The 144,179-nt window shown below is 41.0% G+C and overlaps 1 protein-coding gene across 9 annotated transcripts; it reads left to right on the top strand.

The window, feature by feature from the left end:
• The first annotated feature begins 35,651 nt into the window (after nucleotides 1-35,651).
• LOC117495585 (ephrin type-B receptor 3-like) lies at nucleotides 35,652-97,254 on the top strand. Of its 9 annotated transcripts, none has more exons than XM_034146893.1 (16): nucleotides 35,652-36,371; nucleotides 67,000-67,064; nucleotides 71,264-71,936; nucleotides 75,420-75,575; nucleotides 76,554-76,889; nucleotides 79,249-79,373; nucleotides 79,957-80,119; nucleotides 80,622-80,730; nucleotides 82,284-82,336; nucleotides 82,598-82,816; nucleotides 84,726-84,973; nucleotides 85,520-85,735; nucleotides 86,829-86,978; nucleotides 87,416-87,615; nucleotides 90,644-90,802; nucleotides 93,023-97,254. In XM_034146893.1, the coding sequence occupies exons 1-16, from the start codon at nucleotides 36,308-36,310 to the stop codon at nucleotides 93,129-93,131; spliced, it is 3,045 nt and encodes a 1,014-aa protein (XP_034002784.1). In that variant the 5' UTR covers nucleotides 35,652-36,307; the 3' UTR covers nucleotides 93,132-97,254. The 9 variants fall into 9 exon arrangements, with proteins under 9 accessions (XP_034002784.1, XP_034002785.1, XP_034002787.1 ...); XM_034146894.1 differs by having other exon boundaries at nucleotides 90,647-90,802; XM_034146896.1 differs by having other exon boundaries at nucleotides 82,598-82,732.
• The last annotated feature ends 46,925 nt before the right edge of the window (nucleotides 97,255-144,179 follow it).

The following is a 144,179-nucleotide window of genomic DNA, read 5'->3' on the forward strand; positions in this document are numbered from 1 at the left end:
TAGTCATGGCCAGGGGCCCGGCAGTACAGTTGGTCTTTGACCGTTTAAAATGGAAAGAAGCCTGAGAATTAATTGGGAAAGTTTGGTAATTAAACTGTTCACTGTAGCCCAGAAAACCAACCCTATGACAATTTTAATGAAATTTGAAGAGCAAAGAAATACAAATTTTGTGAGATAAAAAGTAGTTGTTGCGGCAAGTTTGAAATGCTTATTTTGCTTGTACCAGTTTGAAATGCTTACATTGCCTGGTACCAGTTTCAGCAATGTCTTAAAATCTTGGTTGAGAAGCCAATTTTGGTTGAATTAAAATGTCCCCGTATATTCTAGCTATTCTAAGACAGTGCATCTGCTTTGAGCATTTTAGCGGCAAACACAATTTGCCAGTGGTTGTTTCCACTATCCTGATCTGTGTGACGACAATGCAAGGCATTTTAGATATATTATTTAAAACAAATGTTTGAGATTTTAAATCGGAATGTTGTTTTATGGAAGCTAATCCCCATGTCTTCCATTCAAGCCCTTTAACATTTTTTTGATAAAAACAATTATTTGACACCAATTTGCTTACATACTGTACCTTGCTTCATTAGCCAGCCTAGCATAGAAGTACATACGCAAGTTAATGATGTGCCTAACTCTGCTAATGCTAGCTCAACAGGTCTTCGTCACAAAAACAGCCTGAAATCAAAGGTCACTTAAGCTTTTCCCCATTTTGCTGAGCAACTTTCATTACAAGGTTTTCCACCACAACAAAGTGAATGTGAGAAAATATAAAGGGAATTACTTATCACTTAAAATGTGCAACCCTGCTATTTAGTTTCACGCTGCATTAGTCAATAGGTGAAGCCTGCACATGATAGCCACTGCAGGTACAACGGCTATCCATTTCTTGATACAGTAGTATAATTCAGCCTTTGTTCTCAGCATGGTCTATCAGTAAAGGGCAGATGTGGGAATAGTAGGAACTGACAGTCTGTCTTTCTGGGAAGCAGATGTCTCTCAGTTTTACAGGCTGTACGGGATAGAACTGACAGGCTTGAAACGTCCAAAGACAATCGGCTTCAGAGGGACTGTCCAAGCCAATATCCAGAGCAATGGATCTTCCCAGATGTTAATGAGTTGCGATTGTTACCCGGCTACAGACTTGACCTTGTTTAAAGGCCAAATGTGTGTGTTGCATGTGTGTGTACGTGTGTCATTCAGTTATGTATTGTTAAACAGAAACACACATACACCTTTACTCACAACACACGCTCAAAGACTTAAAATCCCAGCCCTCTGTCCCATTGTTCCTATCACCTTCCAAAAATAAAACCCGCCTAGCAACCAGAACTGAATCCATCTTGATTGGCAAATCAATTGCCTTGGCCTTCTCTGTCCCTGCCCATTTGATGACCTGCTAAAGATTGATGAGCAGAGCACTCCAGGGTCAGAGAAGATACCTTCTTTGCCCCACCACCATGACGGTGAAAACTTGTCTATGATCTTCAGGCTGAAATCTGTCCTCTATTTTCCCCCCGATTCCCCTTGTTGAATGATGGCATGGAAAATGGAGAGTGAGGCCTGATACTTAAATATCAATTTCCCGGATGGTCACGCATCACCTACAGGTTATCTGTCTCCTCTGTTATTCTTCTAAGGTTTGATTTACTCCAGACACCTATACGTTACATAGAGACAGTTTAGTTTTAAATATCTCTGTGGGTTACTAAGTTGCTCCTGCATCTTATACCGGTTCTACTTTGGAGGCTTAATTATTTTCTCAGCCACTAACATTAGCTGTTAATGGAGTCATTAAGACCGCTGGAATGCCATTGCCAGCTGGACTTTTGATGTCAGTCTCAGTTAACTTCTTGAATTCTCTCTTCTCAGCTGAATTACTTAATGCTCAGTCAAACTTACGGTCCATTGTCAGTGTGCTCGATCATAGTGAACCCAACGTTTACTTGTGTCTGCTTGATTGCCCCTTGAATACATTAAACCACCATTGGGCCTCCCTCAAGCTTTGCAATGTCGGTTGAAATTATGGTTTCAACCAATGAAGCTTCATTTCCAGTTTCACAAAGATATAGTATATATATATAGTTTTCGCACATCTGCACAAATGTGTATTTGTTATTTTGTGTAAGATAATGCTGATACATTTAACATTTGAAGGAGTGTAGTCTACTATCCATCTGTGTGGTTTTGAGTATTTGTGTCCCCAGTACACGTTTACAGTTCTTTGAGAGGTGGCTGGGGTCCCGGCTAGAGAAGAGTATAGGGCATGTAGCAATCCCTGCAACACATCCCATTTGGAGATAATTAAAGGCAATGGAAAAGGAAACACTTTCTCTGTCCACTCTACCAGGACATGTTCTGGTGCACATCTTTTGTATACTAAGGTCCACAAAAGATGTGTACAAAAGGCTGAGTGACTGCACAGCAGGATTTGAATAGTGACTGCAGGATGGCCCACTGAACAAATCGCTGAATGCAAATCGAAAAAGGTTGCTGGTGCCCCCCATATAGCACACACTAAGTTGAAAACCAATACAATCATATCATAAAGGATACATGGTCGAGAGAAACAGCTGATTCAAACAAGCATGACATTGCTAATTCTGTGACTACCTGCTGCCTTTACATTGCAAAATAATAATAATCACATTATTATCAATTGTAATTAATGTTATGAAATACAAAATGTGACTGCAATACTGTATGTACAGTATGATAATGTACTAAATAGCAAGGATTTAAATATGGTGTGCTTTGGCAAGTTGTCAAATAATGAACTAAATTAAGTGTCTCAAGGATGTACTAAAACTTAATTGTAAACTCAAAATTAAAACCCTAAACCTTAATTTAGTGCTATCCTCGAACAATAACAAGACCATAAAAACTTCTACTCTGTCAGTTACTGAATATTTTAGTTCCCTCCTGTATCGTTATTCAACACAGCATGTCATTTTCACCTGTTTTGAGGAGATTCATCACACTTCCCCACATTCACTTGTTTGAATATGCAAACAAAATGTCCTGTCTGTTTTTTTCAATCTCAATCTCAATCTTTATTTATTTATATAGCACATTTAAAACAACCTTCAGTTGAACAAAGTGCTGTACAGGCAATAAATATTAAATAACACAATGGGAGTACAATAATAAAACAATAATTAAAAACATGATAAAAAGCACAATAGCTAGAAAAATATTTAAAAAAAAACACACATACAAATGTAAAAATGTAATGTTCAACTAGTATTAAAAGCCAGTGCAAAGAGGTGGGTTTTTAGCTGAGATTTAAAAAGTTCAATTGACTCAGCAGTCCGGATATGTACTGGGAGGCTGTTCCACAGTCTGGGAGCTGCAACACTGAAAGCCCTGTCACCTCGGGTCTTTTTCCTGCACCGAGGAACCACTAACATATTCTGCTGAGCTGATCGCAATGCTCTAGCTGGAGCATGGCGGTGCAACAACTCAGACAGGTAATGTGGTGCCAGTCCATGCAATGATTTAAAAACAACAAGTGAGTACTTGAACTGGATCCTGTAACTGACAGGAAGCCAATGAAGGTCTGCCAAAACGGGTGTGATGTGGTCATAACGTCTCTTCCCGGTAAGAAGGCGTGCAGCCGCATTTTGGACCAGCTGCAGGCGACGGATCAAACACTTATCAACACCAATATACAGGGAGTTACAGTAGTCTAAGCGAGACGTTATAAATAGGTGGATTAGCTGTTCAAATTCCTTACTGGGAAGATAGGCCTTTACCTTCCCCAGAAGCCGCAGCTGGAAGAAGCTTGTCTTGACAACTGAGCTTATTTGTTTGTCGAATTTAAAACAGTTGTCAAAGATTACTCCAAGATTTCTGACAGAGGGACGGCTGTAGGAGGCTAAGGGGCCGAGTACACTATTAAAGCCATCCAGGAGTTCAGACTCTCCAAATATTATAATCTCTGTCTTGTTTTCATTGAAAGTCAAGAAGTTGATTTCCATCCATGATTTGATGTATTTCAGACAGCTAAGCAAGGCAATCCTAGATTCCTTATTTGCTTTTATAGGCAGGTATACCTGCAGATCATCTGCAAAGCAATGGTAAGATATGTTATGCTTTTTAAAAATTGACCCCAGAGGTAGTAAATACAGACTGAACAAAATGGGGCCTAGGATAGAACCTTGAGGGACCCCATATGCTAGTTGGGCTGCAGCTGAAGAATACTGGCCAAGATGCACAGAAAAGGTCCTTTCTGACAGATAGGATTGAAACCATTTTAGGACATTACCTTTAATTCCAACACAGAGTTCAAGGCGTGATAAAAGGATTTGGTGGTCAATGGTGTCAAAAGCAGCAGACAAATCTAAAAGCACAAGCACAGCAGAAGTATCATACAAGAAGAAACAGTCACCTGCAAAGGCTAAGTAATTACAGGATCTTGCAACATCCTCTTAACTACTTCTCTTAACTTTCTTCTGTCCTTATAACCTACCTTTCCTTTAATTCCTCTCCACCTCTTACTCTTCTTTTCTCCGCATGGTAGGCTTTAAATGTTTCTCTTATTTCCTTTTTCCATCTTCATGTCTTGTCTCCCATGTGCTCCCAATTGTCTGTATGGTCAGCGTTTTACTCCCCATCTCTTCTTGTTCTCTTACATTCAGGCTGCAGCCGCACAGAGACGTAACGGGTCGTATCCGCTACAGTCCTCTATCTTATAGACGGTTCGGCCACACGAGGCCGACAGGGAAACGCAGATAACGATAATGATAACGATAATGATAACGATAACTATAACGATAACGGGTCCCAAGGTGGGTAGATCTGCGGACGCAACGCTCTAGGGGGCCTAACGGCTCCGTGTCTACGCCCTATACGATAATTTCCTGATAACGATGACGCAATAGCCCCGCCTCTCCCCACCTCTGCTGCTCACTGCTGTAGCATAGTCAGTAGCTACTGTCAGTGCTACTGACCATGATACAGATGTTAGTGCAAAATCTACAGCTCCTCTACCACAACCATCAGCAACAAGTGGACATGGAGAACTACATGAACTACATGTTTGCTAAATCCACCGTGGAGAATAAACAGAAGGGCAACCAGGCAACCATGGCAACCATGCTCGGGGGGTCTTCTTCGCTGCTTTTGGTGTATTTTGTGGCGGAAGTACAGCGCCACTTACAGGCCAGGCATATGTACTACAGCGTCTCCAGCGGGTCGAGCTGTCTCGTGTGGACGGAAGACTTTTTTGATATCGAATTCGGTTCGTTTTCGTTATCGTCTCTGTGTGGCTCCAGCATCAGTCTTCCCTATTTTTCAAGCTTTCACTATCATCGTGTCTGGTCTTCCAGGGGAGGCCAGATTGCTGTCCTTGAACTGGAGGGGGGACGAGAAACTAATTTGCTGTCCGTTTTCGAACTACCCAGCCCAGTCAGTGGCCCCGACCCGTGGTGAATTTAAATCATGGGTGAAATTGACGTTGGGTAATAGTGCCAGGTCTGTCCATACCTAAAGGACAATCTGTGACAGCCTTCACTGCCAGCAGTACGAGTCCTGACTCAATGTGAGAAGTAAAAAAGTTTGGGTGTGGGCGAGGAATTGGAATCAGGCAGATGTTTTGGTGGCATCAGACACATTTACTGTATACAGAGATTCTCCGTTCATAACATTGTGCAATAAAACTTCACATATGCTGCAACCTGACACTCATGATACAGTGTCCTTGTCACTCTACATGTGTTAGAAAAAACAGAGTGACAGAGATAGAGATGGTGAGATTTACAGATAAGTATAGGTGTTAGTGTGTGACAGTCCTCAGGCAGAGGGAAGTGATAAAAGAGAAAGCAGCAGTATTCTGATATTAGCCAATAAAGTGTTTTTGAATCAATGTGAGCTAATTCAAGCCAAGTGAACCATATTTTTCTGTATTTCTTCTAAAAATGAATTGAAATTAATTGTAAGCTTTTTATTTTTAGATGTTATACAAAATAATCACAAAGAAGGGCTATTTACCTCAATTAATAGCTTGACGTTTTGGAAAATACACTTTATGGAGTTAGATGAGGTGATCAATGCCACTTTCTTTCTTAACAATGAAGTTACTGCCAGCATCCTGCCAGTTTAGATTAGCATAAAGGATGGAAACAGGAGGAAACAGCTAGCCGGGCTCCAGGAGCTTGAATAGGGAGCTTTAGAAGTGCAGGTAGGTGGACTTTGTTACCTTTGGACAGAGCCAGGCCAACTGTTTCCTCCTTTTTCCAGTCTTTGTGCTCACAAAGACCGGTTGCTGGCTGTAACTACATATTAAGTTCAAGCAAGCTTGCTGACCCAGGCACAATGAATTGGTTTGGAGGGCTCAGTGGCCTTACAAAAATGCACAATGATTTAAATATTACATTTTTATGATCAACAGAACTAATAATGAATGTTTCGTAATGCCTTGCTCTATAATCATTATACATTCAAAGGGTAAACTAAAGTTGCTTTGATTAGTGTCATAAAACACTGGTTGTAGTTTGTTTTATTTCAAACTTTCAGACTTTATTTTGGAGTCTATTATACACATTATATTTCGTCTAGAAGCTTTTGTGACTCACACCTTAAAGCTTAAACTGTGCCTATGGCTGATACAGCTAACATCCACTGTAACCTTTGCTAAATTAATTAGTTTTCCTCTACTTAATTGAATAAACCCTAACCCTAACCTTAAGGAGAAATGCATCAGGTGCTAAATTCCAACATATCCTCTAAGCTCACCATTGAACTCAACACAGTTCACATTTGGGTTTCAGAACAATGGTCAGTGGCAGTTTTCTTTATATAAATCAGTGAACAAAAACGTTGTTAAAAATCAGATGCATACAATATTTACTATTGGACTATGTATTTCTTTATTTGCTTTCATTTGTAATGGCAACACGTTTTTTTTTCTCAGCTGATTATGGTTAAGTAACCATTTATCAAGCTGTTTGTCTTTGGATATGAATTACTACAACATTATATATTCACAATATGCAATACTTTCCATACTTGTTGTTTCTCCATGTGACAGATTGCTTTAGTCTAGATCCACTAAATCATCCTGTATATTCTGATCCTGAGGTCCCACAACTGACTCAAGTCTTTCTCCCTTTCTATCCATCCGGTACTACCTCCTTCCCCCCGACACTCAGCATAGGGGTTGTGCTTGAGTGAAGCGTTATAATAGCTCAAGGAAATGGCCCTTCTTGAGAAACTTTCAGGGAGCTTTCAAAGGGAGAAGATTAATGCACGGCCAGGCTCTCCAGGGGACTGGGACCCCCACCCCCTTTTCTCTCTTCCTTACCCATTTCTTTCACCCACCCCCCCTCCTCCTTCCCACTCATCATACGCACACAACCAACAATGGCATGTCCCATGCAAACTAGAGATTCAGTAACAGAATCACTCTAAATGCCATACACACATTCATTGAGTTAAGTCTCACTTTACTGATACCTGGTTGGTATTTTGTTCTCTCAGGGGACAACAAAGTGCTTTGAGGACAATGCAGCATTGATGTGCTCATTATCCCCTCCTAGATGTCTTTATATCTCTCAGGTTGACATGATGGAAGCTCGAAAACATTCAGCTGGCTGTCATTTTAAAATCACAATGACTTTAATCGTTTCAAGGATAGGTATTTATCCTGGAGGCATGCGCCCGGCTCTTTTGTCGGGGAAAATCAATCTACTCCTCTCTCCTCTTCAGGTTCTAGGAATAACAGAGTTGAAAGTGCATAAGCACGCAATAAACTATCAGGCAGTTGCATCCATTTACTCGCATATCACATTTGCCCTCCACTGGCTCCTTCCCTGTCTGTTATCATGCTTAACTTCCTGCTCTTGACACTCTTGACATGGAGGCATGTTCTCTCTCCAGGACTTTCTTCCTCTTTGTTTCCTCCCGCTTTCTCCCTTATTTCCTTTGCCTGTCGTCTGTCTCTTCCTTCATCCATCCCTCACTCTTGCTGTCTCTCATCATTTCCCCACATCCTACAATTGATGTAGTTGACACAGAGGTCTGCTCTCTCTCTTTGTCTCCCTCTCTGTCCGTCTGCCTCCAGCCTTAGCCTCTGTCTCTCATCATCTTTCCACCTTTTGAAATTGATGCACTTGACATGTAGGTCTGGTCTGTTTGCGATGTGGCCCATTAAGTCTAATCTGAGCAGTGATCATGGAAGACTGAGGTAGTGTTTTCCTTTTTCTGCCAGCCTCAGTTGCTAGGACTTATTTTGCAATTTCTCTCTATGTATAGAACAGATCAGCATTCCAGATGTTAGTAGCGTGAACGCAATTGAAATCAAATGTCCAGAAATCACCATCACTCCTTAATTTTCTATTTGTGTGTATTCTCCATGTGTTTGCCATGAGATGAACTTCACAGACATATATTTGCTCACCAATATTGGACTGTACCCATCCCTCTGCACAGCTGTTGAAAAGATGGCAGGATGATCAACCAGTCAAACATTCCTCTCTTGCCGCTCTCTCTAGTCCCCCCCCCCTCCACCCTCGACTCCACCAGTTTTTGAGAAAAGCAGGGGAAATCTCAGCAGGGGGCCCTGTCTCTCTCTCTCTCTCTTTCTCTCTCTCTATTTCTTTCTCTCTCTCCCTCCTTCCCTCTCTCTCACTCTCTCTTCTCTAGAAGCAGCCGTCCTCCTCTGGGACTGCCTGTTTGAACTTTCAAAATCTGAATTTGTAACGATACGCAACAAAGAAGATGCAGCCCTAACAGAGCGGCGTACATCAGACCATGGAGAAGAGGGGCCAGATCAAACACACCCTTGAGGGAGTAATGATGAACCTCAGAGCGAAACCACCAATCTCATCCACAAAGCATGGGTGCATGTAAGATGCCCTTTGTCTCACAAACTCTCCAACTTTGTGACCTCAGTCTATTATTTGCATCCAAGCAGAGTAAACAAGCATGTTATTTGTGCGGCATTCCCCGGGCCACCCACCCATCACTTGCACTGACAGCACACACAGAGAATTAAACCCTTGGGGCAATCCAACGTTTTTTTGTTGTTGCACCATACACATACGAACTACAAAGAGGCAGACTGAAGTTCCTCCTAGCAGGATTTAATTTTTTTTCTTCCCCAATTCCAGGATGCTTTTGGACATTTTTGTTGGCTCGGCTGCAGTGGCTGTACGATAGAGATGACAAGGGTAATTACATAGCTCAGAAAACGAACAGAGAGAAACGAAAACACTCGTGTTTTTCTGAACGTAGGGCTAAAGCAGACAGCCGGCGGCACTGACCCCAATATCACACTGTATTATTCTGCTGAAAGAAATCAGCACCATGGTGTGAAGTTTGTGACATTAGGGCTTGTCTGTATTGCAAGATCCTGCTGTTTTTTCTTCCAAGTCAAATAATAAGTAAAAACAGTTATTTACTGTTCAACTGTCCTTACAATTGGAGACAGATGTACTACGAGACACTTTAGCATCAAGTCCATCATGGATTACGGAAAATAAGTTAGGATTTTCAATAAGTGCGCTGTGAAATCCTTCTCTGATGTAGTAACTCCAGCAATATGTAACAATTTGTACAGAGCGGCACATTGAGGTAGAGCATCAGTTTAAGTGCATGAGTGTGTGTATGTGTGTGAGGTTGGCATTAAAGAGAAAAAACTGTAACAACTCAAATCTTTGTAAGAAGGCCAAGAGAAGGTTACAGGGGTTTGGCTCGTATTTCACTATTTTTATTTCAATTTGATTCAATAAATGTCAGCTTCACTTCTTGTAACACCCCTTGCATTGGATTTGTTTGGGTTCACTCCTAAATGCAGAGTGGAACAATTGGCAGACATTGAGTTCAATATTATGTTTGTGTGTGTCAAAATATGCTTCAATGTACGTGTGCGACAAAACCAATTTTCCTTTAACGACTCTTTGTGCTATGTGTGTGCATCAACATATATAGAGTGAGTGCTCACATGGACTTCTAGTTCACACTGAAATGTGTGGTCATTGTTGCAGCCAAGAACACATTAGGTCAGGTCCCCACTGTAATTTCCTTTTTGGCCAGAGTAACAAATCGGTGTGTTAGTATGCTCACACACAAAACTGCTGTTGCAAAAGAAAAGAGAAACTCAAAGTATGAAATGGCTGGACTGGGATGTCCATGATAAGGACACAGGCTTGAGACATAATTCAAACCAATGCATTTCATCCATCTCTAGGCAGGGTTTGAAGCAATCCCCATTCTCATCCATGTGCCTTTAAACCAGCACAATCAGCTAACTTGTTGCCAAAGCAAACATTTTTTGCGGTTAATAGTTTACAATTATTTTAGACTTTTCTCAGAAGTATTTTTGTTTCAATGTAAACATTTGCAATATTGGAAACCTTTCATTTTTTCGACAACTGCCAGTCAGGAGCATCACCTGGTGCAGTAAAGTCAAGAAAAGAATGAAGGGAATGCAGACTAACACCAAGACTACACACACACTAGAAAGGAAATGAGATATTATGTGGTTCTGTCAGGCATGATAAAAGCCCATTGTTCACTGCATAGCAAGGGTTATTTTTAAAGAAAACATCTACATATGAATTAATTTTATTCTATGTTGTAGATTTAACTACATACGCTTTTCTTCATGTGCAAGGGCAAGGATGTGGCAAATCAAATTAAAGGTAAATAATCCACTGGTAAAATCATGCAATGTTAAAAGGATTGTATGCATTTTCAGTGAATGTGCTTTAGAGCAAAACATGAATTTGAAGTTAGAAATTGCACAAAAGTCATCTCATGAAAAGCTTCTTTTTTTTTTACAATAAAAAAACCCAGATACCTCTACTGTACATATATATTTCATTTTTTGGACATCATTTAAGCTCTTAGAAATCTGAAAGGACATTGTTGAACATGTCGACCAGGGACTCAAAGTACTGTTTTCTTTTGGTTGCCTTTGTCTTACCTTTTTGATTGCCAATATGGTCACAGACAGAAAATATACATTCTACTGATTGACCAGCTCTTTTTAGGGCCAGATAACATAACGTGAGTGTTGTTGTGAGACTGTCAGTGTGTCTGAGAGGGGGCTGTTAGCATCAGTTAGCATCATTGGGCTAAGCTCCTTGGGTTGGATGGGAGGGCGTCTGGATTAAAGGTGATTAAAACATTAGAGTGCTTTGTTTTTGACGTTAACCATCACACATGTTGCTTTTTAACGCATGCATTTTTGTTCAAGACTCTGACATGGTCTGAAACTAATGAATGGTAGCGCTATCCACATCAAGAGTGATTAAGCATGCTTTGCTTCACCCAGCAGCTCCAAGTCTTTAAGGTGTGTAAAATGTTATTAGCAGTAGCTCTTACTGACCTCTCCAACACACAGCTGCCTCCCTAGAACCGAGAAGGTCGCGAAGGGTCAGAGCTTAGCTAACCATGTGACTGGGAGAGGTCACGGGGGAGAGGTTAAGAGCTCAAGTCCATTTCCATGGAGGCCAGAGTTTAGGGTCACCAGCATGTTGAATTTAGTCACAAGGGTGTGCCAGTAACGGTCAAGCTGTTGTGTGACTCCACAAACAATGGATGTTAGCTTGTGCCTTGCTATACATGTGCTTTGTAAAATAAGCGAAATAGTAAAACCACACCCTCTCTCTGGCCAAAAGATTGTAGTCAGAGCTTATTATGAGTGTGTGTGTGTGTGTGTGTGTGTGTGTGTGTGTGTGTGTGTGTGTGTGTGTGTGTGTGTGTGTGTGTGTGTGTGTGTGTGTGGTGTGTGTGTGTGTCTGTATGTGTGTGTCCTGCTGAATAAAGAATAGGAACGGAAATACAACTCTCTTTTCTTTTGACTTCAAAGACAATCGCACAAGCACATTAAAATCACACAAGACTTTCGCAATTGTGTCATTATGCATACATGAATTTCTCTCCCTTTCTTCTTTGATCAGCTTCTAACTCTCCAGTTTTTGTATATGAACCTTTTCCTTTCACACCTGCAGATACTGTATAGATGTGCACATTCAAAACATATGCAAATATATATGTGTGCACATACAAAAGACAGCCAGACACATGCACTTTCACTCTTCTCTGTACTCACACAACCTGCCACATGGTTTGATTTCCTGATGTCTCCTTTTGAATGAATAATATCTTTCCTGCTTATTTAACCAGCCTTCAGAGACACTTTGCAGATATGCAAACATGAAGGATTTTGCATGTTTAATGCATTTTGATAAGATGAAAATGTTATATTTAGCTGGTTTTAACCTGTGCGATTCAGGTTTTGCTGTCAAAACTAAAGAAGAGGAAAAACAACACCTACTTTCTACTGGCAGTAATTGGACTTAAATCAGATTCAAACGGGGATCAAATGTATTTGTAGCCCAGGTCAACATTTTATTTTGTCCCATGTAACTATCAAGTTTACAGAAGTCAGAGGACAAATCTAGCTCTAAACATTATTACTGGCAGAACATGTGAGTGGAGCAGTATTGACTGGATTAGCTTTGAGTTGGATACCTTACAAAAGTGCACATATCTTTTGAAGTAGTATAATTCAGTCAGAAAAGATGATGACGTCCCATTGTTTAGGTTATTGCTCGTGCAAGGTACAGTGCAGTTACTATCTTACAAATGACAGTTTAACATTTATCTCGTTTAAAATAAATACAAGTTCTCACTTCTGGAATCCTGTGGGCTGAAGCAGATGGATTTATAATGATTTGTTTAGTTTATGAAAATTGCAAAAATGAAAGGTTAAGTATAGTGGGATCAGCAACATCTCTGGTAACTGCCTGAAGACATACCCAAACACACAACTCACACACACACATTTTTCTCACCTCCTGGTTTCCAGCAGTCACTGATGCTTTACTTTCCCCCCCTGTCCACCCACCCAAACACCCACACGCTAATCTCCTTTCTTCATTGATGGCAATCACTCGGTGTGACTTCTTGCAGATAAAGTAGCCCTCAGATCATCTCCCCCTCACTGCCTTCCTTTCCCATCCCTTCCTGCTGATTTCATCACTTCCATAGCTTCCAGCCATTGGACATTTAGCAGACGACTCACACAAGAGGGCTGTGTCCTTCATCCGTGTCAGGGTTAAACTGTTAACTAGGGTGTGACAAGTAGGAGAGCCCGTGCCTTTGAATGCAAACTGAACATAAATGGGAGGTAATAAGATTTTTTTTTTTCTTCTTCACTTCTCCATGTGGATGTTGGTCTAAATTTCGTCAAGGACTAAATTCATTGCTCCCTTTCTACCAACTCAATTGTGGAGACTGTTTGTTCTTAGGCTTGATAGCCCTGAGCTCTGGTGTAACTTTGAAGTTGTTTTGTTAAAAAAAAATTACACAGTATTTCATAGAGCCCCGAGAAAAAATAAAATGGCCATTGCTGGAGAACGAAATTACTGGGTTGTTGCATTCACATTCATAATATTAAAGGGATGTAGTCATCCAGAAAAAAAGAATGAATAAAAGAACACAGGGGGATCGAAGTGGTATAATCCTCTACCCCACTTAATGTTGGCACAATTTTTTCTCTTTAATTACATGTGAACTAGGTCAATTTAAAAAGTATGGTTATAGGAAGGATGGCAGCAGCCATATGAGGAGCGTGTCTGTTATGTCTGGCCTTTTGCTGGCAAATAGGCACAAATGGTCAGGGGTTAGATATTTTTACAATACCGGGCAGCTTTGTGCTGTGAAGCATACTGGTATTATAGAGAGTGGGCCCTAAAACCTGAGGTGACAGATGAGGCAGGAGGTGTGAGCCACTTGGCCACCAGGACGTCCTGTGTGACATTTTCAAAGGGACGCTGGCCAAGCTGTTTTTCTACGGCTGGACTTCCCAGCAGACCGGGGGCAGGTGTCCAATAGACGCTCATTACATCTAAAGCAGCCACATTTCAAGGAGTTAATCTGTAAACCATCAAAAGGCCCAATGCCAAAACAAGACCTGACTGTGAATAAAGCAATTATGAGGTGCACACATATAAACATGAATAATGAATGACTGCATGCTGAATAAATGCATTCCCAACCCTGGCATGTTGGCTGAAAAGGAGCCAGTTTTATGTGTTGGAAATCAAAAAATTATGTTAATTTTCATCCCTTAGTATACAGCACTCCGAGCAAAACGGTTTGCATTTCAATGACAAATCCACACTGAGCCTCCACTCAGACATTTAAATCCAAAATTGGGATTTCAATTGGAGAATTTTCAATTCAGGTTCCTTCATCACCCACACCCGGTTGGCTTCTTACTCCCCGTCGGATTGACTCGCACTCATATCTCTGTAGTCTATTTAATGGGATGGAGGTGCATTTCACTGACAACCACATAATGGGCGTGAATGCTGTTCATTTTTAAAACATTTTAGCAGTAAAATCATTCGATCCCTGGATCATATGTTTTGCTAGGGTGATGACCAGCCCACATTTAAGGAAAAGAAGCTTGTGCTGATGAGAGGCCATGAGTGTAATGCTGACTTCAGCCAAAGGAGATCAAACCTGGCGATTGGATGTCTGTTATAATGTCAAACTTTAACTAATATGTAAAGGAAAAATGGGAGCAAACCCATTTTGTATGTCGTATAGCATTTTTCGAAGCTATTCCATGTTATTCATGTTGTGAATTTCGGCTCACTTGTACACACAGCATAATGAGCCAGGTCCACCCTTCCAATATCATTGCCAACTTATTTTTCTCCACTCCTGAGAGCCTTCTTTACATAATGATATTAAGCCTCTTTTTTTAATTCTTTGCCAGCAAGTTACTTTTCGCATTTACATGAGTGCATTTACAAAGAAAATGTGTAATTTAATCATGCAATGCATTATTTATTTGCATTTTTCTAGGGCAACATAGTGTAGAGTCACTGGAAAGAGAAGGAGAGACAGAATAAGAGACAGAAAGATTGAGTGAAGCTAATATGAATGAGGTTGGAAGGGAATACATTGCTGATGTCTGCCATAAGGTTTTGGCATTGGTTCCACTCTCCTTGTTTGTGGGGTAGCCAATGGCAACTCCACATCATGTTTTTATTAAAGATTGATGACATTGTAATTCAGTTAGAAATGCACCACATTCTCACTGGACTGCTCTCTGACCTGAAATATGTTTCAAACTAAAATATCATTTTAATCGTGTGAAATATTTTTGGAAGATGGGTTATTGCTGTATCTTACTATTACCTGCCTATCACTTAAAGTGTGACTATACTGTATGCAGGAGCGCTTGATGTTAAAGCACCTGTATGTTCTAGGCTTCAATTGTTAACTGCTCATGCAAATGTATCGTCACTGTCATTTCATTCTATTTCGATTTTCTTTTCAATAACACAATGACACTTTTCTGCATAAGAGACAGGAACAATGTATACCTCTATATTTCACTTTAATGTTCCAAAGTCTTTATATAGAAGGTTATTAAACACATTTGCAGTTTCATGACTGCTGGTGCAAAAGAAAAGAGAAACTCAAAGTATGAAATGGCTGGACTGGGATGTCCATGATAAGGACACAGGCTTGGTACACTGACATATTCTATTTAGTCATACATTTTGCTGAAAGTATAAAGTTGGAGATAAACTGTATTGAAGCCAATTAAAGGTGGGGTAGGTAATTTTGGAGAAACCAGCTCGAGTGCGCTAGAATTTGAAAATACACAACCGGAAAAAATCTGCCACTTCCTTACAGAGCCCCTCCTCCAACACACACGAACGCGCACATGATCAATGAGGGCACGAGATAAGTTTGTGCAGAGATGGAAGGCTGACAGGCAGGTAGGCCATCCAGTTATTTTAGCCGGGCCGGCTAAAATGATTGGTCGTGCTTTTTACAGTACTACGGCTTCCACAGATGACATTTTTTTATGGATTTTTTGTCAAAGCACTTAAGATATTCATTGCTATCGGGATGTTAAGAGCATTCCATGGAATATAACAAAAAGTGTATCTCGAGCCGGTTTCTCAAACTTACCTACCCCACCTTTAAGAGCAAAAATATCTTAACTCTTGTCAGCAGCAAACCACGTTGTAACACCTTGTGACATCTTTATGTTCTCTGAGGCTCGCTCCTGCAGTTTTTACGTTTCTCTAGGAGTTTAATATTAGTTATCTTCAGACGTTACGTCACTGGCAACAGTACATATTTCAGCATGCACGTATGCAGCTGAAAAAAGCCCCGATCTCTGCCTGGCAGTTGAACTGACAAACATGTCCCACCACTCAAAGCTTTCTTCAGGCTCAGAGGTAATCTGTCCTCCTCACTGCTCAGCAACAGCTCTCCTATCTCCTTTCTCATCCATTATCTCCTTATTTCAATGGACCCTCATCCATCAAGGAAACCACAATTAAGCCTGTGGATTCAATTTGTCATTTACCCCCTTAATTTTATTGCCAAAAGAATATGTCTAATTATGACAACAAGAGGATAATTGTAACTAATTTGACACTGGCCAAGATGAGGCAGCCTCTGTTGTATTTTTAAACTGTCAGATTTGGCAGAATAGACACCTCTCCGGGGGAATAGTGATTTTATCAAACAGGTTCTTCATGAAAGAGCTGGTCCTTTAAACAAGAAATAACAAACCATCTAAACAGATGAGAGTTTGGGCAGCTTGATAAGTATTGATTGATTGTAAAAGTTATGCTCAAAGTAGCAGATTAGGCTTTTATTGCTGTTGGAGTACTTCTCGAATAAACTGCATTTACTGCATCAAAGCCACAGGGACGACAAAAAGGCTGCTGTCAATATTCTGACTTAAATGCAATGAAACATAGTTGATATTTTTGTATTTCTTACTTATTTAACCATTAGATGAAGTGTCACTTCACATGTGTTGTTTTTATTATATTTTATCACTTTAACTGAATAAGAAGTTTTAATTTGGAGGGCAAACTGCAAATTAGCTTTAAAACACACTGGGCAATAACGGTGTTGCGCAATCAAAATATATATATATATAAATAGTGTTTGTGTGTTCACCCTTTGTCCAACGAGATCTCTTCCTGCAGAGCACAACTTGCAGCTGATGTGCTGCTAAAATGACTGTAATTTGTGAAAGTAAACATATTAGTGTCTGTTAATTATAACTAGCAGATGTTGAATCTTATGTAGGAACATATATTTCACCCTTCATGAAGATGAAACAAAGCGTATCTACAAGTGACAGCAGTCCAGTACTGAATGTTTTGCAAGTTCCAAATAATTCTGCTGAAACACTTATTTTTACACACTCCAATTTTACTTTTGTTCAGCATTGATAAACATAGATGACAGCATTGTTTGAATAAAAACACAAAGGCCAAGGTGTGTGTATAAACATATCTAACAAAATGTCAGACACAAGTGTACCTCACTATCCCTTATAGCATCACACCCACTCTTGTGTGCATGGCACAAATTCAATCAAGGAAACGAGGGTGGAAGGGGGAACTATTCTGAGCCTACAACAATTGAATTTGTATTTTTTCATTCCAGGGATGCCACTCCCGCACCAACACCATCCCTGCAAGCACCTACAATTTTCCAGATTAGCACTCCTATTGTACCTCTGGCATGTTCCAGAGACACGGCACAACAACCCACCCCCAACACACCAGCACATCCCCCCGCCCCTCACCTTCTTTGCTGCAACCACTCCCCGTCTCCCCAAGCTTATTAAGCTAATTAGCTCTTTCCACCTCGAACAATTTCATTCTGTTTAATTGTGTTGCCTTTGTCATCCCAGACTCGTTCTTTAAACAGGTTTACGGTAAACTTAAGACCAGAACCCTTGCTCTGGGGCAACATGTAAGCCGTAAGCAAGAGAGATGAGCTTTCGTTCAAACTGTCTCTCCCGAAAGAAAAAAGTGTCTGTATGAAACCAAAAAATATTCTGTTTCCATGGCAATATGGTCTTAGTCAAGCTTCAAGTAGCATGAGTGTTTTAGAATTGAGCTTTTCTCATGCAAGGGAACAAGCAGACAGGCTGGCTGAACATTTTGAACCTTTTTCCCGATATGTTTTTTCACCTAATTTATAGTAGCTGCTATAAGAGGCCGTCAGCTTTTTCCCAAGAATGCCCTCCTGTTAGTGTTATTATATTATATTTTACACAGACATAATATATAAATGTATTAGATATTATACATTTCATGTTTTTACAGTGTAAATTCAAATGACAATAACTATGGAATTAAGGTAAAGGGTTGATTTGTATATGGTATAGCATTTTAAATGAAATAATCCGGTATTCACTATCAGATAATACAATCCTCGGCTCCTACCCCTTCACCTTGAAGTGAAGATGTCGGGAAATTCTACTATAATTACATTTGGCTACACAAACCACAACAATTTCAACTGCCCACAAACACTGAAGAAAAAACACTCGGCAGTGTGTAAATACTGTAATGTGACCCTCACCGAGACGGCTGGGACTACGTCCAACTTTTCCAGATACTTGGAAAACCTTACAATTTATATTACAATGTTTTATATTAAGATCTTCCTAATTTACTGTTTTTAAAATAATCACTTTTTGAATAAATATTATGAAGTTGAATGTATATCTTACTGTTTGTATGTCTATGTAGTGTTGGATTCACAGTAGTCTGGTTCCGGTCTTGATTCGGTTTCACCCTGCCTTGTTCTTGGTCTTGACTCGATCTCGCCCTCTTAAAGTCTTGGTCTTGGTCATGGTACACTCTGGTCTTGGTCATGCCTTGGTCTCGGTTAAGGTGGTCTTGACTACACCTCTAGCAGCATTGCAAAACAAACACAGAGGTTATAAAACACATTGACACAAAGCTAGTAAAATTGCTTAGATTTGCAAGGCATAGCTCTTTGTTGAATGAGCTTTCATTTTAAATGGGACTCGACATCTATTTTTTAAACCTTTCTCTTGGTACATATTTTACCATTTAATGAGTACCTGTAACAAACTTCTATTTTAAAACATATCCTGTTCTCCAATCTTTTTGTGACAGTTTTCTTTTCACTGAATTACAAACACTTTTGATGTCATATAAGGCGGACAACACATTATTCATACAATTTCTAACTACGTATTTCTCTGTCCTTAGGTTCCTGAATGTCCTGCTGTCTTCTGCGGGCCCAACAGTCCACCCACCCCCCACTCCCTCTCACACAGCTTGGACCTTGTCAATCTTCATCCAAGATGCCCCACACAACCATCTATTCCAACCCGTCAGACCTTTCTGCAAGATGGAATAATATAAAGAACTAATATTGGACTCATTAAGTAGGGTTTATTGGAGTGACTGAGTATATCGTAATGGCAGTGGCACTGTACAGAGCTGCTTTGTCCCTCCGAAGATTTCTACTATATCTAGCTTACCTTTTCACTGTGATAGATTGACTAAAGGACCCTGTGACATCAGTGTTGGTTGTGGTTAAAGGTGCATCAGAGCACATTTATTCAGATGTTCATCAATTTGGTTTCCAATCCAAGCATACAGCAAGTGTCACATTGAAGATGTAGGCCCAATCCCAAACCACGCCCTACACACTACCCCTCCGTTTGCGCATTCGCGCGGAGGGTCCGCCACATTAAGTGCTGTTCCAAACCAACGAATGTGGAGCGGTGTGGAGGGGGAGTGGGCTATCAAGCCATCAAACAGCGAGTCTGCAGCGGTGCTGACTGGAGACCGGTCTCTACCTGACCGGTCTCAACGCTGTGTGTGTCCGTCAGGAAACACGCTGTTTACAAACAGTTCCAGCAAACATCACTGATAAATTGCGATGTTAACAACCTCATGATAACCTGATATTTTTTTAACTTAGGATCGTATACCTGTGTTTAGTCTAGAAAAAGGTAAATGTGTGCATTTTATTATAAAGTTGTGCATATTTACAGACTTTTGCAAAAACTAAGAAGCTTATAAAAATCAGGTTCAAAACTAAAAGAGCTTTACAAAAAAGTAACACAATTAAAGATGTTTGGAGTTTTATTTGAGTTATTAATTGTAATGTTTTGTTTAAGAGATGCTGATTTGAAACCGTTGTTACATACAGTTACGGCATTTCCTGTTTCTGCCGGAGAGAGGGGAGTTTGTCCCAAAGCTTTCCGCTGTATTTACTCCCTCCATCTGACAGGAGGGAGCCTCATGTGTCACTCCACGGAGTTCACTCCGTCACGGAGGGGGAGTGTGTAGGGGTAGGGGTAGGGCATGGTTTGGGATTGGGTCTTGGCAGGTACACTCAGTGACACTTTGGCGATCAGCTCAGAATCCAGCCTACATTGAGGGGGTACTGTTGGGAACATACTGAATGTACTCTTCCAATATCAGAGTAGCACATGATAACAAAGGCCCAACTATAGATATGTACGTAACAGGATGTATGATTACCTGGAAGAGCGTCAGGACACACTGTTTTAGGCATATGATAGCTATGTGACAACGATTAACATGATGATTTAGGCCTAGGCTCCACGGGGACGAAAACGGGTTGAATCCGCATATTTCTCATGCGTATAGCCCTTTAAGCTCGACGACGCCGTAACAGAAACGTAGAAACAGACCCCGCAAACGACAACGGGTCCAAAGGTGGATAGATCTGGGAACGGAGCGCTCTGGGGGGTCGAACGGGGCCGTGGGGTCGCCTATACGGTCATCCGTTTCATAGCCCCGCCTCTCCCCACCTCTGCTGCTCACCCCCGCAAAAGTACACTGCACACTGAATTCAGATTATTTATCTTTATCTCGATATGAACATAAACGCGAGTGAAGTCTAATCTGACAGGACGGAGACACGCAGCTCCTCCGGCTGTGATGCAGCGGGAGCAAAACACACACTTCAAGTCAGATCATCACCCTTAGCTATTTTAATTACCTCTCAAACTACCTAAACTAGTTATAAATATGTTTATTTTTTTTTTTATTTTTACTTACTGGATCAGCTGCTGCATGAGGAAGCATGAAGATTTCAACTTTAACACACATTGACCGGCGAAAAACTCTGCGCGGTTCCCTCCGGCCCCACCGCGGAGAAAAAACAGAAGTGCAGCCATGACAACCATTCTTCTTCGCTGCTTTTGTGGAGGAAGTTGCTGCTTTTGTGGAGGAAGTTACAGCGCCACGTACAGGTTCGGCATATGTACTGCAGCTTTTCCAGCGGTTGGATGTAAACGGAGCCGTCTCGTGGAGCTTGACACAATCCGGTGTATATTGCGTGTGGGCGGAAGGTTTTTTGCGGTTGCATTTGCGTTACTCCGATGCGTTTTGCCGTATGGGTTCCCGTGGAGCTGGGGCCTCAGCCTCCATGGAGATAGACATATGACAAGCATGATCATTTCTGACGTACTAGTTGTACCATATGCTCTGTATGTGATGACTACTTCCATTCTTGCAAGGATTAATAAATACATGTATCCTGTTATTGAAGCTCAAGCAGGTGACGAGTGATATTTTTCTAACAGGTACTATTAGCAGTTAATAAAGAAATGGGAAAAGGAACCTGGTACAAATGTGAGTTGAGTCCAGAAGAGCCGTACCATGCAGCCTAAATGTGGAAAAGTGGCCAACAATTTGATGAGAATGATGGATAACTGTTCAGCAGTAAATACCCTTACTTGATACACCCTGACCCTGGTTTAGAAAGTCAGTGTTAAGAATGAGAAACGTTTCACAAGTAGTCGATAAATGTTTCCCAAAACATTAGTCACATCATCCTAAAGCCTGCAATGTTTGGTTTTTTTTCTTTCATTTTTCTTCAACACGTTTACACTCAACAACATCCTCCCTCAGCTAGACCAATAGAGCACCTAAAAAACAAAGGCACCCTAGCCACACATCCCTGACCAACCATTGATCCTTGAGTCTAAATTCCGGATCCTGCCTTTTCTTTTAACAACCTACAGGGCAAAACCCCCTTGAAGGATTCAAATAAGGCAGAGAGGGAAACAAGGAAGGGACGGAAGGAAGGATGAGCCCCTGGTAATGGGTGCTGGAGCGGCAGCCGACAGAAGCCACATTGTCAATAGGGTGTGAAATTCTTGCTTGGATGGGACCTCCGTCTGGTAAATAGCTGAAGCAACAGAGGGGGGGGAGGAAACGCGTCAGCCTGTCTGCCTACATTGGTCCCATGAGCCTTCACATCATGCCCAGAGAGAGAGAAGAGTTTATCTGTGGTTGCCGATGCCCAACCAATCTCCCCACTGACCTCTGTTGGAAACCAGTGGGGAGGTTGTCATAAGGCCAACAAAACAGTAGGCGAGAGGCCTTGTTGCAGCGGTGTGTGGCCTGGGCTGTTACAGAAATAACTTGGAGAGTACATCATAACACAACACCACCCGTTGGGACCAGAGGCCACGAATGAAGAAAATGCAACGCGTAAATTAACCCAAGAACTCACAGAATTCTAACACGTCTAATAATAAGCATATCACTGTCATTTCTAGTTTTAAGTAATGTGAGGAAATACTTTTGAGAAAAACATTAAGAGAATAATAGACTCAGCTGTCAACTCATCGCCACAGCTGTCACTGCAATATGGCTTCAAAGCAGCCTGAATACTTACATATTGCCCCCATTACACAAATAAATTAAAATGTAAGACTTTTGATTTGATTTGAAGGAACAACATCGCTGGAATCAGTCTCTCAGATGTGAACGAGGTAGATTGATACAAAAGTGACATCGAGAACAAAGATCTTGAATCAAAAAGTTTAATTAGGTTAAGAAATGACCTGTTTCCATCTTAGCAAGGACCTCGACCTTTATTGGACTGCATGGGGTCGCACTGCTCTACATCGCCTCACCTCAAACTTTGTGACACATTTTCTCAAATAACATCCTATTAATTAGTTGAGTGCATTGCTCTGTTCAGAGGTGGGACAGTTCCTAGCCTGGAGCTGGCCACCCCGTCTCAGGTGGTTAGACACATGCAAATCTGTTTGTTTCATCAAGTGTGAATTCAATTTGCGAGGTTCTTTTTAATCTAGAGCACCTTTGCCCCTAGCACATAGGAGGAGACCACAAAGCTCCTGTTTTGCAGAAGTTTTGATGAAAAAGAGTAAAAGGAAGGGCAAAAGGATATGAAGAGGCAACAAAGAGAGGTAATGAAAGGCAAATGTGGGCTGTTGTTTGGGAGGGAGAAAGAATCAAGGTCCTGCAACCTTGGCGATTCTATATAAAATTGTTGCCTGGATTTATTTTTCTACCATCCATACCCATCGGAAACTCCTAAACATTTTCACATCAGAATAGTATAAAATGGGCAAGATAAAAATGGCAAACACTGACAGATACAGTAGTACTGGATGGAGACAGGGGAAAAGAGACGAAAACAAAAGACTGACGTTATCGGTATTTCTGTACCCATGCTCGCTGTTTGTAGTCTGTTTTGTCAGGGTGTTTCTCATGCTTGTCTGTAGAATATGTTCTGTTTTCCCCAGTGGATGCAGCCAGTTGAGAAAACAGGGATTTGCTACAAAGGAAGAGCACCACTTTTGTGCTGGAGTCGGCAGAGGAGGGTATCGCAGTTCCCTCGTGAAAAGTTTCCTGAAAGCATGAGAGGAGAAGTGTGCCTGATTTGTTCACTGAGTCGTGAAAGAATACTCACATACATCCAAAGCCAAATACTAGAGCGTGCACACACACAAACACGCACACACAAACAGACAAAGAAATCCCTACTTTGATCTATGATCTCACACACCAAACACTTGTCCCACAAAACAGATTGTTACACACACCCACTCAAGCCAGGACTTTGTATTCATCCAGTCAAGTGAAGACAAACTGCTGTCACCACATATGCATACACATGTAAATAATAAAAACAACGCAGACTCTCACCCATATTCCAAACTGGTGATTCTGGTGATTAAGGGAAATGGAATGTGTTTTTGAGTCGTAAAGGAGACACCTTACTTTCTACCCATGATGCGTCATCCAGGTCTGATTGGGTGTAGGCCAGGATGTGTCAGTGTTCAACGATGACAGACAGCCAACGTTGGTCCTACACTGTCAATGTCGAAGCATGCGGTGACACGACACAGTCTGTTATCACATGAATGTGAATCAGCCCTCGAAGCAACGGACCACAAATCACATCAGCGAAAGCAACAAGACAACGTTTTCCATTTTAGGAAGAAGTTAGGAGGGATGAGTAAAAGGCCCTCCAGGCCAAATGGAGCTGTTGTTTTTGTATGTGTATGTCTGCGGCGGGCTGCAGTTTTGTCATAAGAATGATAACATTGTGTGAGGCATTGTGGGTGTGCAAAATGATATCATAGCTTTTCACTTCTTAAACTCTAATATGGCTGTTATTCTCACTCTCAATTGCATTCTTGTTTTGTTGCTTTTGGCAAATAACCAAGAATAATAATATTTCAGACTTGTCTTTCTGTTTATAAATAAAACAGAGTCAGTAGTCTGCGTGGCATGTGTCACCATAAACAACACGAGTGGCAATTATAATACTATCTTAGTCCATGGCCTTTTTATCACAAACAGTATATTATCCATTCAAGATTATCAGCTGTTCAGTTTAGAGATTTCAACTTTTAATTTAGTCAAACTGTAGTTTTTACAGTTTGTGTATCTTTGGATACCTCATCCTCCAGTGAGCAGTTATCTGCTTTGAAGCTCAGTCAACATTTGTACTTTTTCAATGGATATTCTGTGTGATGACCCCAATTCTTCTTTTGCAGATTAACAGTGTGAAGGTTTGGGCTCTGGTTTAGCTCTGTATGGATAACTGTTCTCATGACAAATCGCAGCAGCCCTCAGGGACGAGGACAGACAGTCTTGACACACACCACACCGCCGTACTGCAGCACCTCAGAGGCTCGCAGTAATCCTACCGTATACCATTACACTTTATATAGACTAAACACAAGACCAGGTGAGGGAATGACGGAGTGTAAAGAGTATGTGTGTGTGTGAGTGCATAGTGTGCGTGTACCTAAGCATGCATTTTTTTTGTGTCAAAGTGTGTACATGTGCGTGTGTGGGCCTGCTGGCCTGTCACACCCCGTGTCTCCACTCCCGCTATGTGTGCGTGCAAGCATGCTTGTGTGTATGTCTGCATAATGCAGAACAGCCTTGCCTGCTACCCCAACTTGAAAAAAAAAAGTCACACAGCCAGGAGGCCACTTTGAAATACCAGGTGCTCATTTGGCAAATCCAGGCAACTGGGGTGTTTACATTTCAGCGACTGAGAAGGGAAAAAGTCCAGATGCCCCCTGAGCTGCTCGGCAGCGTCCATACAGAGATCACTCACATCGCCATGGGTGACAGACCTGTGTGTGTGGGGGGGTCTGGTCATAAAGAGAGTGCTGGAAAAAGTCACCAAACACCATATGATGACTTGCAGCAGGAGACATGACACTAGCAACAATGCTGAAAATAAGCCACCTTGGGTAAGATTGTTTGTTTTGAGCGACACCAATTCTCTTTCCCTGTACACACTCACGCCCTCTGTTTCTCTTTCCCTCTTATTACGCTGTTCTCCTTCTCTCTGGCTCTTGAATAGCTCTATTGTCCTCTGCCATTGTTGACACACTGTTTGCAAACAGCTCAAGTACTTCCTTATCAGTTAAAAAAACAATGAGGCATGAATGAGAGTATGTAATGTGGGGGTTTTGTGAATGGCAAAGCAATAGACCTCTACAAACCACGTGCACACACACAGTTATGCACTTTAAATGCAACCACAGCGCACCTTGTCCCAACCGGCATTGCAGACTATTTTATTCTTTCATTATGTCTACTATCAATTTACCGACAGTAAATTAATTCTGTCATGATAAAACATAGCCTGTCAAATGTCTTCAGAACACCTGCTCATAACAAATCACTGAGGCTCTCTTTATGACTGATTGCTTCTTGGCAGAGCGTTTTGTGTTGTCTGTTTGTATCAGCGGCAGGCATAAGGCAGCTGACTGGTGCTTTTGGGTTGTGTGTGGGTAGGTGCTGGCAGTGTGACTGTTTCTTGCGTATATCTGTCCCATAAAGATGGGTGGAGCTGCTTAGGAGAGGAAATCATAACTGGTCTGTGCATGTGTGCATTCAAGCATGCATACTTAGCGAACATTGTAATGTTGAATATATCTTTACAAGAGGGACTCCACCCATGTAAATATAGCACCAAATTATATTGATATTTTTCCATTTGTGCCTCCTGCTTGCTTTGTAAAATCCGAGACTGCTATGATATCGGCTCCAAACATTTGGAGATTGGAAAGTGGTTTAACTTGGCCACCTCCTGCGTGTTGCTGTCCGTCAAATGCTTGTTGGGTACAGTCATGTGTTTGTGTGCATGTGTGGCTGTGTCTCTGTCTGTGTGTGTGTGCACCTCACAACTGCATGCATTCATTCCTTCTGCAATGTGCATACTGTGCATGCTTGTCTGTGCATGGGTGCATATTATTGAATTACATACCAAAAAGTATTCTCTGCCAGGAATCTTTCTCTTGTTCTGCCAGTCAGTTGCCACAGCATGCATGAGTAGAGAAAGTGAGAGCACAACTTGCTATTCTATTATTCCAAACCTCATATTTAAACCCACTCAACCAGCTGTTGTTTTCATTCAACTTTTAACTGTGTGAACCAAGGATATAATAGAGTATGACATGGGACAGTTAAAACGTAATACAACAAATCTGAAATCATTTAAAAAGTCTACTAAAATGAAACAACTGATGTGAACAAACTGTCAATAGGTTCAAATAAGTTTGTCAACAAAACAAGTTTCCTGAAAGTCATCTGTAGTCAGTCCATGATTATTGGTTATAGTGTTATAGCCTCTTCCGATACCAGACAAAATAGGATAGTAATTACAGTATGTGTGAAATAAGCTTCCTATAACAGTATAACTTGTTGTGACTCATAAGTGGAGGAATTATTATGAGTTGCAGCCTAGCTACCACAAATGTTGGTGATGTAATCATGTGTAAGTGCATGAACAAGTCAGAGCCCTGAGGCCAAACAATAAAGTTGCCATGCTTTGTCTGTTGGAGGCCAGGTCAACAGTGAAACTGCAGGGTGATTGTGAGTCGTTGTTTCATCTATGGCTAGACTTGTATGTGTTAGGGTACTCATCTAGGCAATAGTTACGCAAAAGCACAGAAAAAAGCAGTACAGTCATATGAACATGGAAGTGTGCTGCATTTGCAAGGACGCAAGATGGACCGACAATCCTGTCTTCAGAGAGTTTGAGATAGTAGAAATTGCATTTTCATTCACTCCTGCCAACTCTTACTTTTTGTGTGTATGTGCATGTGGCATACAGTCTCTAATACTGTTTTATGTTGTATCATCATCACCACACTATCTATATTAAAGGATTGGTTGACCCACTTAAAATAAATCATTCTGTCTTTTTTCCCAAGTTTAGGGAAATCTGTCTGCTATTTCCACCTCTACCTCAATACTAGGGTGACAAAGTAAATGTTCTTTGTAGGACTTTGTATTGAGAAATACAATTCCAAAAATATTACCGCACTTTCAAAAACTGTCCTGGATATTATGGGTAATCCACAGAATAGGATGTCAACAGTTGCATTGACCATTTTCTAATTAATTTGTAAAATATGATGTTTCAATACTGATGTGACTAAACACATCCCATACACCTTTATTACACTTGGACATACAACTTAAAGTCTGGACAAATAAACCAAATTATCCATACAGTATGATGAATAAAGATGTTCTTTTGTGTGTGCATTATTTAGATGAACCAACCTTAAATAGTATATACATGCATTGATCCTTCCAAAACTAGGTAGCAAAAACCTAGCACTGTGATCAATGTAATGCCTTTTATTGAACAATTAAAATGTTAAAGGATAGAGAATCCAATCACTCAATTCTGTGTGTGTACCGTTCCTCTTACCTTCCCGTAATGGGGTACATTTCCTCATCATTGTGGCAGTACTGGCATGGTCCTGCTCTGGTTCGTTGCTTTACCTGCCAACTAGTGCCCAGGGAGAATCATCTGGTATGGATAAAGAAGCTAAAGGGGACAAACACATACTCAATGCCATGCCAAAGTAAAAAATACTTTGATTACATTACACATAATGATAATAAGGACATAGCGAGCACCCATGAGGTAATAAGGGCCTGGCGTACACATTTACAAACTAACAGACAAACACACTGAATCAGTAAAGTCTTGCACCATCTTTCAAGGAGTCTGAGCTGTCTCACAATATGCCAAAAAGCCATGAGGCCAAGCAAAAGACCAGCTAATCTAATGACCAGCTCACACCCTGTAGCACTTCCACCTCTGTAAAACTATCTACTCTCATTAAGATGCATTTATTCAGATTTCAGATGATTCAGCATGTGCCCTCTTGCTACAGGAGGTATTAACTCAAATATGTGGAGGACATTTGCTATATGGTGTCCAGATTTAAGGGTGTTGGCGGTTGAGGTTATCTGCTTCCCATTACAAAGCTTTTGGGTCATAGTATGTTGTATACGAGTGGTTTGGTCATGCAGAGAGAGAGAAAGACCGGATGGGAGCACTGTTGAATGGTAGCAATGGTTAAACTGAAACCATGTGCGTTTGTGGTTATAAACTTTGTCTACCTCTGGGAGAGCCTGAATCAAGCTGGACACTGAGGGGGAAGAAATCCCTTTTCACCTGATTGACAGTAACTGGACAGGGATGATTTGCTGTGATTTGATGCTTATCAAATGTATGACACCAAATGTATTGACCTCTGCTTCAGTCAAAGTCAAGTCATTCTTCTAGATGAGATATGAGCATTGCAGTAGCTGCGCTATCACAGATTTTGATGTTCTTTCAAATTGCAGAACATTCCTCTAGGCCTGTTTAATAAGGTCATTTGCTGGCTTGTTGTTTATAGTGACCTCCAATAACCTACAGTAGAAAGCATCTGCCTCCATTTGCCGCTGTTGGCAACCCTCAGGGTCACAGACTGCATGGAAGACTGCGTTTTGCAGCTGGACATGTCGAAAGGTTGAGGGTCAACAGGGGGTTTTGGGGTATGAAGGAAGAACGTGGCCATGAGGGAGACACTATGTTGACATTGTGTTTGGACACTTTGAACATTGTTATCTCAGACAGTGTGGGGCTCTGGGCCAATCAATCATTCTGTTATTGGACCAGCACCGGTGATTATTCATTCTGGACCTTTGATATCGACTGTTGTCAAATGGTTCCTCCATGAGCTTTCCTCTTTCCTCTCCGTCTGGACCTTGTACATTTGTTATGGCTTTATTTTCTTCAAAATATTTAGTTATAAAAGTAAATTTAGTGTTCTTTTTTAAGGTCCAACTTGAAAGTAATCCAGTGTCGTGATGGAAACGTCCAGAATATTTATGAATGTGAAGCAATTCTTTTGGCACGAGTTAAACTTAGATATTTCAAGCTCAGCCATGGTTGTAAAGAGACAGAATATAAATCTGGTATGTACAGGCAGGCGTACCTCGGTAGCAGAGAGGTAGCAGGTCACACATTTGGAAGGCCATGCATTTACAATGGCAATGATGGTAGTAACACACCGGATTTTTCCATTGAGTTAATGGGAAAATCTCTGAAGCATAAAGTAGTGTTTCTGCTGGCCAATGTACTTGCCTTGACCTCCTTCCATATACTCTGCCACTCAGGCCAGACAAAATACTGTAATACAGAGAAAGGAGGAGGCAAAGGGCAAGCAGAGAAACAGTTTTGAGAAATTGAGGGGGTTGAGAGAGAGGTGTATGGACTAATGTGTGTTTGTTTTGTACATGACTTTAAGCAAGTGCGTTTGAAGTACTATCGTTAAATATCTCGTGTTTTAATACCAGAACTATTACTTCTTCGAATGATTATTTTTTACACTAAATGATTTGCTGAGTTAAAGATGTTTCAGATCATTCAATTGAATTCAAGCAACAATGGAGTGGGGCTTTGAATATCAAATGTTATACTTTCTTTTATAGGTCAAATTGATGATACACCCTGTAGCCAGTTCAGCCTGTGTTTTCGATAGAAAATGAAACAATAAAACTTGCCCTGATTATGAATGTGGACACTGTATCTGCCAAAATGGACATTCAAATTGAAAGTCTGCTTATTCAGTTACAGCAAGTGGAGCAACAGTTAAGGTTGGGCAAGAGAAACATTGGTTTAGGTTAGGATGAGGCTTTTGTTTTGGCCTAAAAATCATAATTTACAGTTACAAGCTTCATCTGAAGCCAGGAACTGAATCCCAGACTTGGAAACAAATGCAATGGCTTAACACGACCTCAACATCAATACCTGAATATCCACCACATGCATGCCCTGTCATGGTGCTGAAAGGTTATTTCCCACTTTTTTTCTCCACACAGCGTGTAATTTGCATGCTCAGGCTATTTGTCAGCATTTATGTGCTGCTGTGACAGCGTGATCCTCCTACGTGTATGACTGCGTCTATCTATGACTGCTCGTCTGTCTAAATGCCTGCATGTCCGTCTGTCTGTCGGCACAAAGACACTGGGGTCGGGGTGATGGGATGTTGAGTCATAAATCATCAGTCACCTGAGTCAGTGAAATATATATTTTCTCTGTTAGATAGAGAAGGTGCTGAAAGGTTATAGATACCCGCTAGACGGACAGTAGCTTGTTGTGGCAGAAGTTCGGGTGATGGTGGTTTTTAAGGGAGGAGAGGACAGGGGTGGGGGGTCGGCAAAGAGGTGCTGATTTACAGCTGAAGGTGACACTGGATTTGGTGTTAGGTTTGTGTGTGTTTCTGCTGGTGTGCATAGAGGGGGGTGGATGATGGTGGTCTCGAGGGGGTTCAGTTGAGACTGCATTCGTGATCCTGTGTTAAGTGCTCGGTCAGTGGTGAAGGCCTTTAGGATTAGACCACCACCCCTCCCCACCCCCAAAACTCTTGTAAACTGCACTCCCGTTACCTTCACATACACACACACACATGCATACGCACACACACACATGCACCACCTTTATGCCTGGATTCCAGCTTTGAGCTCTTGTGAGATTCTCCAGAGCCGCCCAACACCAGCTCCTCCTCCACCAGTACTACCAGTACTCTTTACTTGTTCACTCAAACACACACATGAACAAGCACACCCATACACACACATGTGCACACACATGTCAAAAGACACTCTAACATAACCAACGGCTCACCATTCCCTTAATATTCCAGAGTAAAGCGATCCCCTCACACTCACATCACATTAGTGCTGCTATTAGACCATACCCAGACATAAGGGCTACAGGGTATGTGTGTGTTTGTCTGTGTGTCTGTGTGTGTGAAGTCTGCTAGATTTTTATGCATGCTAGAGGGGGGTGACTGTGTGTGTTTGTATTTGCGACCGGGCATGTGATTTGTGAGGGAGGAAGGGAAGGAGAAGTTAAGTGTGTGTCAGAAAATGTCCTGTGTGTGTGTGTGTGGTGTGTGTGTGTGTGTGTGTGTGTGTGTGTGTGTGTGTGTGTGTGTGTGTGTGCGTGTGTGTGTGTGTGTGTGTGTGTGTGTGTGTGTGTGTGTGTGTGTGTGTGTGTGTGTGTGTGTGTGTGTGTGTGTGTGTGTGTGTGTGTGTGTGTGTGTGTGTGTGCGTGCGTGTTGCATTTTAAGAGAGAAAGTAGAGACACTGATATCCTGGCATGAGATGAGTGGGAGGAAGGATGGATGAGGTTAGCGAGGGTCTGGCGAGGGCGCAGTAGGTGTAAGCTTGAGAAATTTCCATATGGCAGTAAAATGTCTGCCACATTACTTATTGAGTTTCTAATGTGTGCCAGGTGCTTCTCACGAACATAAGTGGGCCATTTCTCTGTCTGTGTACTGTATATGTGTTTATTTTAAGTAACATTTGGAACAAATTGTGGACTCCAAACCAGATCAGCCACTGCTTCAGGGTCAACATTGATGTCCACATATTTGTTTCAGAAACAGCAAAACAATATCCTCATGTCCTTATTTGGGAGATTATAAGGCAGGGCCAATGAGGGTCAGACTTGTTATGGGTATTAGTTAAGTAAAAAAACAAAACATCAATGCATTATCTTTGAAAATAGGGTGTGTGTGTGTGTGTGTGTGTGTGTGTGTGTGTGTGTGTGTGTGTGTGTGTGTGTGTGTGTGTGTGTGTGTGTGTGTGTGTGTGTGTCTTTCAGCTCTAATCTCGACCCGCTGCAGGGTTTATTACACGGCTGTATATACAGTTTTACTGCTGCCATTCATTGACGAGAAATCGTTCAACCGTCAAACCGGATTCAAATGAGACACACTATAAAATGTAGAAAAATAAACTTACTCAAAAAAGTTTAGTAAAAACCTAACCATTACTATGAAGCACAGGACCGTTGATTTATTAATGTGGACGTTCCAGTCATTGAAAAAGCGTGTTGGTTTATACCAAGTCCATATTTATGGTTTGAACACTTCTTTTTTTACATTGGCAAACAGTTGGGGGTTCAGCAATTCTCTGAGACTTACGACTGGTAATCTTTTGTTTATCATAGACCAAGAGTTTTGCTTTTTGATCTTCTGATAGAAGGTGAAACAAGAATCTGTGAAATGTATGTTTTCTTTTCTTAGCAAAGTTGCTCTAAAATCTTTCTACCTCATTTCCTTTTAAGAGCAGTCGTATAGAAGTAACAGAGGTGGCTGTCGTGAACTTGGTGTGCTTCTGGTTGCCCTTTAATAGGGTCCAGGCAGGAGAGCTCGGGCTTCGGTGGTTTTGGCAACAAACGAGACAGTCTTCTTTGAAGCCGCCACAGATCCTCTTACTCATGTCGCTTCACTTATAAAATAATTTTCCTTTCAAACAGTCGTTGTGAGGTATACAGGAATTGTTATGGGACTCTGACAAATGTCATGTCTGCAAGACCTAACTTTTAAAAATGTTTTAGAATATTTTGGGACATCGAGACCCAAATTCAAAAATGATAATCTATATTGAAAAATAAATGTGTCATTTACTAGAGTAATTAAATATGTCTCACAGCCTTTTGAATATATTTTAGATATGATATATTTCAGATAATTAGAACAGGCCCAACAACTTCAGAAAAGCACTGGTAATGACATGGTGTTGTTTATTTTGTCGTAAAAGGTTGGACAGTAAAGCAAATTGTAATATATTAGTAGTAATAATAGTAATATTCTGTATACAGTAATACTTTTTTTTGTTTCTACAAGATCTACATATTCTATATATATATATATATATATATATATATATATATATATATATATATATATATATGCAAACATAAACAATTGTATACATAAGGGATCCCTTTGAAAAGTCAGCATGTTGCATGGAGTATACGAGTTTGTCATCACATCCAATTTAACCTTTTCTAAATACTTTTTGTATCTGGTAGCCTCAAAATCCTGAGAAAAACATGTTTTAGTAGGAGCTGAGATTTAGAGCTCTTCAAGTATTGTAAACATTCAGCCAAATTAATTGTAACAATTATTTTCATCAACAGAAATGTAATTCGCTGTTTTTGATCAGTATGATTAAATGCTACATTAGTGAAAATATGTATTCTGAGTAAAAGCAAACAGTTTTGCCTTTTTACATTTAAAAACTAGCTTAGAGGTGAACAAAAAAAGTTTTAAAAAGAAACTCTTGTTGATCACTGTAAAACTGAAAGTCAGTTACACAAACTAGCCAAATGGCACAAGATTATTTCTTAAACTATTTATTACAACTCTGCAGGGGGCAACACTGACACATACATCACAGACACACGACAGAGCACATAGTTACATCTGTCTGCTTGCGCCTCTCAGGAAATGGCATCAAATCACCTTTCAACTTTACACTAACAGACCAGTTGTTTGGCTTCACTTTGACATTTCACAGGTCTAGTTTCCTCATAACTCACTGAAAAACTGTTCTTTATATAAGTGCAGGGAACAGCCTTCAAATTCCATTGTAACATATTTGTTATTCTTTGCACATATATAAAGTTGAAGCCATACTGCAAATCCCTTACATTGACTTTAATACTAATAACTTTATTTGAAGAGGGGTGTTCAGCTCTCCCCTTCTTTATAATCTCAAAATACAGCAGAGAACACATCAATATTCAACATGATTAATAATTCAGTCCACTTTTGCTATTAGGTAGACAAGTATGAATGCTGACTGTACCAATTCAGCCTCTCATTGAACTGTGCCTGTCATCTCTGGCCTAGTAATATATGTCTGACTATATTAAATGCATTTGCTGGTTATTGCTTAATTAAGCAAAACATGTTCGCAAATATTATTTAGTGGTTGGGTAATTTGGGCAATAATATTAATGTATCTGAGTATATGTTTTTTTCTTGTCAGCAGCCCTGTAACTCCCCTGCAAGATCACTGAATTGTATTTGAGTGACCAAATTACTATTTCCGTTATTTTAAAGCACTATAATATCCGTTTAGACTGAGAAATGTTCATGCAAGAAACTTGTTTTTTCTCTAAATAAAACGTAAATGTTATAAAAGGTTGCCCTTTGGACTTAAAAGCACAATTCTTGGCAGATTCCCTAACTTCTTTGAGCCCTACTGCTGTTTTGAGAATACACCGAGGCACTCACTGATACAATAAAAAAAGACTGTAAAGGCAGAGAGATTGAGGAGAAAGGCTGTAAAAGCCTGGTCGTGACACATAGGCTACCCCCTCTTCAACAGATCCAAGGAAGAGGAAAAGTAAATGGCAGGTCCATAATCCTACAGGAAAAAAACACTGTCTGCTTCCTTTTGTCCCAGCAAATCATTTTAATGTCTCGATATATTATAAACACAAACGGGCGATTTAAATAACTATGCAGTTATATGTTCCGCTCAAGTAAAAGCGCCGCGTCCAGGAAAGTTGTTCAGCTGTCATAAATTTAACAGAAAACTCCCAATGCCATGGACTCTTAAATCGACATTAGTAGAATACTTTGAAGTTTCTCTTCAGCGTATCATTGGAGTTGAAGTCGTAGCTACATTGTATATTGTGTTCATCCAAATCTTTTTTTCGAACTAGGTTTAGGATAAAATGCATTGAATCACTTTCATAAAAAAACATCCCCGAATAGCCTAGGTGTTTTTTCTTTCTTATGTTGAGGGTCCAGAGAGAACTAGAGCTTTCTCGTAATATATATTTTTTTTAAGTCAAGCAGTTGAAGAGAATGTTTTCAATGAAAGAAAGAAGTCAGCAGAAACTTCCACTCTCCTTTGCATCGAAACGGGGCGACCCGCAGGGAGGCGCTGTGTGTCCATCTCTGCGCACGAGCTGAGTCCAAGGAAGAGATAGGCACAGAAACGCGCTGTATAATAAATAAATAAAACACAAATCGACAATTAAGCTATTTATTCCAGCCTTGCAATAACTCAACATTTCAAGCGAAAATACAATTGAACATGTTGCACAAGTTATTAAAAAAAATATCCAAGAACTATTTTTGTCACATAAATGTTTAATCAAGTAGTTGGGAGAGCAGTTCGTTTGGCATGCACATTTTAATTTTAGACTGTAGGCCTACTGAAAATAAGTGAAACCAAAAAGATAGAAATGCACCCTAAACACGTATTTTATTTTGATAATAAATATGAGACGAAATGATTGTCAAGGTAGACATTTTTTCAATGCAGCTGCTTCAGCCGTAACCCCTCCTCCTTGTGCTGCCCCCCCTCCCTCCTTCCCTCTCCCCCCCCCCCCCCCCCCCTCTCTCTCTCTCTCTCTCACTTCTCTACTCTGCCGTTATTCCTCTACAGCCGTGTGCTTCATTCCAGTGCACGAGCCGAACGAAGCAGACGGTCCACATTGCAGCCGAAGCTGATACATTCGCTCAGGGAATAAATATCAATAAACCGCGAGGCTGTTTCTTCACAGGAATACGACTCGATCGTGGACGCATGTGAGCGTGCACATGCCTGGCTGGGACTGTACACCATGGCTCTGACACAAGTGTGGCTCTCTCTGCCTCTGCTCCTGTAACCACAGAGAAACTATTTGGATCTTTTCGCAAAGGCTGCTTTTTATTTTTCCCTCCATTGACTTACAAATAATTAATGCTGGAAATATTCTCCGGATGGTGACCTCGGACTGGACTACCTGTTTTCAACTGATTCGCTTAATAGGAGAGGAAGGGACTGAAAGACTTGCGCTTGCTGCTCTGGTTTAACAAGGCACCTTGGAGATAATTGAAAATCGAGAAGGACTGCTGTATTCACACATTTTACACCGAGGGTGTTATATCCGCCGAACACCTACCTTTACGTGTTTTGGTGAATGGGGGTAACTCTGGTGCTGGAGCCTTGACACCGCTGAGACAGGGACTGGGACGGGGGTGCGTGGAGCGTCGGATCACCCAGGATTGTGTTCCCTTCGCTCTCTCTCCTGGGTCTATTTACATGTCCATCCTGACTGCTTCATGACAATGGATTACTTTCTGCTTTTATGCAGCATCTTGCTGCCTTTGGTGTCCTCCGTTGAAGGTAAGACATTTCATATTCAGTTGTACGATGCCTAAAGCGTATTTCCCTGCTTATCAAGTGAGCCAGCACCCAAGCCTCTCTAAGGCTGCATGGGCACCGCAGCGGGTGAGGCTCCTCTATACCCACATTCTACATTTTGTATCATTCTCCAATTAAAAACTAACGTATAATGTTCGACTTGGCCATCTGGGTCGTTTTAAGGGATCCCTAATGGAATTAGTGGCTTTGCGCAACCAGGCACTGTGGCCACTGGCCAGTAAAGGTTTCAATACACAATTGTAATGCGCATCAACAAAGCCTCATCCATTTCAATGGTAGTAGTTGTGTATTCTTTTTTGTTACATGAGCTATTGTTGAATGCTAGTGCTTTCTTCGTCACTTAAAGGAAATTAGCTCCACACTGTATCTCATCGGGGAGTCGCGGCTCCAAGCCCCCCCAGACACTTCCCCCAGGTCGGCTGCGTGTATTTTTGTGCTGGACGCCAGTTTGGCCTTTTGACATGTGGACTATCACTTTAGGGTCAAAGTACACACTCAAAAAATTATAACAGTCTATTATTATACTCACATTATTTAAACATTGTTTTACACTTGAGAAACGCTTTAAAACCCAGAATGTTATTTAGTTCATACATTCAAGTAAACTGCCCGACTCTTTCTCTGTATTGATGGGATTTTCGCGTATTTTGTGCTTTTTCTTAAAGTGGCATTGATTGATTTACATTCATATTTCATAACCGTTGCTTCCAATAACAACGCCATCTGTTTTAGCTGAGTGTTGATGTTTGCCGTGCGTACAATCAATGGGAAATTCTATCTCTCTTCCCCACTGCGAGATAGTGTCCCACTCTTCTATTATTCCTTTGCTACATTACGGAATGTCTCACTCTGCTCTGTTTAGGGGAATGGGAATAAGGAACAGTGGAAATAAGGTTGAAAGGGGCCTAAAGCTTGAACTATGAATGCTGGAGCCCAGGCGAGGCTCCCGGTTGGCTTGTAATGCCAGTAGGAAAGTAGGACAGTGGGCCACTGGCTCAGTAAACGCCTTTCTCTCTCAGCTTGTTTCTCGACCTGTCCACACAATGTATAAAGAGTGAAATACCTCAGTCAAGTTATTAAAAGGACCAATTATTTTTTAAAGCAACTTTTACTTTGCTTGGCAATTTTCTTCTTGACGTCAACGCCTTGAAAGCCAACATCAGCTATATGCAGTGAATACGTAGAGATATGCTGTAAGTTAAATGTAAAGCATTGAACCGAAAGGAAACGTCATTTTATTTCACTCAAAGGTCGTTTTAGGACTAAATATCTAACACCCTCAAAACGAAAAATATTTCATGTGAAGATTAAGCTTGCTTGCATTTGATTGAAGTCTATTTATGAACTTACTTTCTTATTGTATTAACCCTAATGTAAGAAACCCTCCGTGGGCCTGGAACAGTCGGTGCTGAGAAAAGTTTATACGCTGCTTCTTGATTACTTTGAAATCACCCTTCTGACTAAATTGCTTTTTGCAACTGCTACCTCTGCCAGAACAAGACGAATAGAAAACACGAGTAGACGTTTCCTTTGGTAAAACAAGTGTGAAGCTTATCTGATAATGTTGTATTGCTGCAATTAAATAAGAAGGGCAGCCCTGGTAGGCTATGATAAGAGTCCCAATTCAGAAGTGACTTAATTGTTCACAGAGCCTATATTAGAAGCAATCATCAAACTTAGGGGCAGTTTTGCTGTTGAATAAAGCAAACTAAATTAATTACAGCCCACTGGATGGAAATGGCTTTCATTACTTTATTTTTTAACATCAACTTCTCCTGAAGAAAACTGTTTTGAAAATGTATAGTTCTTTATTTTTGCAATGGATCCCTGGACCCCTCTCACACTGACCCCTATAGGTCCCCGGACCCCAATAGGGAATCTCTGACTTAAAACACATGGCTTGAATGGATGAGTGGATTCTTGTTGTTCAGAAGTTAGGGGCACCAGAGGTATACTGAGAGCGAGGGAGAGGGAAAAGGAGAAAAGAGAGAGGTGTTTTCTCGACAATAATGCGGAGCTGGCTGCGCACGGGCTTTGAGTTGATGTATTTCGTTAGAACAATCTATTCCCTCCATAAGTGATGCCATAAATTGTACCCGGCTAACCTGGCTGGGGGTTTACCAAAGCTTTTAATACAAACGGGTGATTAATGACCGCTGCTGGGACTTCTTTCTTGGATACCTGGGTTTATGGCGATGTAGAGAGAAACAAACGGCCTGTTGGAGAAGTTTCCCCGTGCGTCTCTCCGGGTCCCTGGGTCAGACAGCCCAAGAAACTGCTCGCAATTAATTAATGTTTCCTTTTTTGTTTTACCCCCGTTTTTTTGGGGGGGGGGTATTTTATTGTTCACATCAGTTTATGAAATGTACATGTAGAAGGTAAACAACACTTTCAATATTGTAATTTTATTTACGAATAATTATTTAACGATGGGCCTATTACACCCAGCCTTTCACTCCTTTCTGAGTTCTCAGTGTCTGGAAACATAAATAATTAATAATAATATGATTTTGTTTATACACTTGATCTAATTGAGCTTAATGGGTGCTTTAATGTGGCTGAAATGAGACCTATAAAATAATAATGAGTGGTTTTATATGTTTTTTTTGTATTTGGTAATCTTATCATAATGATTGTCTTGTGGCTTTGGGCTTTTCTTTTCGCTTTTTTGGATATTCCAAGGATTTTAATGTGAATTGTCTGAGGATCACGACCTCTACTTCCACTTCAATTATTTTCAGTATAAAATAAAATGTTTTATGTTTTTCGAGAAATGAGAGCTACATTGCTGCAATTCTGCTAAGGGTCAACATAATCAATGGTCCACGGTCAGTATAAGGCCTTGGCTGTTGAACTGCTGCTATCAGTATGCTGAGGAGACAGACTGCGTCGATGACAGTCCTCTGTAGCTCACATGGCGATGTGGTTGCTCCTTGTAAAATACGTTGGATGGAAGGATGAAGCAGAGAAAAAAAAAGGAATGAAAACAGACACCAAAATGATATCCAGGCAAGGCCAAAGGGCAGTCCCCACTTCGATGCTGTTTAACATAATTTATTGTTTTCATGCTCTCCTGTTGTTGACTGAAGATATAGTACCGTTTTACTCCTAAACCACCGACATGTAAGCCTAGATGGAGTTGTAGGTGAACAAACAGTGTCCCGGTTTAGGTGCCAGAACTTCATTTGTTCATTTAAACAGTTTTGCGTGTATATTTATTATGACAAAAACGTCACCCCCGTGATGCTTGTCGGGTTAAACAACCCTCACCTGGAAGAATTTGCTGTTTAAACGTAAGACAAATGGGCTTTTATAGTTGCAGCTCAGGGTTCCCCTCTTCCTCTCCATGTGTTTTTTTCTATTTATGGCGGTGCATTTCGTGGAGTGATTACGCACAACCAGGACCTTTTGAAGCGCACATGTTTATGTTTTTACTTGGGTGAGATCACACCTCCACAGGAGCTTTCCTGTGCCTGTTTACAATTGGCACATTTATCATCCAACTTTCTCACATGATTTATCCTGCTTTTCTTTAGCAGAGGAAGCCCATTCGCCATGATCATTATTTTATTATACATATTATCAGACATTCATAGTGAAGCTGGGGCAATAATAGAATGTGGTGTGTAAATGTCCAATTCCAGTTGAAGATCATCACACAAAAAAGCCCCCTTACAAAAATATGTGAATTAAAGAATACAAATGCTTGATCTGTTGTAGATATACGGTATTCGGCACAGAGGGAATGTTGGATGGAAAATATGCGTAAACTCTATTCCCACAAATATAAAACGTGCGTAAGCTTAAAAATAAAGGTGGGTGATTTTTCGCAATTTTATGGAAATACTAATGAATGCTTAACTTAGCCTACGTATCTTTTAACCCTTAATTAATTAAAAAGAAACATGCTATATTGCTACTTAGTTGTTTTTTTTGTTTTGTTTAATATTAATTAAAATGATAAATTCCTCTTTAGGCCTTTTAATGTTTTCAGGAGGGGTGCCTCTCGCTAAAACTCAATTAACATGAATGACGAAGGGCCATTTTGTCCGGCACACTTGATGTCCGATCGGCCTGCATGCAGCATACTTTATTTAAGAGCGCAGGCAGCATTAGTCGTGTGTGGCCCGAGCAGAACTCACAGTGAAGCTCCTAGTTAAACTTTACTCCAGGAGATCCTCTGCATAACATTCAAAAGCAAATGACTGAACAAATATATTTAGGGTCACAATTGAAGTGACAAAGGGAACTGTTAGTGCTTCTATGGTGGCTTTGACACAGCCCATTCAAAGACCGAGTGGGTACGTGCTAAAGAGGCGTGAAAGTGAATTAGCAAAATAAAAGCAAAGTCATTCTGGCAATTCCACTAATGAATCATTCCCGAAGGAAATGCATAGGTCAGCAAAATGGTAAATTACATCTATCTATCTATCTACCCATCCATCTATCTATCCATCTATCTATCTATCTATCTATCTATCTATCTATCTATATATATCCATATATCTATAAGGTTGTATTTAGATGAATATGCTATTTTACTCCACAAAATAAGATACAGCTGGTCCAGATTTATATTATGACACGCACACAACACATGAAGGCTGTTCAAAGTGTCAATTGATGCGGACTTATTGATCGAGCGAATCAGCACTGGTCAGCCTTTTAAAACCGCAGAATCAGGTTTGATTTGGACATTGCCTAGCTGTCCTCTCTGTATCATAAATTACAAATTCATAAGGATATTTATTAATGCGTACTGCAACAATTGGCTGTTTAAAGGAAGACTTCGGTTACACATGCAAAAGTCACTAATGCTCAATGGGCACAAAGGGTTTACAATAATAATGACATAAGTAATAATGGGAAACCATTTATTATTATTATTATTATTATTATTATTATTATTATTATTATTATTATTATTATTATTATTATTATTATTGCTATTAATTTAGATATGCATACAATCTACAATTAAATTCATTTATTTTATTAGCAGGGAAATTGTACATTTGAAAAACATTTTTTAAATGAATTTAAATGTTCCACTGTATTGTCTATTTTGGGTATTAATATTATTATTTTTGTTCTATATAATCGTATAACATTTTAAATAAATAAATAAAAAATAAGATAAGGTTAACATTTTGAAACCTCCTGTTGGTAGTGCATTTGAATCTCTTTTGAAAGCTTGCTTGAGTAACACATTAGCAAATGTATTCACATCCATCTCAAGATTCACAGATTTGCACTCATTTAGAATAATAACTAAATCAAGGAGACGTCGTCCATCACTTTCAGCATTATCCTGGTGTATTGACCTCAACGGGGAACACAGTCAGTCGGTAGGTCATATGCTAGGCAGCAGCCATGTTGAACAGATGTACAGTGACTTAGGTTCAGATTGGTGTAAGGCGCTCAGGAAGACGGGGGAGTGAATGACGACATTTTAGGAGTTGGGGTGGGACAGTATGGGGGGGAGCTGTGAGGTGGTTTGGATATAGAACGGATTTGAATCAGAGAGCCGCAGAGTTGACAGACTTTACAGATGCATCGGGCCTTCGGGAGCACTCATGTGCACCAACTGATGGTTCACGGCTCATGTGGTGCATGGGAAAGATTCACCGATCTGGAATTTCAAATGTCGGCAAGCAACAGCCGTGTTAGGCCTGCTGGGGCCATCTCAGACCAGGGAGTGGACCAAGCAGGAAACCAGCTTTGGTTCTGTAGCACTATACTGTGGAGTCTTAGTTAAAGACGAGACCAATTATGACAATGGTCATCTTGTTTACTGTATTTGTTAAGACTACAGCGTGCAGTTTAGGTGATTTCTTCCTTTCGCTTGTGAAACAGGATCAACAGAAAGAGAATATAAAACCAGCAGCGACATACTGTGAGAGGAAGATGAGTGTAGCATATTATAATTAAAGTAATATCATATGTTTTGTAGGTTATTAGTGTTAAAAGTGACCTCCACATTTAGTTACATTTTTAGAGAATCTAATGTCAATGGCAATTTATTTACACACATATGAGTCACTCTAGCTCAAAATAGTAATACATATGACATTGTAAATTGACACCAAAGTAGTTCATGTGACATGACTTTGACATCAGTATTGTGATCACAGTTAAACAAATGTCAGTGAGGTGAATTTAGGTCATACCTTGTGTCTGTTAATCCAAGTAACATTTGAGAACAACACATAGTGTCAACTTTATGAAGGTATGATATTTTCCAAATATGTATGTGGGCATGCAGATAGCGTGTATGGCTGCTTTTGAATATGGCATTTGTGTGTGCAGTCCATCCTGGCATCCGACAGAGGGGCCTTGTGGGATGGCAGGTCTTTGACACCCACTGCCGAGAGCAGGCAGGGGAGGGCAAATGTGTCTGGGCCTGCTCACTGCACAGACACACTGCTGGTGTCTGGAGTCAGCCGAGCAGAACAAGAGAGAGAGACACACACACACACACACACACACACACACACACACACACACACACACACACACACACACACACACACACACACACACACACACACACACACACACACACACACACACACACACACACACACACACACACACACACACACACACACACACACACACACACACACACACACAGGGAGAACAACAGAGTGAGAGAAACAGAGATTTTGCACTCGGGGAGAGCTGGATGGGTAATACTTCTCAGGGTAGGAGTGAGTGTTTGAAAGGTTACAAGGATTGGGAATTGTTTGTGTGTGAATCGCTGGGGGAAAGTATGCCTAATCCTCTAACTAAGGTGGTTTTAAATTATAACAAAACAAAAAGTTGTGTGATGGCAGCAAAGAGATGGTGACACCATTAACTGTCAGTCCTATCATTACAGTAAAAACTGGATCCTCAAAACCAAAATGCTGCTCAATTTCACGTCCCCACTACCAAACCATTTTTAACTCAATGTCTTATTCAGAACCTGTTAATTTTTAGTCATGGGAATGCACAGTATATGATAGTTTTATAGCGTGTGTTGATGTATGATGGGTGTTTCACATTGCTCAGATGACTCAGACAGGGATGTTCCCTCTCGTTGGTCCTTACAGAATGATATTAATTGCTTTCAAAATTCTGATGAAATGTTTGACATAATATTAATGCCCATTAGATTTGGCGTTTTATAGGCCCTGTCTGCACCGGATGTCCATAAAGTGCAGCTGAATTACCATGTGTCAAAATGTCTAGATTATAAAGTGAGTTAGGACCTGCTGTGCTTTCCACCCACTCTCCACCCACGTCCTGCTATGACCCATTTGGTGTGGGGGGGGGGGGAGGTTTTGATCCTCAAGGCTGGTCTTGGTCCTTCTCAACAATAGCTGTTCTAACACAATCAAGCTCCAGGGGTTTATCCTTTTCCAGTGGTGAATAAAAATACACTGAAAGAGGATGTGTATATTTTGAGAGACCGACTGTGCAACTTTCGACGGCTCATTGACACACATAAGCATTCACTTGAACAGACCGGGTCAAAAGCACAGTTGGAGACTGGGTCAGAGGTGTTCGCTTGACCTCTTTTTGTCAGTTTGGCCAGCCTGCACACCAGGGTAGTTGTACTCTTTCCATGTAGGACCAGTAGCACTTATGAGAAATGACTAAGAACCTGTATGGACTTGAAACAGCCATTATGCCACTCGTCACTTGGCGAGCACAGAGATATTTAAAGGAACACAGGGTGGAGTTTGGGGGAGTAGGCTTCAGGGCCTCCACCTACCTTCTTTACGAGGTACAGGCTGTTGTAACTAATTTAGCCGATGGAGCAGCAAAACATCTTTGATATTTGTCTTTAAAAAAATAGCCAGTTACATCTGTGTGGATAGTGGAGCTGCTATAAAACAATATGCCTTGTGGGAGGGAAAAGGCCAAATCACCTGGTTTCAGCCCTTGCCTGTCTTGTAAAATGTAAGGAGAGATGGGGGGAGAAAAGGGGAGGGACATTTATTTGTTGAGTTTAACCATAGCTTGGTGGTAGTGGGACCTCTCGAGGCACAGGACCTACAGGTCCAGAGCTTGGTACCATCAACACAGTGTAAAAAGTCTATAGGTGATGATTCGAATGGCTTTAAGGGAAAATCCGAGTTCATGCATGATGGGATGGCTTCAATTGCCCATTGTTGTTAACTGTAATGCTTGTGTGAGAACAAGAGGGTTTGAACAGTGTATATTTAACTTGGTAAGGGGTCTATGTGTGAGTGTTCCTGTTCACAGTGTTGCAGATGGCTGTTATTACACCTTATTCTGCCCCACTTCTCATCCTTGGTGTCAAAAGCACTCACCACCTGCTCTTCATCTACACTTCAAAAGGCCTGCAGGGAAGAGGAGGGCTCCCCACTTCTATTAAATATTTTTCCCTTTCCCTTTTTGTCTTCTTGAGAACAGCAGCAGGTTTAACAGACCCCTGCTCTCTTATCAACAGTGCTCCAAATTCACATTGGACAACTTAAACACACTCTCTTCTGCACAGCTCACACACAGTGACTCCAACACATTTCAGTGGCAACAGCAACAATCACACGTGACCTTTTGTCCCGATATTTACATAATCCCCATGGTTCCACGCAGCAGCCTCCTGGAAGCACTACCAGCTGTGAAGAGCATTTATTTAACCTCGGCTCAAGTTGTACAAAGTTTTAGTGACACAGTGACTTTATGTTTAAGTGATTGCAATGTTTAGAGGGCAACGAAAAGGAAGGCCAATAAGCTTTACTCGCCATTATTAACGCAGGAATTTCACACGGGCAATCAAACAAATGTGGAGGTGTTGCTTTTGGTCTTTTGTTGCTCAGATGGTCTTAACACCTGTCCATTTGGTAGAGTGGAGGATAGCAGAGGGCTATAAATTGGTCTGTGTGACAGCGGGACACAGATACACTTATGGTGTGAGTATCCAGCAGCAGACAGAGGACAAGGGAAGTGAGGCCACCCTGTGGGTTTTCTATCAGCTTCAGGCAGTTCAGAGAGATGTTGCACTGTTAAAAGAAAGACAGTTTTTGGCAGGGTGTTTTCCTTTTGATAGTAAGATGCAATCAACTGCAACTGGTTGAAATATTTGATGTTCTTTTTAACACAGACATGTTTTCATGATGTCCAAACTGCGAACTCAACTTTGAAAAAATAATGTTTATTCATGCAATTTACCATATATATTATATTTGTTTGCCTTTGTGGCATGGTGTTTGTTAGCTGTGATTTTAACAGGGAATTGACAACTAGTGCTGTGAAAGACTAATTGCAATGAAGCAGATGAAAGCACTAGACAACAGTGGCTGACCCCCTCCCTCTGTGCCAAGTCAGGCCATAAACAGCTTCCCTTTCCCCTCTCACACCCTATCGAAATCCCGTATGACCTCTCAAATCACACATACACACTTAACACACCAATCGTGACAGTTGCTTAATCTCACAGCCGTACACATGCATGCACGCATTATCTCCGCTCAATATACATTCACACAAACCCCAACACAATTTACACACACACACACACACACACACACACACACACACACACACACACACACACACACACACACACACACACACACACACACACACACACACACACACACACACACACACACACACACACACACACACACACACACACACACACACACACACACACACACACACTTCTTAGTGTCAGAGCCTACATCCACTCACTCCTCTGCTAATGAATCAATCAGCTGGTTCCATTCATTGCATTGCTGTCAGACTCCATCGATCAGCTCCTTTCTCCACGTCCCAACAGAGCAGCAGGGGAGCTCAGAGATCGAGTAGAGAAGAGGGGCTTGAAACATCCAGGCAGTTCAAAGGCTTCTCATTTCTTATCCGCTTTGGTTCCCCAGAAATATGGTGTTTTGATGGTGTGTTGCAGTGTGCATGTATGTGTGTGAAATGAAAGAGCGAGAGGGGATTAAAAAAAGATCAAGAAGGCAAGACGTCTTCTCAGAGTTCATACATGGTATCTGACCTTCCTTTTACCTTTGCAAGACTAGCGTGTTAGCACTGTGGATTCCAACATCATGGGAAGGCTGGACATAGCAGGTGGCGGATTTCAGCCAGGTGCAAGCTCATCCGCTTCCAGGGATGCCCCTTCTTGGCTGTGAGGTACAATCTGCCCCGCCCTACTCTGGCATTTGAGCTTGGCTAGGTGAGCAGTGTTTATGTTGGGTCCAACTCTCTGCATGGTCCACTCCCCACCTACAGAGTCAAAGTCAGAAAGGTTATCCATTTTTAAAGCCTCTCAAAGTTGGAGCTGTGTGTGTGTCTGAGGCCATGGAAAGTGATAGAGAGAGAAGCAAAAGACAGGTTTTCAATTTTCAAAAGCCAGTTAGTTCTGTTTATTAGCTAGCCAGTTCATTTCAAAAGGTGTTTAGAGAAGGCCAAAGGTTTCAAGGGGTCGAGGTCAATTACATTTAGGTTGGGAGGAAGGAAAGTGAAGTAAGAACAGGAATGAGTTTGAAAAGCAGAGAAGAGACAGAACCGCAGGCGGTTTGAGATTGTGAGATCCATCTGAGCTGAGAAACTGTAATCTCCTGACTTGGACGCTTGCCATCGACCAAGCCTCGACTTTCACACCATGTAGCTTCCTCCCAGATACAGGATTTGGCCTGGGAAGAGAGATCCATTGCTATTCACCAATTCCTTTCCCTATCCTTTACCCCCAGTCTCTGTATCTTGCTCACACACTCACACACTCACACACTGGTCCCAGATGAAAGGTCTATGCTTTGATGCAGTCTGGACGGACTCTGACCTTTTTTTATTTATGAATCTGACAAGCAGGCCAGTGCAGATCAATGGAAACATTTTGCTACAATTTCAAGATTATTTGAGAATGAATGAGTCAATGGCAGATGTTACACACACAATCAGAGTTAAACATAAGGCAGAGGGGGCAAGTGATTAAACAATAACATAATATGAGCTTATATGAGCGCACATTGTGTTTTTTTATTCCCGGCTCATTGTTTCCTGTCTGAGAAATTCAAAGCCTTGTTAAACTAGGTTATCAACAGGAACAAAGCATGGTGTCATTTTTCAACATTTGGTTTCTTGTATTGAGTGGCAATGTTTACCTTTGTTTTAAATGGTCATTGATTTATATGGACCAATATATTTCATTGCTATTTGATTAGAGGAAGTCTGGGGTTTTATAACTGCATGGGATTCACCAAGTACCATCAATTGTAATGTATTTAAAGAGGTTCACCAAGTAGTACCACCAACTTTAAGCTGTATCATGCCAGCCAGACAGCTTGGCGCTACGGCCTTCCAAAGAAGAAGACCAGAAAGGTTCAAGGCTTTCTCCCAAAAAAGGTGGGCATTAAGGAAAAGTCCTTTAGAGACAAAGCCTTCTTTTGTATTCTGTTTACCTTGCCTTTCTTCACCTCCCTGTCACTTTCAATGGACTTGTCCCTTTCCCAGCCTTGCTCTCAGTCTATGTCATTCTCATCCTTTCTTTTTTATCCCATCCTTTTTGTCCATTGTTCCGCCCTTGCCCTTTTTTCAGTTCTTTCTACTGTGAGCGATGCTTATCACAGTTACAGTAGGTCCTAATTGCAGTATTATTTTCCTTTCGGTCTTATCTCACGTCCTTGTGATATAAAACTCCCACAGTGACAGTAAGCAGCTGTGAGACAGATGCTATTTACCGCTCTGAGACCCTTTGTTATTGCCTACTACTTGATAAGGTCTTTACAGTCAAGAGGAGTTCCCCTATTGTGTATGGAGAGAAGAAAGTCTGCAGTTTATACGCATTGCAAATGCATGTCATCCCCCTTCATTCCACTGACCAAAATTGTATCCTGACATGACAGGTCTGACATGCACTTTCTTTTAGCATGTCGCCAACGGCTTTTTCTACAAAACATGTTCCTTGCCTGTCAGCTTGGACAATAAAAGAGATTAGTGCAAAAAGAAGAACTCCAAAAACAAAGGCATGAGTGCCTCAGTGGGTTGTAATGCAATATGTTGCTTCAGGGGGTGACTAGAGGGTGTCTAAGTTGGAGTTGCATGAGGTGTCTGGGTTTTAAATACCTCAGCCAAACAGCTTAGAGTGTGAAAACAATCGTTGGAGACATGAAAGTGTGAGCAAGAACACACACAGGGGTCAGATAACCCCTGGGCAGATGGTGATGGTCAAGTGAGCAGGGAAGAAAAGTGGTGGAGGGTTTCATGTTTTTATGGCACAAGTGTCAGAAAAGGGATACAAAAACATTACCCCTTGTGCCACTTTTGGCCTCTGGAAATCCCCAGGGGAGCAGGAGCTAAAACGGTGGTGATGATTGGAGATTCAATTTGGCTTGCCATCAATCAATGCCACCAAGATCGACAGGATTGCTGCCGATAGCCCACCCTTGCAACCAGATTGGGTTTATGCCTCTTGGGATTCACGCCCTTTTTTCACGCTTTGTTAATTAAGCGACCAAGCTGCTCCAGCACTTACTTATTTATGAATCTTGGCTTCGACCGGTACTGGAGACCACTTGGTCTCCCCTAATTAGTCCCTCACTAATGGCCATGCTTCCAGACAATCTATACAATCTCAATCTAGACCGCCGACCCCCATTCTGTCAGTGCACACACAGAACCATAACACCCATATGACCTTGAAATTACACAAACCAAGTTGTCTGGTGTTGTGTTACTGTGGTACTGGATAAAGTGCCCCACATGGGATAATGAGGCAACACTTAAAAAAATCAATTTCCATCTCCGTCTGTCTAAGTAATTTCTCACCTGTTCATTATTAACCCAAGAATAGAGCAGCCCGGATGTGTTTATCCTCGGCAGTCCTTAGATATGGAAGAGAACCTGAAGGAACGGAACGGAACGGGAGGCTTCTTGTTGGTAAAATATTAACACTTTCCCAGAGCAGCGAGGGCTTTGTAGTTTTAACGCCTCCATGGTTTATTGATATGTGTAGCTTTCTTGAAACAGGGGCTTGTTGCAATAATAAACAACCAATGTATACTGCTGACTTCATGACACCTTTTTGAAGTATGCCCACAGCATGACATCATTACTATAAACCCAATCTTATAATTATTGTAACTACCAATCAGTCCTGAAACACCCTGCCCGAAAGCCTTTTTCCCTTCCTTTCAATGAAGTCACTGTTCACGGTCATCCGCTGCGGCCTTGTGTGGTGCGGTTTGAATCCCATAAACACTGGTCCTGAGTCAGATTTACTGGCCAACGGCCCTGGGGGTTCATTTGTATTCTACCCACTTTGGCTGGTTCAGGGTCAGGACTATGACTAATCAGGTCAGTGCAGATCCACACCCTGTGGTTGGAACATTACCAACCCCACCTAGCTAGCTTGGACCACCAAGAGGGCTGGCTGGTGTATTTTTGTGTGTTGAAGGTAAATGGAACACATTTTAGTTGCATGGAAACATCCTATTTTATTTTTGGTGCCTCTCATTTATTGTGTCCCCAGTTGGGGAGAAAAACAAAGTTGCACCTCGTTGTTTTTTTATTCCCTTCAGATTCTATCGCCATGGGCCACAACAGAAGTGAACCCAGCCGAACACTGTGCTAATGGGTGAGCTCAGGCATAAACATTGGGGTTGTTATTTTTTAACTAGAAAAGTTCACCAGAGGCTGTGTTTTATAAGGATCACATAAGGCAGGTGGGTAGGTGGGGAAAGTTATGGGCCAGTTATGATAAAGTTAACTTTGGCCTCTCTTGGATGTCTTTGGTACCAAACAAGATTGATGTTATTTTTATTTGATTGAATTACATATTAATGTCCATGGCTTAATTATAGCTTACCTCCAAACTCTGTTATTTATCTCGTCTCTTTTTCACTGTGCCACAAATATAATAAATCCCATCAGCATCTGTTAGTCAAAGTATCCATATAACATTTTTTCTAAACCGAGAGGGCTGTCAAAACAGCAAAGGGTAATGTATACAGTCACTATTGACTGTCCCTATTAGCTGACCTTTTTAACCAATGACCTCTGCAAATTAATGCAATTAATGCACCATTTTCCCTTTCTGTTTGTAGGATTATAATTTCTATTTTGTTTTCCTTTTTTCCGAAGCCACCAGACCCCACATGTCTAAGATGTTTTGCACACCACAATACTTACACATGCACACACAGAAACACACACACACAAACCCACTCAACACAGCTGCTTGTGTCTACCGGTGATAATGTGGCACCTCTATTATACTTCTGTAGTCCTATTGAAATTCCCAGATGACCTTCGGTGTCCTTACACACACATACACACACACACAGATGCACATCCAATCAAGATGGAAATCCATGTATAAGATACAGGAAAATATCTGTTTGTGTGTATGTGTGTGTGTGCCAATGTATGTGTGCAAACGTGTGTCGGCACATAAATCAATGTGTGCCTGGCGGCCTTGTGGCTAGAATTGTTAATGTGTGTATGTGTGTGTATACGTAGTGGCGATGTGGGGGTTATTGGTAACACCCCGCTCCCTCCTAACTGCCAGCTTTAGTTACACATCAATGAAGGGTGAATAATACATTACATAGGGTAGCCTATATTCCTACTACTTATCCCAAGAAAGAGATAGAGGGATGGAGAGGTAGACAGATGACAAAATGAGAAATATCTACACTCTATATTTTCTCAAGTGAAAAAATAAGCTAGGAGCAAAAACATATATTCAACCCAGAGCTAATGTCCCTCCGTAATTCATTTTTGATCCACATAATTCAGCCAAACCATGAAACTTCAACCTACCTCACTTCCTGTTTAGATAGTGTCCCTCTAATCCTCCCTTGTTCTGATGTATGACCGGCTTCTGTGTCTTAGATTTATGCTGCTGTTTAGGTGCTTTAAGGACAACAGGACACCTTCAGATGAAAGAGGCATAAACTAGACCAGTCAGCTGAAGTGTGTTTTGTGGACTTGCTCGAGTGTGCAAGGGTCCTTGAGCATGGATCGTTGATGCAATTGGTTCTGTAATCATGGTGCTATTATTTAAACATTCATCTTACTAGGGCTGTGACAGGAAGAGTTTGTGTATGTGTGTAAGAGGAAGATAGAAGCCACTGCATTTTGGAACTTGTGTCCTTACCTGTCTGTCGGTTTCTTTGCATGTGCATAAATGTGTGTTCATGTATGCGTGTTAGTAACCGCTGTATGATTTATTCCTTTTTTCTCCGGTGTTGCTGTCTGGGGCCTTCTGGGTGTCATGCCAATGCGCAGAGGTCTTTTTGTAATTGAAGTGGGCCTCTAAAATCCCCCTGCCATATGGACCCCAGCAGCCTTGAATGTCTGTCTGTCTATCCGTCAATTTATTTTAATTGCCCAGAGCCCGGATTTTGTGCCGTGACTATCTATCGAGTGGTTTCTCTATAGGTTAAACACATTAATAAGTAATAAGGTTTGGGACATCATGGATCCCTAACCATGATATTGAACAGATCATGCTGAGCTTGGCTGAGAACAGGTAGAGTGTGGAGGCTAAAGGCTCTATTGTCTGGCTGTAACTTTCCCTTTCCTGTCACTGTCGTGGTCATCTCCATTTTAAATTAGATTGCAAATATTTTTATCAACTTTTTGTTGTTTCATAAAGGTGGTATATGAAGAATGAAATCTGTATCTGTATCTGTATTCCCCCCACATTAGGTGCTTCCCCTTTATGAAACAACTCATTGTAATGTTGCTGAAATTGTTAAACTACAATTAGGTTTTGTTTTGTTTGCACTATGAATGAAGTTATTGTTATGTGTCATAAAGTGAATCCCCTTGTTTTCTATAAAGTTTTGCAGCCAGATTTCTGGGATATGTGTGGTGCAAAATGTGAAGTTCGTTTTTGTGGTTAGAGTCTGCCAATCTTCACAGCAGTGATTTGAATAATTATGGCAATTACACTAACGCCTTAAATAAACATGTTTATAATTTGTTGAAACAGTTCAACGTGTTCTCCTTCTGCTCAGCTCTTATTTATTTCCTTCAATATGCATCATAATTGTGGAGTCACATAAAGGTTTTTGTGAATCTGTTGTCATGATGAAGCGGATGTTTGCATTTCCTTGTATCATCTGGTAATTTTGGCAATAAAGAAACTGGAACTAATTCCACATGACCACAGGACTTTTACAAGAAGCTCCTTTGCAGGAATGTAATCTAAATGGCTAAAATGAAAATGTATTGTATGCCAAGGTCGAACAGATATTTGCATTGACATGTTTTAAGCTTTTTATGGAAGCTCATTTCTCTATGCCTGTCTCCTGGCTGGTTCATTACCGGTGCTTTTAGTTGCTAAAGAGGCGAAGTCCATTTGCACAGAGGAGGTCTAACAAGTCAAGTTATTACAGCAGCCAAGTGTGAGATTAATTAACTCGGTGGCGATTAAGAATGCAGGTCCGACGAGAATCTCAGTGGCTAGGGGAGGGGGGAGCGATAGAAAGACACACAGATAGTGTGAGAGAAAGCCACTCCAACAAACCAAAGTGATTAATCAAATGCAGCCACAAAAACACATATGCTTAAATAATAAGGATCTCTTACCTGCACCTAATGATGCCTTATAACAAATAAACACATTTATCTGCATCCAACCGCTACAGAATTAGAATACAAGCTTGGTGCCCAAAATAAACATTGGAACCCTTTGTTATCAGTCTGCAGCGGTTTGTCATCTTAGACAATTAACTGTCGCTCACAACGAGAAAAAAGCAGAAAGAAATAACGTTGTATCACTATCTCATGCAAGAGGGCAATAATGCTGCCAAGGTTTTGCAGCCTGGAAACTTGACTTCAAGGTTCCAAAGCTGGATAGTTATAGTCATATAGTTATTGTAATAGCCGTCAAACACACCTTAGGAGGAGAACACAAATAGCAAAGAATGGGAGTGGTAGCCATGTTTAACGAAGAGACTCCGTCATAAAGGAAGAGACAAAAGAGAAACATTGAGGAAGGAAGAAAGGATTATTGAAGGAAAGAGAAAAAGAAAGGACGAGACCAGACAATCTGCCCAGTTTACCTTCTTAACAGCATCTAGTGTGTTAGTGCATCTGGGCCATTGTTCCTCTTCCTGTTTGTATTTGCAATGTTGCATGCTACATTAGGATTTTAATTGTTTTACATAAATCGCCACTCCCCAACTCCTTTGTGTAGATATCTGCACTTTTATGGGATCTTTGTGTAAATGGATTTGGTGGCAGTAACAGAAAGGGTGTGTGCGTGTGAGAGTGTCTCAGTCACTCAGGCCCGCAGAGCCCTGACCTGGCAGGTTGCATTCCTGAGTTTAACTACCCTAACCTCCCTTTTGTTCTCTGTGTCTTTGACCTGAATGGCTAATGTCTGGGCAAGCAGGTAAACTGTAACAAGCCCTCTGTCTACTTAACAAGCTGATGTGAAGAGCTGGAGTCTGCCCGCAGGGTCTGCTCGTCACCTGGTCCCCCTTATCTTTCCTTTTCAAACGAGAGGACAGGGGAGTGGGGGTGCGATGATGTGTATGTGTGATGGGGTAGAGTATAATTACTCATCTGCTAAAATTCCCCATCTGCCATTTTTTTCCCTTTTCTTTCTTTCCGCCCTCCTCTTTTTCTTTCTTACAGGTAAATGAGGGCATACCTGGGAAATTAACATGACTGGCGGTGATAATTGACTTCATAATTACCCTGCAACATCTTCATAAATCATCAGCAGTTGCTCAATGAGCCAAAAGACAGCTTTTAGTATATCTAGCTGGAATCCACGCTAATAGGGCAGTCCCCAGCTCCTATTTTGGTTCTGTTTTTTGTTTATTCTGTCTGTACAAGTTTCCGAGGAGAAGCAGAAAAGAAACAAGCAGACCTCAAGACTTTTGATCTTTAACACCACAGTATTTTTTAAACTGTTTTAAAGTAATTGGAAGCCACTGGCATGCGGAAAATGCGGACCGCATTGGTGCTTTGCCGCTCTCTGCAGACGCACAGGCAGCTGTTCCGGGTGTAACAGGAAGTAACTATCTTTAATTAGATTCAACACGATCATTACATGCTGCACTGGAAGTGCATTGTAAGGTGATCTGATTTGTTGGCAGATGACTGTATTAGGAGAGACTGTATTAAGCGAAACAATGGTAGAGGGAGAGAGAGAGAGAGAGAGAGAGAGAGAGGGAGAGAGCGAGGGCATGTGTTTGTGAGAGAGCCTCAGTGGCTATTGAAACAGAAAGGCAAAGCTGGGTGCTAAGCCCTTTTCTTTTGGTGCTCAGCCATTCAAAAAGCCACAGCTTTTATTCAATGCTGGTTCCAGCTCTTTCTAGGCTACACCCCCAGTGAACAAACAGGATTTGTGTGTCTGTGTGTGCACGTCTGTATGTGTGACTCTTAATAACATGTGTCAGTCTCTATTTGTATGCTTGTTGCTGTTATTATTGTTTAAATAATGTATTATGCATAATATGTATGCATTAGCATTAGGTAAGTGTACAGTTTGAGTTTGTGTTCCCATGTGATTGAGCTCTGTTTGTTGAGTCAGCCATTGCTGACACAAGGAATTGCTTGAAACCTGCTATTAGAGCTGTGAGGTAACTGCTTACACGCAATCCGACTGCACAGGCAGCACAATAGCCATCCTCCTACTGAACAAAAGCCTGTGTATGTGTGTATGTATGTGTGCATGTTTATGCTCCTAGTACCCATGAGACGCTCAGATAATCACCAGCTACAGCCCAAACAACCAAATACTCATTTATTTACACAGGTGAGTGTGTGAACACATACACAAAAACCTCTTCTTCTCAGCACCCGTGGAATCCATTGAAATTCACACACTACTCCCCAAGGACAAGTTGCTGCACATTTTCATATGTTTGGTCCGGGAATCTGTTCTGTTATCTTCAACGCAGTCTGTTGCCAGAGCTATCGACTTGTTATGAATGGATGTATGGCAAGCCATTTGAGTATTTATTCCATATCCTTGATATCAGACGGCAGCTGCCTACACTAGTTGGCTCTTTGATTTCACTTGTTAGATATATGGTCACACTAGTTTGGCACTTTGCTTTACTAGTTCAATAAAACATTGTACTAGTCACTCTTTTTAAGCAACTAGTGGCACTTTTGTCCGACTAGTTACCACATAAGCCTTACTAGTTACGCCAGGAGCAGCACTAGTAGCACCGAAGTACCAACATGTAAGCTTTTTGATGAACTAGTGGCCCTCTGACCATACTAGTGACACTAAAAGTATTACAAGTTAACTAGTGTGCTGCAAAAGCTCTGACATGTTAACTAGTTACAACAAAGAAGCAGAACTTGTTAACTAGTGGCATACATTTTTCTGCACTAGTTAACTAGTAGCCCCCAGAATCACTCACTAGTTAACTAGTAAAGGCCAAATGTTCACTAGTTAAATAGTTGACGCCTCTTTTGACCTACTAGTTAACTAGTGGGGCTCAAAATGTCTACACGTTAACTAGTGAACCATTTGCCCTTTACTAGTTAACTAGTGAGATACATTGACATTCAACTAGTGAACTAGTGAGGCTTAAAATGTTCACTAGTAGTACTAGTGGATCCTAAATGCGCACTAGTCACACTAGTTGCACAGAATGCTAATGAGGAGGAGGGGAAAGAATGCATCAAGGTCTCCTACTGGCCCTAAGCTAGAGCGCTAGTGAGGTCCAAAGTGTCCACTAGATACACTAGTACAATTGTTTTTACCTTACTAGTTAACTAGTTACACACACTTTATCTCACTAGTTAACTAGTGGAGCCTTAGAGGAGTCACTAGTAAACTAGTGACACAGATGTTTTCACTGCTTGATAGCGCGCGAAGGTCCGTTTACGCTTTTGACGGTAGAAGAATACAACAAAAGCGACTCATGACTAGTCTAATGTTTTATTTAGCTAGTAAAGCAGAGTGCCAAACTAGTGTGACCATATATCTAACAAGTGAAATCAAAGAGCCAACTAGTGTAGGCAGCTGCCGTCTGATATCAAGGATATGGAATAAATACTCAAATGGCTTGCCATATGGATGCCCTGGTTGGCACAGGGGCAGAGGAGAGGAGAGGAGTAGGAACAGGACTGAAGAGGAGAAGAGCAGAGAAAAGGACAGCAGTGAAGGAGATGATGGCTCCCTGGGCTGCAGTAAGGCAATGAGCAAAAACAGTTCCCATCAGGCTGCGTGTTAAACACAGACACTTCAGGCAGACACACAAACATGCACAGGATATTGCAGACATACACACACAGACACACACATTCACACAGACACACAGTGTCTAAAGGCCACTGCATGCCAGCATGCCAAAAACACAGTGGCAATGAAAGAAGCACAGGGGCTGTGGGGAATACAAGAGAGCGTGTACCAGCTCTCCATCCTCTCTTCTCCCTCCTTTTCTCTCCTCTGTGTTCTCTCCTCCCTCCTCACCCCCCTCTTTGTCACCTTTCTGGCCGACTTGCCTTTCATTCCTATCTCTTTCTCTGCTTTCCTCCCTCCCTTTCGCTTTTAATATATCTTATTTTCCTTTGCACAATCTCTAGCCCCCCTTTCCCTCTCTGTTTTTCCATAACGTCTAGTCTACCCCTCCGTCTCTGTTTCTGCTTTTGCTGAAATCTACAGAGACTTGCAGGCAACGTTGGTATAAATGAGTGTGCACTGAAAGATTTTTTTTTTTTTATCACAAGCAGCCACACCCAAAGCTGGGAATCTCTCATGTCTCCCTCTCCCTCTCCCTCTCTCTCTCTCTCTCTCTCTCTCTCTCTCTCTCTCTCTCTCTCTCTCTCTCTCTCTCTCTCTCTCTCTCTCTCTTATTCATCTCGCCTCTCCCTTGCTTATCTCGACAAATAAACCCATATTCAATACTTATTTCCTTTGTGTTGGGCCTTTGTAAGGCTGGAAAGTAATGCATTGACAATGCAGGAGACTGTTGGCACACAGCCTATTATTGGTTCATTCCTCATTCATTGCCTTTGTGTATCTCACATGGATGTTCCAACATTTTAATTTAACTGCTCTAGAGATGACATACATTCTGAGCGAATATAGGTTCATTCTCTCTCAAATATATGTTAACAGTCTATTCCACTGCCCTTGTGTTCAAACGATGTGTTAGTTTCAACGAGGTCTCTAAGCCCAATGCCGCTTTCCTGAGAAGTCTTTGCTCTCACAAAAGGATGCCAAGTCTTTAGCAATGTTACTACTGACTGAAGTAAATGTAAAACATAAGGTTGTTAATTGTGAATGTCCTGCAGTCTGGATATGCTAAATGTGACTTTGATGGGGTTAGTGAGTTCTGACACTCGCCTGTCACGATGTTAGCCTGCACCACTAATACCCAAAATCCCTCAGAGAGGCAGTGGCGCCAGGTGAATTTCTGCTCACAGACAGACTAACGTAATGCTGGGATACTGCCATACTTTATAAAAAACGGAAAGAAAAACAAGATAGATAGTTGATTCTTGATTGTGTATACACAAATGTGTGTGTAAGCCTGCCTCTCAAACTTGCATTCCTCCCTTTGATCCAATTTAATTTGATTTCTTTTTTTTAGGAGCCTAACATTTAAATGAGACTGTTGAGAAAGAATGAAGCCTATTTCAAGACTAATTAAATCATAATCTATCTTTCCCTCTTCGCATTTGACCTTTCAGGCACTTCATATGTATTAGTCTCTGGCTATCTCACATGATTCTTATCAGTATTGCAAGCTATGCAGCACCGTTTGTTCATTAGCCTTATCCGTGGAGGAGTCATCTGAGCAGTCCGCAGGTTTGGGCAGACTGAGTAGAAAATCAAAGAATATCGGCACTACTTTATCTCATTGAGTAAATTACTCCACCGCCTCCCTTTTATGTCTCTCTCTTTGTAGATGAACATATAATGAGGCAATTGTTGAACATCAATATCACTGCTTTATGTAAATGCCAAAGAACATGGAATATGAGATGGATAGATAAAGAGACATGTATCTGTTTTAGAAGATGTGTAAGAATATTTGACGTCATGCTGGCTGCATGCAGAAATTGTTTTGGGAAATTCAAGTTATTTTTTAATTGCTGGAATAACTAAATGGGCTGCTAGACGAAAGACAATTTCAGATTTAAAAAATACATATAATTTCCCCTTTATCCATATGTTTCAGTACATCTGCAATCTTCTGCAATGCCTTCCAGCAATCCTTTGTGTGCCCACAAACAATCAAAGGAAAGTATTGCAGAAGTAAAAGACTGAAAGTACAGTTTTTACAGTAGATGTTATAAATAGGTGTGGTTGAAAGCAAGGTAATTGACACACACACACACACACACACACACACACACACACACACACACACACACACACACACACACACACACACACACACACACACACACACACACACACACACACACACACACACACACACACACACACACACACACACACACACACGCACACACACACACACACACACACACACACACACAACATTACTCTGTCTGGCTTCCTTTTCACTCTGACTACAAATATGCACACGTGCAAATACCCACAAAACCTGACTAGGAGATCTGTATTTCCATATGCAGATCTTCGGGGCAAAAACAAACCTGCGTGCTTGTTTTTGCCTTTTTCAGACACAGTTGGCTGAGTCATTTTCCAGGAAATCAGATCATGGCATCGTTGCGTCTCATGCAGAGGTCCAAGTAAACCTGTGCTTTGACTCAGCAATCTAATTGTTTTATGCTCAGTCTTACATTTTTTAGTGACAGCATTCAATGTGAAATTGTATTGGCGGAAAAAATAAATATATTAACCCTGACTGGAATATGAAATGTAAAGCATATAGAGGAAGAGGTGTGGTGAATTTCCAGGAAAAGTTCTAAAGGGAAAAGCCACTTCATTTATGGTAAAGGTTGAGGCAATAGTTTCCGTGTCAGGTGATGTAAACATCCTCTGTCCATACAGAAATCTGGTTCTGTGCCTGTTTCCTGGTGGTTGTTAAACACAGGCAGACCTGATTCTTTTAACATAATCATATGCAAATTTGGAACATAATTTTCCTAAATGAAATGTGAGAGGTTAATGTGATATCAAATCTCATGAAATTATTTCTACAATGAGGCAATACTTGGGAGATTATTACTCAAGTCTGATTTACTTTAGGCCTCTTTGAATAGTATACCAAAAGGGAATAGGTAGCTTGCAATGACAAAATCCTTGTTTAATGTAATTGTAGAAGTTATATTTCCACTTCACATGACGTCAGCACCAAGTATGTGGCCCTCTGTTTGTGTTCCATTGAGAGGTAAAGCACCGGCAGCACTAATTAGACTTCACATGACAAGGCCAAAGATTTTTGTGTCGTAAACCAGCAGGGTCTGGGATGACTCCTTCAGAATAATATTTCAGTGGGGAATGAAGCCCAGTTAATTTCACTTCACCTAGGGGGCATGCCTGTAAAAAAACAAAACATAGGCGGTTCGGTTTTCCCAGACAAAGGCACAGAACTCTGTTATTAAGTGACCAGAGTCTGCATCGGCAGTTTTGTGTGAGCAGCACACACACAGGAAGATAAATGTGTACATGTTGAGTAAATGATCAGGGAATGACACAAAGATAAATGTGGAATGTTATGGGCAGTGAACAAAAGCTTTCACAGTCACTTCTGAGAGCAAAATGTTAAGTGTAGCTCTCACAGGATGGGAAATGAAGCGGTAAGTAAAAGGTGGCAGGTTCAAAGCTGGCTCAAGCATTGGGATGGAAACACCACGTCAGTCAGTTTTTAGTCAAACTCCTTTTCTAAGCGAATCTGCTGTGCTGTTAACATCGGCTCTCATTGAGAAGCAAACATAATATGTTGCTTATTAGATCGTTTACTAACAGGAGGAGCAAATATGGCACTCCTAACTGAATGCACGCACAAACTATCACACTAAGGTTTCATTAAACCTTTCCAGAATTAGATTTGTTTTTAGGTAGCCGAAAGTCCTTGTGTCAGAGAGCAAGTAGCCAATAAAGCAAGTGCTAATGGCTAAACCCCAGCCGTGAATGTGTGTGTTTGTGCGTGTATGTGTTATGTTGTCAGTGCTGTTGATGAAGGGGTTGTGACTTATTCAATAGCGACCGAACACAGAGCCATTCAATGAACCCATGGGACAATGCAGACAGCTGTGAATGCCGGGTCTTGGGCAGGGTGAGGGGTTGGGTGGTTAACTAGGAAGTTGGGGAATGGAAGAGAGAGAATGTGCATTCACACGCGTATTTGCACACAAAAAACAGAAGAGATTGGGGACGCTGTAGTTTGTGAATGTTATCTTTTAGTATGTTTATTAGGGCCAGTTAGAACATGTAGCTTCCTGTATTAACTCAAACTGTGTGAAATAGTGAGATAGGCTTGAATTCCTATTTACATAAAAATTGACGAATCCAAAGAGGTAAAGGGTAAAAGCCACGGTGACAATGCAGTGAACCAAGCAGAAGCTCCGGCTTTAACCTCTTGCATTAACCCATACATGGATGACTCAGGCACAGGCACACGCACATCACTCATATTTATTGCAAGACGTCAGCTTTTTGTAGAACATGCATACGTATAAGCACACAGTCATTCAAACACATATAAGCTGACACACATGCATTTACACACACACACAAAGGTACACCTGGTTTTGTAGACAGCTGCCCTTAGGGCTACCTGTTCGTCAGATCCTTTGTGCTTTGTAATTAGGTGAGTTAGTGACAGAAGGGGATAGGGAGGGGAAGAGAGAGAGAAAGACGGGGAATGTGAAAGAAAAAAAGGGGGGTAAAGACAAAGAGGCCCAGTCCATCGCCAGTACAGGAACTAGACTAGACTGCATGAGCCCTTGCAAAAGGCAATACACTCCTCGTTTGCAGCACAACACACACTCACTTACACACAAAGCAAGGAAAAGCAGCCGCACTACCTCGCAGTCTCTTCTTGCTGCGATCAAAGCTCTTTTTCCAATTTCAACTGCTCTGCTGTGGTACCTCAAAGCCTCTGTCAGAAAAGGACAGTGTTGCGTTTGTTTTTGTTTATTTATCACAAATCCTAGAGTCGCTGGTTAAATGCTTTTCAGAAATTGCCTCCGCATCATGGGCCAGGCGGACAAACAACAAAAGAATTGTATGGTTGCAACTCAAATAGTATTCAGCCCCGAGGTATCTTTTGATGAGGTGAAAATAATTGAGATGCAAGGGGCAAAGACTTGCGTTCATTAGAATTACCCATGGAGTGATACAAGACTCAGACTGGGATTGAGAAGGGGAAGAGTCTGGAGAGAAAAACAGATAACCTAACCCTGTTAGCGCACACACAGGACAAACCTATTGTTTGACAGCCATTGTGGGATGACTGACAGTGAGTGGTAGTAGGATGAAGTTTGTGTGTATGTGTGTGTGCTGATGGGGAGGGGGTTAGGGGGTTTGTCATGGCAGGAGAGTCCGTTCAGGAATTCCATAGAGAAATCACCTCCTTGTCCTGTCCATGAAGCAGCAACCAATTATCTTGTGTGTGTGTGTGTGTGTGTGTGTGTGCTTAAGGGGAGGTCTCGCCATAAAATGGAGGGGACTTCTCCTAATCATCGCACTCTGGCCCATCACAAAGGCAAAAAGGCTTCTTGGACAATTTAAATTTGAATAGAATCTCTCCTCCTGCTCTCTTTTTGTGTGTCTCTCTTCCCCTTTCTCTGCCTCTGCTTCACGTTGGATGACAAAAGCGGGTCAACAAAGATAGCACTGAAAGCAATCAGGCTAATAGCGCTAATAAGTTGAGCGTGAGGTCCACGCTCTCAATGTTGACACATTTCACTGTTTCTGTGGCTAAACAGAGACTCAAGTGTTTGGCAACCAGGCCACATAGTATTTTAATGGAATGGCTACCCCATGCCAGGTTGCCATGTGTTTGGTCTGTTTGGCGGTAGAAGAATACAACAAAAGCGACTCGGAGAAGAGGTGGGGAGCAGATAATTAACTAGTGGAGAAGCCTGAAGGGAAGGATTTTCCGGGAAGGAGTCATTAGGGGGTTTGAAGTTTCTTTTTTTTATTACTTTTTCTGGCTGAAAAAAAAAACCCTGCTGTCATCATGTTTCATTAATGCAGCGGTTAATGCTTGCGTGAGAAGAAGCCATTTTGTTATGTGTTTATAGAATGAAACCAAGCTAACAGGAAGCTATTAAGTGAGCTTGTCGTTAACAATTCAGGCATTGCACTGCAACTCTGTAACTCTCATATCTCCAAGGTTGTTGAGACATTACTTTTAGCTGTGTTTAGATCATCTTTCTTTTGTCATCTGACGGGTCCATACTAACACAGTACGAGCATGTTAAAAAGCTGAAGGTAGTCGCGGCAAGATCCAAGCTTAATCCCTCACCTGTCTGCTCCTTGCGACCCAAGGACTTAGCCCTGTGAAACGTCTACACATTCCTCTCTCTCAACAATAGCCTTTTTTCCCCCCTTCCTCTTTTGGTATTTTTTTCCCTCCTTTTAAGAAGTCTACTTGTTTGAACAAAGAAATATTTTAAGAGGCTTGTAACTGTGGGTGCTGTGTGTTTCTGTGCGTGTGTGTTGGATGCGGCCATAGGGACGAATGCTTTAGTGCCCTCCCCTGTTATTAGGCCTGCCCTGTCATTACAGGATTAAAGTGTAGGGGTTGGGTTTGCGTATGTGTTTGTGTTTGTGTGTGCATGTACTTATGTATTTGCCTGCAAATGATCACTCAAAGACTGCTTGTATTTCTGCAATTTTTCTCACACAAGCACAGTTTGCAGAAAAAACAAAACCCTACCATTTTCTCCCCATGTTCGTTAGGATTATCCCAGGTGCATTTGACCTCGATCATAAATAGCACTTTATTAAAGCAATCCTCAGGTTAGTCAAACAGAGACTCTTTAATTGAATAGTCTTCATAAGCGGTAGGAGGTTGAAAAACATTCCCCTGTTCACCACATGTCACATCCATCGCAACACAGCATGAAAACACAAGCACAGATATAGAGACAAGAAAAGGAGGAGGGAAGAGGAAGAGGAAAAAGACAAATGAAAAGGGGTCAAACCTATCCCTTCTGAGTAGAGGGAAGAAAGAGAAAGTAGTTGGGAAAGTGAGTGATAAAAGGGGGTATGAAGAGAAGGAGATTGAGAAAGTGAAACGGTTGGGAATTAGATCCATCGTTTGACAAGGATGATGAGAAGAAGATTGAAAATAAATGAGAAGGAAGTGAAACTGCGTGCAAGGAAGATGGATTAAACCACCTGTGTATCCTGAGCCAGCGGTACCTCCCACATCTGCATGCTTTACTCTCACTCACTGTGTGTGTATGAGTGTGTGTGTGTGTGTATGTGTGTCTGTGTATGTTCCGCAGTACATTTGCATGTTCGTTTGTCTGATTTACTCAGTTTGGTCATTTTCCCTCTCCAACCTCGAATATTTCCATCTCTCATTTTACACTTGCTTGATTTTAAAGGGGGAAGTGAAATGACTCGAGCCAAAAGGCAAGAGAGAGAACTTTCTTGGTACGGGGGAGGCTCTAAGTCACACAATGTCTATTTCTCCCTCAACTTGTTCTTCTGGTTGTCTATCTGTCTATTTTCCTTTTCTCTCTCTCTCTCGACTGGGCACATTAGGCAAGCCGCCAGCATGGTCTTAGAAGCTTTAGAAAACACACCTTTCTCTCTTTAATCTGTTTTACTCTGCCTCTCTGTCAGCCTTTATCATCCATATAGCACGGGTTTGGCGGTTTGGCCCACAGAAATGGTTGCTTTGTGCGTGGGCATATAGCACATTATTTTCTGGTTTGTATTGTGTCTTATTGTGCATGTGTGTGTGTGCGTGTTTGTTTGCTGTGACTGTGAAGGTGTCTGAATTTGCTACACGGTCATGAATATTACAGTGAGCTTCTATTGCCTGATGTGTTACACAAACACAAACACACAAACATACTGTGCAGAGACTAATGAGCAAAACAGCCTGCCACACACACACACACCCACCCCCCACCCACCCACCCACCCACCCACACACACACACACACACACACCACACACACACACACACACACACACACACACACACACACACACAACACACACACACACACACACACACACACACACACACACCACACACACACACACCACACACACACACACACACACACACAGGGAGTGGCCAGGTTAAGTCCTGGTCATTCACTGCTTTAGCTCTGGCCCATTGACTCTGGATTGGTGCTCCACTTTGGGCACAATACAGAGCTTTGCAACAAATACACACACACAGGCACATACCCAGTAAGGTTTAACAATGCAGATGCATCGAGAAGGGAAGGGTTACTGCTGCACATGCACTCCCGAATGATCCACTTTCTAAACCACTGAGTCAGACTGCATGTGTGTTTTTTGCATACCCCCCTTTCTGCTTTGCGGCTCTCGTTTTTTCTCTGTCATCTCTGTCTCCCCCTCCTTGACTGTCCTCTTATGTAATTGTTTCACCGTGTTGTCATTTTCAGCAAGGTCCGCTCTAATGACAGGCCAACACACCATACACACAGCCCAGTCATAATAATAAACACCAGGCAGCGGAGGTGTATCATTTCCAACACACCAGCTCACTTACCTGCGTAGCTGTCGTTAACAGGTCCCAGATAACACACTGTCATTGTGTGAGTCAGGGGATGTCCCGCAGCTAATATGCACTGACACTGTTTCTGAGATGAAAACACTAGTAGGCGCCTATTTGCTCAAGAGACAAATGTGGCTCATTGAGTTTGGTTACAAAGAGAAATTGGAAAAACTGACTGAATTCATGATTTGTAAGAGAGCATTGCCACACAGCACAGAAAGCTAATCAGACACTGACAGGTGAGAAAGGGAACCGTTTGTTTGAGAGAAAGGTTGTGAGCTTAATTCGACTCTGAAATCCTGAGAGTGCATGATATTCACTTTGGCTCCCATTGCCACTCCCAGAGAAACAGTTCTCGCTGCGTGAACTGTCTCACTGTGAAGCTACCAGACCATTTTGCCTGAGGGCAACAAGACATGCTACATTTGAAATATGATTGTATGTGTTTTTTCTGCGAAGAAAGATATTTCCCTTCGGCAGAAACTCTCCTTGGAGTTATGTTTTCTAAATGGTGTAATAGCTACATACAAATGTCAGAGACAATGTCACTCTAAACATAAGGTGGTGGAATTCGATGGGAATTCCCAGTTGTAGTGCCTTGTCGACATTATTCACAAGGGGTCTCTGAGTTCAAGGGTATTTGCGTTTTGTCACTGCCGGTGCTTCTGAATGCAGCAGTGGTGGCAGCAGGTATTTGGAGAAGGGGTGGTGAAATCCTAGGGTTTATTCTTTTATTTTGCTCCCAAATCCCTTTTCCTGTCAGCTTACCAGGAGGAAAAAAATCAAAGAAGAATGAGGGAGACAGAGGCAGAGAGTAGCAAAGTGGGCTGAGATACTTTTTATGCCTTTATTGATAGTGATAGGAGAAAGACAGTGAAGGTGGGATAGAGAGTAGTGGAATGAGATGCATTTGCTCACATGTATTATGCACCCTAACCTCTTGGCTATCGGGTTGCCCAAAGGCTGAAAGCCTTCTTTAGATTCATCCCCTGCAACTGAGGTGGGAAAAATAAGACAGTTCACACTTCCTTCCATGAGCAGGGAAGGTTCAAACTTTTTGCCATGCCGTTTCATCATCTTTTACTATCTTGTACAACAGCACAGCGGTAGAGATAATAACGGTGGCAGCATACTGCGCCGTGAGCGCCAAGTAGTAAAAGACTCAACATTTATAGTGTTCCTTCCCTGCTCTCACAAAGCTTCGCCAGTAGAAACATGATGGTGGAAAGTTGAAAAAAGAACAGGAATTTGCTGAAAAGATCACTGTCCACTATTTTGTGTGTATTGTGTACGTTGTGTGTGCTTCTCTTTGTGCCAAGAGACAGGCATAAAAGTAAGGTTTACTTGAAGTGTGTATGTGTTCAAGTATTGACAGAAAGGGAATCTAATTGAAGTGTATTGACCTTTGTTCCGCTTAAGAGCTCCTCTTTTGTGACACCTAACTTTATAACACCCCCTCTCCATTCAACCCTTCTGTTGGGTTATATATCTTGTGAAGTTTTACAACCTGTACTGGCTGTATGTGTGTGGGTGTTATCGAGTGTGTATGTGTGTGACTGTGCCCTGTGGGAAGCGGAACCGTTTCTCAGCAAGACTCGCTGTTGTTTCCTTCCCCTGTATAAAAGCAAACGTCTAATTGAGACTAATTAGCCAGACAAGGAGACACACTAAAATGTCACAGCACACCTCACAGATCACCCACCAAGACCTCCCTCACTGTCTTTAGGTCTTCTTGTCACACACAGAGATACAGTACTTCTTGGTGTAATTAGGACTAAAATCACTGTAAGCCCGCGCTTTCTGTCATTCAGTTATTCACCCAGTTATCTGAGAGCAGCTTTGGTCAAAGCCTCTTATCTCTTCAGCGGTTCGTTTGAGAAGCTTTATGACATTGTCGTAAAACTATTGAAAGTTCTATTGATCTTCTCTGTCACCCTGTTCCTCTTTGTCTGACCTGGTTGTGATCTTTCTGCTTCCGTTCACAGAGACGCTGATGGATACGAAGTGGGCGACGACAGAATTAGCCTGGACGGCACACCCTGAGACCGGGGTAAGTTCATATAATTGTTTATGTGAGGACAGTAACTTTGACTCTATACTTGTATCCAAGGGGTTTATTCAGTGTTGAGTGTTTGTACAAAGGCTTCTGAATATAGTGTGTTTGCATGCTCTTCGGAAGTGTAGTGCTCTTCATCAGTAAGTCTTTTAACAGGATATGTTTTGAAATTCAAAAAGGAGGCGCTTTTTAGTGAGCAGAAAAGGTACACTGCAATCCAATTTCACTCACCCGCCCAGTCACAGATGGTCATTCGCCTTGCCCTTGTGCACTTCAAACATGTGGGAATCCCAGTTTCCTCATAAACTAACCTTTAAAAAATAAAATATGTCTGGCCGTTGACCCACTTCACACCCTGGCATCCAAATCTACCGCACACAAAGTGCCAGTGACAGCCCCATCTTGCTTTCCTATGTGGTCTCCACAATGGCCTAAAGAGGAGCAAAAAGAGTCTTGACCCTTCTCAGCTATACTTCAAAGACCCACAGTGCTCCTCCCCTTGCCTTTGTGTGGCCTTCTGACTTGGCCCTTGTGTTTTGAAAGGTGGGCCCCTTTTTTTTATACTTTGTTAGTACCACAACGCACTTGCAGGGACATTCTACCCCAGCTGTTCGAAGTCGCCGACCCTCCTTATTCTCCCCTTCCTTTGCTTCTGAGTAACTAAGCACTAATGAAGCCAGACACACTAGCCACCTCAGCTGCAACAATCAGTAGGAGAAACGCCCTCAAAGCCTTCGCTGCCCTCCTTCCCCTTCGTCCTTCCCTCTTACCATCCCGCCCATCTCCCTTTGCCTCCCTCTGCCCCCCTCTTCATCGTTAAGCTACTATATGGCAGAGATGCTCCCAACGGTCCTGTGCAGAATGGCAGAGAACCAAAACACGCCTCCCCATTTCTTTTCCAAGTAATCCTGCAACAGATGCCCCTTTTCAATATATATAAATACAGTGTAGAGCCTTTTGCACCCCAGATTTCCCAAATCACCAACAGAAAGAATGGAGATGTGTTTCTCTCCTGTTCTCTTTTTGTAGCAGAATTTGCAGCCAATGATGGTTGATCCTGAGGCACCCTTCAACCCTGTATTCCCTCCTTTTATGTTCGTCTCAAAGAATACATATAAACTCCTTTTTCTTTCTGACTTTATGCACAAAGTATTGTGTCTGTGTTTATGTGCTTTTGAGGTCTCGCAACACAAGCGTCAGAGCCTATTTTTAAATGTTTTAATTCAGTTGCTCAAAGGCTACATACTGAGAAACCTGGAAGGGTACGCAGTGATACTGATATTAAATAAAATACACAGACATGTCCATGTAGAGAGAGGGAGACAGCATAAAGGAGAAAATAAAATCAATGTCTAAAATAAAAGTCTAAAAGTCTCTCCCAGGGATGCTGTCCAGCCAGGTCTGAGTCACTGCATCTCTGTGTTTATCACAGTGTTGCACAACACATACAGAACAAGCACCAGACATAAAGCTACACATATGAAACATGAACTGTGAACAGTGAATCCAATGGCATATAATCACTACTGTTAATGCCACCACTCTTTGTATACATGGGGTGCAGAGAGGCATTGCCGAATAGTTATCTGTAAAAGCACGTTCAATTATTGATATGCGCAAGGCAATGCCTTCACATACCATGTTATGAATGTGAGTGTTTTTACAAGTATTCTCTTTCGTTTTTCACCTCTGAGTCTGCATTTTGGTATGTGGATTTCACTGCCTCACTGTCTGCATCTGTCTGTATAGCCTGTAGCATACGTGAATCATGCATGCCTTTGTGTAGGTGTGTGTGGATTTCCAATTTCACTATGTCTATCTGTATTGTGTGTTTGTCCAAATACTGTATCATTTATCCTTCGAAACAGATGGGTCATGAAAGGGGAATTCCACTTTATAGCAATGCTTCTCTCAGGCCTGTAATGACAACCACAGGGTTTTCTAGAACTGTACAATGATAACAATATACCAAGTTACTTAGCTTATAATGATAATAACTATTGTTATCACTGTAACATCTAAAATGTCCTTCGAAATTAGCCTCTAAGAGCTTTAATATTACACACAACATTACATTTTCATTTTGCTAACAATTAAAAAATGTCAAGAGTTATTTAATACTAACAACAAGAAGAAAAGTAAAAAAACAATAAAGCTTGTTGGGGCTACAGCGTTTTGCTAATGCCTTAAGCCAATGATACTAGTTTATCTAAGTTGCCACCAAGGTAAATGTTCTTGAATTAATCTATGGATTCTTAACATATCTTAAACTCCAGCAGCACAACCTCCTTCTCCTGTTTTATTTATATCTGTAGTTTGTTTGAAAGTTTCATAGTTTTGCCAAAAAGTGGCAAAATATATTTTTGCAGCGTGCCTTTGCACCATCTAGGACAATGATAGTGCGTCATAGAAGCGTTGTTCATCGTCACCTGAAAGTAAAATGTAATGCTTTGATTGGAAAGGACAAAGAGAAAATGGAGTGGATCGCAAATCTTGCATAACGATTCATCATGTTGGAAATCGATGGCAAGTTACTTGACCCTTTTTCACATGACCTACTTAATTCATTCAGGCTTGGTAAGCAGGCGCTCAGAGTGTTTGGCCACTGGTGCGTGTCTCAGGGGGGATGACCTCTCTCTTAACACACAAATACACAAACAGACAGCCACCTACACTCTCAAACAAACACACAGAGCGAGTGCACACACAGGCAGACAGACTCACATAAGCACATTAAATAAATGCACTTAACTTCATACACACACTCACAAACACTTGGCTGGATCGCTCTTTTGCAGTGGGTGATTTATTACACTGAACTAAATACCCATTGACACTTCATTTTTTTAGCCTTCCCATTGACCTGGCCGGTGATTATTGATTCCCTCTGGTCGCTTCCTCCTTCGCTCTCACCAGCCATTGCTTTAATGCCACGGCCAAGCTACGCCCATTCTTCCTATCTCCCTCATGGCCTCCTGGGTCTTGGATGAATAGCCTTGTCTTCACCACATCCATATCGCAACCTCAATTAAGATACTCAGAGCGCAGATACAAACAACTGGCACTGGAGAACAAATGAGAGCATTCATGCCACAGTTACGAGACTGTAGATTGTTCTAAAGCAAACTTCGGTCCCCAGAGTGCAACAATAAACTTTGAATGTGTTATAAATGTGTATGTCCTTTAATACCTTAATATTGTAGCCATGTCAAGTAACGTATACTTCTACATAAAACTACCCTCTATCTGTTACACCTTTGTTGATCTTTATTTTGTTCAATTAGATTTTCCTACCCATTGTCCTGCAAATGCTTTAATGCATTTTCATGCCTTATGCAAAACACATTTAAAAAAGTAATATGCAAATACACTGGCCGGGCTTGGTTTGAGTAAAACAAATAAATGCACTCTGTTTGTCTAATAGTAAAAGGGAGCAGATCCCTGAGCATACACACGCACAAAGATATATTATACACAGAGGAATCGCTATTTGAAGTGAAATGATTTAATCGCGTGTCCTCATTTGAGATTGAAAAATGCATTAGATTACAGTCTCTCTGCGAAGCTTTTACAGTCTAGTTTGCTTGTGCTCATTTAATGAAGCTGGTAATCAAAGTTTAGAAGATTTAATCCCATTTGATCCTGAGTAATTCACCCCCTGGGTACTGTAGTAGCATTGAAAGACGTAGAGGAGCGTAAAAAACGGAAATCATGAAGGTTAACCGGCGTCTTCATTAGAGGACGTTGCGATCATTGCTCTGTAATTGAAGCGTAATTGGTTGTGAAGCAATGTGGCTGCTCCTTCCAAACAGATATGAGGTACACATGCATTGGTGGCTCTGTGGTGAAGAGGTGACAGGTTGCTGTAATTGAGATGAATTTGCAGTCCTTGTCCCTGGCTATTCGCTACACTAACCAGAGATGAAAAGCGTAGCATGGGACAAAGGCAAAGGAAAGTAATTGAAAATGGCCAAAAAGGAAAAACTAAAAACTAGGTTACACTTTGGTTCTTTCTCTCGGAGTCCTTACCTCTGCCCATTTTTCTTCCTCTATCATGCAACGTGACTGAATGTACATCTTAAAGTTGTAATGCAATGTGTACATACATTCTTGACCCCAATGTGTATATGCCAAAGATATGACACTTTTACATCTTCTGACCTGTTTATGTTTCTCTTCTTCTCTCTTTTCAGTGGGAAGAGGTGAGTGGCTATGATGATGCCATGAACCCCATCCGGACTTACCAAGTCTGCAATGTACGTGAGCTCAACCAGAATAACTGGCTACGCAGTGACTTCATCCCACGAAAGGATGTGCTGCGTGTATATGTGGAGATGAAATTCACAGTGCGTGATTGCAACAGCATTCCTAACATCCCAGGTTCTTGCAAAGAGACCTTCAACCACTTCTACTATGAGTCTGACTCAGACTCAGCCACAGCCACCAGCCCTTTCTGGATGGAGAACCCATATGTGAAGGTGGACACTATTGCTCCAGATGAGAGCTTTTCCATGCTTGAAACTGGGCGGGTAAACACAAAAGTCAGAAGTTTCGGGCCATTGTCCAAAGCTGGGTTCTACTTGGCCTTCCAGGACCTTGGTGCCTGCATGTCGCTCATCTCGGTGAGGGTCTTTTACAAAAAGTGCTCCACCACCATCGCCAACTTCGCCGTTTTCCCAGAGACAGCAACTGGGGCTGAGGCAACCTCCTTGGTCATTGCCCCGGGAACTTGTGTCCCCAATGCCGTGGAGGTGTCCGTGCCATTGAAGCTTTATTGCAATGGAGACGGAGAGTGGATGGTTCCTGTGGGAGCCTGCACCTGCTCGTCTGGTTTTGAACCAGCCATGAAGGACACCCAATGTCAAGGTGAGTGTTTTCACAACAGGTATTTTTGGTCAGTCCATGATTTTACATTCAGTGTTTGCCATAGGTTATAATAATAATAATAATAATCCTTATATTTATTATAGCGCTTTTTCAATGACTCTCAAAGCGCTTTACAAATACACATTACACATACAGATCATACATACATGTAATGGTCATCTACTGTGGTTACAGACACATACTCCAACAGGAAACAAAAGATTCAAGCAAAAAATGTTAGCTGCACTTTTTTGTAGCTCATTCCACATTCTCCCCTCCTGGAAGATGGTGGTGGAGTTGGGAGGATCTCCCCATGGCGATCAATAATATATCACATTATTACTGCTGTGAAAAGTTACATTAGCATTTTAGGCACATGGTATCTGATGGTTCTATGCAGAGTGAATAACAATGAGTGAGTATTAAGGGGTCAAAGTCTTGCTGAAGGACGCTTCACACAGTGATTGTCGGAGAGATTAAAACAGTATTGTTTTGGCTACAGGTTAGATCCTTTTTATCACTAAATAGTTCAGCTGCAGCATTTACATGTCTTGTGTTCGTGGACACATCACTCCAATGATCACAAGGTAGAATACTGCACACTAGATGACACTGTTAGCAGGGGGCTGTTCACTTGACCTTAGTTTTGCCTGGCAGCTGGTTACTAAATAAATGGAGATTCAGGGGAGGCTGTCTGTTTTTGAGAGGGCCTATGATGGTTTCAGGTCTGTTGGAAAACATGACGGGTTCACAGAGGTTGGAAGCGAGGTGAATTTAAACAGCAATGGTTTCAACTTGGAGTGCAGGTGACAGCAGGAAGAGAGGGAGGGATACGTGAAAATGTTTGTTTGCTGAGGGGTATGGCTTAGGGTGCGTAGGTCAAATGGAGACAGCGGAAAGAGTTAGAGAGTGAGAGAGAGATAGCGAGAGAGGAGAGCTGGCAGGTTTATTGATCCGCAGGGTTTAATGCAAGGTGTCTGTGAATGCACAGTTTATATGTGGATTGTCTGCCTTGGTTCACAGGGCTCATTCTTCTCCTTGCATAGCAGTAAGAGGTGAGGCTGAGAAGACCTTTTAAGTTCAGTGCCCATACTATTAATTAGCCAAAGAGTTGGTGGATGCTTTACAATGGCAGCTTCTGGCACACCCTAAATATGTGTGCTCACCTTTAGAAGGAGAGTGTGCATGTGGGTGAGAGAGTAGTAAATCTAAAGCATGGTGTATGTGGTTAAAATCTAATTTGTTTGCTCCTGGCAGCTCAAGGTGAAAGCCCTGGCGACTAGGTCCTGATAAAATGTTCTCTAATCAAGCCTCACTGGAAACCACAAGGGATAAATCTCCCTCTCTTCTTCTCTTCTCACTTCACCTCCCCTCAGGTCCACGCTCCATACTCATTTCTTTCAGTGTGACTCTTCCTTTCTTACCTGTTTCTGTCCTCATTTCAACATGCAGTGTGTCCTACAGCTCCACCACCATTGCTTTCTCTTTCTCTCCTTTTCTGTTCTTTCCTAATCTGAAGGATTTCTCTCATTAATACGCCATCACAGTTACAGTAAGGATGCCTGCATTAATATTTATCGATGGGCTTTTTTTTTGCCTTTCCGCTCGTTTACTGCATATTTCTCTCAATATTTTTACTTTTCTCTTCATGCTCCACACTTTCCAATTTCAGCATACATTCTAATCAGTTCCTTAAGCTCTATGTTCTGCATGAACATAGAGCTTAGGATAAGACACAGGGGAGTGGGGAACGGGAGGAAAAGAGCCTGCAGGATTAGCATTTTCTATGCCTCCACCTCTTCCACCTCTCCCTCCCTTTTTCTCTAGCCCTTGTCTCTCTTTCTTCCTCATTCTTTAGCAGTTCCTCTAAGGGGAACATTGATGAAAGGGAGAGGATGACCCCTTTACTCACTGGAAGTGATGGATCAGCACTTTCAGCCGTTCCCTAAAAAAAAGCGTATTTAAATGGGAATGCTCCATCAACATCTTTCGTCAGGCCAACATGTTCAAAAATGAACACTCTTATCCCTTGAGAGTTGAGAAATTGCTTGAAGTTGACTTTGTGTGAACTCAGATGAACTTGCATGGTTGTTGACACCGAATCGAAGAAGTAGTTCTACCGCCTGGTTAAACTCAAGGTCATTTGTAATTATCAAGCGGTGCTTCCTGTTAGCCATTGGTGTGGATGAATCTGATTAATGGTGGAAGAACAAATACACTCAGTGCTAATGTACACGGTGCAGTCAACTGGGTGTTTTGTGCTAATATTGAACTTAAAAAGAACAACAGGGAAAAAGCAAGGGCAGGAACTGGTGGGCTGTAGATGTGACCTCAAACCTGCTGTTTTCAACATGGAGCAAAAACAAACGCAGGAGCTTTAGAGATGATTATCATTCAGGGAGACAAACATTGCAGTGTGTCCTTGACATTGACGAGTTAACGCACTAGTGGGTCAGCTAATCAACTGGACCCTGTAAACTTTGCCTGTCTTACCTGCTGTCGTCTCTTTTTATGAAGCAATGCGGCAAACTCATTTATCTTTTAACAAGACAGTTTATCAAAGATATGAAGTCGGCCAGTGTTCTGGATCACAGTGCCGCTTCAGTGTTTACCGCCTGCAGTGTCTGCAACTTATCATCTGTAAACTTCCAAACAACGGCCATAAACAGATATACTGAACTAACAAAGACCAGCAGGGTTTTTACATCTAATGACTCGGCTTCACTAATCAAGAACTACTTAAGGTAAAACTATGCTGAAGGTACGTTATTTAGGTATTTTTAGGGCAATAATCTCAGAGACAGACCTCATAACACCAAGCACATTGAAGAGACTTGTGTCCAGCATGGTGTTTGTGTACGTGAGCAGACATGCGTTTGCACAGATGTGACATGTTTACCTTAGAAGGTGTTGTATGTATCTATATGATGATATGTGTCCATTTGTATATGTATTCGATAAAGTACTGAAATCAGATAGAGAGCACATGCCAGGGTTCGGTTCTGATGGTTGTTTGTGTAACTTCGGTATACAATCTCATCATGTGAGCATTTGTGCAGACAGCTTCATACTGCTTAAAAAGCCCTCTCCTTTGACACTTTCTTTTCTTCAACACAATTTGTTGAAGTACCTTTGTTCCATAAGGGAAAACAGAAAACATGTGGGGTTAAGAGGAAAATACAAATCCTGTGCATGTCCATACATAAACACACATGCTTAACACATCAAGTAAGCTGTTTTAGAAATGTTTACTAGTGAACTGGAACCGTGTTAATACAGAATTATCCCGCTTAGTTAAGACATTACAACCTGTTGTGAACAGTTGTTTGCTAAAGCTAAGGATCAGTGAGAGTAACATTTTGTTCATTTATTTCACAGTGCCTTACTGCCCATTTGGATAACATGACCCATACAAATTGCTATATGCTGTATGCTATTACTTATTCACACCTTTCTTCCTCCATCTTTTATTTTTTCCATCAGCTTGCAGCCCTGGCACCTTTAAGTCCAAGCAGGGCGATGGCTTCTGCTCGCCCTGTCCGGCCAACAGCCGTGCCAGTTCAGGAGCCTCCAGCGTCTGCTCCTGTCGAACTGGGTTCTACCGCTCAGACAGTGATGCTCCCGAGTCCCCCTGCACCAGTAAGTACAGACTGCTTTCAATTGACTGAATACCAACAGTTTTTAAACTCATACTGATGCTGTAATTACAATTTGTTGAAAAAAACAGACAGCAACAGATTTACACCTCATAATAGTCAGACAGCAATCAAGTGTTTTGTTTGCTATTCAACAGAATTCTTGACTGTGTGGTAAATGTTCTCCCAAACTTCCCTCTTTGAATTGTGCCCTCTATGGCTGATAAAAGCCCTCTGGAGTATGTTCCCACCAGGCCTCACGAATGGCAAACAAGTCTGCTTGCTTTCCCAACGTTATCCAAAACGTTATCATCCAACCCTTCCCCCGCCTGCCTCTCAATCTGTTCTCAATGCTGCCATCGCTTTAGAGGCAGACAGTGGAAGAAAATTCCTAGCAGTCCCTTCTTTAAGAGCAAACATGCACACGTTAAAAGCTCATTCATTTGCTGGTAAAGAGAGAAGAAGATCCTTTTTTTCTGTTGCTGGGGTGGAGGGCTGATTCTCCCACAGTGCAGTGAGAGATAAGGCTCCAGTAATTGGATAAGAATTGCAAAAGCTCTGCCAATAGTTTTTCTCGCAGGCCCCCCCCCCCCCCCAGCACTTCACAGACACACAGTGGAAATGAGCATGCAATTCAAATTTGAACTCCTTTCCTCTTCTTATTTTTTGTTGTTTGGAAAAAATGCTGGAACAGCCTCTTTTTTGTCGAAGCAAAAAATGTTCTAGTTAATTCTTGAAAAAATGTGCTAATACCACAGCACAAGGAACAATTCTGGGTTATGAATTATGCTGATAGCGGCTATGAAATAATGAATGTATTTGTGTATAATAATATGTAAACTGTGTTTTGCAATTTGAATCTATTGTCAGTATGTCTCTTTACTGTCACCAAGAAACATTTCTTAACACCTATTGTGCATGGAGATTAAATTCACTAAAACTATTTTCTTCATCTCTTCCACGCTTTACTTCCCATTCGCAGCTATTCCTTCTGCACCACGTAGTGTAATATCCATTGTGAACGAGACCTCACTCGTGCTGGAATGGAGCGACCCTCGGGACCTGGGTGGCCGTGAAGACATCTTCTACAACGTCATCTGTAAGAAGTGCCTGCCTGAGCGGGGAATGTGCTCGCGGTGTGACGACAACGTTGACATCTCACCACGCCACCTGGGCCTCACCCAGCGCCGTGTGGCTGTCCGTAACCTACAAGCCCACACACAGTACAGCTTCGAGATTCAGGCAGTCAACGGTGTTTCCAACAAGAGCCCATACTCACCTCACTTCTCTTCAGCGAACATCACCACAAATCAGGCTGGTAGGTGCAGCCGCAGCCTCATGGCTTACCTGTCAGATCAATATTGAACTTGTAGGCATTGCCGACTTTCAAAGGCTGGAAAGAAATACAGTAGAATGTCAGAGAATCTGTTCTGCGCTTAAGAAGTACAGATCAATTTCTTCTATGCATGTAGGAGTGTGTTACATATTTTCCCTTTGAACAGGGATTGAGAAGGAAGACATTCTTCTGAATGAGTTTAGAAAGGAACCTTTTTCACACGCCCACAGCATGCTCTGTACTAACACTGCTGCAAATAGCAATAGCGAGGCAGTGTGTATTCAAAGTGTTGAACCCTCAGTATTATAGCTGCCCACGGCTTCCAACCCACTGCTCCTCCAGCCCACAGTAACTGGGCCAATTTAAAATCATTCCTTAGATATGTTTTTTTGGATGCAGAAGATCAGCACATTTTTATACATAATAAATAAGGGTAGTAATAATAAGCTTTTGCATGCGATCATCTACGATGTAAATGTCAGGGTCAATGACTTTGCATTAAAATGGATAGATAGGTATGTGGCTTGATAATTAAGTAAGGAGGTAGGTAGGTGAACAAATATGAATCATTTCAGAAATTGCTTTTAGTTGGTTAAGTTTAAACTAAATTACCTTAATACATTTCATTACTGTGGATCTTACTATACACTGGAGATATTGTCAGTTGGTCTCTAAGGTTATCCCAAGGCTATTAAGTTGTGCCTTGGATGTGTTTAGTGGCTCTGTTACATTTGCTATTTCTGCAGGCTTAGACAACACCAAGGATTATCCCTTGCTCCTACCACCATCATCTCTCTCTTCCTCCATGGCCTTGTCCTCCTCACCTCTAACCTTGAGTTCCTGCTCCTAAAAGATGCTTTAGGAATGCCTTCTGTTCTCGGGTCTAGGACCCAACGCACTACAGGGCCCCACGCGAGGGCCTTATTGTTTCACAAGAGGTTCAGCACTAGGCTGACAGGGACCACTGTCCATTCATAGATGCTTGGGGTCAGTTGGGTGCGAACAGAGTAGTGAAGGAAAAAGGAGGGGGCAAGAGAGCATCAACTGTGATCAGATTATCCGGTGGTGTAGTCCCAGTACCATCCCTGCATGTGCATTCACCTTTTAAGAACCAAAATAAATACTAGGGCGGTGATAAGCCCTGGGGGCCACCTCCATGGTTACTTCAACGTCTCCTCCTGGAGGAGGGCCCCTAATCCCCTGGCTAGAGTAACCAGGGGATCTGCCTCGGAAGCATTGTCTTCTGGGGAGAAAGAGAGACGTGGTGGGCCTGGGTGGATGGCATGGGGGGAAAGCTAGGGGAGGGAAGGTTTAGGGAGCAGAGAGAGAGAGAGAGAGAGAAATAGAGAGATGTCTGGCCACATATGCAGGCAGCAGAGGGAGAAAGGAAATGCTAGGGGGAGGATGAAAGAACTTAAAACTGGGGATTAAAATCCTCGAAGGAAGGGAGAGAGACTGAGACAGAGCGAAGATGGAGGTCTGCAGTGGTCAAAAAGGAATATGAAAGTGAATAGCTGAAGTAGACAATGTAATTTAAAGTGTGTAATTGTGTGAGTATTGTAAAGATTCAGGAACTTTTTTTGAAGATAATTGTAATATTGTACAAATAGAGAATGAAGGTTGAATTTAAGCAACAAAAGCTATGAAATAGACTGAGGGGATTGAGTGAGTCAGAGGTACAGAACAAGCCTGAACTTAGAAAATTGGAAAGAGAGACAGGGAGGCAGACATTTGGCCGTTAATAGGCACATGTGAACAAAGAATAAAAAGCTCAGGTGGGTGGAGTTCAAGTGTGAGTTATACTCTTTGTGTGAGTATTCACTAGTCTACTTGTATGCATAAAATACAAATCATGTTTATACAGCATTGGTGAGGTAACAGTACATGTAAGGACAGTACATAATGCATAGGATTAGCTGGGAAACTACTAAACTGCAAGATGCAAAATTGCAAGCGTAGTTTACCATGCAAGAAAGTAATGAAAATATAAAACTCAACATCTGTATGTGTGTGCTTGCCCCTATAAGCTAGCCTACAGTTGGTGTATGTTAGAGGGAACTGCATGTACCAGAGTGTCAATCACTTTTGCATTTGATTCTCTTGTCACTGCAGAAGTAGACATTCCCTCTCCCTCCCCGAGGACTTAAGGAGGGAGAATTTGAGCATTAGTGGGGAATGGGTCTGCATACTAACTATTGGCCAAAGCTTTTCACAAAGCCCACAGTCTAAGACTTTGTATGTAGGCTTCTTTGGACATACAAAGGGCATAGAACTTGAACATACATAACGTATAAAATGACAAATGTAGCTAATTTCCCATTATTTGTTTCACCCTATGTAGCTCCGTCTGCAGTGCCTACAGTTCACCTGATGGCGGCCACAGCGAGCACCATGAGCCTGTCCTGGCTGCCTCCAGAGAAACCCAACGGAATCATTCTGGATTATGAGATTAAGTACCATGAGAAGGTAAGAAGCTATGTAAATCAATGCCTCTAATTCAATCCAATTGCATTGAATTGCATGGTTTCAATTTCATTTGTGTTGTTGTAAATGTGGGAACAATGCTTTTGCTGATAAACACATGGTTGCAATGAGGCAAGTAACCATTCACAATCTTAGCTTGTGTGATCATCCTCTTTCAATCCCTCTATCCCTCCTTCAATTTTCTCTCTTTCCATCCCCTAACTTCTTTCCCCTATTTCTAATATGCTCTGCCCTTTTCTTATCCTCCTTCCTCTCTCATCCATGAATTAGAACGTTTCTGTATTTTCCAGGGGCTTTCCAGAGATTTGTGACTGAATCTGCCTCTGGGAGAGGTCAAAGGCACTCAATGTATATCTGCTCTGTTTTTTGTCATGTCCCCCTCACAGTGGATTAACACGCCAGCCAAAATATGTCTCTCTCCTTTTATCTTACTCTTTTCTCTATTTGGTTTTCCTCTAGCCTGCATGGTTAGATGTATGTGTAAGGGACGGGGTGATGATGATTTGGACACATGTGGCTGCTTTTTCGGTGTTGAACTCATCACTGTTTGTCTTTGCCTCTGCAGGATCAAGGTGAGGCCATTGCCCATACCATGACTGCCCAAAGAAGCAACGCCCGTATTGAAGGTCTCAAGACCGGTACGCCTTATGTGGTACAGGTCCGTGCCCGAACAGTGGCCGGTTACGGTCGTTACAGCAGCCCAGCCGACTTCAGCACCAACCTGCAAAGTATGTTACTCCTTTACCTATTTCATTACCCAAGAATATATTAGAATATTTGTTGGCTTAGCAGCATTACCTCTATAATAGTGACGTGAATAATCTTGTGAAAATAATCGAGGCTCAGAGTTTATGGCGGTAAAAGCTACTATGCCTGGTTTTCATGCAAATAGACTGAAATCCTTAGAGAGAAATTGGCTTAATAATTGAGAAAATCTACCATTTCCTAGCAAACAGTCAAGGTATCAGCCTCACTCTTGCTCTACATCATACTCATCATTAAGCTGACATAGAAAAAGAGCTGAATAGTGTATTTTATAGTATTTCTATGTGACATGTATTAGTCCCAGGTTGCTCTCCATTCTGCCTGAAAAACACTATAGTTATAGCATATAACTCTAATGTGAGAGGCATTCACTTATCATAGAGCACACAAATGATTGCAGCTATAGTAGTGTATATCTCCCGACAATATTTCAAATTAACCACTTTTTCACTTTTACCCTTAAAGCTGACCCTCCAAAGTCATGGCAGGAGCAGCTGCCACTCATCGTGGGATCCGCCACCGCCACCTTGGTCTTCATCATTGCAGTTGTGGTCATCGCTATTGTTTGCCTCAGGTCAGAATAAAACGTATCTAACAGTCTTTAAAAAGTCAGAGTGTGGCAAAGCACGTCTGCGCTGATTCAAAATATGTTCAAACAGCGAGAACTTACAGAAACATTTGGGGATAATAGTTTCCCTTCAAGTGGAGAAAAAATGGAGATGGCTTCAAATGTCAACTTTGTTTGCATGTCCTCCAAACCACCCCAGAAAAGTCTCAGCGGATTGCGGTGCCACCTGTGAGACCACATAGATTAGCCTTCTGAATCTGTGAATAGTAAACAACTTTGGCCAAAAGGCTACTTTCCTCACTGGACACAGCATGGTGCAGCAGCTGTTGGGACTGATAGGCCTGTCGTCATGGCCAGGCACTCAGAATCATCTGTGTGTATGCCTGACCACAAAGCACCCTTGTCTGCTGGGCCCAGTTGACTGGGAAGACGCAAGCTGTTGCTCACACCTTACAACAAGTCCGACATTGCATCAGCTGGGTCTAACCACACTTGTTTATCCTTATACCGCTCATTTGTCAAGCAGCAAATGCCGTGCATGAATGTATATATGTGTGAAAGGTTGGCACCCACTGCTGACTAGCGCCCACAGCGTTCCCTCCACAAGCCAGTTCAGGCAGTGCCTGACAAGCGTGGGCATCGGTCACGCGAGACTGAATAATAATCTCCCTTGCTCCCCCACCTCTCTCTCCCTCTTGCTTCTTCACTCTCTTCTATTTTCACACCAATACATTGTGTCTCTCCCAGGGTATTGGCTTAGCCACTGCTCCGACTGCAACAGAAGATGAAGGAGGAAAAAAATAGCAATAATACAAAACACAGAGCTTCGGCATATTCCGGAACCAAATTAGAATTTGAAATAAGATGCAAATCACCATCGGGTATTATTGCCCTGGTTACTGGTTAGACAACAAAGGAACCACATTAACATGTCATTTCAACAAACCAGCCCCCTCGCTCTGTCATCATCTTTGTGCCCTCCCCTCTCACTGTGCATAAGGGACATGTGCAGGATGATGAGGATACACAAACTGAGAGACATAGCTAAAAGAGAAAAAGAGAGGTACATTTGAAAATGATGAAAAACAAGCAAGACTGCGAGAGAGAGAGAGAAAGAGAGAGAGAGTCAATGAGGAGAAAAGAGGCAGATTGAATTTAAAGTACAGTGTGATGTCTGTAGGGCGAGAAAGGCGAGACAGCTGAGCTTGCTGTTTGAGTCTGCTTTTGTCACGGCTGCTCATTTTGGGGGTACCGAGAGCGAATGGCTTGTACTTGCTGCATCAGACAATGATATAAGATCTTTTTGCTTAGATTCGTGTTACAGTCCCCAAGTATGAATCATTTTACCACCAGGCATTGATCCAATACCGTGCATCCCTTGCTTCCAATGCAAAAAGACAAAACATTTACCAAAGCCACATCGTGATGTACTGTGGCTGCATCTCTCCAGACATTATTAGGGATCTGTTTTTCCCTCCCTCCTTTGTTCCTTTCTGGCATCTGCTCCCTGCTGTGTGGAGCCAATGTGACTCAGTTTGTTTGTTCATCTTTCTCAACAGAAAGCAGAGAAATGGTTCAGAGTCGGAGTACACAGAGAAACTGCAGCAGTACAGTAAGTTTCTTCGCTGAAATGCCCCCTCCTCTTTGCATTATTCACATACCAACAGCATTTTTCCTATACTGTATAAATGCCCCATCTTCTACTTGGCAACGACTCAGTATCCTTTACCACTAAAGGATAGCCAACATAACACTAATTAGCTTGATCGTGTAGTACAATAATAAAGTGTTAGAAACAATAGGTTTTCTGAACTTTACATCGTTTTAAAGTTTCCTTTGACATCATAGATTCACTTTCCTGTTCTTGCCACTGAATCCCCTATAGTAACGCCGGGAATGAAAGTCTACATTGACCCCTTCACCTATGAGGACCCCAACGAGGCTGTGCGCGAGTTTGCGAAGGAGATCGACGTCTCCTGCGTGAAGATCGAGGAGGTCATCGGCGCAGGTAACCCACCAAAGCTCCTGAGCTACAGGGGGAAGGCTGCTAGTCACCTCCAGGCCATACCGTTAGAGGACTTCACACCAAGCGGTACTTTCACTCAATTCATCGCTAGCCCTCTCCTTGCTCCCTCCCCCTCCCACTCTCGCCACCTGTTAGGAACCCCTTTTCAGTATTACAGATGTCTCCAGCACTCTGTGTTTAAAGTAGTACTAGCTAGAGTATGAACTTTTTAATTTAGCGTCAATCACCTAGCACCCTATGTTGTTAACCATGCCATGTGCAGCTAGAGTAGCTGTAAAACCGTTTGTTTGGTGGATTATCATTTTAGTCGTGTTTTTTAAAAACAGAGCCCAATCCTGGAAAGAGAGAGATTCTATGTCAGGAAATGAATGTAATTTAAATATGTGAAAAGCTAAACAATGTTGCAGATTTAGCCCAATGCAAGTCAAGTACAGACAGGATTTATGTAGCTAGTAGAGATGTTAAACCTGTCCAAGCCATGTATGTAGATTTATATACAGACACTTTAGGATTGAACTCTTAGTATTTGCACATAAACACCAGCAGTCGACTGTATTTCAGTTCTGTGGGGTGTAATATTTTTCTTTTTACAAAAACCCACTTGGTTATTGACATACAGTTGTTAGTGAAAGACAATGTGGAGGATCAGACCCTACAGGCTTTTTAAATGGGTTATGGCTATCTTCCATGAAATTGTTTTATGTGTAGTATTATGGGGAATGTGCTGGTTGTTGAAAGCAATTCTTGTCAACAAGGAGCATGGCTAATATTTATCTTGTGCATTCCCCATGATATATTGATCTGGTCTGCATGGGGTATTATATATTAAAATGTTTCTTGTCCAGGATTGGTCATCTCTGACCCCCACCCACCTTTAAGTGTCTTAAGGAACCTCTTTATTAAAGAGTGCTTCGATTGGATCACAATCCTTAAACCCTTTTGCTGGCAATATGTGATTGTGTCCCCTCCTTTTAGCAACCCTCCCTCGTGATGTTGTAGATAGTACAATATTAAATGTATTAAATATTTTTGGATAGTAATATCTCTGCTCAAAAGCTGCAGGAATGTGCCAATTGAGGTTGAGTTTTCTTAGCATTGTATCTGAGCCAAAATGGAGGACGTTGTGATGGCAGAGATGGGAATCCCTACTACTGCTTCTGCTACTACCATTACTACTGCTACTACTGCTACGACAGCTCTTCTACTCCTGGGGCTACTACTTGAACCCGTCGCTTCCAAGCATTTGCCTTTAAGTGACAAACCCCTCAACCCCTGTCTTCCCTGTCCCCCTCCTCTCCTCTCCCCCTTCCTCAATCCATCCAATCCTCCATCCCCTGCCCTCTCTCCTCTGACTTCCCCTCACTGTTGTTCACACACATCACTCATCGCCTAATTTCTCTTGCTTTCTTGCACACGCTTGGTGCAGACTCTAAACGTAAAGCGTCCTCTGGCCCGAGAACCCCAAAGCTTCTTTCTCCTCCTATCTCCTCCTCCTGCTCCCGCTTCTCCAACCACTCTGAAGCTTAGCACCCCCCTCCCCCGATCCTTGCCCTCCCTCTTCTGTCTCTTTCAGTTCCTCACACCCTGTCACCCTTCTTTAACCATTTTTTAATTTTAATTTAAATTTAATTTCAACATACATTTTTTCAACTCTACTTTCATCCTCATACCTTACATTCGCCATGCTGTTTATTTTAATCCGTAGCTTAACAGCACAAAGTCATGTTTGCACTGCCATCACCACCACCCCTTGACACTGGCCGAGAGTCCTGGCTTCTCTTGCAGTTCCCCCTGTCCCACCCCCTCCTGCTACCCTTCCCTGATTCCTTGGTTCTAACCAGTTAACTGTCCCCTCTCCCCTCTTTTCCCCCACTCTCCTCCACTCTTCCGTCATACCTCTCTCCCCTCCCTCTTTCTCTCTCTCCTATTCCTCTTTTGCTGTTTTTCAATGACTGGCTCACGTGGGATCTCGCAGGAGAGTTTGGAGAAGTGTGTCGTGGTCGCCTCAAGCTGCCTGGGCGTCGAGAGATCATCGTAGCCATCAAGACTCTCAAAGTGGGCTACACTGATCGTCAGAGGCGGGACTTCCTGTCTGAAGCTTCCATCATGGGGCAGTTTGACCACCCCAATATCATCCGTCTGGAAGGTGTGGTCACCAAGAGTCGGCCCGTGATGATTGTGACGGAGTTCATGGAGAATGGAGCACTGGACTCTTTCCTAAGGGTGAGAAAAAACAGCATCCACAAACACAATACACATAGGAATAGCTCTAATAAAAGCATGTATCCATGATTTTATCAATAATGCAACACTATCCGGCAACTAAGCCCATTCAAATCTGATTGATCTTGCTTTTAATTATCTCACTTTCTACGGAGCCATAAAAGGTCTTCTTAAGCTCTGCTGCAGAGCGCTCAATGGTTATCTGACAAATTCTGCATTCAGGCGATTGGTGACATTTACAAAAAGCTCAGTCTCCAATGAATCACTGCCTTAAAGTCAAATCATACATTGTCTGCCAGTGAAAGGAGAAAGAAAGGAACAGACAATAGATAGGTAGAAAAGAGGAAGACGTTACAGTGTGATGTATTAGGTGACGAAAGATGCAAGTAATAGGAAACATGCTAAAAAAGTACTGTAAGAGATACTTAAAAAATAAAGAAAGGTAAGAAAAAAAGCTAAAAAGGAGACAAGCATATATTACTTTGAATATGCAACCTTGATCTTCAATCCAATCCATCCTTATCACTTTCTCTGTTCCTTTGCCAGCTCAATGACGGCCAGTTCACCGTGATCCAGCTGGTTGGCATGTTGCGTGGTATCGCAGCAGGCATGAAGTACCTGTCGGATATGAACTACGTGCACAGAGACCTGGCTGCCCGTAACATCTTGGTCAACAGTAATCTGGTCTGTAAAGTGTCTGACTTCGGCCTATCTCGTTTCCTTGAGGATGACGCTACAGACCCCACCTACACCAGCTCCCTGGTGAGTCAGAGTATGAGTGTGTTTGTGTATCTGTTTTCATGTTAATGTCTATTTTCATGTAAATACATGTTTAAAGGTGCTACATGTAAAGTTTAACATCAATACATCACCATTATGTTAATTGATGGCCCCTTTCACTAACTCACAGCGTAATCAAGTATGAGTACATTCAGAAAAATAGATTTAATTTAATTACATTTAATTTAGTTTAATACCATTGTGGGTAGAAAGAAGATGTTTCACTTCCGCTGGCAGGATCAGGTCAAAAAATACATATTGCAGCTAAATGAATGTTTATCACCCATTTTCTTCCATTGTGGAATAACAAAAGTACCTCCAAAAGACAGAATGATGTACACATTGATGTACACTGAAGCTATATCAGATTTCCTGTAAAAATCCTGAGCCGATAAATGACTATAATGATATATAAGACTGATTTGCTCCTATTGTCGCATAACATACAACATTGGAAAAGCAGGCTAGGGCACATAGGATTGGGTCCTTTGAGATCGAGTATAATAGTCATATTATATCATTATATTATGAGCCCTGGAATAAAGAAAGGCAAACTCCGTTGGCCTGTATAACATTTGGCTTTGTGAGTTTTAGGTCTCCTGACTTAAAAACAGAATAAGGTGTATCTTTCTCAAGTTCAACTCGACGAAAGCAATCCAGATATGTTAAAACATCTTGGTGACAGACAGCAACAGTGTTAATTGGAAGTGTGTATCTTACTTTGAGAGACAGTGCTGGCATGAAATACCAATCAGCCCACCAATTTTAGTTTGTCTGGTAGTTATATGAAAGGGTTCTATGATGGTGATATATCAATGTTTAATACATCAGCTTGTAGCACATTAAATATTCTAGCTTCATGTGTTTGTACATATCATTTCCTGTAACTGTCTTACTAACCTTGTGTGTACATGATGTTTGGGTTCTACAGCATGCACCCATGTGTTGTGCATCAACATTTCCCTTAGACTGTGTTTTTCTCACCCTCTCTCTCCCTCTTGTATGTGTGTGATTCTGTGTTTGTGTTCCATCCCTCCAGTATTTCATGCTCACATACTCATTCGCATATCCACAGGGAGGAAAAATCCCCATTCGCTGGACGGCTCCCGAGGCGATTGCTTACAGGAAGTTCACCTCCGCCAGTGATGTGTGGAGCTATGGCATTGTCATGTGGGAAGTGATGTCATATGGCGAGCGGCCCTACTGGGACATGAGCAATCAAGATGTAAGCTCATATTTCTTTTTTCTTTTCCATAATGTGAAATATGCATACTTAATGTGAACTATATATATATATATATATATATATATTCATATTTTATGAGAAAAAGCCACCCTATTTAAATATTCTGCATTAAACAGTAGCATTTTTCAATAAAAGATAAGTGTAGACATGTTCTAACCACTTCTGCCATTACTGTCCTAACTCCCACCCACAACTACCATGCAAGCTGATTTTTCTCTGGCCCTTATATCTATGCATTTCCTTAAGGATTTTTCCTGTTTATCTCTGACTCTCCCATTATTTCCCTCATTTATCCTCTTCTGTCCACCCTTACTTGCTATATGTATCGACTCATCTCTCTTCTTGTGTTCCATCCTCTCTCTACACCACACTTGGAGATTAGAACTGATTGTGGTATTTCTGTCATTCTTTCTCAGGTGATAAATGCCGTGGAGCAGGACTATCGACTGCCCCCACCCATGGACTGCCCCACAGCACTGCACCAGCTCATGTTGGACTGCTGGGTGAAAGAGAGGAACCTGCGACCCAAATTCACCCAGATTGTAGCCACGCTGGATAAACTTATCCGCAATGCTGCCAGCCTCAAAGTGGTCACCAACAGCGCACAATCCACTGGGTAAGGTCCCTAAAAATCAAGTTGGTCACTTAAAGTTCAAAATCAGTATGTAAGCCAAGTAAATCAAAGCTTTAAGTCAAAGGTCGTATGTTGTGTAGCTCCATGAAGCTGGTGATTATTGAAATAGACTCAACCCTGAAGATTTTTTCTCTGGAGGTCCATTTTGAGTTGTATTAGGGTGGATTGTAGATGTTCATAATAGGCAATAATGTCTCATTATGATCATTGCATAATGGATATTAGTTCTGATTGCTTTTCTAAAAATATTCTATGGTTTTCTTATGTCATATGTTAAGCAGACCTGCTGGACTGCGTAATAGGTCATTCGTTTATTTAATTAAGTCACTTGACTTTTAAGCCGTGAGAGTCCAGGCCAAGCCATTTTATCTGCACCTGAGCCAGAGAAACCACTAAAAGGATTTCCGCTGTGCAAATATTCCTTTACCAAGCTGATACGGTGTCGGCGAGTCTCTCTGACTCAGCTTTTACAATCTCTTAACTTCTATAAAGGGCAGATTTCTTTGCAAACAACTCTGTAGTTCTCACAAATGCAGCCAGGGCCCTTATGCAAATCCAAATTACCATGGCTCAATGCAGCCCTTAGAGCGACTCCTCCACCAACTGGGAACTAAATCAATGATGTCACATCCACATTTAGCTGCACTACCTTCCTCTGCAACCTGTTCTTGGAAAGAATTAGAAAGATAGAAGGTGGCAGAGTCGAAGCGATAAGAAGGGGGATGACCTACCTTTCTGTCCCTGCATCAGGGTCTTTCTGTCTTGAGGGAGGGCCGCAGACAATCCTGGTTTAGGCTCATGGGGGAAACCAGGGTCTCGGTTGGCCACTGGAGCGACGTTCTTAGAAGATTAAGCTTGCGGTTAATTAGCTCGATTAAGGAGATGTAAAAAAGAGATGGGAGCGTCTTTTAATTAGCCACTAACGAGATTTTAAACGGGCCAGCGGAGAGGTGGCCTCCTGCCGACAAACCTAACAAGGGAGGAGTGAGAGGTGATAGCGCCGTCCTGGTCGCCATTGAAGGGTGGCTGGAGGTTAGCTAACACTGTCTGGGATAAAAGTCATCTGTTTTGTTGTGTAATATGTACTTGACATGACTGAATATGGCAGGTGTGGAATAAGCCACTGGGATTTTGTGATGTAAGGCTTCCAGCACCAGTTTCACGAGTCATTCCTGTTTATTATTCTGGAATATAGTAGTTGTCGTAAATGCAGACATCTCAAAACGTCCTAAAGATACAAAACAGTCTAAAAAAGCTAACCCTTTGGAGAAACCTTGACAGTCCCAACCATTGACCTTGCGTTTGGGTTGTTACTGTCTCGCTAACTAGCATACACTATTACAAAGTGTTCCTGCTGTGCTTCTGCTTGTGGCTCACATGTGGCCAGCTATGGTTTGGATCCTTTTGAAGCCAACTTTAGAGACTGAGGACTAACAATACTCCATTAAGAGAAGCCAGAGCCTTGCCTTAACGATGGCCCGAGGCCTTGGGCTCTGCAGCAAAGGCCTTATTAAAAATCACTCCATCTACACCACTCAATGGAGCCTCTGTATTACTGTTATTAACTCCCCCTCCATGCCTTTTTTCTTTTCTCCCTCTTTCACTCTCCATTCCTCTTTTAATTGTTAATGAATCTAATGCCATCAAAAAGGATGACAGGGATCAACAGAGCAGAGAGGAGGGGAGACAGTGGTGCTCTTTCTCTTTGCCTTCTCTTCATCTGTTTCTCCTCCTTCAGCTCCCCGCACCTCCCTGTTTCCCCCTCCAGCTCGACCTCCTCTCTTGTTCATTCGCTCCACTTCTCTCCAAGTTGTAGCGCAGTTTTATTAAAACTCCCAAGGTGGCCTCTCTATCTACAGCATTGATCAGCTAGGGGGTTTGGTTTTTCCTTCTAAAGGCTCTTTTGGTCTATCAACAGGTGTTCACGAACATGCAAAACACAATCAAAAACTATTTTGATGAATCCATAACAAAATAAAAAAGATTGAACGGCTATAGACTTCGATATACACATAGACGCAGAGTCAAACGCATTCTACAATACCCAGTATTGAGAGTGTCTCCAGGTACATGAGTCATGCCATTCAACTCCACACACATGTGAACAACATCTGTGTTTACATTCCTCTGATATATTTCTCCTTTGTCATGAAGTATTTTTGTCATTGGTGTGGCATGGATCCTATTTGTCTGGAAGACCTTAGATGACGTTCTGCATATATATTCAAACACACCCTGAGACAATGAACTACAAAGCATAAAGCATATAACCTGCTTGTTATGCACATGTTCATAAGGGGACATTACATCTGTTTTAAGTTGACCAGGAGAAAACAAATATTCCCACATCAAATTCAAACCACATTTGTGTGTGTTGTTTGAGAGTAACTCAGTACAGCCACTCAGATTGGGTTTCAAGTGGAAGGTTTTTTCTGTTTCTTCAGTCGTCATGCAATACACTGACAGTTGAAACAAGAAGAACAGAAATCAACAAACAGGAAGAGAGCTATCCATTTATGTCAATAGGAATGACACATTCCACATTCTTACATCACTGATGCTGCCACGTACATTAAATGCATTCTCGACAAAAATACTCACTTGGGCATATGCAACCTGTAATTAAAGCATATTATTATAGTTTCTAAAGATACATTTGATCTGGTTCGTTGTACATTTCAGTTCCTTGTTTAGTCATCATTGAAGTGCAGATTTGAAATCTGCTCTATGAACACGCACCACCTTGCCTCACCAGCATCCGCCACCCAAGCCTCCAGCCAGTTTCTCCACAGTCATAAAAGTGACTCCCCTACCCACCCCCATGCACACAACTCCTGACATGTGAAGGAGAGGAGAGGGGAGAAAAGAGGAGGAGAGGTGGAGAAATGGAGAGGTGGCGCTCGGCGGGCGCATTTGGGGGTGAGGTTGGCCGGTATTGGCAGTAGAGTGACGACCTTAACCCTCTCTCTCTGTTTCTCTTTCTCCCTCCTCCCCCCCATCCCTTCCTAAGTAGGGTATCCCAGCCCTTGCTTGACCGCTGTGTGCCAGACTATACCACTTTCACCACTGTGGGGGACTGGCTGGACGCCATCAAGATGAACCGCTACCGTGACAACTTCGTCAACGCCGGATTTGCTTCTTTTGACCTGGTGGCCCAGATGACGGCAGAGTGAGTGGAGAGAGTAGATTCCGCTAATCAGGCCTAAAGTGATTGACTGAGGCTGAGTTTGAGAGTCAAATTAGTCATAGAGAATGACCTTGAGAGAATAAATATAGTCTTAAGGCTAAATCAAACACAAGATGCAGAAGGGGGCTCTGATTAGGCTTTAACATAACATGAGAAACAGACATAAAGAATACAACATAAAGCGTAACTTATTCTGGTAAATGTAGCAGAAATATATCTACCGTGCCTTTTATTGTTATTAGTTTCAGTAGTTATGTCCACAAAATGTAGTACCTAAAAAACACTGTTGTTAAACAGGTACAAAAGAAAATGTAAAATATCCTGGATACCAAATTAGGGATAGGCAAAATGGAAAAACAGAAGATTATCCATGCTTTTGCTGTGATTTGGTATGTAATTGACCAATCATGATAGTTTGCCGTAGAGTATTATGTAATCAGGATGGAACTAATAACAATCACCTGCTTTGAAAGCCAGGAAACCTGATACACAATCGACAAATACACAATTTAACAGCGCAGTACATTTTCTTAGAAAGCACTCGTCCCTGCTTCCTTAACTACAATGTCCAGTTGACCTTGACGATTCTCGTGTTTACAAACAGGAAATTATGTAATGTAAGTCATGGAAATGGGAAGCCGCTGATGATCAAATAAATGAATTAGGATTATAATGATTAATAAATTACCCTCATTAGTTGCATAATAAGCAATGGAGGTGGGGGTAATTTGTTTCAATTTGGCCAGGCTGACAGGTGTGGCGTACTGTGGCTCTTCGTTTCCTTTAATGGCCAGTAATTCCTCTAATGGTGCCCATTTATTATCATTTCATCCTCCGTTGCTGCACTGATGGGGGCGGCGAAATATATATAAAAAAAAACAAAAAAAAACACAATTTATTTGTGTGAAATTGCAGTGATGCACCATTATTTGGCTTTGCAGAGAATGGATGTGAAGTGTGGATCTGTGTGTATGTGCACAAGTACATGTGCATGTGCATGAGTTTAGGTGCACACTTATGTACTAAAATGGATGGGGCCGCAAAGTCATTGAGACAAGCAGAGTCTTTGGTGTCTGGGTATAATATTAGATTATCAGGAGTGTGTGTGTGTGTGTGTGTGTGTGTGTGTGTGTGGTGTGTGTGTGGTGTGTGTGTGTGTGTGTGTGTGTGTGTGTGTGTGTGTGTGTGTGTGTGTGTGTGTGTGTGTGTGTGTGTGTGTGTGTGTGTGTGTGTGTGTGTGTGTGTGTGTGTGTGTGTGTGTGTGTGTGTGTGTGTGTGTGTGTGTGACTAAACGGAGAGGACGCAGACTGTGGCAGAACCCCAGCAGTGAGCTAATCTCTGCCCCAGACGCCGTCCGCTCTCTCCTTGGCTATCAACTAGGGAAATCAAACAAGAGAGCGGAAAAGAGAGGTTCTTGTGATATAATTGTGGAGCGTTAAACCAACATGGCCGTGCTGATTAGATTATGCCGTCTGACTAATGACAGCCAAAGCAGGTGTACTCTCCCAGGCTTTTTTAAGGGTGAAGTAATGTCAACTGTATGTCAATGTCTTCATATTTTCCCACTGCACCGTCAACCACAGGTTAAGGCCCTCTAGCTGATGTGTGCTCTCAGCTACAAAAAATATTTACAATCTTCCAGTCTTATTTGCTGTAGTTTTTCTTGGTTATTTTTAAGCTTTGAGGAATACTGTGCAACAGTGACGAAGTTAAAGCTGATTTACTGGAACACAGAACCACTCTAAGTATGAATGACAGTCTCCTTACAGAGTAATCTGTCTTGTATCTTACAAAAAAATAAACCGCTTCCCTGTTTCTGTAGCTAAGTGGCAGGTTGGTGTAGACTCTGTGAAGTCTGCCATCTGCCGAACAGTAGCTAAGTTAGCTCTTTAATCATTAACTATAACATTATGGCCCTTTGACTCCCATACTCTTGCCCATCTGCTGGGAAACAGAAGTATGTTGCATTAAGACAAGCATTAACTATAGCTGGGTGAGTGTTCCCATTTTGTTGACATAACCTCTGGTAGCCATTTAATGGGTTATTGCCAAGATGCTGCGGTCTCTGTTTCCACATTGTAGAGTGTGTGTTTACTTGTGGGTGAGAAGTAAAATTTGCACTTCAACTTCCTTCATGCGATGTTTACTCTAAGTCTTTTTTATGACTGAGCCACCTGTTCTTATTTTTTTCTCTCTCAACAGGGACTTGCTTCGGATAGGAGTAACGCTGGCCGGCCATCAGAAGAAGATTCTCGGTAGCATTCAGGACATGAGACTACAGATGAACCAAACACTTCCTGTCCAGGTGTGAGCGACAGGACACATAAACCCATGCAGTCGAAGGACAGCCAGACAGGAAAAAGGGGGAGGAACTGTGCCAGAGAGAGCCATTGGAAAACCCTAGCTGCCTGACCCATCTCTGCCAATTAGACGCTATAAAACTGGCTTGCAGTGCCTCTGACAATTTTTTTTCTTTATTTCACTACCACTTCCTGTTCCTGATTTTGTGTTATTCGTCATTGTTGCTTTTCCATCCAATGAGAATTTGTGTGTTTTTGAAGGAGGAAGAAGAGTAAACCCCCTTATACCCCATGCGTGCCTCACCAACTCCGGTGTGGGTTGACGTTTGCATGCATGTGTGTTTTAGTGAGGTTGGCCTTAGCCCTGTAACTGAAATGTCACACTCCCCATGACCTCTCAACCCAGCTTTGATGAACGTTATAACCAGTACAAAATGAACGCCCTGGTATAAAAAAAGTGAACAAATGCTCACTCCCAAAAGAAGGAAAACAAAAACCGAGATGTTTTGGACCCACAGGACATACGGGACCATTCTTTCCCTGATAGCAGTGGTTTCACTGTGCACGCGTGTTATTCTCCATCTTCATATTGAAGGTGTATTATACACTTGCTGGTTAAGGGTGAGGTGGTGGAAGAAAATGTATGATGGGCTGAGGTCAAAGGTCAAGAGGATGACAGAGGTCGAAAAGGTCAAAGGAGGCCAGCCACATTTTTGGACACTTTTGCTGAATCCTCCATAGGTCACAAGATGAACTCTTCACCCTGACCTGAAGTGACTCAGGATAGCTCCACAGCTTGGGATCACCTGCTCATCATCTGTTCTTTTACACATACAAGTGTTTTATTTTTGTTCGTCCACACTTTTTTTCTTCTTTTTTTTTGGCTTTCTTACACATTTTTGGGAGATTTGTGGTTTCAAAATGGCCGGTCAAACCTAAGTACCCCAAGTGAACGCTGTATGTGATTAAGGGGAGACGAGGACTGTGGCAACACTATAGAAAGACCACTTGGCCTTTTGTGTGCGGTTTTTGTATGTGTGCGTGCGTGCACATATGTGCGTGTATGTGTGATTAAGTGTGCTTGGATGTGTGGGTGTGTCAAGTTGCACACAAGTATACTGTACAATACAGCTTCCGCTATTTGCCACCGTGGAGAATTAACGCATGAACTGAACTGTGACATGGAGCAAATATATCTGAAACAACTACGCTATATTCTGTGGACAACTGTTAAACATTCTTTTTAATTGAATCCAAAAAATGAACTCACAACATATATATATATACATCTATATATATGTACAATGCAGAGACTGAGAGAAACCATGATGGACACCATCTGGATTTAGAAATAATCAAAATTCTTATTTTAATATCTTGACATCCTGCCCTATGTATTTATTTGTACCTCACCTACCAATCCCCGCCCCCCACCAACCCCCAGATGGACTGAATTTGGGACAGTGGACTTGGAACAATCAGAAGGAAGAGAGACTCAAAGAGGATTCGCCTAATGAATTGCTGATTATTAAACAAAATAAATTGCATATAAATTGGATATTGTATTTTTGTTGTTGTTCTAAACAGCCTGTAAATGTTTTGTAACAAAAATACTATAAATAACAAAAGAAAAATGGTGTTTTGACAAAATGAAAGTGTTGTGATGTTTGATTTAGAGTGAAATTAACGGAACGAAAAGTAAAAAAAGAGAAAGTCAGGAGAGAGAGAGCTATAACACCCGTGGTTAGACAACATGTTGCCCTTTTGTTATTCATCCATTGTTGTGTGAGTGTTGGTGTAGGTGCATTCAAGTGTGTGTGCCACCTGACCTGGATATGATGCTTCCGCAATCCATTCTCATTCTCAATATACAGAGCATCTGTGAACCACTGAGCTGTTACTAATTGTCTTCTAGTCACATTAATTTAAACTCAAATACTCCTGCAAACCACTCAAATGTTGACCTAGGTTTTTCATTTGTCTTATGTACCATCACCTCCAACAAAAGGGTCCTCCTAAACTGTTTATACTGAAGAGTATTATGTACAACTCTTAAGGTATCATTAGGGAGAATGTTCAGAGATGATGCAACCAATCATTTCAATCACCCCAGAGGCAGAGCTCCATCAGTAGACCTGCAGTTTGCCTTCCTGCAACAGGATCCTCATCAGAGAATCCAGAGCTGTCAAGAGAAACCTATTGGTCTTTGTCTGTCAGCTCGATTAATGCAGCAGCCAATCTGGCATTGTGAGTATACGAGCATCCAGTGAGCGCAGGCATACAGGGTTCTGACCTATCATTATCTCTCTTCATTTCCTGTCTGGCCTGCAATCATCCTGTCTCAGCTCAGGCTGCTGCGTGATTAGTACAGTGCAGGATCAACAGCCCTGGCACGCAGACAGAAGAAAATCTGCAGACCCCCTCATCCTAAATGATAGCAGCTGCATCACGGAGAATGTACTATTTGTACTTCTCACTGAGGGGTGTTTGATAGTAGTGGATTGTGGGATGGGGCTGCACCGCTGCTGTGATCTTCCAGACAGAGTCCATATTGTTGGGGTTGGAGCTGATCAATGCAATATGTGAATAATATTAGTGAGCTGTGTAATAATAGCATGATGTTAGCGGCTAAGCATTGTCTTCCCATTTTACTTTAGTCAGCCTCTCTCAAGCCCTTTTAAAAAGCCATGGAGGATATTATGCAAAAAAAACATGTTCCCTGTTTTATATTGTTTCATCTTATTCTACATACAAACGTTTTTAATTCTTCTAGTACCGTATAAACCTGTAACAGTTGTAGCACACAATCAAGTAGTCATTTGACTCTTGTGTTCTCAAACTACAGGATTCAAGTCTCATATCCCTTCATGGTTTTCACCAGTGGAAGTGCAGTTTTCTGATGGCTGAGAATCAGAAGCGCTTGTATTGCCAGCGTTATCTATTATTTTGATGAGAATGTGCTCAAAATACTTGTTAGTTAAGCAAACATTTGTCTTCATATAATTCTGCAGATTTATTTTTGTTTCTCCCCAAAGCTAAAACATTATTTTGATTGGAAACGAGTGACAGAGTCTACTTTTGGAAATGAGAGAAGAGCAGAATTAATGCAATCAGAAGCTCACTTTTACCCAAAGTCTCCCAGGAATATTCAATTGTACTCCCTTCTGCACTGAGCTCAATTATTCAATCAGCTAAGCCCCACTGTTGTAGAGTCGCTTGTGGCACCAAAAAGACACTGATGAGCATACAAATAGAGGAGGGGGGCAAATGGGGGCTAAACACAATCAGATGGCAGACATGCCCACTCGTGAAAAATGGCAGCGCTTTGGAGCTTGAACCATTGATGAGGTGCACATGGTGCGCTGTGGTCTGGAGTTGTGTTCACCAAATTCAACTGGCCGTGAGTGATGAGCTCAACTGGCACTGTAGCGCATCTTAAAATGATTAAACTGCCACCACATCAACTGAAAACAATTAATCATTAAGTGGATCCTTCACACATTCATGGCAGTGTTTCAGACTTAACATTCACAGATCGGAAAGAAACCCCTCTTGCACATGCTTGCTGAAATTAAGATCGACTGTTATGTTTGTTCGTGTGTAAAAAAAGGTTTCTATTTTATACAGAAACACTTTGATCAGCAGAGGTTAGGCTTTTTCAGATGTGGTATCTCTTTGTGTGCCAATAAGATTCAAACTTTCCCAACATTCCTTCCACCTTTCCTTTCCTATTTTACATCCTTCACAGATCATCAAACACACCCACCCTTCCCGTAAACCATACACTAACAACTCTAATTTTCTTTTCTTCAGTTGTCTGTTTTGAATAAATATATACAGTACTGTCTTTTCTTCTGTCCTCTAACAAGCTAACTCCACATCTGTCTTTTGTTTACTTTTGAAAGCTCCTCTTGTTACAAGGAAGTGAGATGTTTCCGAGAGTAAATGTATAGTGAACTGCAAAGGGGGACAGAGTAAAGTGCTGAGAAATGCAATTGTTAATTCCTCTTTGAAAAGCATTAAGATGTATTTAATGGTGCAGGCATACACAAACAATTACTAAAAATGATGATGCATTCTTGTAGAAATATTTTTAAAAGACCCTTTTGCAATTAAATTATTTAAGAAATGTGACCCGATCTCCTGAGTTTTTTTTTGTTTTGTTTTTAAAAAGATAACTCACCCATGTGGACTTAATTATTCTTCCATAAGGTACCATGCCAGCTCATAATCACACTCATGTTCTCCAGTTGAGGAATCACCCAAGACAAACACATAACATTTCATTGCTTATCATTTATGGCCGTCTCTTGCTCCTATAACAATTTCCAGGACATAATGCTGTTTTTCAGCATTTATCAGTAAAATGTCTTGTTGATAAAGTGGTACCAGAAACTCCATTCAGATAACCACCTGCTTCAGATAAATATTTTGAAACTCCCAGATTAAACTTGGCAAATGTCTTGCTCAGTGTACAAGTCTCTGATTTGATTTTGAGGCAGGTTAAGCATGCATTTCCCCCCTTGCTTTGCAAAGGCTTTAGGACATTTAGAGTAACACTGTTTGTTTATAATGCTGTCTTTCATCTTGATAGCTACAGGCGTATGATGAATGGATATTGATCCGTGGGGAAAGTTACCCAGAGTTCATCTATTTATAATGCTCTTTCAGCCGCTAAGGTGCTCACTATTATTGAAGTTCCTACTACAAGGTAAAGACCACTTTTGTAAAAGTAGTATGCCAAATTTAGCTGAGAAAAGCCCTAGTTTAATTGTACATCTGTCCAGAGGAATACCGAACATTAGCACTATTATTCGAAGGTTACCATCACAATGAGAGTTGATGTTCTTTCAGCCAAAAAAGGTTTTCAAAACATGTCGTCACAACTAAATCAAAAAGTTTGCAATCCATAGAACCATGTCAGTGGCATGTAACACTAAAGCTCCCTATATTGTCTTTCAACCCACTAATGTATACGAGCTCCTCTCATCTCCGCAGGCACCGAGCCAACAGTCTTGTTTTTCAGCAAAAAAGGAGGGATGCTCAGATCATAGATTCTACCTCATCTGCCCCTCGCCTTGTCCCCTGGCATCCCTCTTCTCCCTTTCCCTGTCCAATTAAATACAGAGTCTTGGAATGGGTGGTCTCGGTGTCTGGATAGAGCAGATATTTTTGAATCGCTCCCCCCTAGATGCGCTCGGAGAAGTTTCAGAGGATTATGTGGGTTCTTTTTGTGTTGCAGCAGGCAGAATACATTTCATCTCAGATCTACCAAACTTCTACAGCTTCTTGTTTTTAACGGTTCTTGTTAGACGATGGACACACTTTATTAAATGTCCAGCAGCATTTCACGGCCAAACAGTCTCCTTTTTCTTGGCTAGTCTTTGGCAGAATAAAAGTTAACAATCCCATGTAGAGGAAATGTCATTATTTACAATGATACTGCATGTATCCTGAAACAGATTGGGAACCATATCATCCATTTTGATTTGTTTTGACTAGCCCAGATTGGTGATACTCCTTCAGTGCTTAATACGTAGTATAATCTGTCAGTTTGAGGCAAATATGGACAAATGCCAAGATGAACTAGAGCACTGTATACTTTACTACAGCTATTGACATAGTGTCCCATTACTCCAAGCTGCAGAATATTGATTCTGTGCAGGCCTGTTTCATCAAAATATGCCATATAATGCGCAGGGGAATTATTGAGATGTCAATTAAGATCAATTTCTTATCCCTGAGGCGCCATTAGCATAAATATCGCAATGCATTAGCATGTCTTTGCCACATGTCGGTCAGGACGAGGATCAATGCAAAACATGATCACAAAGCAACAGAAAAAATAAATAATCCGCTCCCTTAAACCTTCCTTACCCACTCCTTCCCCCTCATTTCCAAAGCCAAACTCTGTCTCCCTTTATTCTCCTTACAGACAATCCCTCGCTGTCCCCCGTTTACTAGCTTCCCACTAACACCCCCACACTCGTTCTCTGTCTACTTCTTCATCCTCTCCCATCTCTTCTGCCATAATCCGTCTCTTTCACTTCAGCTTGGCACAGCTAATTGGTCACGTCTGTACTGTGACATGGGGACCTGACATAATTGCTGGACAAATAGCGAGGCGTTTAGCTTCGGACCTGTCTCAGCTAAGCTGTACACAGACACCAGCCGACTGGAAAGCCTAATTACCACTCCAACCACGCAACCAACTTGCTAATTGGCAAACACTTGTGTGTGTGTGCCTTCGTGTTTTTTTGCACCTTTGTTTTCTTCGTTGCGTTACAAATCCTATAAAACAAACAACAACCACACAAATATAAGAATACTGCATAACTCTACAATCGTAGAAATACAAGACTTACATGTGTTATTCATTTCCATAAATTGGTCATCTGTGAAATGTCAGTTTCAGTGTGTCATACATCACATTCTTGTTGTTGTTGTTATATTTTGTTATGTTATTATTATGCTGTTTGTCATGACAATGCTAATGAAATGTCCCGTTTGATTAGCAGCTCATTCCAGACTTTCTCCACACACCACGCTTTTCTTTTCAATTTCCTTTCCTTTCCACCATCTTTCTAACACATGCACTGTCTTGCAGACCTGATTGAACTGATTATCACTTCCCAAGGTTTTTGGCATTTGATTAATTCCTTGCTTTTACAATACATTCATTATGTTGCACCAATTTCAGCTTATTTCTCCAATTTGTTTGCCTTTTAGCCTTTCGTGAGTGTGAATAAATGAATTAGGAAGTGGGTCTTGGTGAGCATTATTATTACATACTGTGACCCATATAAGACATATTTTAGAAATACGTGTTTTTTGAAGAACAAAGGGATGCTTAATTTCGAATAGCTACGGTATGTATAGTAAATAAATATTAACATAGTTGAAAAACACATTTTTCACTTTGTTCAATGCTTCTGATGCTTCGTTTCTATTCAATGGAACGTCACAAAGGATTATCCTACTGCAAACCCCTGACATATTTGACCACCCGCTCACATCACCCCCTTCCACAAAAGGGGGACCCAACCTTTTCTGCCCAAGAACAAGCATCCTATTGTTGGGTGTTTGGGTGCAGCTGCATGTTCATTCTGTCTGATGGGTTGAGTATGTCTGCCAGGGAAACAATATTCAACAGGACTGTGCCCGGGGACCGCGGGGTGACCTGGAGTTCACGGTCAAAGCTGGACAGTTGGTGGGAATCTGTCACATGTGAGAGGTATGGGAGCCTTCAGGTATGGCGAGGCCACTGAACAAGCGTATCAAAATGCCGCTGTGGAATGATAAGATGTTCTCATGGCTGCAGTTATCAAGATAGAGACTTAATTCACTGTAAACGGAGCGTAATACTAACACATGACGCATAAATCACATGGCCTAGCATAAAACTGCACCGACGTGGGTCTGCTGCTCAGGGGAATGGAGCTCACACATACAGCAATGCATACGATGCTCTGTGAGATAATGATTATATTTTCTTCCAGCCCCCTGCTGAGCTGCTGAGCTTGTGTCCTCTCTCACAGTTCAGCAGACGTCTAGCAGGCTTATGTTTGTGTGTTACAGAGAGTTTTTATGCACTGCTATGTTTGCAAAAGGCTTCAGGCACGTTGACTATTCATGAAAACAGTGCAGTATGCTGACCAAAAACATAATGATTTCAATATGGAAATGTTAAACTGTGGGTACTCAAATTGTATTGATAAGGTATGGACTCTAAACTCAAGGATGGGCATCGACCTGTATGCGCAGCACAATCAATTGGAGGACACACATATAAGATCATCTTTTAATCGGTTAATTGACCTGCCTGCAGGAGCCATCTGTGGACTACCTGTCTGTCTGGACCTATCAATTGAAAAAAGAATCCTTGTACCGAATACAAATTTGCAATAATCATTCTCAGTTTAGCTGATCTAATTATGAAGAATAATATCCCAACAAGCATCTGCTGTCCACTATTGCTTTGATGGGAATAGTCAAACTGCACCATCGATAATCTTGCTCACCAGCTAAAGATAATTAATAGCTTGTGCTTTGCACACAAGAAAGATGGTCATGACATTGCCAAGTCGAGGTCATTTTTGCTCTCCATTGATGTCACCGGTAGGCATGAAGGGAAGGGCCTTGTTCCTGCCTGACATCTCATTAACTGCTTGTCGATATTTATCAGTCTTAATCAGAGCTGTGGCAGGTCTGGTGTGATTACTTCCTGGGTGTGAAAGCAATCACACCTCGTCCTCCCCACTGTCCTTGATTTACGGAGGGAAAAAGAGTCAGGCATGTTTAAGGAAGTTTGAGATGGCTGCAATAAATGAAGATGGAATGGAAAAAAGCACATTCCCACATTCTGCTTTATCTTTCCTTATTGCAACCATACTGCGCAAGATAAAATAAATCAGCATCAGTAATGACAGACTATTTGTGTTATCTCTTAACAATTCAGTAAAGGGTTTTATTATTGTGTGTCTTCACCAAGTGAGTAGTTTTAGACACGTGTCAATACTTAACATCTCAGAAATGGACAAATCACATTGCAACTAGAATTGTTCCATTACATTCGGAATGGAAATATTATTTATTGTCATGACACCGATCAAACGACTTATTTATTTTGTCTGTGAAATCAAAACACTATACCTTGAAAATGATTTCCAAAGGGTTTATGTGCAGTAATTATTCTGAAATGTAAAATAAGCATAGTATAAATATCAAATGAGAAGAATATATCACAGAGACTTGATACTTTATTCACACTAGGGTAAGAAGAGGAAGAAAGAAAAGTGGAAAGGGTAAAAACAGTAATAACAATATCATATATATATCCTAAACACACAAAAACAGAAACTCCTGTCAAATAAAATGTAAGGAAAAATGTGTCCCTGATAATAATTTCCTGTATTCATTCTGTGGGCCAACCACAGGGCTGATGATCGGCCAATTATTTCCTTTGCCTTTTACAAGAAACATATTGAACCATTTTGATCGCAGAACATCCATATACGTAGCCTAAAGCAGTAGAAAATATTGCCAGCATGCAATCAATTGGAGGGGAAAATAATCACCCTGTAAAAAAGATAGTATCAACAAGAGAAACAACTTATTTGAAAAAACAGAAATAGAAACTCAGCCATTAAGAGGAGGAAGATAGACTGACATAGAAAAATGGAACAATGATCTTGTCCAGCAGCTGTAAAAACCTGAATTACATGTGTAATATGGTTTTATTAACACAAATGAGAAAAAACAACCTACTAGGTCAAATGTTGGATTGGAATGACCCAATAAAACTCAGATCAAGGGGGCAAATTATTTTTGTTCCCACACAAACTATTGTTTATATCTACCATCAGGTGTCCAGTCTTACCCTTTGCCCTCGCTAAGGACCTCTAACACGGCTAGAGTGGAGCAGGCTAATGTCAGGTGGCAGGCAGACAAAGGTGAGGCAACGGGGGGTGTTTGATAATGTGCGAACATTCTTGTGGGCTCTGCAGCTGTGTCGGTTTGAGGGCTAGCATGGTGTTTTCATGTGTCAACTTATTACAAACTCGGCTTCACCTCTCTGCACTGCCAATGACCTGTAAACAATACGAGTCGTCCGGAGTTGTCACGAAACAAAGGCGGCGGTTAAAAAAAGTGTAGCTTGAAGGTAAGGCCAACACAGCGGGATTGTCAAAGTGCTTTCCGGCCAATAAAATAGGATGAATCATACATTGTTTGATTTCAAACATAAACAAACGGTCTATTATGTTTGAATCTGTTTTCTTCCCTTTTGCTATTATGTTGTTGCGTTGGCATTGCGACGCTACACCAATCGCTTTACCCAGTTGAGCACCAATCACGGCCGCTCCAGTCACAGCTGAGGTTTCTGATTGGACAAAAGTGACCGATATGTGACCCTGCCGGCGGCCTGACACTCGCATCATGGCGCACAGGGTCATACAAAGGCCAGACCGTGATGCATCTTGGGTAAAAATGTGTCCTCTTTTTCGGAGAAGGCGGAGGGCAGTTGTGAAAGCAGAAAAGCAGGACAGCTGGTAGAAACGAGAAGCCATCATTATGTTAAACTAGACTGATTAAAATAAACGAATCAGACATTCAAGCTTTAAGCATAGTTGTTGCCCTCATGCTACACCAGCGAGCGTTGTGCTAAGTAAATGTATCGAGACAAGCCTAAACACACAGTGCTCACATAACGCTCATTAACGAAGATTTGCATCAAGGCTAATTTAGCAGAGCGCACTATCAGGGTGTAAATAGTGTCCAATGATGAACAATAAAGGCATTCAATAGAGGCCTAGTTAGCGCAGGCAATTGCCTCGCATTACATTCTAGATCGTTAGAGCCGGTCATATTAAACACATGGAAAATGTGAAATAAAAGCGATGCTCCACACATCAAAGCCTGCCCATAAACTCAGCTCCTCTAATAAGATTAGATGTGCTAATTTGTGAGGCCGTATTATCTAGTACTATGTTGCTAGTAATTGAAGAGGAAGAGAATGTCTGACTTTAAAGGATATTGGTTGTAAGAGCATTTTAACTGCAGTGATGTGCTGTTGGTTCTGCTGTTCTCGTCTACCCTTAATCTTTCTCGCGTAATCCTGCACATAAAGGTTGCTGTATATTGATAAAGCAAGCGATTTTTTGCAATTGAAGTTTTCACAACAATCAGTGTGGTAAGACTGTTAAAATGATGGTCAGTACATTGACATTTTAGTTTATATTAGAATTCAGACATAATTTGCTCTTGACTTAAGTATCTTTGCTGAACAGGTTGTGATTTTTGCTTCCTTCAGATGGTTGCACCTACACCAGAGAGATTACCACTATGCGTGTGCCAGTATGTGACTGTGTGTGGTCATACCTCTGGCTGTTCATGTTTACTTTCATATCTTCATACTTGGATGCAAACGTGTGCGTGTCTTCAGAGGAGAAGGTTTCGCAGCGTTGACATCTGAACACGATCCCTCCCTGATGGGAGCAGAAAAAAGGATTAGCGGCAGTTTAAACAAAAAAAAATCTTGACATGCTTGACAACAACAATACAAGCACACCTCCCTACCATACATGCTCCAGTAGTTCCGTGTGATGTGATAAAAGCCAACACATAGGCTGAGAGGCATGGCAGACAGTTGGAAGACAGGCACAGACACAGCTCAATCCCTCACTTCTCCTGGAAGAGAAGCATCACCTGCACCTTGCAAAATGGTTTCAGCAGCATAGATTTATATTTAAAATGTTCTATTATTCAGTTCACTCTTTTTCCAAAGACGGTATGTGGGAAAGAGTAACACTGTATTTTCAGTGATTAGATTTCCTTCTTTGTTCTAATCGCAGACTTTGAATATATCGTAATAACTACTGCTATTGCTGCTTTATGGTCCACTTAAATACAGTTGTGATTAGGTTTGGGTATACATGTTAAAACAGGTCTGCAGTAAAACCACCACCAATTAGCATTGTCTACAAATTAGTGATTAGATTTATTTGTAATAAATGCCATACCCATACTGTATTTCCTAAGAGCTGTCCCACATGTTTTCTGCCACTGGCTGCTAAATTGCTTTGCCTATAGCACTTAAAGGGTCAACTGCTTCTGCGCAAGGGCAGAAAAATAGTAGTGACAGGGTGAGTTTGAGAGGCAAACATCCTGTGCACCTTCTTGTTTACACATTCCGAATCGTTTTGAACTGCCGACCCTTTGGTCAGAAGCGCCGTTCTCTCACTGTGAACTTGCCGCCATGTATAGTTGAGATAATGTGTCCGTGGTTACTGGCTGAGCCCATTTTTCCTCAGGGCACACACCTTCTAACTGGACTGGTGATTATTGCCAGACTTTATTGCCTCTGCCAGGGAACATTCTTTACACGCACTGTTCACAAAGGTGCAATCTTTACACACAGATTACATCCAAACAAGAAAACATGCATTCCTGCACACAGGAACGCACACGGTTCACCTTGAAGAACACGAAGATACTGATTTTTCTCCATCAGGACTTGGAGAACAGTGAAGGGCAATCGAATCGATTTGATAACAGGGGAGAAGCAGTGATTATGGTAATATGTCTTGGTGTGACATATATAAGAAAAAAAACACAGCTAAGCCCCGAAAGGGACGCCTATTGTTTTCACTGCTATTATACTCTTTTAGTTCCTCCACTTTGATCCCTTCCCCTTGCCCCTCCTTTGCCTGTTGCCTTCGTTTTAATCCACATCACCATCTGCCCCCTGCTCCACGGGTCAAAGAGCGGTCATGTTTACTGAAGTGGATTGCAGCTCTGTTGACAAATGATGACGTATTGTAGGTTTATTACAAAGCTGTGTCCCTCGATTATGTTTTTCTTGCTCCACTGATTCTCCCCGCATATGTCCTCCCCCACCTTCTCCCTGCAGACACGAACTCATGACTGCGGAAATTAAGTGTGCGTGCTATCAATGTAGCCTACATGATTACATCTACAAATTGCATAAGGTGTATATCTCTCATACTGTATATCTCTTTACAACCACCATTTCAATTCAATGTTGCAGCATGCTCATCTGCATGTATCCTTCATTTTCTGTCATAGTTAGATACATGTGATGTGTATGTGCATTTAACATCTGCTGCTGAGCTTAACACCAGCAACATGTGACAACTTCTATTTAGCTGGTCTCTTGAACAAGTTCAAAATTACTTCCAGGTTTTTAATTTAACATCTTACTTTCATGCCATATAATATATACACAGTGAAGACTTCAACTTGATGTTGAGTTTGTATGGCAAGGTGCACAAGTATATATCCATTATCACCATCAACACATCCACAATAATAATAATAATAATAATAATAGTTTGTTCTCTCTATTCTGTAACTTTAAAAGCTTTTCTGATGGAGATGAGATGAGATGAGATGTGGCATGCGCATGTGCACAGCGCCAAAGTAAGTAGACTGACAACTGTGATGAATAGCTTTCAATCAGGCCACAAAATGGGTTCACACACCTATTGAAGGGGTTTAGTGATACAATTATTGTTAAGAAGAAGGGCTATTTGGATTACTTTGTAGGAAATTAATCACAACCTGATGTAATGTATCAGTGGTAAAAATAACACAAAAATCATTTAACCTTGTGGAAGAAGACATTTCTTAAATTGTTTGAGATGATTTGTATTCAGCTAAGATCTGTGAAAGTTAAACTTAATTGGTATGAGGTTTGAAAGTTGTGGAGGTTAGGGAGTACTTTGCTGACCGAGGATCTGGGAATAAAAACATGTGTCATCAATCTGTAGAATTGAATCATTTGGAAGTGAAGTTAGAGTTTCATTATTTTTATTACACCATTGCAAAACGTTCTAGTATCCAGTTTAAATTATGTATATTAGTTTATAACCTGCTAACTGGATTCAAGAACTTAAACAGTTAGCAGAAAATTGTAAGGAATTAGGAAAAATATGCACGTCAACATGGTATACATAATCTCTGCTGATGACATGATGTTGGTTTTCCTTACATGCGGCTCTGTATAGCCATACTCTTACATTAATTTGATGGCAAGAAAAACATGATTTAATATATTATCTATTAATCACAGTTAATTAACACATTTGAAGGACCCAATCTCCATAATGAGTCATTTTTACTTTTGATTCTTAAGGCCTTGTCTTTGTTGTCATGTGTATAAATGTGCTTTTCTTATATGAAATTCTCAATAAATGCAAATTCATTCGTGACACCGATATTTGAACATGGCTATTTGGCAATGATACACATGAAACAAACTAAAAACGAAACCAAAGACACTAAAAATAAATTGCACTCAACTGGGAATCTGTTAATCTCCCTTTCTTCTTTGCTGTTAGACTCCCCTGTGTGTCAGTGAGTGAGCACAATTTAACCTGTCCCAAGCCAGTTAACCTCATAAGGACCAGTGTGCCAGCTGGCATGATGGGAGGGAAAGCAATGCTACTCCATCTCCAGTTAGTGCTTAAAGCTTGCCCAGCCGTGCCACACAGTGCGAGCATGCAGGCGCCCTGTCCCGAGGCAATCAACCTGCTTTGGAACAGGAGCAAAGAGCCACATCCTCTCTTTGCCTCAAGCCAGTAATCAAATAAGTACCTACCTCACCGCAAAACTATTAAATCAAAGTATAACAAGTCATGCGATAATTCTGTGGAAATTAAAAGATCAGAGGCAATGCAAGTTGGGTATCAAAAATGAAATATTGCAGTTTGTGGTTAACCTGCCATCATCAGGATGTCATAAATGTGTTAATCATCACTTTAATCAATGAATGAACTGTTTGTTTACATGTATTACCTGCTGAGCGGGGAGACATTGATGGGCATGTCAGATCCTGTAAAGAGAGACCTTACATTTGCCAGTTTAAACATAGCTAAAGGGTTACAGGTATATAGACATGATTATCAATACTGGGATAATAGGCACCCCTGAAATGAATAAAAAAGAAAACCTAAAGAAAATATGTTTTCCTATAGACTTTAATATTCATTTTAAAATAATTGTCTTAACATTGATATGTTATCTGAATGTTCACATTGACTGTGACCAATGTTTGTGTTTTCCTGGTAGGAAAGGTCAGTCAAGGGCAGAGAAAGATGATAATGAGCATTAGGGCCGCCATATTTAAAGTCCTCGTCCAGCGTGTCTATCGATGTTGAAACTGGAGCAGGGTGAGGGGAAGACCGTTTAGACACAACCTGACATTGTTGGCCTGTCTGAACCATCAGGGGAACATAACAAGGTCATAACCAAACTGGGAGCATGGCGCCAGAGGTCAGCATGCCATTCAGCTGCTATGGGGTAGACAGGACATGTTGTGCCCTTGCACCCCAGGGTGCTCTGTTGCAATCAACTACACAGTCACCTTTGAACTTGAAGCCCTGTTGATTCGATACACATGTGAAAGTAGTTACTGCTGTGGCCTCTCGGAGGTTGCACAAGGTCCAACGCGAACTGCAGCAGGAAAAAAATGAATTATGGTTTGTGAATACTACTTTACTTTACGTAATTTGTATTAATTAATACACAATTAGTTTTATATTTGGTTCAGCAATAAACGTTTCCAGTTTGCAATTGCAGTTTCCTGTGTAAAATAAAATACAACATTTATATTTGGGTCAAAATACATTTCTAAAAAAAAGGCTTTACAGGTCAACATTGATAACTAACCAAACCAAGGTGTATATGATAACTTGTCTTTGTTCTTTTTTCTTTTAAAGTCTCTGTCCTTTATTTAATTCAAAAAATGCAATACAGTATGTGATTAATTCCAATAAATAGATCTAATAAATGTGTTATATGACAGCATAACAGAATATGATCTACAACTATTTCACCTTTGAAACTCAATAGTCCATACTGCTCTATATTGTTTCATTTGCTTCCGTCAAAGACTGGTATATTATCCAAAACCATTACCTACCTCTTTCCAATTCAAGCTTACTTTACCCCAAAGTGGAATAAAACACGATTAATGATTTCAATTACTCTGACCCTGCTTGCCGTTTACAGTGCCTGAAGTCTGGGCGAAGAGCTGTGCTGCATAAAAGCGGATGGTGAAGGACATTTACTAGGGGAATGATTCAGTAAGGGGACTGGCAGTTTGTGCTGGCTCATCAGTGGAGGAACAGAGCTTCTCTTTGTGCCGGAGCCTTCCTATTGCTTAGCTTGGAAAAAATGTAAAAATGGTAAAAATGTAGATTCATACTGCTGATGGTGCTGGCCTTCCATTCTCTTTTACAAGTTTCATGATGAGATACCTGCGTAATTGGTCTCATTACATTTCAAAATGAGCAGAATGTCTTAACATGTAATGTGCCTTGGGCTTAAAAAAGGGAGAACAACACATTTACCATCCTTTAAAGTTATGTTGGATGTGAGGAAAATGTTGAATGTTTTGATATTGAGGTAATATCTATCAGGAGACTTTGTTTTATCTACTGCATACATATTGCATACATATCATCCAGTAGATATACATGCCTGCATAGATTGCTACTCCACTTCTTATAAAATGTGTCATAATAATTGTATACAACACATGTAAAAAGAGGAAAAAAAGAGCCTCTAAATAATCTCATCCGAATAATTATTGTTGGATTACCATGCATCAGGTGACCAGGACACCAATTGAATGCTAATGTTTGTTATTGTGCATTTGCAAAGATAAATATAAATATGTTCAGCACACTTGGCTGGAATAGGGTTAACCTGACCTGAACATTAGTAGACTGAAGCATTTTATGAGACTGTGTTGGGAATAAGGAAAAGAAGAGGTTAAGTTCCTGCATGGTTTCAATTTGAACACCTGCCATACATACTAAAAATGCATAACCTCTTAATACTGTAAGGTCCTTTGGATAAAAGCATACACCATATGAAAAGAAGATGAGGCTAGGTGATAGAATGTTCGGGTGCACATTAGCTTGGCTTGAGGTCAGAAAATAATACCTTTTTATTTTCATCTTCACAGGCGAGGCTGAGAAGGCACAGGCTTGGCTACAGATTAAGTGAGGCAGACCCGCTCTACTAGGTCCATCCCATATACTTTCCTCGTCATCTTCACATAGATATCCCTTTAACAAGAAAGTTGCCTGAGGAGGTCTTGAATATTTAAGAGTGAAAAGAAAATACATGCACAGACAGCAGCTGATCTTAATTACCTGAACTGCACCTCACAAGGCTTTTAAAATGAAAATGATAGCTCTTGATAGCAGAAGGTGGCTGATGGCATTGCATTAGCGCATTCAATAAGTTAAAACACTCTGTGCCAGTGAATCAAATCAATTTAAATATTAGATCAAGGTATGTGGTCAAAAACATATTTCACAGTTACTATATACATAGGCCAGTGCTTCGGGGGGTTGCTTTTTAAAGTCGCTTTAGTGAGATATCATTTAATGTGGCTGGTGGTCTTCCCTTAGCCACGTCATTGGACATGAAGATTTTGTGACCCAGACTGAGTGTCATGTTCACAGAATCCAAGCCTGTCATTCAGCAGGGTGTTAAGTATCAGTGTGTTGAACAATTATTACAACACAAAAAAAACAGGTGTCTCTGTTCAAGCTACACTTCAAAGCACTCCGGTGGCCTTTGAAGTCATAGCGTGCCAATACCTGGGTGAAATAGATAGACAGCAATCCCATTTGCGTATAATTCCTCCTTTTCATAAGTCTACCGCTGAACAAATAGGAGGAGAGGAAAAGATAGAAATACAAAACAAAATGTGTTAAGTGGATTCCTTCGTCGCCTGTAATCTCACTGTGCTGTTGAAACGCCTCTAGAACTCGGCGGTGAGGTCGGACAGTAACAATGTCCTTTTCAGCGGGCGATGAAAGAGTTCCAAGTCATTCCCTATTCTGTGTGGGCCTTTGTGCCCCTTATCCACTTATTCAAATCAGTATAAATGGCAATGTGTCATATTAGCAGGCTAAGCAAAAGAACTGAGAAATGCTTTGATATGTATGGAAACAAAAGTGAAAAGACTAGCAGAGCAGGCCATGTGAACACACAGGCCCAATCCAATGATCCTCTCTAGGCTGCTTTGTGACATTCCCGCTTTGGTAGAGGTTACAGACAGCCAGTGTGTGTACATCTGTGTGTGAGTATAGCTTTCTAGCAATACGTATATGCACTTAGGAGCAATGCGATTTAAAACTGAGGCCTTATTATGCATACAATGCTGTCCTCACAAACAGACACCTCCCTCCAGATAGAGGGAAAGGAATCCGGGGAATATCAGTCAGCCAGACTGGGGCCTCAGATTGACACAGCGGACTTAAACTGACAGACTATGCGAGAAAATAGAGGGAGGCTCTGGGAGCAGCATCAGTGGGCTGAAGATGTCAGCACCATATCCGTCATCTCCGCATATTAGTGAATGCAAGAACTATGAAGCATAATCGTTAATTAGCTGGGGCATGAACTTGCCTTGAAAGAAACCCTGAACATTCCAAGGTCTTCCCACCCTCCCTGGCGCTTTCATTCTGCCGCCCCTTTCCCCAGTGGCCCTGTCTCTCCTTTTACACAAGTGAGGATAACCGTGGCCCTTCTTCACCCAGCCGCCCCGTTTTATCATTTGAAAAAACAAAAGGAGAGGAGGGGGAGAAAGGAGAGGCGAGGGTTGGGGGAAAGGCCATTCAGAGTTCTGAGAGTGTCTCTAAACAGGATTAGAATAGGAGTAAACAGTAGCATGCTGCATGGGGGGGCCAATGGGATGTGAGATGGCTCGAAGGGGATGGGTGGGGAAGACAATGGTTAGATTAGCCATCTGTGGGGCTTCTGGTGCCCGCCGTCATTAACCGGCTTAGGGCCCCACAGTAACACCAGACACCCTCCTTCCCTCATGCATAAAGTATCAAGCCTTTTGAGACATGTGTGTGCGTGTGTTTGCGGGGATGGTTGGGTGACAGGGGGAGATAGTTGTTTAAAGGTAATGTCCAATGAAGCTGATAATTGCATATACAAACCGACACACCCCCATGCATAAGTAAATAATGTGTGTTTTTGCACATCTGCTTCAACACTTAAGCCTTTGCCAGCCCATAGACACACAGAAATTTAGCATAACCTCACCACGACAACAACATGCCCCCACCCCTGCATCCCCAGTCTCAGTCCCAGTTCAGGGGAACACAGTTTGACATTTGCTTTGTCTCCTTTTTGTCTTAGAAGATCTGTGCCATTTTGCATATCACTTGCATTGGTTGGAGGGGACACATGACTAAAACTGGGACCCCATTCAAGTATTTACCACCGAGCCAAGAGAGATAGTGAAGCGGTAAATCTAGTCTGTTCACAATGGGCATTGATGCCGTTTTAATTCCCAAATGGGAACATTTGATGAGTACCCATTGCCTGCCATGTCTAATTTATCCATACTGTGAATTTTATTTTAGTGTTGTTTAGTTTTGTATTGGTTGACACTGACAATTTACTTTCTTACTGAACCTATTTATTATTTTGAATATATTGACTTGATGTGTAATGATGTACTGCACACAGAACAAAATACAGGTTTAACAGAGGCAACAAGATATAAAGGGAAAACCAACAAAATGATGAATTGAGATTACATTACATTAACAGATGAACTGTTTCGTGTCTTGAGTATTTAAAATGTACTGGCCACAGTCTTCAGCATTAGTGTAAATCATTCAGGACTGCGCAGTTTACAGCTCTCCATGTTGACTCATTAAGGCCTACCCCCTGTCAAGTGTTTATAATGGACCTGACATTAATGCATGGTTCACTGTATGAGGTGGAAATGCATGTGGTGCACAATGACTGTATTGCAGTTAGAGTGATAACATGGTATTGGCCACCTAATGTGTGTAAAGATAAATGGGTTTTTGTGTCATTGTGTTATCAACATATCTTCATCACTGCTCTTCTGATATCACTCTTCTTTTTTTTTTTTTTACAACCCATTCAAACAATTCCATTGTTGAATGGAGTTTATGACAACGCAAAGGTCAACTGCCAAACTCTGTTTGATAACATTCAATGGTTATCGTGGTAAGTGGCTTCACTTATGGGTTGCTACAGAGAACTTGTCATAATGTTGTCATGGCAATGAGGCACAAGACAGCAGATGTGTAACCATGGTAAAGCTTAATTTATAAAAATAAAATCTAGAAAAGCAATCAAAAGGATATTGAGGTGCAGTATACCATGCATTATGCATGGAGGGAATTTCCTACCATGACACATGTATTTAGATCATATAAAAGGGGGAAGTTGCTATTTTGATAAATATGTCATTTACACGTATTTTATTTGCAACAGAGCAAAATAGCTTTCATCCTCTTTAGCGCGTCACTTTTTGTTCACCTCTTCTCATCTGGATCTAGATTAGTGGTTACATTTTAAGGTCAAGGCTGGGCCAACCTGTCTCTGCACTCTTCCTTTATCTTTAGCAACAAGACACCTAGGTGTGTGTCTCCTGCTTTGTATGTGCCATTGTCAGCTCACCTTGTAATCCTCCTTGACATCTCAATCATAAATACCAGTTAAAAGGTGGCCTACATAACAGTAGAGAATAGACATTGTTTGGTCTAAACGTGGAGAAAGGGGAGAGGGGAAAGGAGGACTACTGTCAATGAGGAAATGTGGGATTATATATTGAGCAGGAATGTAATGCACTGCATTGTGTTGCATACTGTATGATATTTTCAGAGAGGGGAGGTTATATGTTCGGAGGTTTGACATTTTATTGTGCCCATATACACATTAATTTGTGTTAAGAGCTGGTTTGCCTTAACAAATCCAAAATAAACCAAAAACATAATTTTTCTTGATGTATTTTAGGCGCATAATTCTCCCTCAGGCGGTTTTGATGTGATCCCTAAGAAAAATCACACCTATTACCACAGCATTATTCAACTGTTTTCAAAAATGTTTTGGAGTCATTACGTTACATTACATATTACTTGTTAGATGCTTTTATCCAAAGCGACTTACATACTCAATACTGTGGACAATCCCCACAGGAGCAAGTTGGGGTGAAGTGTCTCGCCCAGGGACACAACGACATGCTGACTGCAGTGGGGTTTGAACCTGTGACCCCCTGAACGGCACACCTACGGACAACCCGCTACGCCACACGCCCCCCAGTCATAGTCTCTAGTAATACATTATCCTCAATATTTATAAATAATAATCATTTTTCTGTATATGTTGTAGTATTGTGCATTCTAGGAATTGCACAAAGGGTTATTGTAATGCCATTGATGCACAATGACACATTTAAACTACGCTCCCGAGTGGCCCATTACCTTCCTGATTGGTTGCTGCTGAATTTAAACTGCAGGAGTGATGTTTGCTTTGGACTGATTAGTACCATTGTCTCCATTAACCCTTATGATGGATCAACGCAAACTCAAGAGTCACGTTGTGATGGTGGCCAAGTACAAATGAGATCCCGATTAATGGATCATAGAACTGTTCATTAGCACTCCATCTGCCAGAGCGGTGCTTGAAACATGCAAATTGGTTGTTGTTTTTTCCTCCCCTCTCCCAATCACCTTTCAAGTGATATTTGAAGTGCAGCTACAATAATAGTAACATTTGGGTGTGAGTAACTAGTTTAGGGTGGAGGTTCAGCTCAGAACCACTTCTAGAGGAAAGTGCTTTTTACAGAAAAAAACTGCAGTTCTTCACTACTTGTTTTTGGCCAGTCGTTTTAACAGAATGCTCAAACCAGATGAGATGAATGTGTTTAAATGTCCTTCAGAAGCAGACCATTTAATTATTTAAAGTCCGTCCTTGTAGACCATATCTGGTTCTAAGTGTTGAATGTGTTACTGTACAAGGTTCAGATTCAGAGGAATTTATTATTTATTGTCTCACCATTTCCTACTCGTTCTGACCCTTACTGAAATACATGGATATGAGTCAAGGACTGAATTTCCATCTTGTGGGGAGAGAAGGAAATGGCTCAAGCCTCTACAATTAAGGTATTCAACAAACCATGTTTTGATCTTAATGGCACACTATTCATCTGCACCATATCCAGCATATAATAAACATGACCCTTTGGCACTTAATATGACATCCTGAACAGAAAACCTCTACTGAGATAATAGCGTTGTGATTTAAACAACACATGTTATTAACAATTGGATTTGGATTTGAATAAAAAAACAAATTACTAGCATAAATAAATACTCTACTACTGTCCAGTGGCTAATCAATCTTATTATACAATTACACCTGAAAACAGATTTCATCATAAATTGGCTGAACAGGGTACTTATAAAGAACATAGTCACTACAATGTGATTTGGATAAAAATGTAATAATGATTGATTTGGTAAACCGAAAATCATTGTTTTATCTTTTTAAGAAACAAGAGCAGAGCTTTCTCTACAGTAGAACAGAATAGTGTTGCTCTTCAAAATATGAGACCATCACATTTAATCTAGAAAACACCCACTGAGAGAAGTTCTTGATTCATCTTCAGATCTGGCCTTTGTGGCCTGTTGTGGCCCAAGACTATTTTCTGAAATTATCTACAGTGATACTGTCAGGATGTTTCTTCAGGAACTATTTCTATCCATCTGGGAGCGATGTAGAAGGCTCCGGAGGGGATTGTGGAGATTAGGTGTCTTCCTAGATTAGGGCTGACAGGTCGCCATGGCTCATCCCCTCTCTCCCCTGGGTATTTACACAGCACTTGGCTTGCCCACAGGTGGCTAATATGCCGTTAGCTGGGCCTCCTTCCCCCCCCTATATGGCTTGTGCACATATGTGTATGTGTGTAAAGAGAAAAGAGAACGATAAAGGTGCCGAGAGGGTGCTGGATAATCAATCAAACAAAGAGATAAAGACGTGTGCACACACAGATGTGTTCACACTGCAATATCACACAGTGAGTATATACACAAATATGTATGGTATGAGCAACCGTACTATAGTGAACGTTTATCGCTGTAACATTATTCTGAATTGCAGCAGGTGACATGAAAGGGAACTGAGTCCAACGGCTGCCATTCTAAAAGTCTTTAAATACGCTCGTATCACCAACAAGGAGTCATGTATCATACATTTTAGGCCTATGTTGAAAACAGAGTATTTTGGCAAACAGGGAACATACATTTACTTCCAGACATTAATTAAACACTTCTTGTATCCAGTTCTGGGGAATTTCAAAGGAACCAAAATACTTTTGCTCACAGTTGAGTCAGAACAACCTGTGAAAAAAAGTGTTATTACAATATTAACATTATGTTCTGTAGATTAAGTGACTGAAGCCATGACTGACAGAACAGTTCTAGATTGGGCAGTAGCCCAAAGAGGTCAAAATGCTATTATTTATTGAAAAAGAGCTTTCAAAGGCCTGTTTGCAGAATATGATGCATAGCCATAAAAGCATTCAGTCAGTGGTGGTTTGTAGAGGTTGCCAAAAAGGAACTCTTTTGTCTACTGAGGATCCAGGCTTTTCATCAGCAGGTGATCTAGGTCAAAATAGTTTTTGACTTGATGCAACTTGATGGAAGATGCAGAAAACCCTTTGTCTGGGTTTTACGACCTGAAATGGAAAGGGGGAGAATGAACATGTCCTTTCAGTCGACCTCCCTAATGGAATGGGGAGTCTTACTTAGCATCCAGAGAACGTCTGGGTTAATCCCACAGAAGGTTCTTATCATGGCTCTCAGTGTTTATTACCTTTTTTAGGTATGAATATAGAAAACACATGGAGCATTATATAAATTAAGGTAAAGCAGGGATGTTGCATCAGCCCATCAGCCACCTGCTAATTGCTGTGTCATCATCAGTGTGTGGCTCATCTTGCAACTAGCTGCAAACAAACATATTCAAACAGTTGTAGAGAATGGCTTTGTCCCGTTAGAGTTGTTATATCTGGAGTGTAGTTTAATGGCTTTGTACGAAAACATGGCTGCATCAGTATATATCTGAAGACAACTTTTCCATCAATGGCTTCCAGACGTTTCCGGGCAACGTTTCCATCAACTTCTTCATCATTAACGCTTCCAATGCTTTCTTTGATGGCTTCTGGACAAACAAGGATGCACCAAGAGCTTCACCGGGGCCGTGTCTCATTTCAAAGATTTCCCCTCCTCAACTCCTCGAATCCTCGGTCCTCCGGTAGTGACCCGGAAATGAATTTCAGCGCGCCATGTTGAAGGACATCTAATTTCTCCAAATGCACTTCGAGGACCGAGCATCGAGCGTCGAGGAGGCTCTCTGGAGGAGCTATAACCGAGGATACACTGATGGGTCCTCCTTCGCGGATGCATTTCCGGGAACAGAGATGGTTCAAAGAGTCGTGACGCACGGCCGGATCTCAGCCAATGACAGCTCTGCATGCATCCCCTGGATATTATTTTAGTAACGGCTTTCATCACGACGCAATGTTTACAGTGAGAACAGCTGTGAGGTCCGTGCAGAAAGCAGAGCAGTGTGTAACATATATTATATATCACTCAGTATAACAGGCCTACTCTCTTTATTTGCTTTTGTTTAGTAGATATCTACAAACAAAGAGTCGATATTTTTCTAAAACCATTTAGTGCTTCACATAATAAAATACACAACGGCTGTAGCCTGATGATATGCTTTAGGAGCTGTAGGTGTGTGTGGTGTAGGTGTGTGTGGTGTAGGTGTGTGTGGTACAGTGTGTGCGTAGATGCAGCGGACAGACAGGTCTCAGTTGGTTTGGTGTCCTCTGCTTACTGTTAATACTTGTAAATAAAACTTTTGGCCCGTTATTTATTTTCCTCATTGTAGCGAACAGAGGGGGGAGAGGGGGGGGGGGGGTATATCCAGTCTCTGATAGTGTTACGTTATTATGAGAGTGCTCTGTTTGATTCTGAAATTGTATATATTTATATAAATATATACATATATGTGTGTGTGTGTGTGTGTGTGTGTGTGTGTGTGTGTGTGTGTGTGTGTGTGTGTGTCCGCATCTGTAGCCTGTTATTGTCTCATTATACCGCACTGTGAATGAATTAAAAGTAAATATATAAGTCATCATGAACACATCTGTCCATCAGACAGAGGGCTGCTGTGCCTCCTGTCATCATTAACGGACGTCTCTTTAAAATGACCGCTCAGAGGAGAGGATTTCTCATTTCTCTAACCGCCTGCTGCTTCCCCTCCTCTCTCCTCGGCTCCCCTCCTCGGCTCCACCGCTCGCATCTCCTGTGGGCGGGACTAAGTCTCGAGGATAGGAGTCGAGGATAGGAGTCGAGGATAGGAGTCGAGGAGGGGAATCTCAGAAACGAGACACGGCCCATGAGTCTTCCTGCCTCGTTCCTGTGCCTAAGATGCTGTGCCAAAGAAGTTATGTCCCAGTGGCTACAATGGCTTTTATTGCGCATATTATGTTTATATAAATATTAATTAATTGTATTCTAAGCCCCTTGATTGATTCAGATTATAGTTAAGTATACAGTGTGGATCGTTGGTTAAAGGTAAATACAAAATAAACTAGAGAATGCAATTCCTGAAGAAATTGCTAGTGGGAATGCTTTATGCTGAAAAGCGGGTGCTGAATTGCTATGCTGAAGAAGAAAGTGAAGAATTTAGATTGAAATGATACATGAACACTGGGGGCTTGAATGTGTGATAAAAGTATGAATCTGATTTAAAAGTTGTTTAATATGAATAATGTCAGAAAGATGTGTAACATTTTAAAGTTGGAATGAGGTTTCTGAGTGAAAGTATGAAGGAACAGTTGAAGTTGCATGAAGAGTTTTCAAGTCTGAAGAGTTTCTCCATTGACTTCCATGTTAAAAATTGGATGAATTATGGGATATATCTCTGGAATTATGAAAGTTATGAATGAGAAAAGTAATAGCAATCGATTCCCGACCGAGCTGAACGTTTTGATGTTTGAACGGAGTTTCTGCGAGGTGGAATGTGGGAGAAGAAGAGCAGAAAAATAACCCGGCGGAATAATAATAAAGAATTTCGTAGTAGTAGGAGTAGTGGGAATGCTGTATCAGCATTCCCACTAAATGAACAGCCTAACATGAACACATTTACACACAACTCTAAGTATCCCTTTGTAGATCGTAGTGCATGTTCATTACATGAATAAGCAGAAACAAACTAGCCACGTGTTTCATATTGCCACTGTGGTCTAGTAATAGGTTTTTGGTGTTTTTCTGCCTCTGGGGAGATTGTTCTTATAAGTATTTAATTGTATCTTGCGTATATAATGTCAAGTAGAAAGAATTGTAATTCATCATCTTGAGAAAGTGTAGCTTCTGGTTCACTTGCCATTTTAATCCATTACAAAGTGAGCTTGCAAAGACTGTAGAGGACGAAAGCAAACAGGAGGAAGCGCCATAATGCCTGAGTACATACTACATATCATACTAGCACAAAGGGAGAAAGTGCCAATGGGAATTTTGTCAGGTGTTCAAAGTGTGTAGCAAGCCACATCTAAAGGGGAATGTAAATGTTTTTTGTGTTTGTTGTTTTGGCAAGAAAACAAGTTAAACAAAAGGTAAAATTCGGAGAGCCGCAAAACCTTTGGGTAATCAAATCTTCACTGAACACATATACACAATATAAACTTGGAAAGACAGTCATAGGTATGTCATTAACAAAAACGGTGTCTTTTGCAACAGCATAAAAACATGTTCTCTCTGTGTGGTGGGACATTTCTGAAGCATAATCAACTGTATGCAGTTTTTTGTTCACTATTCCTCAAAGGGAAAAAAGACATCAGAAGTGAGACGGAAAATATAGATGACTTGCAATGAAATAATTATGTGGCACAGAAAGGCAGAGTTGGTCGGTAAGTAGGAGTTAGGACCATGGGTTTGAATTGTTATAGGATCAAGGCTAGTTTATGGCTGGGCCCGTTGCTTTGTTAATAACTTCTTTAAAGAAAGCAGAACCGCAAGACAAATCCCAAAGTTTTCCAGGGATTGGCTCTACTGGAGTTACTGAACAAGTATCCCTGCAGCACAATAACTGTATAGCTGAATCTGACAATTCTGTGTTCTCCTCAGATCAACGCAGAGAGGGTATGAATAAATAATAAGAAAACAAATGCATATGGGTTATACAAAGGCCTTGTTTTTAAGGTTTGTTTGTCTCATTGGATAACATTATATATCACAGCAATAAAGGCAGCATTAGCATACTATATACATGCTATAATGTATGCATGGCACAATTTCCATATTTCCATCTAACTGTTGTGTTTGTTATTTTATTTATTAATGAGTTCATAATCTGGGACTCTATATGACTTAGGGCCATTTATATTCTGATTAAAGTAGGAAAATGTGGTCCTTAGCTGCAGCAAAGCAGACTTTGTTTTAGCAAAGCCTTGAGGTGTTCTGTCATAGTTAGCCCTGTAGGTCGAACCATAAGGACAGAATTGTGTCTTGTATTGACTGTTAATGGAATATATGTGTATGACTACTTGTGGCTCCATTAAACCTGACCTAAAAGTGCAGACTGTGTTATCCTACTTTTCCATGAACATTCAATATCAAAGTACCCTGATGCAAGAGGTTTTCTACTTTGCACTGGCTGTGCTCTGCTTTTGACTCTTAGAACTTCACTGAAAACAAAAACTCTTTAAGCATTTATCTATTCAGGGAGAGCTTGTTGAGTACCCCTGCCTTTATATAACCCATATCCAATATGTGAGGTAATTTAACCGAAATGTGAAGAAACAAACTCATTGAAAAGCTTTTTTTGTTCTGAAAAAAGAAACAAGGATCCCATTGGCTGGAGTCACCTTGAATACTTTGAAATAAGTGATTTGTCCACCATCAAGTCTGTCAATAACTCCAGTAATTAACTGATCCAAAATATGGTCTGAGTGCAAGATCAGCAAGGTAAATATTGTTGCAAATGTAAACCAGACAGTTTAACTGATCATATTCTTTAGCATAAACAGTGTAATTGTAGTCATACTGGTTGGAATTAGAAACAATACAAATGTCTCATATAACAACACAAACCTGAGACATGTTACAACCAAAAGGACCCAGGCCCAAATAGACATAAACACCAGGCAAACATAGACTCCTGTCCTCAACAGAGATACAGTACATTTTGGTACGTGTTCAAACTCAGAATAAGATACATCGGGCTGCACAAAGAGTTTCCCAGTTGTTTTTGTCTTCATGTACACAACTCTCCTGCATTTACAACCCACAAGCCCTTGCTCCCCATGTGTTTATTGTACACTCAGCTTGCACAGTTGTCACCACCGTGCGCTACAACACATCAACAGATGGGAGCATTCCAGTCATGTTGAGTAAGTTGCTGCTTGTTTCAGATACATCAAACCAAGCTTTTTTCTTTGCTCGAAATGTATGTAGTGGGGTGACACCTTGCGAGCAGATGTGCTCTGGATGTAAATGAGCAAAATTGAGAGGTTGTAGTATATTTCTGCAATGCCAGTGGTACATTTGGCTGGAAACGTTGGGCCTAGATAATCATAGGAAGAGTGATGTTGGTAATAACCATTACTGGGCTGTGTGATAGGCCCCATGGTGATACTTGTTTACAGTTATTAGTCAGCGCACTACCCTGTGCGGCATGACACACATTAATTCTTTGTGTGCATGTTGAAAAGAGAGACAGATTACGTTTCATTGGTTAAATGTCTGCCCCTGAATGCCACCTCTGGATTAGAGTCTGATTGTTGTGCCGGTGTAATTGTTTTCACATGTGTATGCACGCGCAATATGTGTGAGTGTTTTTGTACTGGTCAACTCAATGTGAGTATATGAAAGCATAAGGACGTGTACCTGTGTGTGTTTGTGCTTAAGTGTGTTTTTGCAGCTCTGTTTCTGCTCACTATCCATCTGCAGCCAAGCCATCCATCAATCTGTCGACTCCCCAGTCCACCGTATCACCTTTCCTCGTCCCCCTTACATTCCTCCCATCCTTTCCTTTTATCTCACACCTCTCTCATTCCCTCAGCAACCCGCCCTCTCTTATCCCACTTTATCCCTGTCACCTACTCACAGTCCCGTTTTAGGCATTACCATACTGCCACTGGTAAACAAACATGACAAAATAAACATGCACAATATCTTTTGCAGGCTTTAAATGGTTCTTTACTTTCTGCTTTTGTCTGTACTTCTAAATGGAGAAAATACAAACGTTTCACTTACTTAACACACTCACACACAAACACACACATCAAGAGTTTGCATCCATCTAAGGCCATTTCCTCTGCTCCTGGGGGCATCCACTAAAGGGAACTAGCTGAGGTCAGTGTAATTGTAGCGCCCTTGATCAATGCACTTTTTGCTTCTATATGGCGGCTGTCTCTCACACCCTCACTTTTCTTCATGCTGTACCAAACTCCAGCCAGCCATGCATCATTCATAAGGAGTGTAAAGAGAAGCTCAGCAGCTCTGGGGCCACCTAACCTCCAGGCCAAGGCTGCCCCCCCCCCCCACTGCCCTTAATGAGTTATGTTATCTCCTGGATGTAACGTGACAAGGTGTTTATAGTTGGACAGGTTTGAGGCAGTGGATCCTCTCATATGACCTGATGATAATGGGAATTCCTTGATCTATTTTACCTCTTGCTCTATTTATTATTATTTGCTATGAATTCCCTGCTTAACCAAGTTACTCGAGTAACCTCAAGCGTTGTGTGCACTGTACATGTCATTAGAAACATCAGGTTAGAGTAATACAATAAAACTACACATGCCAGCTAAATGTGGAAGCAAAAGGAAATGGTACTCTTTGATAAACAGTGGTGCTGTTGTCAACATGGAAATGTTTCTAAGCAGTCTAAACAGTTCACATATTACGCAGTGGTACTTGAGAATTTCTATAGATCTATTGTTTAGTGAATATAGACAAAGTTTTACATCAAAATCACTGTGGTCACGAACATTTGCTCATGCGTGACCACAAACCCATTTTGGTGAGGCGACCTTGACCGAAAATACTTGAAAGTTCAACTACTAACAACAAGGTCCGGTTTGTCTTTAGAAACCCTGCCATAATATTGCATCTACTGAGCTTTTTTGAAGTAACATCCTGCCCCTTTGAGTGTCACAAGGCATATGATATCGAGCTATTTTTACCAGCCGATACTTCAATGTTTACTGTGAACCTTTAATGAAGCCTCGCACTTTACAAATAACTTTAACTGTCTTTTCCTTTAAGCTGTCAGCTCGACCTCTGACTCACATAGAGTTTTGCATACATTTTGATGGACATACAGTAAACTCACAAGCATCGGGAAATGCTAGCACGGCAGATTCAAATCATTTATCAAACGGAAGTGTACTGTACACTTGGAACATGATGCTAGGAATACCTGATTTATATTTAGAGCACAGCTTTGACAGCCATGTCTTCTTCAAGGGGATGATGTACATTTTGATGTTGTGGGGAAAAATAGTACAAAGACTGTAAGAAGTGTGTTTCCGTTTTTGTAAGCAGTTGTCTGACTTTAGAGTGAAAGAGGGTAGAACATTTCTCATCTGTTGTTAAACTAGTTAAGTCTGCTAACAGAGCACTACAGGTAGACATATAGATACTCATATATGACCGTTAAACATCCTAGCAATACTGTTGTGCCCATGTATTGTTAAATGTAACTAAACAAGTACTGTTAATTAATATTTTTTGTCAAAGAAAATGGATAGTCTGTATTGTTTTACACATATTTGCACAATATAACGCATTACATTGAAAAAAAAAAGTGTAACCTCCTACACTTGCAAAACAAATGCTCTCCCTTTGATCTGTGCACACCAAGGCCATGAGAGTCAAGGTTGCAAAGGAATATCTCATTAGCCATCACACCACTACACAGGAATCCCAGTAAAACCCATGTTACTTTTTCATTTCTTATTCACCTCACCCACAAGACTAACACATAAAAGTACAAACAGGCAGGGAGTTCGGCAATCAGGGACCCATTATGTAAATAACTGCCTCTGCAGCTGCGCAGGAGTCACATGTATTTAAATGTTCCTGCTGTTCCCTTGTTTCTGCCTCTGCTGGTTCCCGATCATTAGTCAGGCGAGCCAGGCAAATGAGGTCACGCAGGAAGGCAGTATGACATCTGTAACTTCAGTTGAAGGTTTTGTGAATGCGGCTATTCTATGGTCATAACAAGGCGAAGCTGTGATGAGCAGTTTGACCGCATCTCTTTTGGCTGTGGAGCTTCCCCTGCCCAGCAGATGCAAAGCTGGTTTGAAGGTGGTGACAGTTTGTTTGTGTGGTTAGGTGTGCAATGCATCTGCCAAGAGACAAGAGGGCATAGATCATGAAAGGAAAACATTCCCATAAAGATAGTGCACAAAACAATAAAGTGTGTACGTGCGCACAGGCCCTTTGGCTCCAACTGTACCTCCCACTCCTCCCTGTGTCTCCCCCCTTGCCTCTTCCATCGTTGCAACTCTTCTTTGATCACTGCCCTTTTCTTTCAGAAGCCTCACTCCTTCTGTGGCCACACACACACACACACACACACACACACACACACACACACACACACACACACACACACACACACACACACACACACACACACACACACACACACACACACACACACACACACACACACACACACACACACACACACACACACTCCGTGTATGCATTGTCTCCTACCTTCTGTCTCTCCTCCTTTCCCTGGGTGTCACCTAGACTTTGATCTGCATTACAGATGATGCACATCCCTTTAACCGTTCTTGTTCCTTGTTTCTTTTCTATCTTCATCTCCAATGTATCTTGTTAGTACAAAACTGTTTTCCTCTGGGTTGCTTCCATTGTTTTCTTCACAATGTTTCCTTATAATACCACATCCTCACATACCTACTACATCAGCTAACCAAAATCACCAGGGATTATCTAGCTAAATAGATCCTCAAAGTTTTAAAAGCAAATTAGAACAAGGTATTAAGTATTTGCTCTGAGGTAAACAGGTGCTGGACAAAAAGGAGAGGAAAAGAAGCTTAGATCTGGCACTTGTTCAGCACGACTTTGCTCTGGCAGAAGTTAATTGAAGACTTGAAAGCGAAAAAGATTTAAGAGGAGAGAGAGAATGACGATGATGAATGGCAAGAGCATCATAAGGCCTCTGTACCTTCCATCAGTCCTCTTCCTTCCCCACCTCATTCAAAGAAGGCAGTAGCCATGGTAACAAGGACAAAGAAGGGCAAAGTGAGAAGTAAGTATAAAATAGGAATGAAAGATGCAAGAGGGAAAAAAAACTGTGGAGGAGGCAGAGTATTAAGGTCTTTGAGAAAGAGGATATAGACATGCCCAATGAGGAGAGGCAAAGGCAGGGGACACAGATAGGTCATCTGCTCCAAGGTCTGACCTGAGCCACAGACAGGTCCTTCCTGCTGTGTTAAGACGTGAGGACAGTGACATATACAGGTATCACGTCTCAAGGGAAGCAATTTAACAGACAGCGTGTGCTGCTGCAAGAACTTCCATTTAGCAAATTTGCCCTCCGGGATCATAAAACATCTGTGCCATTTACTACTTTCCTGGCCTTTGTTTTTCCTTAGATTTTAAAATGTGTTCATCACCACAACCTGCCCTTTCTATGATATAACTCGTTATTCATTTTGCATTATCTAAGTCTTACAAAGTTGCTTATATCAAGCGCTGATTGCAGATGTTGTGGCATCTCTCTCCACTTTCACTTCACAAGAAAGACAGTTGCAACACTGCTAAGTGTTTGTCTGCTTGGCAGTCTCAGTGGGATTGTTTTCTCCGAGTGCATAGTGTTTTCCCCATAGGCACAACCTGAGGAGGTACAATCTGCTGGGAAGAATATATCAAACGAACAGATATGCAGATGGTTCTGACAGTGGCAGCCCACAGCTACAAACTACAGTGTACTTAACTTAACAATACAGCAACGTTAAGAACATTAAGTAATCCAAGTCATGTGGCACCCTGCCAGGGTCAGAAAGGTCAAAATATGTGTCAGGTTGTCAATAGTGATTGAACTGCATTTTCCGTTGCTTAATTGTTTTGGCCTCTGTATGTTTCATTTGAAGTTAAAAAATAATGTGACATCACAGATTCTGGTAATACTTAAACCCTTCTTAATGGCTAATACATGTTTATCTGAAGTTGTTAATAAGAGCTGCAGAAAATATTGTTGAAGTGTTTAAAAATGTTAAAAAAAACAAGTTGTCATGCATACATTCTAGTCTTTTACAGTTCAATGCCATTGCATTACATATTTACATTTTAAAGGAGAGATATGCAAGCTAGTTTAACATGTTCATATGCATATTTTTGATGTATATGGTTAAGGCTACAGGAGAGTTTTGTAAAAAGTGCACTTTTTTTTACATAAGTGCAAATTGCTTGCATAATTAACTCTATTAATTGTATTAATTTATGTATGTATTTATTTTTAATTTAAAAAATATTTTATTTTATTATAAAACAGAATAGGTGATGCATATGTTAAAGACATCCCAATAAATGTTAAGGTCTTTTGAAAAGAATATTCCTGTCTTTATGTGAACTGAGATAAACAAAGTGTTATAAGTTTAAGTCAAAATGTAATTTGTTTACAGTAAACAAAACACAGTATTGTATTGATGTACATTAAAGTTGTTGCTTTGTAATAAAAGAAAATATATTAAGCTATAATAAAAAATATTGCCTGCAACAAAATTAAGTTTTTTTTTTTTTTTTTCTCAAACTTAAAAACTCTACTTACAGTAGATCTAATAATAAATATGATGTTAGTCAAATTAGCTGTTTTTAAGTTGATCCAAAGTATCAATTTTTTCAGTGCAGCTGCTGGAAGATACTACTTATTAAATGATATTCCTATTGTTTAAACTATTCTTGCCAACATCATTTTGCATATTTAGTGGAGGAACTTTACTTTCTCTCACTAATTGGTTAACAAATGAATTCTGTTACAAGCAATTATCCCTAACTGACTTTTAGCTAATTAACACATTGTTTCTACTCGTGTGTATATTTACATCTGAAAGCAGCGTGTTGACATCTTGAACACTTTTTGGTAGATTGGGAAACCGTTCCTCATAAAACAGATGTCCTGAGATAATGAAACACCTATAGTGTAAACAGTGTGAAATCTGGTTAAGAACCATTGGAAATTATATTTAATTTTGTATTAAATCGTTTTCAGAATGCACATTTGCTCATCACTATTAACTGCCATTAATTCAGAGATTAGATTCTCTTTTTAATCAAATTGTTGCCAATACATTATTAGTGAGGAGCAACCCTGACTTCCTATTCAAAACTCATCCCCTCATCCCAGTTTAAAACAGGACCTGTGCCTCTGATCCAACTCTCAAATAATAATTTAAGCAATTAAACATTCTGTTTCTAGATAGTTTCTAAGGAAGTTAAAGTTCAAAAGGAAAAGGAAGGATTGTGCAGGGTAAAGGGTGCCAGGTAAGCTTTAACAAGCTGCTTGTCTGTCAGATCAGAGAGTCCAAATTTAGGTTGAACTCTCATTAGTGAGAGGGAGAACCCTGCTGCGCTGTCATTACATGCTGTACAACAAGTCTACCTTCATGTTGGAATACACTGCTGGATCCTGGCCTTAGGTATTACTCTAATCTAAACGGTCTTTTTGCCTGCCATTACAAACTGTATAAACCCTTTCCCACTCCAACTCCCCCATACAAAACTCTCCTCCTCCTGATTGTGCACCTTTGAGCTATTTTCACCTGATTCCAGCAAGCTTATTTCAAAATTGCATTAACACTTTGTAGTAATTGTCTGCAGAACTGAAAAGAGACCATTTTATGGTGTTTTTTTCTTTTTCTAAAAGATTTCTCATAATGCACCACTCACATTTTTTGCAGTTTAACAATCCTCAAGTTTCAGAGTACAATTCACTCATACAACTTATATATATGTACAGCTGTAACGTTCTACGTGCATTTATTATGATACAATTATGATCAAAAACTCGCAAATTGAAGACTTTGCTGACAAAGCCAATATTCCATACATCAAGACATAGCAAGGCACTTAACTACCGAGTCCAATAGCATTTTGGTCAGCTCAGCGATAATTACCTTTGTACTCTTTTCCTATCTCTTTTCAGCATTCACACAGCTTTGGTTCTGGCACAAAACCAGTGTCACCCCCCCAGGCCAGAAAACCTTGTACTCCTATTGGTCAAAAGCTAATGTGCTGTGCACACCCAGTGCTCCAAATTCCCAGGTATGAGCTTACTGGACAAATGTTATATTCTATAATTTATTGCATTCTATTTCGATGTAAATTACTGCTTTATTTTATTGCTATCTTACTATATTTGTATTACAGTGTTCTTAATATAGTTCGCTATCTGTGTACTTTTTTAAATTTTAGTTTTAAAGTTTGTATGTATGCACCATGACATCAAGTCAAATTCCTTGTACGTGTGAACCTACAGTACAGTACCTGGCAATAAACCAGTTTCTGATTCTGATTCTGATCACAGCTGAACAGCACCCTACTGTCAAGTTAGCCGTTATCGTCATTTTAGTAAAGTAAAGCGTTCTGTTCATCACGAAAATCCGTAATTCGGCAATAGAGAACCTGGGGTCCTTCAAAAATAGATAGATAAAAAAACATTTTGACCATAAAATGGGACATTTTCAGCAAAATCCACTTAAATTTGTATGCACTTGCGTGAGATTGAACGACCTGCTGACATAGGTTCCAAAGTGCACGAACAGTTGTTGGAGTGTAGAGTGTATTGAGTTGGATCAGAGTATACAAAATATTTTAAGGCCATTGTTTTTGGTAAAAAATATACATCATATGGCTTTAAGTAAGACACGCTTTCAGATGCAATTCTTCAATTATGTGGGTAAACCAAAAACGGTGCTTTCCAATAACCTCAGTCAAAGGGTGTTTGAGCAAAGCTAATTTTCTCTTAACAGTTTCAGCAAGAATGCTATTTAGCTAACTGTAGAGGAATGGTTACTGAAGTGCTTTCAATTATGAATGTGTGGAAATTAGGCCTGTGAGCTATAAGGAGTCAACTCCAGTCTGCCACAACACTCACATGTCTTACTCCTCTCACGGCAGTATATACCCAACATGCTTTGATTAGGGCAGTGCACTAAACGTTGAGAGCTCCATTGCTTCAGCCATGTTGCTGTCACATTGGCTGTCCATAATAGCATTTCAAAAGCCCCAGCTCCACCCCAGCATCAATATGTAAGCTTTGTGTCTACCTTCCCCTAAGCTTTAAGTTATTATCTTCACTGGTGCTTTTTCGGGGGGAAACGAAGAGGACAAGAGCCTTGATGCCCAACATCTACACTGTCAATGAAATATTATAATAATACATCGTTATGAATGTGAAACGTAGTGTCAGCAGCCGTCCCTGTGGGGTCTGTTGACAGTAAAACACTGCATCCCATAAGGAAATGTAAAGCAAATTGTGCTTTTAGTAAGAAATGTTTAGATTTAATTTAGAAAAAGTTAGTTTGGAGACCATGAACTGCCTGCACAACACATTCTGATGTGTGTGTTTTGTCCTCTACCTTTATGTGCTTTCTCTCACTATGTCCCTTCTCCTCTCCGTCCTTTTTCTTGCCCCATAAAATGCTTTGATTGACCCAACCCGGGAGTTCACAAACAAGCCTGTGAAACTCGCCATCTGTTCCAGGCACAACTTGTAGGAAAAATAAGGAAATAAACTCTGTGTGTGTGTGTGTGTGTGTGTGTGTGTGTGTGTGTGTGTGTGTGTGTGTGTGTGTGTGTGTGTGTGTGTGTGTGTGTGTGTGTGTGTGACTAAGGAAAGGGGGGGATAAAGCGATAGCCCTTGCACCTCATGCACGCATGTGAGCATGTTTAAAATGCAGCTAACGTAATGTGGTTTGCTCTCTAAGAAATTGGTTTAGTTGAACTCAGACATCGGGGCAGGGACCCATTTCAATCAAGATTACTTGTGTCTAGAACTTCAGACACTATAAATCAATCAAAAATAAATACCCCCCCCTTTGTCAAAATAAACCCTGTCAAATAAATGTGTATTGTATAAATACCACAGATTAATAACAACAGAAATCTAAATCAGTCCATTCTAACCTGAGGCTCAAGTTTGACAGCCTTTCAGGTTCATATGTGCTGATACACAGTAGTGACAGGTTTCACCCAACTTCCACTTTCCAAAACCTTTGTAACCCAGAAAGATCAAATACATTTTGGTCTGGCACAGAGAGTACAGGGACACAGATTATGACAAGTGGAGTTCATGATGAGGCACCGGCAACCACAGACACATTTGCGGCAGTATGTGCCCAGGCATGATGATGCTTGAAGGGCCTGTTAGCCACTTGCATGTCAATTCACTCCTGCCCTCCCTCCTTCCAAGGTCTTAATCCTTTCCTCATTTTGATATAGCAGGACTTTGGGCTCCTTCTATAATTGGACTGCACTGGCTCTGGGCAAGGTGTGTGTCCATGCATGACTTTACACATTTACAGGGTTTGCAAGGTTTCAAGGCAGCACAAAAAAACATTTTAATGTTGTATTCAACAGAACTGTGCACTGATTATTTCTATGTACATTATTTATTTATAAAATCATTACATCGAATCAAGGAGACCTAAAATAATGTATCTGTATGTATTCACAATCATTATTGGAAATACAGTTTCATAGTTGAACAAGAGGTGAAAAAGAAAAAGTGCCATAAGGGTTCATATAGTTCTGCTAGGTATGCCAACATATATTGTATGTATAAAGTATATTCAGTACATATATAAATACATATATTAAGCATTTTTAGATAGAAGTAGATCATTTTGACCTGGCACTTTTTAAAGTAGCTCACAAGTGTGGGCACCCCTGCATTAGGCTGTTGGTATGGTTGTACTAAAATGTGTTGTTAAGGTGTTTGTTAGGGTAGGGCTTACTTATACAAATTGCTCCTTTAATATCATTTGCCTGCACCTCTCCCCTGTCCTTCACAAAGAGAATGTTTCTCCTACTGAGTTATAATAACTGTCTTTCTAAGGTTGCAAGTGAACAAACTTGTTCTGCTTTTGTCTAAATTGATGAGCGTACTCAAGCTGCTCTGCGTGTGATTTTGTCGCCGTATTGTCTTGTGTATGTGTTTCAACAATGTCATCGCTCAAGGTCTGTTTATGTCTGGGTGTGAGTGCATAGTTACCTGAATGATTTGGCTTGGGAACAAAGCTTGTCAAAAATATTTAAACTGTTTAATCATAACTCAACCACATTAAAGACATAATGTCTTGGCAGTTTAAAATGTTTTAATTGTCTGTTGAGCTAAAAGCAACACTGGTAAATCAAGTATAACGCAGGTCTCTGCTAAGCGCAAAACTACATTCATGATAGACATGCATATCTCCCAGATAGCCATGACATACTCTTTATATTGATTTATTAGATGATCTGTTCTAGAAGGATAAATTAAGGTCATTGAGCTTGTTTCTCACATAATTTGAATCTGTGGAACCAGCATAATGTTCCAAACAAAATATGCAAACAAAATGTGGTAAAATCAACTGCTGTGACAGACTCTAAGAGATAGATAACCAACCGCCTTGATGGAACAGAATACTTTGTCAATCTGACACACATCTGTGCTTTTGTCAGCACAGAGACGCATGCTCAGACAGATACAGTCACACACGCCAACACTCACTGGTTCACACCCTTTGGAAGTCTCCCAGAGGCGCAGTCAGTCAGTCAGTGTCAATCTGCAAGTGTCACTCACAACGTGCCAGGAAAACCAAGTCAGCTGCTTGCATTCCTCAGATGCTGTTGCTCTCTCAAAGTCCACGATGACACATTTAAGAGCAGAGCCTCGCTGTGAAGCCTCATCAAACTCTTCATAAATGTAGATGAAAAGTAAAGAGTTCGGTTTGACATGGTAAACAGCTGAAACACTTAAAGCAATGGACATCTCTTTATACAGATACCTAAAAGTGACTGGCGAGTCTTAAAGGATGAATATGGAATCTTATTAAAACGTTCATGTCAGTAGTAGTGAGACTGAAAATCAGAAAGTAAGAGCTGCCACCATAGCGGCATTTCTAAAAAATAAGTTTAACAGGAGAAGCAACACTTTGTCGAATAGACAAACCCTAGAGGTTAGCAAAACTATTTTGAATGGAAAACAAGACAAGACAATTATTACAACATATTGGGTGTGTGAACTTTCAGTGATACTTCCTAAATTAAGTTGTTAAGTCATTTGGCTAAGCTGTTTGAGTGTGTAACCTGTCTTAACAGCTTGGCATTACTTTTTAAAATAATTTCACTTATGCAACCACAATTTGAATGACATCTCAAAAACTGGAACTCTTCTAAATATCTTATGCGAACTGAACTTTGATGTTTTTGAGTGGAATCAAATCGAAACCAAATATATTGTCAATACAAATGACACCAAGACATACTTATATGGGTAGAAAACATGCTTATATCTGATAGCAATGAGTTCTGAATATTTCGAAATCCTGGCATAGCAGAGAGGGGTGCGAGTAAATCTGGTTTGTACTAATGGTTATACTGAGCAGAACAGCGATAAACGATAACAGAGAAAACAGGCTTGTTTATTCTGTAAGTACTAAAAATACAGGAAGCGAATAAGTATATTTTTGTTCTTCATTTAAAAAACAATAAGAGAGCTTCCCCAAAAAAACCGAAGTGTGACTTTTATTGACATTGCATTAGGTTGTATAAGCAGTCGAAAGCCACATGTAGATTTCGCCGTACCACCAACAACTGCCGACGACCTGGAACAGGTGTTACCCCAGTGTTTCGTATTCAGCTGATGTTAGTAATGTGAAGATGACTGTTGTTGATTGATGTGAAATCTGCAAATATTGCGTGCTCTCATCTCCATACCTTTCATGCCAACAGCAGGCTATTACCTTTCTCACTCTTACCTCTCCTTGTCTCTAGCTCCGTTTCTTTCTCGATCTTTATGTCAGGTTGTCAGTGTTGTCCTCTCCAGGGAGATGTATTGCTTTAGGCGGTACAAGAGACTATGTATTGTACGTTCTCTCTTTCTTAATCTCCATCCCTCTACAACTCGTACACTGTGGCTGTCCCTTTTCAAATTGATGCCAGACAGACAGATGAATCCTAAAGGATAACTGAGGCTAGTTCTGGCCAAAATATTGTTAAACATCCTTTAAGACATACTTTACAAGGAAAAACGTTACCATAACAGGTTGTGTTGACATCTGTTTCAGTGGCTCTCAACCTCTTATAGGCAAACATGCCTTTACATATTATGATATTTCTATAAGCAGCAAACACTTTTCTGCACAGTTGAGTCTGCACCCATCTGCTTGTAAGCCTGCTCAGTCAATCATTATAATAATAATCAACACCACATTCATATATTGCAATGCATTCCTTCAATCACTAACAACTGAGCTCAACTCAAACCTTTGAATGATACAAATCAAGAGCATATTTTAATCCTCACTTAAACAGTGACTGATTCCTTCATATAAAGGAAAATTAACCTCCTTACAGTCAATGGTGTTCTCTCTGACGCACTAGACAACAAAATGATATTCATCTAACATGTTTTGCTCGCTTTTTAGATATTTAGCTGACGCTCCTATCCAAACATAGAGAGCAGCAGCAGAATAAATCCTCCGTAAATCTACCAAATGAAATGCTGTTACTGTACAGCAGCCAAAGAATACCAATGTATAAATCAACAATTTCCTCAGAAGATTAATCAACTGTAACGTTTATTAATATCAATGTTTCCACTCATGCAAAGGTTGTTGTCAGAGTTCAAATGGAATCTCCAACGCCCAAAGACAACAGTCATAGTGATGAGTATTGTAAGTAAAATAAATGTGCAAAATAACTCACACTTACCCTAAATCAGATTAAATGATAAATTAGAGATACTTTCTTTACTCACTTTCTACTTGCCTGGTTCCAGCACCCTTGCTTAGACTACACCCATTTCCGAACTTGACCTTGATTTTCAACTCAAGTACACATCTCTGACGTTTCTTGACTGCCATGGCATGGTTGGGATGCTTTAGCGGTTACAAAATCTGTCCACAGACAGAAAGACAGAAATATAAACACCTGGCAAATTGTCAAAACTGCTTCTGTGGTAGTTCCTGTTACATTCAGTGTCTCTAGGATTACATTGTGCCATGATGACACACACACAGTGAAAACAATACGGGTGTCGCTTTCGCGACAGTTAATGAGCAATAATTGATGTTGACGCCGCAATTGATCACAACGGTCTGTTTAATCTCTGTGAGATGACATTCTGTTTGTTTATATCGTCAAAGAATAATGTAACCACTCCTTCACATACTTTTGTCTGACAAAAGTGAGAAAGTATACAGCACGCTAAAAACAGGATCTATTGATCACGACAATTGTGACCTTCATTTGGTTGTTGTCGCTGCATTATTTGCAGGTGTCTTTCACCTTGTTTTTATGTTTATGTTTTTTTATTATTATTTCAGTCTCTTGTTTTTGTTTACGCTGCACACAAGGGACTTTTGCAAATTGCTGCGGTTTTGGCCAATTAGTGTAAAGCTCCTCTTCTTCTACCTGAAAATTAAGGCCTTCTTGATACACATTCTGAACATGGCAGTCAACATGGTGGCCTTCATGTGGACTAATTGGATGTTGATATATATCTTTTAAAACATAAAACGTCCGACTTAAAAGTATTGAGATATAACTTAACACATTAACTAATTGCTACAATGGTCCTTAGCACATGCACGACAGAGTATAGACGAGATAAAGGGCTGGGTTTCATTTTGTTTGACATTTCGTAGTTTTGTTTGCTTGATCCTCATGGATGATGGATGGACAGAAATACCAGGATAAGACAACATGAACAAAAAACAAGCTATGAGTAATCAGGCCTATTCAGACTGTTAAGCAAAAATGTTTGTGAACCACAATTATTAACAGCAAGTCAAACTGGTTTCCTGTAAACATGATGGCTGTTGCCTCAAATAGGTGTGGACAGCCGTCATCACTCCGGTAAACCTTTGAGCTCTCGCTCCATCCATCCTTCCGCCTCTCTTCCTCCCCGCCCTTTCTTGTTCTTTCACGTGGCTACTGTACTGAACGTTGATGAGAGATGTACAGACCAATGCGGGTCATGGAAGAAATGCACCGGGTAAAGAGAAGAGGAGGGTGATAAATGATCAAACTTGGGGTTGATAAAGATCTTGAAACAGGGAAACATGCAGGTATGTAATGTTGCATTTCTGATCTGATAAGAAAAACTGTTTGAAAATGTACAACAAGGAGGCCAACGCTAGATTCTGAAAAGGATATGTAACTTGGAAACAATGTAGAAAGTGTGACTGACTGCTCTATGATGCGAATAAATCTTCCATTAACTGTTGATGAAGACTCTAGCATACTTGTTTCCTAGACCATATTGATATCTTCAGGGCTCATAGAAAAAAATACAAACTCAGTAAGAAAAGTAAGACATTACTACAGTCATCCAGAGGTGGGCCAGACTGTATGTACCAAGTTCCATGGTGATCGATCCGGTACATGTTACGATATTTGACTGAATAGGTGAAACATTTGGTGGTGGTACTATAAAGGAAGAGTCTGGGGATCACTTAAGTTAGTAGAAATACATCTAAGGGGATCATGAGTCTTTGTAAAAATGTCAGGGCAATCCATCAAATAGTTCAAGACAAGTTACCAAAAAATCTAAAATGTCAACTTTGTCTTGACAGGAGATGAAAGGTCAGATTATCATGTAAGGCTTTATTGTCTAGGAACCATGCATCTACAACATGTTGTATCAATCCAACTACTAGCTTTTGAGATATATCCTTAAAAATATAACATTTTTTACATCAAATAAAAGTAGGGAATCAATAAAACTATTGACCCTCAGGGGACCATTTGCGATATTGGACCAAAGCAGCCGATTGGCCATACATTCACTGTTAGTCTCATTAAAGGTGGGGTAGGTAAGTTTGAGAAACCAGCTCGAGTGCGCTAGAATTTGAAAATATACAACCGGAGAAAATCTGCCACTTCCTTATAGAGCCCCTCCTCCAACACACACGAACACGCACATGACCAATGAGGGCACAAGATAAGTTTGTGCACAGATGGAAGGCTGACAGGCAGGTAGGCCATCCAGTTATTTTAGCCGGGCCGGCTAAAATGATTGGTCTTGCTTTTTACAGTACTACGGCTTCCACAGATGACATTTTTGTATGGATTTTTTGTCACAGCACTTAAGATATTCATTGCTATCGGGATGTTAAGAGCATTCCATGGAATATAACAAAAAGTGTATCTCGAGTCGGTTTCTCAAACTTACCGACCCTACCTTTAAGTATATTATAATTTTGATTATGATTATTCCATACTTTTAATATTTAAATGTATGAATAATGAGACGATGTTTGTAGCATATTGGCTGATGCAAGCTAATGGAAAATCCTATTACAATATGTGTCAACAGCTCATTGCCAGACCCTGTGCTAACACACAAGCTGATAATGTCCCACTTTAGTTTCTTTATCTTGGCCATGGGTTGATTCACAGTGTATTTTTGTGGTGAGGTGTCCTTTGTTGTTGTGTTTACCTCCTCTGCCTGTTGTTGTCTTTACTGGTACAGGCCTCTGGCACCAACACAAAGTGCTGCGTTCTTGTTTAATCTGATACTGCTGAGGCCCATTTTCCTACCGCCTTTACTCTACTGTCTTCTCATGGCATGTATCCATTCAAATCAGGGGCTTGGAGGTTCAAGGTGACGATATACTTTGTGAAGTCCACCCCTGCTACCTTCTGAAATGCATTGCATAATATGCGTGGTTCAGGTTCAGAGTATGAAAGAACTGACATATTTTATTTTGTGTCTGTGGAGGATATGATAACTACTGTTGTGCTTTATTTAAATGTACCGCAAATAGTGAAACATTATCTACATTTGGTTTATAAATCCTTTAACCACGGTTTTCAATTGCCTCAGGAAAATATAATCTTGTTGCAAACAAGGTCTCTTAAATTACTTAAGATGCGAGTGCATTCTGAAAAATGCTTAACCTTTTTGTACTCTTCAATTTAAAATAAGCCCACCCATCCACACTGCTTCCTCTGTTCTTAGCCTGTCTGCGTTTTACAGACTGTCATGAGACATAGCAGTGCATAGTGCATAATGTTAAGATAGTATCAGGCCTGTTTAGACATGTAGACGACTGGCAATGTAAGTAGTCCCCTACTTCTGCAAAAGCATCTTAACAATGCTTCTGTGTTTGAGGCTCTCTCTGGCTCCCTCATTGTTGTTATCTCAAATGTTTGATCACATCCTGCAGGATCAACCTTTGTATCTGCCCTTTAACTGTGTCTTGTGATCATTGCCCTATTCACCTGATACACAATTGTTTTAGCCTACGTAACACGTACGTTTGATGTATTTGGTACACTTATTCAACATTAGACTATTCTACATGTGTTGTTAAAACAAATGTGTTTGTATTTATTTAATTATTTGCATTCTGTTTAGTAGCTGTACTTTGAAACCATCAAACCGAAGTGATTTTCTTTTTATTCTTTTAGTTGTCTCTAAAAGAAAATGCTCTCTGATTGTTACCTCTGTTAAAGGCTCTTTATTTAGACTTTCGAGTCAGCTCAGGTCAGGGTTACAAAAACCATTTCCCTTAAAGGTGGGGTATGTAATTTATTTCAGAAACACTTTTTATTATATTCCATGGAATGCTCTTAACATCCCGATAGCAATGAATATATTAAATGCTTTGACAATAAATACATTAAAAAAATTCATCTGTGGAAGCCGTAGTACTGTAAAAAGCACGACCAATCATTTTAGTCGGCCCGGATAAAATAACTGGATGGCCTACCTGCCTGTCAGCCTTCCATCTCGTGCACAAGCTTATCTCGTGCCCTCATTGGTCATGTGCACGTTCGTGTGTGTTGGAGGAGGGGCTCTGTAAGGAAGTCTGAAGGAAGAGGCAGATTTTTTCCGGTTGTGTACTTTCAAATTCTAGCGCACTCGAGCTGGTTTCTCCAAAATTACATACCCCACCTTTAAGTTACTTAAATAACCCAAGATCATGAGTTAGCATGCATAATTACTTTTAAAATCGAGAGTAATCGTTGCATTCTCAGAGTAACGACACAGGACTCAGGCGTGCAAATACCTGAGAAATCAAAATCTTTTTTTATTTGTTCTTTTTTTAAAGTTAATTTACATTTCTATTTTAAACCTTTTGTATATGCCCTAGGGAGGTTTGTGGCACATGAAAGTGCTGCTGTACCTGTACTGTGTAATTATTTGGGACTTATATAAGCTTGGTATTTAAATGGTCCCTGTGGCAGCATTCCAAAAATGATAACGCGAAACAAAACAAGCAAATTGTTCCTGGGAGTAACGCTTAATCCACGAGACACTGTGCAAGATCTCTATCTGTGCTCCTTGTAAGAAAGGAGACGGTCAGTCTGAAGTTGCACATACAGTTAAGGACTCACAGGAAAGCACATGATGGCTGTCTGACTGCTCTCAGCAATATAATTATCTCACACTCATATTCTACAACCACCTGTCACAGGGCTTTATGTTGTATTCCTATACTGTAGCAGTATACACATCATACATGTATATGAAGACTTAGCAAGAGCAAGAGTCAGGCAACATTTGACATGGGTTTTAGTGATTTATAGGTTTGAAATATATAGTAAGTGCATTTATCTCGGCTCTTTCTAAAAACAATGATTGGATCACTTAAAATGTTTAGAAATCCTTGGTTGTAAAATACATTTTTGTTGTTGTTGTATTTTACTATCTTGTCTTCCTGACACCCACTTCAAAACAGCAAAGGGTAAAACAGTGTTTGCACCTTTTCAGCATTTCTACAGTTACAGAATATAATGATGTAAACACTGTCATGAAAATACTGTATTTACTAGAGCGTCCTCTGCACCAGTATGCTGATGTCAGCCAAAGAGAACACATCATCACATTGTGTGACTAAAGTCATCTGATAAGACAGCTTTGACTGCGCCCTCGAAATCAGTGACTAAAATGCATTGATATTTTTCCTGCTGTTACTCTAAGACTAAGATTCTAGTATTTAACTCTGAAGTGGTTGAAATTAAGCAATTATGGTGTAAATCCAGCATAATTGTAGCGTGCTCAAAAATATGCCGGACTATCAAACAGGCATCTCGTCCCAGACACATTAGGTGCATTTCCTCAAAATCAGATAAAGAGAAGTGGGTTGGACAGCAGTTCATAAACTTAATTGTTCTGAACCGAAAAGAAAAGGGGATATTATCACAAAGTATCTCAAAGAAAAAAGTGAATGAACTGTAAGACTAGGCTGAGTTTTACTTCCTAGAATACCGCTGTATGACCCGAGTGATAAGCAACCATGGCCTAAAGACGTTGTTTAGAAAACCCCCCAGTGTAAAATTACATGTGACAGGGACTGTGTTTATGTTTCTAAAGACACATTAGGAAAGTGCTTAAGCTGGACCCTATTTCACCCGCACTTCTGTCAGGATCAGGGACAGGTTTTTAAAACGCAGATCACTTTTTCGACGCTCCACAAACAATGTTGCTTTCAGTAAGAGTGAGGACACACCAGCTGGTGGTGTTGCCAATTCAAAGGGGAGCAGGGCTTAAGCTGCCAGCGGGGACACATAAATTAGCATCCTGAAATACACCACCTAGATTTACTTTCCAACTGGGAGAGTAAAACTCGACAGGGGTCACTGTTCTCTAAATGAGCAACCTTAAACATATACCCCGTCTTCCACCTACCAACTGCAATATACACACTACAGGGTGGGCCATTGGCAGCAAATTATTTCTTGTTTTAAATGCAGCCCTTTTAAAAAAAGTATCTCGTAGGAGAGTTTAGGGTTCACTGTCAATCAATAAGGGCTTTTGACCACTGAGGACTTCCTTTGATTTAACTGCATCTAAATTCTATTTGAGCTTGGCAGCCAATCGTTTCTCTGATTTCCACTGGGGCTGTTTTTAGAAGCACAAGTTGGAACAAAAAGGCACAGTGTTCAAATGTAGAAATATGAAAGATTAAGCAATGCATCCAAAGATGTGAAACAAATGTGTTTGTTTTAATATATGACACATGACACATTGCTGGATGAGCAAAAGTATGTGAAATACTGACATTCCACAGAAGTTAAGTCAGGATACAACTTTCAGCATTATGTGCAAGATGCAAAACAGCCCACGTCTGACCCCAAAGCAGCATATTTTCAACATGATGTTTTGACTGCTTTGTTGTAGGGAGTAGGAGAGATAGCGATAATGGTCAGTAATAAAACGCTCTGCAGGTTTTTTGACGATGATATTATCATCAGTTGGCCAAGTCAAACAGAAGACTTGGTGAACCTGGACCTTGGCAGATACACCCACAAATCCTCCCTGAACCTCCCTTTATCGCTCCTCCCCGCCTGATTTATCGGTCTTGTAGTTGGACTCAGAGAGCCTGGGGAGGGTCCTGCAGTTCCAGATAACTCTAGACAACACAGACATCCTCTCCTCCCCTCATGTCAGGGAGTCAAAACTATATCTCTGACATATTCCCTGGTCTACATTTGTTTTTAAACAAGTAGGAACCGGAGACAGTGCTCTGTGACTCTTCAGTGTTTAAACAAGGATCAATTAATTGAGATCAAGGGAAAAACTACTCCGATACAGATGGTGTTTTAGGCTCTGAGCAAAGAAACAAACTTGCTACAGCCCTAGAGTAATACAGCTATGCATTATGCAACATTTCCTTGGAAGCTTCTGTGTTTTCTTATGCAGAATAATGAAGTAGCAAGGCTTAACAAGGCCACTGCAAAAATTTACCACAATATTCAAACACCTTAATCTCACTTACATCTGCGACAGTTATCCGTACACAGGTTACACAAGCGCACATAGAACTCTCCTTGTAATCTATTTTCTCTTTCTTATCTGCGGTGCTGTAGCCTTCGTTATTCTACTGCAACCTTAGCGTTTGAGAAAATATAAGAGCTTATTAAAATAATAGGCCTTTCGCTAGGGGCGGCACATACCTTCTCTGTCCTCTAAGGTAGGCTGCTGGACAATGTTTGTTCTGTTACGGGATATCACACAACCCTCTGTGTGTGTGTGTTTCTGTATGACAGACAGAAAGATAGTACTTGTGTGTACACGGGCGACTGTATGTCTGTGCTTGTGTGTGTGTGTGTGTGAGGTAAATAGAGCCTGTTATCGCAACAGTATCAGCAAGGATCTAGCACAAGACCCATGCCACTCATGAATATGGTGCTTGTTCCGAGGAGTTTGAGTTACCTATCTCTTAAGGCACAGCTTGACTCAGAAAACACAGCATCTTGGATCTGATCCACTTTCCAGGTTGAGTTTGGTCTCTTTGTGTACCTGCTGTGAAAATCATGATAGTCATACCAAATACTGGTTTAATCCTGGAGCTGATATTATCAATTTGTAAATTCCGCTAGTCCCGCAGTATGTTCAGTAAGCCTTAAGCACTGTGTACATTTCACAGTTCATAATAAAGCATATCAATTATATTGAACTAAAATAAAAATATTCTTCTGTGTTTTAGCCATGTCCTAAATTTAAAATCATTGACAACAATGTAAAAGAAAATGTCACTAAAAGCATACAGAATGTCAAATGTATAAAGCATTTTCTTGCTCTTTTTTGGGCAAAACTACCAGGCTCTGTGCATAAGACCTGGACATGGTAAGACACTAACTCTGGGTTATGTGCTCCCAGTCTGAAGCTCTCACCAACATGCTCACTGGCAGCGTGCCATGGAGGGATAGAGGACCTGCTTGCATATTAGAGTTTAAGCTATACACTATATTTCTTTCGAGTTACAGCTTCAGAAATAATTGTCCTTGTCTTAAATTGTTAGCATACTCTCTGTCCAACTCATGGACTTGGCAAGAGGGTAACGACCACAATTTCCTTTATCAATTGTTTTGCTCCTACTGTACATTAATCCTCTTTACTGACCCCTTGGGTTTATTCATAGAGGGTATCTTTTTTTCTGTATCTCTAAGTCGGTTGTTCCTGGGTTTTAAAAAAAATGTTTTTGACCAAATAAGATTCTATGCATGCACATTCATGAAGCACTACTACGTTTATACAGAGGTCAGAGGGCTGCTTGGTTTGATAGGACATTTTTCAACCCTTAATGATATCCACCTGCAAAGACTGTGGGGGTGGGGGCTCTGCTGCTATCGATCACATTCTTAGGCAGGAAGGAGGGAAACACAAGTGAGGCTGTCAGATGAGTTGGCAAGGAGACAGATAAGTCTTCTTGACAAGTTACAGACCATTAAAGCATGCAGATAATGTGAGAAAAGGACTCCAGAGAGAGACACACAGTCAGAGCCACAGTGAGAGCCTCAATGTGAGACAACACTGCCAAAAGCAAGACGAACGGAGACAATCCAGCTGGTAAATGTAGCTTCATGTGTTAAAAAACAACAACAATGAAGGTAAGACTTCATATGCAAATTCATTATTTCAAGATATTCTTGGAGGGCCAGATGATTTCTTCTGAAACAGTCGGATCAAGGATGGTGCAATATGGGAAAAAAAATGACTTTAAAATATCTTGCCGGAGCTTACTTCTTACTTATCTCTCTCATGTGGAAAATGTCACATATCTGTTGGTCTGGGCAGGGTGACAACAAGCTAACAATCATGAGAAAATGTTCCGCCTGGGCTTGGCAGGTGACAAATATATCACCCACCTAACATTTGACAGTTACTCTTGAAAAAATCAAAACAATACATTGACACCTCCTCTGTGAAGCCGATAGTGTGATACAACTGAGATCATTGTGGCACAGAGCCCAAGGAGATATTTTGACCAACACATATGTTCTGTGCTGGAAGAAAGATTCAACACCCCATTGTAGCTTAAAATGAAACGGCACAAGAGCTGAGACAGCAGCCGTGAAACAAAAGGAATGTTGGCAGGGGCCTCAAACCGTTGTCTCAAGGTTACCAAGGTATCTGCTGGAACGCCTGTGAACAGGTGTACTGATGCCCTGTTAGCCATGTTAATGAAATCATTAGTGCCAGGCTTCTGGAGGCAAGTGTCTCCATGGAATTCGAGGTAGAAACCCTCGACCGTCTGTTTTGCTCACCCGTCACACTCATGATGGCTCTCATGATTTAATTAAGTAAACAAATTCACCGAAATATCCCCTTCGAGAACATGCCTCAAACCTCAGTTGTCTCTGTTCATTAGGATAGATGGCGCTTTCATCAAGCAATGTGACATGTAAAAAAAATGTATGACACGAAAAACTGTAAACTGTACTTAGAAGACTTTTGGGCATTTTATTATTCTAGAGGTACTTCATTGTTTATTGTATTGGTCGAGCAGAAGGGTATTAAGAGTAGACAGATCCTACAAAAAGTATGTCTCTTTCTTGCAATCAAGAATCCTAAGGAAGAAAAGAGAAATATGTGAGCTGAGAAATAATATTTATTTATTTGTATTAAATTGATTTAGACATTTGATTGATGTTGACGGACACATCTATGTGTCATTTTTGGAAAGTGGGAAAACAGCTGCAGATGGTTGTGATATAATTAATCGGGCCTGACAACACCCATTTTGACCAGTTTCATTATTTGACAACTAGCAGGTGGAAGACTGCTCTGAATCCCAGACCATTTACTTTTACTGCACAGTTCAATGTCTTTGCTAATATTACCGTTTATTTGCCTGCGCAGGTGCTATAGTCAGATAAAATATAAACAAAGGAATAATTGATTTTGATATAATGCTAGAGGCATTGTTTCCTGTTACTTATAAGAGCTCTTCCGCTAGTTACAGAAATATAACTCATCTTGGCAAATTGATTGCTGTTTAGCTATACACATTTGTTTATGTGAAAGAACAATTATGTAATGTTGCCTCAGGAGTTAGGGAGGGAGCACCTACACAACTGTCACATCATAGTGGCTTTCACTCCTATTCGTAAAATATCCATCTGTAGAGGAGAACTTTGACAGCCGGATTCACATGTGCAGTTTATCTTGCTCATTTTATCGAACATCTCCTCTAGCTGAAGACAGAAAACACTGTAGTGGAATTGATTGGTTGTCAGCATGCGGAGTAATTGCTGTGCTCATTTTGCATTGAAAAAACATATTTCTTCCCCTACTGCTTTGAGAAACTGATGCATTGATGAGAGGGAGCAGAGTGATCAATGAGCTGCTGCCTTTGAATGCACTACGGATGTATCATTGATTCCCACCCTGAATGATTCAGCGGATCACCTGACACTGAGTTGGGGTATATCATACTCCTTCAATGAAGCATGCACCACCAAAACTTTCAATCCTGCAAAATGGTTTATAGCAACACTTTGGATAATAATGGACATTATGATTAAACCATTGGAGCTAGGAAGAAATAAAAAAAAACTAGCTGACCACAGTTCTGAAGCAATTTCCGCATCCCCAAAAGACACGTTATAAGATCCATTTACAAGTCAGTTAGCGCACACACTTGCAAGCCTGTGTTGTTCTCCGGCGTGTCCTGCAGTCAAACAATGCCACAT

This window comes from Trematomus bernacchii, unplaced genomic scaffold (genome assembly GCF_902827165.1).
Source record: "Trematomus bernacchii unplaced genomic scaffold, fTreBer1.1, whole genome shotgun sequence".
In the NCBI taxonomy this organism is placed as follows: Eukaryota; Metazoa; Chordata; class Actinopteri; order Perciformes; family Nototheniidae; genus Trematomus; species Trematomus bernacchii.

Coding starts and splice junctions, on each gene's coding strand:
- LOC117495585 (XM_034146893.1), top strand. CDS start 36,308: ATGACAATGGATTACTTTCTGCTTTTATGCAGCATCTTGCTGCCTTTG. Junction 71,937..75,419: donor GAAGGACACCCAATGTCAAG/GTGAGTGTTTTC, acceptor TTTTTCCATCAG/CTTGCAGCCCTGGCACCTTT. Junction 84,974..85,519: donor CACTGGACTCTTTCCTAAGG/GTGAGAAAAAAC, acceptor TTCCTTTGCCAG/CTCAATGACGGCCAGTTCAC.